Below are 127,500 nucleotides of genomic sequence, written 5' to 3'. Positions count from 1 at the left end.
TCAATGGTCTCAACTCCCCAATAAAAAGACATAGACTAACAAACTGGCTACAGAAACAAGACCCAACATTTTGCTGCTTACAGGAAACTCATCTCAGAAAAAAAGATAGACACTACCTCAGAATGAAAGGCTGGAAAACAATTTTCCAAACAAATGGTATGAAGAAACAAGCTGGAGTAGCCATCCTAATATCTGATAAGATTGACTTCCAACCCAAAGTCATCAAAAAAGACAAGGAGGGGCACTTCATACTCATCAAAGGTAAATTCCTCCAAGAGGAACTCTCAATTCTGAATATCTATGCTCCAAATACAAGGGCAGCCACATTCATTAAAGACACTTTAGTAAATCTCAAAGCACACATTGCACCTCACACAATAATAGTGGGAGACTTCAACACACCACTTTCACCAATGGACAGATCATGGAAACAGAAACTAAACAGGGACACAGTGAAACTAACAGAAGTGATGAAACAAATGGACTTAACAGATATCTACAGAACATTTTATCCTAAAACAAAAGGATATACCTTCTTCTCAGCACCTCATGGTACCTTCTCTAAAGTTGACCACATAATTGGTCACAAAACAAGCCTCAACATATACAAAAATATTGAAATACTCCCATGCATCCTATCAGACCACCATGGCCTAAGGCTGATCTTCAATAACAACATAAATAAGGGAAATCCAACATTCACGTGGAAACTGAACAACACTCTTCTCAATGATACCTTGGTCAAGGAAGGAATAAAGAAAGAAATTAAGGACTTTTTGGAGTTTAATGAAAATGAAGCCACAACATACCCAAACTTATGGGACACAATGAAAGCATTCCTAAGAGGAAAACTCATAGCTCTGAGTGCCTCCAAAAAGAAACTAGAGAGAGCACACATTAGCAGCTTGACAACACACCTAAAAGGTCTAGAAGAAAAGGAAGCAAAAACACCCAAGAGGAGTAGAAGGCAGGAAAAGCCTCGAAGATATGGGTACAGGGGAAAAATTCCTGAACAGAACAGCAATGGCTTGTGCTGTAAGATCAAGAATCGATAAATAGGACCTCATAAAATTGCAAAGCTTCTGCAAAGCAAAAGACACCGTCAATAAGACAAAAAGGCCACCAACAGATTGGGAAAGGATCTTTACCTATCCCAAATCGGATAGGCGACTAATATCCAATATATATAAAGAACTCAAGAAGGTGGACTCCAGAAAATCAAATAACCCCATTAAAAAATGGGGCTCAGAGCTGAACAAAGAATTCTCACCTGAGGAATACCGAATGGCAGAGAAGCACCTGAAAATATGTTCAACATCCTTAATCATCAGGGAAATGCAAATCAAAACAACACTGAGATTCCACTTCACTCCAGTCAGAATGGCTAAGATCAAAAACTCAGGTGACAGCAGATGCTGGTGAGGATGTGGAGAAAGAGAAACACTCCTCCATTGCTGGTGGGATTGCAAGCTTGTACAACCACTCTGGAAATCAGTCTGGTGGTACCTCAGAAAATTGGACATAGTACTACCGGAGGATCCCACAATACCTCTCCTGGGCATAAATCCAGAAGATGTCCCAACCGGTAAGAAGAACACATGCTCCACTATGTTCATAGCAGCCTTGTTTATAATAGCCAGAAGCTGGAAAGAACCCAGATGCCCCTCAACAGAGGAATGGATACAGAATATGTGGTACATCTACACAATGGAATACTACTCAGCTAATTAAAAGAATGAATTTATGAAATTCCTAGGCAAATGGATGGACCTGGAGAGTATCATCCTGAGTGAAGTAACCCAATCACAAAGGAACTCGCACAATATGTACTCACTGATAAGTGGATAATAGCCCAGAAACTTAGGATACCAAGATATAAGATACAACTTGCCAAACGCATGAAATTCAAGAAGAATGAAGACCAAAGTGTGGACACTTTACCCTTTCTTAGAAATGGGAACAAAACACCCATAGAAGGAGTTACAGAGACAAAATTTGGAGCTGTGACGAAAGGATGGACCATCTAGTGATTGCCATATGCAGGGATCCATCCCATAATCAGCTTCCAAATGCTGACACCATTGCATACACTAGCAAGATTTCGCTGAAAGGACCCAGATATAGCTCTCTCTTGTGAGACTATGCCGGGGCCTAGCAAACACATAAGTGGATGCTCACAGTCAGCTATTGGATGGGTCACACGGCCCCTAATGGAGGAGCTAGAGAAATTACCCAAGGAGCTAAAGGGAACTGCAACCCTATAGGTGGAACAACAATATGAACTAACCAGTACCCGGGAGCTCTTGTCTTTAGCTGCATATGTATCAAAAGATGGCCTAGTCGGCCATCACTGCAAAGAGAGGCCCATTGGACTTGCAAACTTTATATGCCCCAGTACAGGGGAATGCCAGAGCCAAAAAGGGGGAGTGGGTGGGTAGGGGATTGGGGGGGTGGGTATGGAGGACCTTTGGGATAGCATTGAAAATGTAAACGAGGAAAATACCTAATTAAAAAAAATATATATATATATATAAAAGTAGCTGTAAACTCATTCAGATGGAATGGTTCAGTTATGAAAATGAGCAATAAAAATGATTCTTATATTTCCTTTTAAAGTTGATCATGTGTACATAATGTATTCAGATAAGAGGAATATTATTGAAAAGTCCATTCATAATTTTAAATTGTAATTAGATAGCTTTCCTGAACATGTACATTTAAATAAGTAAAAAGTCAAATTCAGTATAACATGTCTGTTCATATCATTCAGAAGTAACTATTACTTGGTACTTTTAATTTTTTCCTATAAATATATCCAACTATACAGTATGTAACATGGAGACTGCAGAAATGGCCCAGTTGAAAGAACACAAGCATGAGAATCTCAGTTGTTACAACATGGCTGTGCATACCTTGAACTGGGAGTACAGCAGGGCCGTCCAAGCAGTTCCCTTAGCTCTCTGACCCTCCAGCCTTGCTGAAACAGCAAAGCTTCTGTTCAATGACAGAGCCTGTCTCAAGGCAAAACAGAAACAAAGATACCTGTCATTCCAGCCCCCGTATGTGTGAACAGGGGCTGTACATTTGTGCGTTCATATATGTGCAACACACACATACCAAAAGATACATTTTAATACACTTTCAGAGTTTCGTATAGTGTTTTTAATCTTATTTGAAGATTTTGTGCTTTTTTACTTAAAATTTTGTGAACATTGATCCCTGTAGTTAAATATTCTTCAGAACCAAGTTTCCTCCTGAGGCAGATTATCGTATAAATACAGGAGCTCATCAACCCTCTATTCTTGCACATTTTTAGCTGTTCTCTATCTCATTCTGATTGCAAATAATTCAATGAGTAGCATGTTTGCACCTAAATCTTGGTTACCATTTCAAATTGATTATTCTATTGTTTCTTTGAACTGCAATTACTGGAGGAAAATATGAACACCTTTTTTTTTATATGATGATACATATGACTAAGCTCTCTTCCATGTAGGGAGCATTGCTTTCCCTTGTTATGGGTCCATGTGTGAGCACTCTACAGAAACTACACATTACTCTGCCATTCTAGTGACTTCCACCATTGTGTGTGTTCAGTTTGGACTTTTTTTGTTTTACATATAACTAACAAATAAAAGTGACACAGTATTCTTCCTAAATTATTAATATAGGTAAGTGCTTTCTCAGTATGTGTTGTCCTCTGAGGTCAGCTTCCTTGGCTGCCTCATAGCTGTTTTCCATGGACTTTTGTAGGACTCCACAGAGATGTAAATCTCAAACATATATTTGCATAGTTCCCCTAATATTTTCCCCAATTTGTTAAAAGTATTTTATTTTAATTGACTGTAAACCTATAACTCTTTATTGATCTTTGTAAGTCAGCACGTAAAATAATGGTGTTTGTTTTATCATTTTTATTTTATACATGTCACCATAGTTTGTTCTAATATAATCCTTTCCCCACCATCTTCCTCAATCCCTCTGCCTCCACTTCCTGGTCCCCTTCACCTACCTAAAGAGTTCCCTCTGTTTCTATGTCATGAGTTTGCCATTGCCCTCTCTTTCATTTCTCTGCCACATCTCCTTTATAATCTCTTACATCTCTCTCTCTCTCTTGGTTAAGATTTTTCTACTGTTTCAAATAAAGCCAGGAGGTCTAAAACAGAGACAAGCCAAGAATTAGGATTATGGTATTCCCTATGCAAGAGCATACCAACTGCTTGTCCAGTGACAAATGGTCATTTGTGAAAACATACATACAGGTTGCATTATATGGGTTGAACATATATATACATATATACATATGCATTCAGCAACAATTAGTGAAAAAACAGGCCATAAATTTGAAGGAGAGTGAGGAGGGGTATGTGGGATGATTTGTAGGAAGGAAAGGAAAAGGAGAAACATTACAATTAACTTATAATCTCAAAAATAATTAAACTATTTTCTACTGCTTTTGTATTTAGGACATAAATGCCTAGCTCAATAACAGTGGAAGGCTTATCTGTACAGCAGGTCAGTTGTTTAGAATTTTAATCTATTTATTTATGTTTGTGTCGGATGTATGTGCATGTAGGAGAGGAAAGAAGTTGGCTTTTAGTGTTCATGGGGTTTTTTTTGTTTATGTTTTTGTTTTTGTTTTTTTGACAATAGTTCTTGCTGAACCCAGGGCTTTGGGTTTTGTCTAGACTGGCTCTCCAGAGAACTCCCAATACCTACCTACCTTTGCCCCCATAGCTCTGGAATTTTAGAGATATGTACCCTACCCAGTTTTGATGTGGGTTCTGGCTATCAAAGCCCAGAACCTCCCAACCTTGCAGTTGCATTTTTAATTGCCTCAATATACAATATAAAATTAAATTAAAAATTTCAGCCCACTGAGTCATCTCCTGACCTGAGCTTTTTCTTAATCAGTATAAGAAATTAAAATCAACTTTTCAGTAGCCTTTGTTCAATGTTTGTTTTTCTTCACTAACAATATTTATTATGTGATACATTATATTTATTAGTATAATAAATTTTCTGGGCTGAAGAGTTGGCTCATCAGTTAAGAAGGTTTGCTGCTCTTGCAGAGGATTTGTGTTTGTTTCCCAGCACCTACACTGGGTGCCTCACAACTCTCTTTAACTACAACTTAAGGAGTTATTTTGCATTCTTTTGACCTCTGTTGACGTGTGAAGTTAAGTGCCTATATAGATACACACATATATATATAATTATTAAGTATATAAAAATAAATAAATTATTAAAATTTATTTCACGACAACCTCTCATTTCTTTGAAGAGCTAGGTATTTCTTACACAAACCCCTATTGCTATAACCTCTGTAATTTTATAACATGATCTAGCAATGATTAAAGTAAGTTTTTCTCTTAGCTCATATTCTTGATTAGATTATTAAATTATTTTTTTCAAGCTGTGGCTGCATTAGAATTGCCACAAATCTACTAATTAACTGAGGAAGAGCTGATGGGTATAATAAGGCATATCTTTTGTCCTCATATTCTGATATAATGCGCCACTACTTAAACCATTACTTCTATTACCAAATAAAGATTTGTAGTTCTTTTCATGTTACCTCATAAAACTCATAAAATATTTTATGAGCTCTGCTACTATTGATAATGAAGAATTTTACCCATATTTGAATTGCTTATCTTAGATGTATAGTCAAGCCACTGATACTTTAATGTATTTTTATATCCTAAGCTTTTACTGGATTTATATAAGTTATTTCTAACACTGTGAAATCTTTCTTCTATGTACATGCATATGTAGACCTACTATTGTCACATGATAACACTGCATATGTAGACCTCTTATCTTAACATAGTAACACTGCATCTTCTTCCAAGTATATCTATTCCTTCACACTGCATTGCTGTAAATTTAAAGTTCATTACAGGGCGCTCTGTGGTGCAATGGATAGCATGTTGGGTTCCTAAATTCAAGGACTAATGTGAGTGATCACCACAGGAGGACAGGGTAGCTACCATCCTTGTTCTCTAAGCTCCTGATCTTCACTTCAACATCATCTCTCTAGTGAGTGCTTTCTCTCCAACCGTCCACATAGCATCCTACAAACCTCCTGTTCATTCATCTTGTTCACAATAGAGCCTGAATATCTCTTAATCAAAAATGCTTGGGACCAGAAGCACTTCAGACTTTGACACTTTTTGGATTTGAGAGTGTTTATACAAATAATTTCATATCCATGAGATACCTTGGAGATGGGCCCATATCTAAACATAAACTCCATACTATAGATATGTTTTCGTTCATATGCATACTATCAGAGTAACCTGAAGACAACTTAAAGACAAACAATGCCTTTAAAACAGTTGGCTTTTAATTGAGTCCTGTCATGTGAGGTCAGGTTTGGAATTTTCCATTTATCTGGGTTTAGGAGAGACTTGTGTTTTGAAGCATATTGAATTTTCCCAGTAGAGATACTCAAGCTGTTATGGAGATGGTGTACATACAAAATGGAAATTGTTTCATATCCTGGTCCTTTCATATTTATTGGAGTGCTAGATTATAATGACATGAGAATGTGGATGATGTTTGAATTTCCCAGTCTGTAGACACAGTCTATTACTTAATTCCAGATATAAAATCTTAATAACATGGTCACCTAGACAAGATCTGCATGACGTCAGCAGCAGTTGACATGTCAGCACAAATGGGGGAACTTCACCAAGTCTCTCCCCATCTCATAAAGAGCCGCTGGTAGGAAACCCACTGTAAAGCCCGGGCTGTTCTAGAACTTTGCAGATCCTATTGCCTCAGTCTCAGGAGCACTGGGATTATGGGAGGGTGAAACTGTGCCCAACTCATAAAACACTGATTTCTGGTGTTTTTCCTAAAGTGAGATAGATAAATCTTACATAAAGACCAAACATGTCTTGATGCTGAAGACTTGCTGAGAATTCAGTGCTGTCAACTGAGAAACTGGGCGTATCTTCTAATATACATATTACGTTGTAAGGATATGGCCTTTGCCATATTAACCACATCATCTTTAGCCAAAATTTGTGCATTTTACTGATCAAAGCTGAGCATTTGGGCTATATTACAGCAACTATGACCTGTTTATTCATGCGTGTATGTGTGCATTGTGTCTGTGTGTCTGTGTATCTGTGTCTGTGTGTGTCCATCACACTGTTTCTCTATCTATGTCTTGCTGTCTGTCGCTGTTGCTGTCTCTGTCTCTGTCTCTCTCTCTCTCTCTCTCTCTCTCTGTGTGTGTGTGTGTGTGTGTGTGTGTGTGTGTGTGTGTGTGTGTATTTATGTGTGTGAGTAAAATTTTCCCATTAACAAACCTTTTGAAAACAAACTGTCTACTTCTGGTTTAGCATCCTTGAGACATCAAGTTGCTGAAAATACCAATTTTTTCTATTTGTCAGATGTTCATTACTTTATGACACATACCGAGTTTAAAAAGAGGTAAGAATTGAATGTAAATAAAGAGACCGAAAAAGGTAAGAAAAGAGCATATGTAATAATTGTGCAATTGATCACTGGGCGATCACCAGACGGCTATAGAAAAGAAGCTGAGGGTGGAGAGGTGTCTCAGCTGTTAAGAGCATTGGCTGCTGTTGCAGAAGACCTCGGCTCAGTTCAGATGCCAGCACCCTCAAAGCATCTCACAGCTATCTACAGCTCTAGTTTCAGGGGATCTGATGCCCTCGTCTGGCCTCTGAGGCACAGGCATGGTGCACATGCAACAAACATGCAGGGAAAATACTTCTGTTCATAAATTCTTTTAAAATGTTTCTAAACTAGAAAAGAAGCTGAAATTGAATGCACAGACTATTGGACTGAATGGTGAATCTCTCTCTGCTTTTAGTTTGTCTGTCTTCTCGAAATTGGGGCACTGTTCGGTATAGTGCTGTTACAATTACTGACCTTGGTCTTGGGGTACTTGACTCACTGACTGGTATAATAGCTGTTACAATTACTGACCTCGGTTTCATAGTTGTGAGAAGCAGAAAGAAAACAATCAGAATTCTCAAATCCTAAAGAAATTTAGTGACTGCCATATGCAGGGATCCATCCCATAATCAGCTTCCAAATGCTGACACCATTGCATACACTAGCAAGATTTCGCTGAAAGGACCCAGTTATAGCTCTCTCTTGTGAGACTATGCCGGGGCCTAGCAAACACAGAAGTGGATGATCACAGTCAGCTATTGGATGGGTCACACGCCCCCTAATGGAGGAGCTAGAGAAATACCCAAGGAGCTATAGGGAACTGCAACCCTATAGGTGGAACAACAATATGAACTAACTAGTACCCAGGAGCTCTTGTCTTTAGCTGCATATGTATCAAAAGATGGCCTAGTCGGCCATCACTGCAAAGAGAGGCCCATTGGACTTGCAAACTTTATATGCCCCAGTACAGGGGAACGCCAGGGCCAAAAAGGGGGAGTGGGTGGGTAGGGGATTGGGGGGGTGGGTATGGGGGACCTTTGGGATAGCATTGAAAATGTAAATAAGGAAAATACCTAATTAAAAAAACTTATGCATAAAAAAAAGAAATTTATCTACTAAACATAACACTTTTTTTAGTAATATAGCAAGGTGCAGATATAAAGGTGGACCTTGGCTTGATTCTCTCTGAAACTTTACTGAATCCGTCTACCATGAGCCTGCAGAGGTGAACACATGCATGGATAGAGCAGTGCAGTCTCTTGTGCTGTTCATCTTCCACTGCATGGCTCCTATCTTCTGTGTCGGGGACTCAGCGGGAGCTAAATTATGTGAGATTTATAATTACGTTACCGACTTTGGTCTTGAAGTATCTGGTAACTTTTATTTGAAAGGAAGTCTTCTGTTTTTAAAGCTGTATTTACTGATTGGCAGGTGAGAGAGAATACAGGTGTGAACATACCATGGCATGCAGGAGATCGGAGTACAAACATCAGATGTTTGTTCTTAACTTCTACCATCGAATCCTGGGATTGAATTCAGATTCTAAGACTTACACTGCAAAGGCTTTTTCACACTGAGCCATCCCGCTTTAAGCTATAAGCTATATTTCCTCATCCACCTACTGACTCCTTAAGGTTACATGACACTCAGTGAGCACTGTTAAATTTCCTTCTCTCTCCTTTTTGCAAAGATTTATGTGTATCACAAAAAGCACATAATCCATTAAAACTTGCTTCAGCATACCTTTATCATTGCTAGTAACCTCTCCCACTTCACTCTCAGCACATCTTGTGAAAAAATCCAACAGTTAATACTAGGAGAATAAATATGCTATTGTAGCTTCCACTCCAAAATCAGTCATTTGTACTAAGGAGTGCTGAGGACCAGCTCAGTAGTTTCGGGGTACCAAGAATAGGAGGATTGGATCAGGACAAAATCAGAGTCTCAGACAAGGATTCAGGGGCAAGCTGACAGGTGACTCACTGTTGTTCTGAAGTTATGCTTAAAGACAGCTTTCAGGTTTTCTCTCTCTAGCAATGCCTTCAATCCCCTTTCCAGAGATGTTTACCAAAGTTACATTTGAGGACAAGTATGGTGTAGGAAAAGGCAAAAGAGACAAGCACATAAGAAAGTGCAATGCCGTCTGTATACTAGAAAGCCAGAGATTCATTATTGAAGTTGACAGTGCTCTGGCAGCCAAAACTGTGTCATGCAGCTGTGTTCACAACCATGTCACACCTGACAAAGGAATGTCCTGGTTCTTACTCATCTGCCTTTTGTGACAACATGCAAGGTCTACAAACAAATCAAATGAATTCTGGCTTTCATTGCCCACCCTCCTTTTCTTCTCAAGGACCCTTCCAAGTATCTAGCACCAGCAAATCAGATAAAGGTAAAGTTACTTAAACCCTGTGTGCCTTTGCCAAGATAGGTGGCTATAAATTATTCTAAGACATAAAGAATTGAATTTGTGACTATTTCTGGGAAGCCATTGGTAAGAATTAGTTACCATAATGGCTTTGACATGAACAAAGGAGCTTTTTCGCATTCCATTCCAATTGGTCTTTCTTGAGAAAAATTAGTAACCCAACTAACCCATGGTGTTATGAGAAAATCAAAGCTATTGTTTTGGTTTTTGAACCTTCTGAATTGCATAAGATTATGTTTATTCGTTAGATTAAATTCAGACTTGGCACTATCCCCAAAGAAGTTTGAAATCATTCATCCATTCCAGAATGGTCTACGTTTTCACTATATGTACTTTTACTATGTGGTGACAAATATAAATTCTTTGTCACAAGGGACCATGGCCATCGCTTCCTCCAAGGTCTCATAGGGCCTTTCTTTTACTGTCCTGACTTCTGTCTTTGCAAAGATACAAATATGTGTTTGTTTTATTTCCTCCTGTATGGAGTAAAAAAAAAAACCCAAACAAATGGAACAATACTTACGTAATGACTTTAAGTTCTAAAGACCATACTGCCAAGTATAGCAAACTTGTTCTTTCAATGATGGGGTTCACCCTCTGCCTTGTGTTTACTAGGCAAGTGTTCTATTGCTGAGCTATACCTCCAGCTTTCAAGTAAAGCATTAAAAATTATCTCCAATAAATTAAATAGAAAAGATTCCTTGTAAGTAATGTTTTTTCTGACATGATTTATGTGAAATAAATTAAATAGACCATCTTTTAAATTACCATTGCTTTTTCTCACAACTAAGAGTACAGCTTCTTATTAATCATGGCCTCTGCTGTTAAACAGTTTTCCTATTAATGAATCATAAACTAATAGGGTGAACAACTTTAGTGTGAAGGAAGAGGATATATATCATCACAGAGTACTTCATTTTGCTCTTAGCTGTAAGCTGAACTCTAACAACTGGCAGTGCGTTTCTGATCATCAGCTGGGTCCAGGCAGCACATCTCTCCCAGTGCTGAATTTGGGATGCCATCTCTTTTGTTCAGAAGGATTACAAGTGCCCTGTGTTTTCAGGGGATGGAGGGCTATCTTGACAAATTACTTTATGTAGGCTTAGTCGCACATCAAGGCAAAAGCTATGTAACTCCTGATGTAGACAGTCTTGCAGACAGGACAGAAATGACATTATGCCCCAGTGGGTTTCAAGTGGCAAACAATTTGCTGACAAAGCTTATGCCTATTAACCTCTTGGTTCTGGTTAAGAAAAATACCCACTCTGACAGACACTTGGTAGTGTCTCCTGTGTGAAGACCCCTGAATGTGGATCATAGTCAGTCCATGGTGTTCTATCCTCTACCACCAGGTTGAAGTCGTCAAGGTGACCACCTAGCTTCTCTTGAATTTTTACCCCATATGGGTTAGCTCTATGCACTCTTCTTTCCAAAAGGATTGGTTTATTGGAGGGTGGGGTTGGTTTTGGTTTTGGTTTTCAAGTAGCCTGAGCCTAGATAATAAAATATACAGCAAAAGTTTTGTCTTTAAAGGTGTTTTTTTTTCCTATTGGATGATAAGAACCAAATTTAGAAAACAGAACTTAACAACTGATTTATTGTAACATTCCCAGCCGGCTCCTGGTAACTGACTGAGATGTGTTAAATGGTGAAAATGCACTGATTGCTCCATATGTCATCCCCTTTCACTGGCCAGGGCTCTCAGAGCCTTCTAGCAGGCAGAAGGCCCAACTGAGGTGATAACTCTGTTTCTCATCTCCTCTGCTCTGAGACTTGCTAGGCTACTAAGCTGCTTCTGCCTATTCGTAAAGGACCCCTACTGGCAAAGAGCCACTTCCTCCATTATACGATGTCACCGTAAGTAATATATTGCTGGGAAGAACTGTCTTAAGAGGTTTTCTGAAATCAAGTCAATGTAATTGGAAGTTGTCATAAAACATGCACCTTATAAATGTTTCTTCTAGAATTAACGAGAAGGCACAATTCCAGAATCAAAATGCCAGAGTTATAATGTGTACATGTGTGCTCACACATAGATACAACACACACACATGTACACAGACACACACACACACACACACACAGATTCTTAACAAGTTACTTGAGTATAAGAGAACTTTACTCTCCAGAATAACAATAATATTAAGTTCCTCCTTTCTGAGTGTAACGTATGGACCATTGCTTCAGGGTGCATGTACACCTAAACTAAAAGTCTAAACTAAAATATTTTCACATTTTACCAATGAAGAAATTGAATCTTAGATTGAATCACTTATCAACTACCACATAGTCAGTACATGGGGCATCCAGCATTCAATCTCTAGTTGATGTCACTCAAAATGTTGCATCAGAGCCAGTCACAGATTCATCTGACAATACAGAAGCCCGCTCAGCTCCAGCAGCAGCTGGTAACTAGGTTCTGAGTACAGGCCTCCATGGAGGTTCAGTTCCCAGGCAAGTGGCTGCTGCAGTTTAAACCGTCTTGTGGCTATACATTCCCTGAATATTAGTTCTGCTGCAACTCAGTTTTCTCAATTTTTAAGTAAGAGTGAAAAGAACTGTAATAGTGTCTTCCTCGCATGTGGACTCTGAGAAGTCACTGAGTCAGCGTAAGCCATTTAAAAGGACATCTTGACAGGTAACTATAGCTCTCATTACTGACTGCATGCTCCCCATCAGATCCTCCATTGTACAGTAGGTCACACCAGGAAGTATATTTCTGCAGGGTACTATTTCAGATCTGGGACTTTTAGCTCACAGGAATAAGCACCTAATCACATACACAATTGTAGAACATTTTCCCTTTTTGTAAACGTCAAATATGATATAAAAATAATTACATGAAAGTAGCCTTTGGAGGCCAAGGGATACATTTTTTGCTATGCTGTAGAATAACATCTGGAGGAAGAACTACTTATCTGATCAAATGTGAGCTATAAAAAATTATTTGACTATATATTAAACCAGATTTGTTAAATTTTGAGTCTTATACGTATTTACACCAGGCAGCTGCTATTTTTCCATATTATATATTTGGGTGCAGGTTACTGGTAATACAAGAAAACATTGATACATCCAGGCAGTCAAAGTAGTCTCCTGTGCAGAGTGGCACTGGACAATTGCACTTGCTACATATAGTCCACGTGTGTTTTGTTCACAACGCACTACCCCCGTTTCACATTGTTTCTAAAATAAGACTTTCTAGACCAACGATGATCCAGACAGAAAAGTATACCTTACTGTTAGTACAAGGAGTTCAATTGTGATTTAGAAAGAAATTTATATATGGAGGGAAAAAAACCTCCTAATTGGTTTTGTTTGAAGTTTTTTTTAATAAAGGTCATTCAGATATACTAAAGAAAACTTTAAGTGATTTGTAGTGTATGTTTACCTCATCAAATCCTTATCAAATAACACTTGACAGATCCACCTCTGGAAAGAGCCAAGACCAGGCAAGTCACTAAATCACCAACTGTCGCTACATTTTGCTACTTAAATTTTTTAAAATGATTTATTTGGGGGTGAGGACTGAGAACACCTACTATAGCATGTAAGGGGATGTCAGCAGTTTCTGAGAGTTGACCCTTGCCTCGATAAGATGGAGATCCCAGTGAATAAACTTGGTTTGTCAGGCTTGGCAGTCAGCATCTTTGGCTACCCAGCCATGTCTCTTTCCTCTTGACTTAATTTTATAACCCCATAAATTTAGCATATTTCTCAAAGAATAATATGTAAGTCCTGATCATTTCATATGGTGTAACTAAGCAGTTTTCCTTCTAGAATCACATGTGAGACATTTATACTTCATTTGAAGTATTCTTTTACTTTTTCAACCCTTGGTGACTAATGTATTCATAAAGTCACTATCTAGAACGAATATTGCTGCTGCCTGTGCCCTGGACCATCTGCTGCCCAACTCTACTTCCCCTTGGGGGTTGAAGATGAGGTGACATGGAACCAACAGCACAGACTCTAGGAGCAGGTGAGAAACACTGCAGCAAGCTCTAATTATCTGAATAGCTGCTGCAAGCTGCTTCAATACCCTCCACCCATGCCCCATTGGTCCCAAGTTAGCATTTCTTACAAGCATCAGTTCCCTATTGGCTGCCATTGGCTGAGTTAGCAATTCTTAGTCTCTTAGGCAGTCTTCAATCAGGTCCTCCTGCAGAAGTTGCCTGTGTTTATGCAGAGGCTGCCACTGCTATTTCTCCCACATTTTTTATCTCAAATTTTTTAAAATAAAAAAATTCTATTTTATTAGAAAAAAACACCCTGGTACTAATTGCATTTGTGTTCTGTTGTAACATTCAACTAAATTTGCATTTTAGTTCAATCATTAAAATCTTGATTCAGTGAGGATTTTATAGCTACAAGTAAATCTAGGTGCTTTTCAAAGTCTCCATTTTATGCCCCTGAAGTACCGTAGTCATCATTAGGGAGACCTTCTGCTAAAGAATGAAACAATCAAATAATGGGAATGAAAATGAAAGATGGGAACCAGGATGGAAAGCACTGTGCTTGAAAACAATTCTCTTTTAACATTCCTGGACCAAGATGGTCTTTATCTGCTAAAGGTCTTAGAACTCATCAAGCTTCATGGAAACAAAAGGAAATACTCTGCATTTAGGAAAGACTTCCCTCAGAACTAGCATCACACTTTAAAATTTGTGTTTTGTTTTTGATATATGCTTTTCATAGCTTCTATACCAGGTAACATAAATTGAACATGCTGTAAAATAGCAGATATCTAAAAAGTGTGACGTGGACAAATGATGCTTTGTACTGTTATAGTTTCATCCTAGAGCTGTGATGAAAGACTGGCCAAAGGCAACTCAGAACTTACTCCAGCTTTCGGGTTATAGTTCATCTCTGAGAGAAGTCAGGGCAGGGACTCAAAGCAGAAAGCATGAAGGAACAGGACTTACGGACTTACTAGCTCCCTCATGCTCAGCTAGCTTTCTTATATAGCTTAGGACCATGTGTCCAGGGAATTGTACTGTCTACAGTGGGATGGGGCCAATGTCAATTAAGAATCAACACAATCCTTCACAGACACACTACAGATCAACTTGATAAAGACAATCACACATCTGAAGATCTTTTTTTTTTAAATTTCAGGTGAGTCTGTATTGTGTCGCGTTGACTGTTAATGCTAACGGGAACAGCAGCAACCGTATCATAATAATACAGAATTGTCAACATTATTATAACACGAGGCTATAATATTTGAAACGAATTGAAAAAATGAGATCTAAGTCAATGAAACATTACAAACTTAGTTATTATAGAGGAACATATGGTGTGAAATTACAAAACCAACTTTTATGCATCAATATTTATTGGGCTGTCTGTGAGTCTGTAAATAGTTGGGTGTCTCAAAGAAAGGTGAGGAGGAAGAAAATTTCTAAACATCAGAGCTCTCACCATCTAGTCACCGAGATATATATGTAAATTTTAATAAATGTTTGTTATATACTGTGTATGAGGAAAACAGGAGGGGAGTTGTTGGGAATAGCACCCAACAAGAGGTGAGATTTTGAACATGAGTTTGAAGAGTGATAATAAAGCACAAAATAGAGAAGTGTTTCAAAAGGAGAGGCTATTGTCTGGAAGTTGGAAGTGTGGTAAAACAGAGGGAGATTAAAGCACTGCAGAGGGGCCAAGCTTGTTGTAGTGACTGTATAGAACCATGGTTCTCAACCCATGGGTCATGACCCCTTGATGGTAGCATAGCAGATATCCTATATATCAGATATACATTTACATTACGATTCATAACAGTATCAATAATACAAATATGAAATAGAATGAACTAATTTTATGGTTCAAGGTTACCACAACATGAGGAACTGTATTAGAGGGTCACAGCATTACAAAGGTTGAGAACCACTGGTACAGAGGTTGTAGTGGTTGGGAGAAGGAAGCAGGGTTAGGAAGAGATTGCATGGACCTTGGCATTACAAACCAGGTTGTATGGGTTGTATGTCATCACGGGGCAGGGCTTTGGAGGCAGGGAAGGGTATTAAGCAGGAAAGCCGCAGATTTGTTTTAAGCTTGTTACTGTGGCAGCTACTCTCCCCATGAGAATATATCGTCATTATAGTTCCCTAGTACTGGAAATACATGGTCATTATAGTTCCCTAGTACTGGAAAAATATGGTCATTATAGTTCCTTAGTACTGAAAATATATGACCATTGTAGTTTCCCAGGGCAGAAAGCTTCCTCATCGGACACAGAACAGTGCCAATGAACCAAGTGAAGGTAGCCTTTGGTCAAATTGTCCAAATACAACATCCAATTACTCTATTACTGATTCTTTCACACATGTATGTGTGTGAAATGTTTACCTAAGTCTCACATTTGAGTTAGTGTATTAATTAAAAATCTTTCAATGTAAACTCACTATGAGCTATATACTATAATAGATTCTGGGGAAAGAAGGGAAAACAAACAAAATCTCTGATGGGCTACTCAATATTGTATAATTTATTTACTCATTCTAAGATTCCGTTATGTTTTAGCTGTCTGTCCCCTTAGATAAATCACATTGAAATTCAATTGTAATTTAATTGGTGTGGGACTGGTGCTGTTATATGCTGGAGAAGAGAGTGAGTCTGATGTACCCTTTGGTCTACATGGGGGAGTTTAACATGGATGAAGCAAACAGTGTTAGACCAGGGAGAGGCAGATGGAGCTAGAAGGCAGACCACAGACACAAGAGCTTGTGCTTCCTATAAGGTTTGGGCTTGACTGACCACAGACATAAAATAGAAAATTGGACAGATGCAATCTCTGGCCTTTGGCACCTAGAGCTAGTTATAATGACTAGACATGCTTAAAACCCAATTTTTAGAAAGATCGTTCTGAATCTCTGTGGAGTCTGCGAAAATAAAAGAATGGGTTGGAGAGATGTGAGAGAAGGCAAAATGCAGAACGCAGTATCCTGTGGTGGAGAATCCAAGTACCAGCTGGAAGGCCACTGTAGAGACGGTCAGCAACATAAACACCAAGGGGAGTGAGGTTCTGGCAGCCCTCATCAGTTGGCTGTAGAGGCCACCCACTCAGTGGAATTCAAAGGAAGCAACTCTTTCTAATAAACAATGCATGAGGTTAAAGCTTTGCTACATTTTCTTAAGACATTTGGTGTTTCTGTTCCCCAGGCCTGTTGTGTAGATGTTCCCTCTGGGACCTATAAGTCACAGTAGTAAACTTCACAGAATATATCAAACCAGCTTTTTCTTTCTCTTTGGCAGTATGTATTACAGATTCTAATTTGTTTTATTATCTTACTCTCATTAACCTGTATTAACATCACAGTTCTTGTTCAGTCTTTTGCAAACAGAGTTATTTTGGAGGAAGAACACAGGATTTAGGACAAAAAGACCAGATTTCACTTCAGCCCCTGCCTCTTTGTGGCTCTGCAGTAAAATAAAATAAAATAAAATAAAATAAAATAAAATAAAATAAAATAAAAGTTTCAACCTCGTAACTGTTTTGGCTGGCAAGTTGGGCATTACAATACCCAGTTCTTATGGATGCAAAAATTAAATAAGACTCTGTATTCAAAAATAGTTTATAAAATCTGTGGAATTATAAAGTGCTGCAATTTAAGTTATTAATTTACACAAGTATTTATGTTGTGATAGTAATATTAGATAAATATGCCTAGATTTCTTTATGCATACAGCAACATTTTTCTAACCAGTATGGGTTACATAGAATCATAAATTACTTGTCTTCAGACCCTAAAGCAATGATCTAATGGGATCATGATAACATGCAGGCTCTATGAACACATCACACACTGTGGGACTACTTTGGCCTTCCCAATAGACCAGACCCTGAAGAGGGTCAATAAAACATTTGCCCAAGGTGGGGAGAGGGGACATGTAGCAATCTGCTGCAGACAGAATAGAAATGGCTGTTCTTTTTCAAAGGATTCACATCCAGAAAACCCAGGACACTCTACAAGGAGTCTGCTCTTCAAATTACTGGAGATTCTTCACCAATAAATCCAGAATGACAGCCAAGTGAGTAGCTGGCAGTTCTTAGTTGAGATGGGGCCATCTCTTATTTATGCACTCCACACATGTATGCAGTTTGCAATAATGCTATATACTTCAGATGTGAAAAGGAATAAATATGAACCAGTGTTCTTTGGAAAACACTATTCTGATCTCAAAACAAAGAAATAACTACCGCACACACTCAACCCAGCGGGGATGGGGAAAGAAAGCTTCTAGGCTCTTCATTATTCTCAAATTATATAAATTATTATCATGCAATTTTCATGCCATACTGCCAGATTCATTATGTTTATTGCTATAAGGCAAAGGATGTGACATGATTTGAACATCCCAGCATCTGTCATTCACTTCCCAGAGTGTAGCACACCAATGAAAGCAGCCAAAAATCAAGCTGTTTGTGAGTCCTTAGCACCGTTTTGAAAGACGGCAATGGCCTCTTTCACATGTGTATGTGTAAAAATATATGGAATATTTACAATGTGGTGTTATTTTTTCATAATTAATATATGAAAATATATTTTTCATAATTAATATACCCCATAGCTCATCCCTCTAGGGACACATTTACTAGCTTATCCCTTGGGAAAGCATATTTCTGTCAGAGTTAAGCATATATTTAGCCACCATTGACTGTGTGGAAAGTTTTGAGTTCTGGTCCTGGCATGCACACAGCTCTCATTGGTGTAAGCAGTTGTTATTATGGTTATGAGATTGTATGCGTATGGAAGTGTAAAGAAATTAGTCCTTAGGAAGACCCATGCTCTTGCAATTCCAACCATGTCAAAAGGATCACCTGATTAACACCAGAATATCTCCTGGGTGCTGCAGAAATATAGCTCCCAATGGCAGCAAGGACCAATTTTATTCTGACAAAATTTCTTTTGTGTGATTCACAGACTCCCCACATAGAAAGCATAAAGCCTTCTCTCTCCCGACGAGAATGGATCTTGAGTAATTTGTACTTTGGTAATATAGCAAGTTTGGCCAGAGGGAAACGGGGTTGAAACTGAAGAGCAACTGTAGGAGAAAATGCAAGCACAGCCTGGCAGCCAGCCTACTTGGCACACTGTGCCTTTAATAAGAAGCATGGCATGCCTTGCTCCTGAAGACAGAATACTGACTGCTGTAGCAGTGTGAGTGGCCAGGAGCAGGCTTGGGGTGAAGTCCACATTCTTCTCAACTCCTTTTATGTGCTTCTTCTACATAGGAACCTGGTGGTGTGAGTGCTTGCTATCCCATCCAAAGTAACTTGCTAACTGGTCACAGGCTTCCACTATAGAAGTGGTTGCCCATATACGATAAAGTGGACTTGTTTCCCTGAAACTATCTCAGTGATGGTTTATCTCCACGACTTCTACCAACCCATGATCACTGTGGCTTTTTTGGGAGTGCCCTGGTAAGACAGTAAGCAACATTTGACCAAATCTATGTCTTTGATATTTAGTCTCCTCTTCTGTAAAGTTAGGACATTAATATTTTTATAGTTCAGATCATAGAGTTAATAAATACTTGCTTATATCTTGTTGGCGTATGTCAGGTACCTATTAAAGGTATCTATAAAACTCTTCCTCTCACTGAAGTGTCTTGGCACTCTAGGGCTTCAGGCAAGATTGAAATTACAGGTTACTAAGTTTTATTTTCTGTGTAGTAGAAAAAGAAGCAGATTCGCTGAGTTGTAGCTTTAAAACTCGGGTGATATTAAGGTCTGTGTCATGTAGAGATAGGCCTCTATATCACCAACTGATGTTTTAGCTGACGTTTAGGGTCTATGTATTCCGATGGTTCAATTGTTCCAAACTATACGTACCCAGTGTACATGCTCTCTGAGTCCTCTCTAGGGATCTTGCCTCCAGCACCTATTGTGAATTTCTGAGGCTGGTTTTAGAATGGCCCTCTGAGATTCAAGTTATGTTATAAGCTTTAATCATTTCAAATCTTAATAAAATGCCAGGTGGTAATACTAAATCAGAGTAATAAATTCAAACCATGTTTGGGGGGGCAGGGATGAAATACCAGTATGTGTATTTGGTAGTTTGAATGAAAATGGACCACATAAGCCCATAGGGAGTGACATTATCTGAAAGGAGTAGGACATGTGGCCTTGTTGGAGTAGGTCTATCATTGTTGGAATAAGTTGTCACTTAGGGTGATCTTTGAGGTTTCAGTAACACAAGCCAGGCCCAGTCTCCCTCTCCCTCTCTCTTTCTCTCCCTCTCTCCCTCTCCCCTTCCCCCCTTCCCTCCAACTCCCCCTCCCCATTCCCTTCCCCCTTCCCCTTTACCCTCTCTCTCTCCTACCTATGGATCAAGATATAGAAGTCTCAGCTACCTACCTCTCTGACACCATGCCTGCCTGCATGTCACCATGTTTCCTGCCATAACAATAATGGACTAAGCCTCTAACTGTAAGCCATCCCCAATTAAATGCTTTCTTTTTATAAGAGTTGCTGTGGTCACAGTGTCTCTTCACTGCAATAAAACCCAAACTATAACAGTGTGCAAGAAAAAAAATCCAAAGCGAAGTACCTCAACAGATGTGTTTACAGAACCAATAAATTTGTGCCTTTTCAAGTCATGAAAATAAATGCATGCCCTTGTCTGTGCATTAGAGTGCAGTTTGAACATTTTTAAGAACTTAGACTCTCACCCAATGGAAGCAAAGCAGAAAAACAAATGCCTATGAGGGAAACAGATGCATTTTGACTAATCTTGGCAACATGGGGCTTAGCTGTGGTGGTTTTGGGGGAAAATAATTAACTGCAGAACAGGAAGAGGGAGAAATAAAGAACCACAAGTGGGCGGCCTTTTCCTCAGCACTGTCCAGGCCAATGATCCCCGCTGTGCAGCCAGGATTTACTGAGTTTCCCTTCAGCCATGATAAAACACCTCTCCACGCTAGCCACTTTTGTCTGTTCCGACTGCAGGCTAGGCAGGTGACCTTCTGATAACACTGAAAGGTGACAAGCTGAGGGCTGACCCTGGGTCACAGCAAACTCTGCAAGAAAATGCCAGCTCATAAAGTTTCATAAAAACCACCAGTGATAGGTATAGTTTCTTTTCTTTTAATTGTTGTTACATATAAATATATGTATATATACACATATATGTGCATGTATATGTATCCATGCATATTTATATATCAGAAAAAGAAAACAAATAAATATGTAAATACCATTTGTCCCATGTGTAGGTGGTAAAGTAGCTCTGAGAAGATTGAAATAATTTTTAATATCTCTAATTAAAATAATATTTTAATAATGTCTAATATTGTAGAAAGAAAAAACCTCATAACATTAATTAAAATTCTATAAAATGGTTCTCAATGGGAACAATCTCAGGGTTTTTCAGAAGTCTGACTATTATTTTTCCTGTTTTATAATTTCAACTCCATCCTTTCATTAAGTATTGAAACGTGAATATTGGGCTAGAGAGACACCTCAGTGGCTAACAGTGCATACTATTTGACAGAGGATCTATGTTTGGGTCCTAGAGCCCACACTACGTGGCTCATAAGAACCAGTAGCTCCAGCTCCAGAGGGATCTAAAATCTCTGTAGGCAGCTGCTCTCGAGTACACATACATAATACATAATTAAAACATATCTTTTAAAATGGTCAGTTAAAACAAAGACCTAAATATTGAGCTATCAAGGTGGTGGGTAAAAGTATTTGCTACCAAGCCAGATGACCTAAGTTAAGTCCTCGATACCTACTTGGTGGAAGGAGAGAAATGACTCCCATTAGTTGTCTTCTAACCTTTACATGTGTGGCCATGACACACATGTGTCCCCCTCCATGTATACACATACACACAATAAAGAAATATAATTTAAAAACCTAAACATGATCTGAGTTTCCATAAATTATCCATAAATATAGCCATTAAAACTGTGAATCCCCATCCAATGAATTTCTAATTCTCTCTTGACAAATACTTGGTGATTCTCAAATTTAAATAATTTTGTGTATAGAATATTCTATATCCCAGCCCAAAAGGCTTAATCTGTATTGGGCTGATTTCTCAAAACTGTGTTTTGAATCCTCAGGAATAAATTTTAAGCTTACCCTGCTCTCTGTGGACTGCACCACTTGACAATGAACAAGCCCCAAGCAAAAATGTTCTAAGGAGAGCCAACTGTGGCCTGTGTTCCCTGCTTAGAAAGAAGGTGTGTCCCAGCATGAGCTAGGAAACCAAAAGCAAGGGGAAATAACATTGATGCCAAGGAAGAGGAGGAGGTTGGCAGGGGAGTCAAGTGACAGTGGACCTCATGCCTATCACTAAAAACCCAGGCTGACGGTATAAATGTTGATACCAGTCAGAGTGCTGTGACACTTCACTCCATTTTCCCTCTCATTGTAAGTTTCCATCTTCCCTATCAACCCTCAGAATAGCCCTGGCTCTTAAGTGGCTTCTAATCTCAACTTCATGCTACCAAGTAGTGAACAATACAGTTATGTCTAGATCCAGGTCTATTCAACATTGGTCTATCATGTTCCCACTTCACCACATTTCCTTCCCTGATAAATAGGTTGGGCTGGGAGGGAAAGGAACCAGGCTACAGGAGCTATTTTTTAAGGTAGTCAAGAGCCAATAGTGGCAAGCATCAAACTGTAATTCTAAACAAACACACTTTAAAGCTCCCACATGGACTATCTTGCACACAGATCCACCTGACTCCTGGTTTTGAGTGATGAGGGAAGCAGCTGGAGACCTACAGTAGTTATGGGAGGTTATGTATGTCCTGGGAGCTCCCAGGGCCTGAGAACTCCACTATCTATAATTGAAAATGGACTGGAATAAATGGAAGCTTGGGATCCCGAGTGTATTTTATCAGACGCTTTGGACATTAAAGGAATCCCTGGGACAATTATAAGTTATAACACTTGTCACATAGTCTCAACAGGAAAAAAAAAAAAAAAAAAACGATGGAGAGACTTGGGGGTGGGGAGAATCGCCCGAATTCATTACAGATTTGCAGTTAGACTTGGTTATGAAAGAATAATGTGGTGTTAAGAGATAAGAAATGGCGTTTCAAAAGTGCATGGGAGTCATTGCTGATTCTTTATGCAGGAGACAGAAAAATGCAGAGACAACTGTGTTCTACATGGATGCAAAATAAGACAAAAATAGACAACGGCAGCATGAGGCATATGTGGGGGGGATGTGGGAAATGTATTTTCCTTTATTTTCTATTCTATAAGAAGAAGATTCTAAGTAAAGCCAGCAAACACTTTTACTACAAAATCCTGAATTGTATGCGCTCTCGTTTTCATGATAAGAAGGTTTCTCCCAACCAAGAACCTAGAGCCAATCTTGCTAAAAGGTTCAGGAACACCAAGCTAATGTTTCAGAGGTGATTCCAGATGAGCTGAGAGCAAGAGCTGCCCTGACATGAAGTTACCACCGACGAGATATGCAGATAGGATGCCCACATCAGAAATTAGCCATAGGTACCTGAGAACACGTTAAATAATCCAAACTACTGGAGCCCGTGGAGAATTGACACAAGCTTCCTGAGAAAGAATAGCATCCCTGGAAAACAAATGAGAGATGTGCAAAGCTTGGAAAGGCAGAGCTTTAGAATAAGAGCATATCTGAATAGCTAATGGGGAAAACATCCCTGAAAGGTTCTCTGTAATAGTGACTGCCCCAGCCCTGAGGACCACTACAGAGAATTGTACCAGGAAGATCTGTGTAAAGCAGAGAATTGGGTTTTAAATATGCTGTGGGCATCGCTGGTGCATTGGTTCACAGAGTGTGCATGTGCACGCTGCAAAAATGTCTCCCTTGGGGTTGTGCTTATTATTTGTCTGTATGCTTATGTTGTATGTTGTGGTGTGTGTGTGTGTGTGTGTGTGTGTGTGTGTGTGTGTAAAATGCATGCACAGGAATATAAAGGTGAGCACTCCTGTGTATGTGTATACCTAGGCCAGAGAAAAATATTAGGTGTCTTGCTCTGTCAATCTTACCTTATTGACTTAAGAACTGGAAACTCACAATTTTTTGCTAGGCTGGCTGGTAAGCAAGCTCTAAGGATATATTCCCCAATGCTGGAATTATAGGCACGTAATAAATGCCTGGCATTTTGCATGGATGCTGGGGATTTGAACTCAGGTCTTCAGGCTTGCAGAGCAAACACTTACCCACTGAGCTATCCTCTCAGAACCTGGGGCTCTACTTTACAAGAGAAGTAAATGAAAGCGAGTCCAGTCTCTGATTGGAGATGGGAATCTACTTTTGTCTCCTTTTTGTATTTCTTTACAGCTGTTTAGACAGGAATATACACTCTGTAATGGAGTCCTCTGAGTTCTATCCCCAGTAATGGTCAATCACACATTTCAAAAGAGTGTAGAGTTGATAAAAAAAATATTCTGTTGGTTAAAGAAAGGACAAAACCATCAAGATTTCTTTTCACATGCCTCATCAGGTTTTGGTGTCCTTATAACTTTTCTAAAATATAGGATGTGTGCCTAGTTCCACAATCAGAACACTTTAACTCATGTAAGAGTTACACATTTAAATTTGCTAAACACATGAAACTCAAGAAGAATGAAGACTGAAGTGTGGACACTATGCCCCTCCTTAGAATTGGGAACAAAACACCCATGGAAGGAGCTACAGAGACAAAGTTTGGAGCTGTGACAAAAGGATGGACCATCTAGAGACTGCCATATCCAGGGATCCACCCCATAATCAGCTTCCAAACGCTGACACCATTGAATACACTAGCAAGAATTTGCTGAAAGAACCCAGATATAGCTGTCTCTTGTGAGACTATGCGGGGGCCTAGCAAACACATAAGTGGATGCTCACAGTCAGCTATTGGATGGATCACAGGGCTTCCAATGGAGGAGCTAGAGAAAGTACCCAAGGAGCTAAAGGGATCTGCAACCCTATAGGTGGAACAACATTATGAACTAACCAGTACCCCGGAGCTCTTGACTCTAGCTGCATATGTATCAAAAGATGGCCTAGTCAGCCATCACTGGAAAGAGAGGCCCATTGGACACGCAAACTTTATATGCCCCAGTACAGGGGAACACCAGGGCCAAAAAATGGGAATGGGTGGGTAGGGAAGTGGTGGGGGAGGGTATGGGGGACTTTTGGGATAGCATTGGAAATGTAATTGAGGAAAATACGTAATTAAAAAAAAGAAAAAGAAAAAAAAAAGTTTACCAGGTTAGAGAGATGGCTCCATCTCTAAAGTCTTTGCTCTGCAAGCATGACAAACCCAATTCCATCTACAGCACACACAGAAGCCATGTATAGAAGTGCATACTTGAGATCCCAGTGCAAAAAGGGGATCCCTGGGGCTTGAAGGCCTGACAGTCTAGCCTAATCAGAAAACTCCGGGTTCAATGAGATACTTCATTGCAATAAATATAAGTGGTGGAAAGGCTGGAAAGATGGTTTACTTGGTAAAGTGCTTTCCATCCAAGCGCTCACATGTGTGTTCAGACCCCCACCACCACTATGAAAACCCAGGCATGGAAAAATGCTTTTGCAATGCCGGATTTAAAAGAAGCAGAGTCAAGAAGATTCCTGGCACTTACTTTCCACCAAGTAGTCTAGCCTAGTTGGTGAGTCCCATATTGTTCCAATAAGAAACTGTCAACTAATGAAGGCAATGTTTATTTCTGAGCCTGCACAAACATGTGCACATGAACACACACACACACAGAGAGAGAGAGAGAGAGAGAGAGAGAGAGAGAGAGAGAGAGAGAGAGAGAGAGAGTTTTATAACTAATTTCTTGTTGATGTATGTCTATACTATTTGGAGAGAAAACCCTTGATGTGAGCCTTCCCTACTGTTTTACTTATTACTGACTTCTTTTAAAACAAAACCTGAAAATGTGCTTCCATTTCTTAAATCAAATCTGTGTGGGTTTGCCTCAAAAAAAAAATTTCAAGAAATAATAACAAAACACTTTAACATTTTTATGCTGCCATGCCCAGAACAGACTAAATGTTCCCTGTATGAGCACTTTGATTGCTCTTTCCAATTGCTTATTAAAGTCAGCAGCAAGGGAGGCAGGATGAAAGTTGATGGAGCACAGTCTAATTGCTGAATAGATTCAGCAAATGGCAGCACTGATCCTTGCCGAAAGGAGGAAAAAAAAACAACTGAGGGAAAAGCAGATTATGTTTTCAGTAAACAGGGGACCTGGCTGATGTCATTCTAAGATGTAAAAAAGCTAAAAATTTTTTAAAAATTAAAAATATCAAAATTCAAGATTAGAAAAGAGAAACAGAGAAGCTTAACTCTGCTTAACATGGTGGCTTGTTAGCCACTTCTGAGCCCTTACTGTGTCACAGGAAGACACCCATTCATTCTGACTGCACACCAAAGCCACAGTCCTTCCTTTCCATCTCAGGGCCCCAGCTCATCACACTCTGTCTTCAAGGGTCTCGTTTATCAAAGATTACACTTCCGTAATGACTGCTCTTCTCAATTAAGAGAAAAGAAATCTCTGACTAAGGAAATTACAGGTTTTGAAATATGTTGAAGTTTGCAAAGGATGCTGTAATATGATACAGTTCTCTAACCATCCTGAATTTATTCCTAAACTGCTCCATGACTTCTTTCACTGAAAATTAAGAGACAGTGATGAGATTTGCAGCAAGGCCTTCTAATTTAGTTCCTTCCTTGTAACCTAAATATTCTCACTGCCGTCGATGATCTCACACATAATCCACAGCAACACATGAGTCAGACTTCATAGAGTAAACCCTTACCTAAAGTCACTGGGATTAAAAACTGCTTCCATACAGGAGCTAAGGTGTGTTTGTTTGTTTGCTTGCTTGCTTGCTTGCTTGCTTGCTTTTGCTTTTGTTTTTATTGAATGTTTTCCTCTTATTTTTTCCATTAATTCGTTTATTTATCTACTTGACATCCCGCTCGCAGCCCCCCTTCCCGGTTTCCCCCTCATAGCCCTTCCCTTCATTTCCCCTCCCTTTCTCCTCTGAGAAAGGGGAAGCCCCTGGGTATCACCCCACCTGGGACATTAAGTCACTTCAGGACTAGGCTCATCTGCTCCCACGGAGGCCAGACAAGAGCAACGGCAAACATGCAACAGGTTTAGGGACAGCCCTAATTCCAGTTGTTGAGGGACCCATATGAAGACCGAACTGCATATCTGCTACATATGTGCAGGGGTCCTAGGTCCAGCCCATGTATGAGGAACTAAGCTTTAATATAAGCAAATTCATTAAAACAAGTGGTAAAAACACCCATCTAGAAAAGTATAGGATATTCTTTCAATTTTATTCTCAAAGATCTTTTATTTTTTGTAAAATAGGCACAGAAAATGCTAAAGCTTCTAAAATGCTACTAGACACCCACCCCCAATATATTACCTACTTTTCTCTTTGCTGAGATCAAATCTCTACCAAATAGGCAATTTAAAGGAGCTCAAGTGGATGTGACTTATCATGCCTGAGAGGGGTGGCAGTTGGATAAATTACTCGTGTCCAGCTCCTTCTCTCCCTTTCATGCAGTCCAGAACTGTACTCCATCAATGGTGCCGTGCACTTTTATGGTGAGTTTCCCTCCTGTGGTTACATTCCCATACAGACATCCATACACGTACATTTTCATAGTGAGTCTAAATTCAGGTTTGTGAGTGAGATTCACCAGCACAGCTTGTCAACATGACATCCACACATTACTTCTAAGCCACAACCTTCTACTCTTTGTCCCCATAAGTTCATGACTGTCTCATAAGGAAAAATACATTCAGTCCAACTTCAACAATCCTCACGCTAACAGTTGTGACACCATTCAAAAGTGTAAGTACAGAGTATTCTCTGAAACTTGCAGTCTCCTAACTATGAGTCACTGTAACAGAAAATAAAATAAAATAATAAAATAAAATAAAATAAAATAAAATAAAATAAAATAAGAAGGTACATCCATAAGGTCTCACCAACATGAATGCCAAAAAGAGCTGAACAAGAGTGACTTTAGTGAACCTGCCAAAATGGACTGGGAAAAGCCTGCGAGGCCTCAACTCTATACAAAGAACTATAGGCAACTGCAAAACACAGGGAACAGAAGTGGTGTTCCCCAGAGAGAACACACTAACTGGTTATCCAAAGACAAATAGTCAGCGCTAAAAACATATATACAAGTCATGCTATATAAACTGAGCAGGTCACATTTAGAAATTATATACATATATATATATATATATGCACGTGTGTGTATAATATATATACTTATATGTGTGTGTATAATAAATATATATGTTTATATATGTGGGTGTGTGTAATATATATATGTATATATATATGTTTCGATAACAATAAATGAAAATAAAAATGAGGCTATAAATTTCAAGGATAATGGGGAACAGCTTATTGGGTGGTTTGGAGTGAGGCAAGGAATGAGAGAAATGTATTATGTTCTATTCTCAAAACTGAAAAAAAGAAATAAGTAAAAGTGGAATTTAAAAGTTTTATGTTTCTAACATAAAAGGAAGAGTGAACACTGTCATTTCAAAATGAAGGAATTGAAAGAGAAAAAAATTACACTAAAGTAAGTCTAAAGCACAGCAGAGCAAACCTCAAACCCTAAGCAATGTGCAGCACACAGAGCTCATGATGGCATCGTGAGTGCCAAGCTCTGCATTTCCAGCTCTGCTCCCACAACACACACAGCCCCTTCCTTAGGCTAACTCTGCTCCATGTTTTTAGCTTTCCTTGGTGGATGTTTGGTAGTCCTGTCATCTCCAACATCGTGGCAAACATCTCTATTATAACTTGTATTTCTTTTCCAAGGCCTCACACAGAGGCCTCTCAGGGTTTCCTTGCAGGGAATCCAACCATGTCACAAATTGCTTGCCTGCAGTGGTTCTTGAAAATCCCAACGAAAACTTCCATAACTCTTACATTTTTCACTCTTGTACAACGGACATCATGTGTATGCCACTACCAAAGTGTGGTGACAACTCAAGGTCTAGTATGGCCCCTTTGGTCAGTTGTGGCGTCTGTCTACATGCATGATTGTTTTAAAAAATGGAAACCTTTTAGTGGCATTCTCATCTCAGGCTCTCTCCTTTCAAATGAATTTTTTCATTCATAAGTAGGAAATTTCAACAGGTAGGGTTTTATCCTCAGGACATCTTTCCTGTTGTCCCAGTGATGATTGCAAGGTTTCTCTCTAGAGATGCTAATCTCTAGCAGTTACAGATGCTTTGTCTGTGCCCTACTTGTTTGTAATTTAAACCTCCTCACCCATCTTTCCTTGCTGAGCCTCAGATGCTTCATAAGATTTTGCCCTCTATCATTGTAAATCTTGATAATATAAGTGAATAATAGCAATGTCAGAACTTGAATACAATATTATCTTAAATTTTTCTTTATTAAAAGGATTAGTCCATTAGTTTTTAATTCACTCTCACTCAAATTCTCAGGACACAGGCAAACAGTAACAAATACCTTGTCTGAATATAGCATGAAAGGCCTGTAGTCTAGTTCCACATAGAAATCTTTTCTTCCTTTCTGAAGCCTCACAAACTGGGACTCTGCATCCTAAAATTCTCTGAGCATTCTGATCTAGCCAACCCCCACCAGAAGAGCCCATTAAACTCTATGTGCAGAGCTGTAAGACTTTTCTAGCTAGGTATTTCATTTTGTCTACATTCCTCCCACATGTAAGTTACAGAGGTCTAAAAACATGACTAGATTTATCATAACAACAACCCCACTTCTGGTACTAATCCCCTAAGTCAATTACTTTTCTCATAGCTGATATTTTACCTTACAAGAGGCAACTTGAGGAGAGAAGGGTCTATTTTTTCTTATACGTCAAAGGGACACATTGCATCTTGGTGGGGATAACATTACACCAAGACATGAAGCAGGTTATTCAGTCAGGAAGCAGAGAGGTAAATGGGGCAGCTCAGCATACTTTCTCCTGTATTTCAGGCCAGGACACCACCAATTCCTGCTGCTACATACATTCATGGTGGATTCCCTTTCTGCAGTTAAACTTTTCTGGAAACATTCCAATACACAAATCTAAAGATGTCTCTTGATGGTGATTCTTCACCCAATCTGGCTGACAATGAAGATTAACCATCAACATGTATATTATTCACAACAAATAGAAAATATGTTCTGGTCATGTAGTTGTTCTAGATATAATATAAGACTGAGTTATTTATACAAAGAATAATAACTAATTAACATATAAAAACATTTTTTAGTAAAGATTGCTAATTAGCTTAATGGGTATTAGAAATTTGAAAAGGTACATGGAGATCAAGGGGAATAGGGCACACAATTTGGAACACAGTCACATTCAACATTTGTTCTCTCACTTCTGAAGATCTAGGAACCTAAAACTGGATTAAGCCTGTATCCAATTCCAACAATCTTGTAATACAATCTACAAGAACAATAGTTACATGTTTTATATTCTAGGCATCTTCCAAACAGACTGTAGTCCCTTTAACATGTTCTTTAACAACCAAAGGTTTCCCCCAGCAGTTTCCTGAAGGGATCCTTCTATTCTGGAGAGGTGTCTGGAAAAGATTTCTAGAATTTGTCTCCAGGAAACTCTTTTGCCTTTCTACTTATGGTTCAAACTCTTTTCTCGAGAATACTTCTTTCCTTTGCTGTTTCTTGACATTGTGCTGCTTTTCTTACGTTCTCAACTCACCACCCAGAGCTTGGAATGCTCACAGTTGTCTGTTCTTCCTATTCATCCCCCAGTCCAGAAGCATCTTGGAACTCCAGAGGGGTCTGAGTCTGGGACCTCACTCCTACTGTAAAGAAAGAGGTCTCATCAGTAACTCAACTCAATGACATGGCTTTTAGGATGATATAGGAAATGCTCTCACAGGGCTATTAAGGGCCAAGTCTCCTACAACTCAAAATTAATGACAGTAATGATGAATAATATTTTTCCTTAGGTAGCAATGAGTGTGATGATAAACATTATTTTTCCTTAGGTAGCCTACCCCACATTTGCAGGTGAAGTACAGATTCACACTGGTCTACTTGCCCACATTCACATAGCTTTTACTACTAAAGGATAGAACTGATGTTCAAGTCTAAGCTTGTAAAACTCCACTGCTCTCCTCCACAGACTACCCAAGTTTTATCTTATAGTACCAATAGTCACTCAAGTGAGTCAATACAGAAAATACTATGTTGTAGAAGCTAGAGGTCACTGCCACTGAATATAATTCCTCATATTAATTGCTTGGTCTATACTAGCTGTTGGACTATGAAGTTTTATTCAATTTCATTTAGACCTCAAAAACCTATATAGTATCATATACTCTTTTGAGAAAGCAAAAGAAACATTTGTGGCTCAGAGAATTTAAGGGACTTGATGAAAAATCCATAGCTATCAATGAGTAGAGGCAAAATACCTTGAGTCCAGAGTCTACATCACCGGCCATGTTTATTTATTACTCTACCTACTCTTCCCATTTATCCACTTGACAGATGATAGAGAGTCCTATCTGAAAAGAGACATTCCATCTCCTTGTCTAGATGGAGTTTGTTCTCCCCTCCTTCTTCCTGCAGCTTTTCAGTCAGTCTAAAGAATCAGTCCTTGCTGATACATAAGTATCACAACCAATAAAACAAACCCAAAAACAATATCTGAATTCTACCTTCCCCACCTTTTTTTTTTCATGAGAAGCTACTGGAGTCCAATAAGGGCACAGATCTCTACCTATTAATCTAAGGACTCTATGACCTGTTCCAAAGCCACTGGACCTTTAAATACTTAAAAGTCCTATGTTAACAGTAAGGGGAAGCCATGGGTTTGGGAATCAGATTCACCTGACCAGAGTGATGACCCATTGTGATATTGTTTGTCATAGATACTCGATTCTATTGACTATTCACTGTAGAAGCACTTAGATTTGTTCTTACATTCAGATTACAAGCTTCCTTCATTTTTCTCTAGAAACCTTGGAGGGAACATGAGACTTTGATATATATTACAAATATATATTTGTAATATATTACAAATATTTGGTATATATATATATATATATATATATATATACTAAAAATCTCCTCCAGTGTTAGATATAGTTGCACACCCAAACTCCAGTATTTTGTGCCCATATGTTCTTCAGTATGACATCATTTGTTTTTGCAACTATTTGACAGATGAAAGACTGAGATGTGTGTCATTTCAAGACTGACAGGATAAGTTATTCTCCCCATCATTGTCAGAATAGATTATGGGTAATTGAGGTACAGTAAGATATTTAGAAATTGTATGAATTTTATTGTAATGACAGCATTACAGAGTATGACCCTAAAAGTAGCATACAAACATTAATTTAAGCACATTATTTGTGTATTCTATTATATTGATTTAAAAAAAAAGATTTGTTTTATTTCAATGTATGAGTGTTTTTCCTGCATGTAAGTATGTGTACCATGTGTATGTCTGGAGCTTAAGGAGGTCAAAAGAAAGTGTTAACTCCACAGAAACTGGAATCACAGATGGTTGTGAAGCAACATGTTGGCTCTGGAAACAGAACTGGGTCTTCTGTGAGGACAAGAGTTCCTACCACTGAGCCAATATCCAGCTCCTACATGTTCTGTCTTACTAACTTTTAAGAGTAACCCATGTGTTACAGAGAAGTGTTGTATTTTACACTTATAAACCTTGAGAAATTGTTTTTACTAAATTCTCCATAGGATGAATAGTAGATAGTTAAGACATTTCTGAATATGATTTGATGCCTTTTTTTAAAAATGAGATTATTTTGGGAAGTTTATATTTTTTAACTTCTTTTCTACCTTTGATTCTGCCCATATCAATATTCTTTTCTCTGAATTTATTAATTCAGCAAGTATATAGTGCACATATATGTAACAACTCTAAACTCAGCAGTGTGTAAGAGTTGGAAATAAGATGGTGAATGAACTAGGCAGAAGACACCCGCATTGGCCTGCTCACTGTAGCCCAAGAGACTCCAGTGCAATGAAATCTACTCTATTGCCTCAATTCTAACACCGAGCCACTTCACATCTGACATCCAAATCACATCCAAGTCAGATCTGCCACTGAGCTAAGCTTTACACACAGATGTCCTGGTGACTGCACATCCATAGTAGATGTGCACAGTGCAGCATTATGTAATCTGACCTGGCATAGTCAGCAGCATAGCCAACTTCTAGACATTTAACACAGTTGTTGAGTTGGAGTTTAACCTGACACTTTTATATAGTTCACAGTAGCATCTCTACATCGTAGCATCTTGCCTACCTGTTACAAGGTTATTTTGAATGCCCACTGATAATTCATGTAGATAACTTAAGTGTCAATTTGATAGCTCAGGGAGAGCATGCTTTGGCATTGCCTGCTGGGGTATGACTTGTCTAGCAAGATAAGGAGCCAAAGTATATCCTCTGAGACCTGGCCTTCTCATTACTCAGCTCATTGTTTTGAGAATGATTAAATATTACATCATTGGCTCCTACGAGAGATGATTTGATAGTTTTGCTTCAATGGTGATATATGCCTCTAACATTACCACAGAACCATTCTGAGCAGGAGAAAAGTATTTACTGCAGACCCATACCTTGTCAGACTGCTGGGAATGAGTGTCTGTTGCAGTGTGGTCTATGCTGTGGTTTTAGCCTAAGCAAGATAAAGTAATATATACTATACTAAGGGAATATATATATATATATATATGCATGCTCAACAAGCTAGATTCAGACAGAAGCTCTCCTTTGGCTTGTCAGCAAGCAATCTAGGCTGAATAGATGCTTATTTTCATCCACCTAGAAAGAGTAATGCAAAAACTGGCTATTGTAAATTTTATTTATATATTACATTTATATATATGTATATATATATATATATATATACACATTATATATATATATATATATTCCCTTAAGTATTACAGAAGAGAAGACAGTACCAAGGTTTAAAAATTGGAATGGGGTCAAAGTTAATGACTCCAAGGAAACTATTTTCTAAAACCAACCAGACTGATAACACATATGAACTCACAGAGATGGTGACAGCATACACAACACCTAGACAAGTTCAAGCCAGACAAAACACCAACACAGAGAAAAGAGTAGATACAAAGTCTCACCTCTAATAAAGAAGATGTGGTCAATTGACACCTCCTGGGAAGTAGATAATCAGTTTCCATAAATGGAATGTCCACCACACTCCAGTGCAGGCCTCATGCTCAAGGTGTGTGTGTGTGTGTGTGTGTGTGTGTGTGTGTGTGTGTGTGTACCCTTAAGTATTACAGAAGAGAAGACAGTACCAAGGTTTAAAAATTGGAATGGGGTCAAAGTTAATGACTCCAAGGAAACTATTTTCTAAAACCAACCAGACTGATAGCACATATGAACTCACAGAGATGGTGACAGCATACACAACATCTAGACAAGTTCAACAAGTTCAACACTAAATGGACTCCAGGTTTTTATGTGATTTTAGTTTTGTTTAGGTATTTTTTGTCTTGTTGGAGGGTTTATTTCTTCCTTTTGATTTTGGAGTGTGTGTGTTGAGACAGAGACAGAGAGACAGAGACAGAGAGGAGACAGAGGGAAAAAGAGCGATAAATATTTGGATAGGTAGGTAAGTTGGGAGAATCTTGGGTGAGTTTTAGAAAGAGAAATAATATGATCAAAATATATAGAGTATATTATATTTAGATCAAAATAAAGTTTAAATAAAAAATGATTTGGTGGTCAATACCAATGTCACATACCTGAACATGTAATAAACCTGCCAGTGAGGCATCCTCTACTTTGCCAGGCTGGAATTGAACCTGTGATAGCACAAGACTCAGAAAACATCACTTGACTCTCCTTGGCATCTGGTATTCTAGGCATCAGCTGCCCACACTGCTCATCAACAAGGAGATTGGCACCAACCTACACACACACACACACATTCTATCCATGAGCTTCCCTTACCTGCATATTGTTCCCATATTTATCTGACCAAACTAAAATTAATGGGATTTTCAGTTTTGAAACAAATATAGAAGTGACAACTCAGTTACATGGACTAAAACCACAGAGTTGTGGATCTTTGGTAACAGACCATTTAATGTGTTCCAAGTACTTGCCAGTTATGTCCTAGGGGCTAAATATACACTGCAAAAATGAAAAGAGGTCTGAGATTAGAAGCATGGTTTTTTAAGGCTATATGAAATTCAATCTCACATGTGCAAGATAATGTGTAAAGCTGAGGTGGTTGCTAAGCTTTGAAGTTTGTGATGAGTGTGGACCGCAGAGCTATAAAACTCTTCCACACCCACCGCAACCCCCACACTCTATGTGGAGTTCTCACTCTCAGCTGAAGGACTCGCAATGAGACAACTACACTATGTGGGAAATATGAATGGGCAAAATGAGGCACACTTGAAACTGTAATTAATTAAGGACATAAAAGTGGAGATGAGATTAGGTGACCCCATTTTCTCATGCCAGGAACTGCGGTGTTCAGGTGACTTGTAATGGGTTAAGAACGCTCTCCCACAAGAACATCGGAGAAAACAGTCTCTCTGAAGCTTACCAGTTAGCAACTAAAATAAAAATCACACAAACTATCAGACTTCATGACCTGAATTTGGAGGAGTTGCCATCTGAGTTAGAAACAAAAAACACAGAGCAGGAAATTTGTATTCTGGTTCTAAAAGGCTAGAATTTAGTATTTTAATGAAGTGGCCTTTGTTTGTTTGCCATTCGTGGTTTTTTAAATTAGTTTATTTATTTACATTTCAAATGTTGTCCCTCTTCTGGTCTCCCCTCCATGAGCCCCATCCCCTTTGCCTCTAGGAGAGTGCTCCCCCACCCATTCCCACCTCATCCATTTAGTATTGCCCTTTTCTTTTTTTTGGGGGGGGGGTGAGTATCAAGCCTCCACAGGACCAAGCACATCTCCTCTCACTGAGGCCAGTCATCTGCTACATATGTTGCAATTTCCTTCAGCTCCTTCAGTCCTTCCCCTAACTCTTCCGTGGGGGTCCCCTGGCTCACTCCAATGGTTGGCTGTTAAGTATCTGCATCTGTCTCAGTCAGATGCTGGTAGAGCCTCTGAGAGAACAACAATGCCAGGCTCCTGTCTTCAACCACATCTTGGCATCCACAGTAGTTTTGGTGTATGTGCAAGAAATGGATCCCAAGGTGGGCTGGTCTCTGGATGGTCTTTCCTTCAGTCTCTACTCCATTTTTTGTTCCTGCATTTCCTTTAGATAGGAACAATTCTGGGTCAAAACTTTTGAGATGGGTAGGTGGCCTCATATCTCAGCTGGGGGTGGGGGCATGTCTATCTACTGGAGGTGGTCTCTTTAGATTCTATCTCCCCACTCTTGGCCATTTCGGTTAATGCCATCCCCACTGAGACCTGGAAGCCTCTTTTTGTTTTGTTTTGCATTTCTTTTTTATTTATTACATGTGCCTATGTCACTGGAGCACCTTGGGTGTCCTGCTTTATCACTCGCTGGCTTACTCCCTTGAGACAGGGTTCTTCACTGAACCTGGGGCTTGCCACTTTTAGCTAGGCTGTGTGGTCAGCAAGCACCTGTTTCTACCCTGCTCCACACTGGGGTTACAACATGGGCTGCCACACCCGGTTTCACCTGGGTACTGAGGATTCAACTCAGAACATCACCGTGTGCAGCAGATGCTCTTACTAGAGTCAGCTCTTCAGACTCCACCCCTCCAATGCTATTCTAATTCAGTATCAAAGGCAGCTTTAAAAAGGGATTAAGCCATAGAATCGAGGCCTCTAAGGTGCTGGATGAGGGAGTGGATGCTCTGACTCCTTTCCTTGCTCAGTTCAGGAGGAGTGACATAGAAGCCACATTCTCTAAGGCAGCTCACTCTGTGCCTGGCCTGGTGACCATGACTTTAGCCCAGACTCTGTTTTTCACTCACTGGGTCCCTATCCCCTAGATCTCACCCTGCTCCTGTTGGAATGTCTCTTTTTTTACTGGGCCTCTTAGTACTATGCCTGTCTTCTCTCATTACTTAAGTTCACTCAGGCTAAAAAGCCTACAAAATACCTCCAGTGAACTTCATTTTGCCAAGTACTAAAGGCCTGACCTGTTCCATAAAATGGTGATTTTAAACAGAACTCCATGAAACACTTAGCAACATCTGAAGAAGATTTGGACATGACATCAAGGAAGTGGGATGTTCCACACATGCCAAGCAGAAGATGATGCTAAGCACCCAACAAAATACAGAGTCTTTATAAATAATTGTACTACCCATACGTCAGTGGTGTTAGGACTGAGAAGCCTTTAGGTTTAGAACCAATTCAGTGACCTGAGTGCGCTCTCTCCTCTCTCCCTCTCTCTCTCTCTCTCTCTCTCTCCCTTCCTTCCTTCTCCCTCCTCTCCTCTTGGGATCTCAGTAAACCTATAAAAAGATGCCTGTGACTTTTTCTTTTTTCATTTATTTATGTATTTATTTATGTATTTATTTATTTATGTATTTATGTGTTTGTTTGTTTGTTTGTTTATTCACTTTGCCCTACACCTTTGAAAAGGGTGAGGTCTCTTCTAGGGAACCAATCCATCCTGGCACCTCAGGTAACTGCAGGACTAGGTACATCATCTTCCACAGAGGCTAGACAAGACAGCCTAGTTAGAGAAGCAGGATCAACAGGTGGGAAACAGAGTCAGGGTAAGCCCTGCTCCAGTTGTTGAGAGACCTGCATGAAAACCAGGCTGCATAGCAGCAATATATGTGTGGAGGCTCTACATCCAGGTCTGTGTGCTCTTTTGGTGGTGTTTCAGTTTCTAAGAGTTCACAAAGGTTCAGGTTAGTTGTGGAGTCCCTATTCCCTCTGAGTTCCTTAATCCTTCCCCCGGCTCTTTCATAAGACTCCCAGAACTAGTCTGATGTTTAGCTGTGGTCTCTGCATCTGTTTTCATTGGCTGCTGGGTGGAACTTCTTAGAGAACAGTTATGCTAGGCTCCTGTTGGTGATTTCTGGCTGACAGATACAAGCATAACCTGAGGCACTATGGTAGTTGAAGGCTGAAAGCAGGCCAGCAATGTGTCTGAGTAGATCTTCTGTAGACAGCTTGACACATCCCCACCCCCAAATTAGCAGGGGTTGCTACTACATTCATTTATGTCTGTCTCACACAGGGCACCTGTGCATCCAGGCCAGCAGTGACAAATATAACTGTCAACATTGTCTTCACATGTTGTATCACTGAGACAAGGTTTTGACCAACAAAAAGGCATCAAATTCTCACAGTGTGTCCCTATGAATCCACTACCTATGCAGACACAGTGGTAGTTGTTTCCTCCGTCTATGCAGAGAGACCTCTGCGACTTTTGTATGCGGTAGGGAGCTCTGCTAAAACTAACCAAAAGCTTTCCGCTCCCCTTTTTTTCAGGAAGTAAAAAGAGCCAAAGCCTGATGCCCACTAGGCCTTCACTGAATCTTTCAGTGGGGAATCCACATGCCTTTGGATTCTCAAGGAGTCCATGATTGGCACACCACAAAAGCTGCTGCACCACCTCTGTACCACAAATGCCCTCAAAGGAGCACCAGGCCTCTCCTTCCCACCCCAGAAAGGTTGCTGCAGGAGCCATAGTCTCACAGGAGCTATCCAAAATGGTGGCTCCTATCAAAATGGCAACAATCACAACTTCTCAGCCTGCAGTCATCACAGGCGCTACAGAAGCTGTCCATGGTAGCACATTGCCTTTCTCTCCTCAGTGGGAGCTGTCCCTCAGGAGCTGTCCTCAGTGGAGACACATTTCCTGCCTCAGTCTACAGCTTTCATGAATGCTGCAGAAGATGTCCCACAGAAGCTGTCTACAGTGGCAACAACTCCTCTTCAGCTTTCCCCCACCCACCCACTACAGTCCCCTAGGGATGGCACCTCAGCAAAAGCTGGCTGCAGCCAGGAAGGACTTCCCACTCTAATCTGAGCAGAAAACCTCACCAATCCCTGAGTGTCCCACAAAAGTCACCAATCCCTGAGCAGGAAGCCCACCAATCCATGAACAGGAAAATCTACCAATCCCTAAGCCCCTTTTCACCTCTAAGCTCAGGACTTGAAATTCCACCAATCTTCGCTCTAAAAAAAAAAAAAAAGCTCTGCCCTGAGAAGCTCCGCCCCCTCAGAAATCCTAGATAAGCACTGCCCGTTTATCCACTTTCTCTACTGTTGGCTTCTGGGAGCAGAGGGCAGACATCCCTGGATTCGTCCCTCCACACCCTGGACCTTCCAAGAAATTTCTTTCATGAGATTTCCTGCCTGTTGTGCCTCTCTAATCAGAAGAAGCCAAGAAGAAAAGAAGCAATGAAGAGGGCTGGTGAGATGGCTCAGTGGGTAAGAGCACCCGACTGTTCTTCCGAAGGTCCAGAGTTCAAATCCCAGTAACCACATGGTGGCTCACAATCATCCGTAATGAAATCTGATGCCCTCTTCTGGTGTGTCTGAAGACAGCTACAGTGTACTTACATATAAAAAAGAAGAAGCAATGAAGAGAGGAAGTGAGGAGAAGGAGCAAGGCTGAGGCTCCTCAGCTCCTCAGCTCAGCTAGGGATATCCTCCCCCTGGGAGCTACAACACCTCTGCTGAGGAGGCTTCCTTTCAGAGGTATGTTATCCTGGGCTCCTGTGTCTTGGAATGCCCTTCCACTGGGACACTGCCTCATCTCAGAGCTGTGTGTTTCCTGCGCCCAGTGTCATGGGATGCCCTTCCACTGGGATACCTCCTCCCCTCAGAGCTGAAAGGTTCCTGGGCTTCAGAGTCCCAGGATACCCTCCCATCTGAACAAAACCACGCCACTTGAAAACGAAAACAAAACACAAGGTAATTTCTCCATAGCCCCAACGCTACTGTCATAACATTTTTCTTAGTATCCCCTCTCATTCTGGCAAGGAATTCTGTCCTTTTGAGACTCTGCCTCCTTTCCTAAGCTGAGATTTCTGGGTCCTGAATTCTGTCTGCCCTTGGGAATATTCCACACATTGAGACCAGCAGCATTGGGGCAAGGAAGTCAGAAAAAACCCTGTCTTTAGAGGACAGAGTAATGCTGATGTGATCAGAGCTTCAAACAGAAGCCAACTGGTGCCAGCTGACGGCTCTTCACCATCGAGAGCTTGGGGTTTTCCCAGATAGCCACTCTGTGGGCAGACTGAGACACCAAGCCTCACTCACTATGGCATTCATCATGGCACTGTAACGGTTGGCACCCTCGTGCTGTCTCTAAGAGAGGACTTAGAGCTCCGTGGAGGAGGTGACGCTGTTTTCATTGCTTCCATAACGAGAGCCAGGGCCACAGCACTCTGTGCCAGAAGCATTAAACGCTACACAAGAAAACCATCCGAACAACGGACTTCCAAGTGAAATCTCTGTGGGGGTTTATAAATAAAAGTAGAATGAAAACGTATCCATAATTCACAAGGTTATATTTTGTATGAGTGGGAAAAAAATGAAGACAAGTCCTCTGAAAATTTCAACACAATGAAATAAAAACCGGTGATAGATGATTTTTAATGTCATTTGGAAATTACAGCGGGACATTATCTCCTATGTCATTCGTTTTAGAAAAGGGAGTAATAAAATATCATATATGGTTGTTTGAATTATTTGTCACACGAGGTTATTGGAGAGCTGACCTGCAAATTAAACAGAAGGGATGCTGTGGAAAGCGTTCCCAGACGAGCATGCTTTCGAGACTGAAGGAGAAAGCAGTGCCCATCAAAGTGTTCTAAAGACCCATAAACAGCTCTCTCCAACAAGAACTCTGATCTCAAGGTAGCTTAAAAGCTGTCTGCTTTTAGAGATGACTTTTACTTGTAAAGCTGATTTTCCTTTCCCACTGGTCTTATCTAGCCCAAGGTCAGGGAACAGAAAGAGCTTACAAGAACACTTCATTAAAAGGATGCCTACTGTGCATCCCTGCTGTTCTTCAGTCACAGGAATGAGGAATGGGTGAACAGGTGAGGCAGGTTTGCATCTAGCTCCTTCAGCAGACTTTATCATTCTTTCCTGTCCCCCACTCATCTTCACACTTGTTCTCTCTCTCTCTCTCTCTCTCTCTCTCTCTCTCTCTCTCAGAGAGAAGAGAAGAGAAGAGGAGAAGAGAAGAGAAGAGAAGAGAAGAGAAGAGGAGAGGAGAGGAGAGGAGAGGAGAGGAGAGGAGAGGAGAGGAGAGGAGAGGAGAGGAGAGGAGAGGAGAGGAGAGGAGAGGAGAGGAGAGGAGAGGAGAGGAGAGGAGAGAAGAGAAGACTGACAAAACAAAGACACCAAGAAATATGGAGACTAATTTGTGTTGGCCAACTACTCCTGAATATGAGGCCTGTCTCACTGTGTGGTTGATACACCTAATGTCATTTCGATGGTAAAAACTGATTCTCCCTCTACCAGCAGATGTTATTTGTGAATAGCTTTTTGGCTAGAGGTGTGTGCCCACTTCCCTCCTTCATGTGGGGATTTTTGTCTTTCTTAAGCTTGTATAGGTCCTATGCATGCTGTCACAGGCTCTGTGAGTCCATGTGTGTATCTGGAAAATGCTGTTTCCTTAAATCATCTACCACCCTCGGCTCTTACAATCTTCTCACCTCTTCTTCTGCATGGATCTCTGAACCTTGGTGGTACTGAGGACTCCAGAGTCTCTCATTTTCTACACATTGTCTAATTATGGTTCTCTGTGCTAATTGCCATTTCCTACGAGAAGACACTTCCCTGAAGAGATTGAACTCCATGGGTACAACAATACGTCATTAGTAACTTTTATTGCAGTGTTCATTTAGCAGAATAATAATAGTAACGTTTCCCTTACACCTGGCCTGTATCTAGTGTCAGGTTCCTGGTCTCACTAACAATATCAAGCATGGAGTGGGCCTTAAATCCAGTTTCTAACAATGATTAGTGATTCCCCTAACATTCATGAAATTACTACTCCTATGGGCACATATTGCTGACAAGTTACTATTGCAGCTTGCCAGGTGAAATTAATGATTACCTTTCTCCTATGCCACACACTAGAACTATAAATGCTCACAATTAGGGTTAAAAGCTTCCACTTGAATACCAGGTAGATTCTCCATGTTCTCATGTGCCATAAGCATATGTTGTCTTCAACAATAGGGTCTTACAATCAAGTTGCAGAGGGTACTTGACCCTTGGGACTTTATTATGAAACCATGAAAGGACTTGAATTAAGTCTCTAGAGTAAGCTTAAATTATTTTTTTAATTAGGTATTTATTTCATTTACATTTCCAATGTTATCCCAAAAGTCCCCCACCCACTCCCACTTCTTGGCCCTGCTATTCCCCTGTACTGAGGCATATAAAGCTTGCAAGACCAATGGGCCTCTCTTTGCAGTGATGGCCGACTAGGCCATCTTCTGATACATATGCAGCTAGAGACACGAGCTCCGGGGGTACTGGTTAGTTCATAATGTTGTTCCACCTATAGGGTTGCAGATCCCCCCAGCTCCTTGAGTACTTTCTCTAGCTCCTCCATTGGGGGCCCTGTGATCCATCCAATAGCTGACTGTGAGCATCCACTTCTGTGTTTGTTAGGCCTCGGCAGCATAGTCTCACGAGACTGGGTCCTTTCAGCAAAATCTTGCTAGTGCATGCAATGGTGTCAGCATTTGGAAGCTGATTATGGGATGGATATGATAGCAGATTGACACTTAGGATGGACTCTCTGGTTACCTCAGAATGTGCCATAAAGTTATTAACAACATTTACTGCTACTCATTTTTAAAGTCTGCTCCTAAGTGAGCCAAAGAGAAGATGAAAATGAGGGTCATAGTAGAAGCATAATCATCATTACAATGCAATTGATACTAATCCCATTGGGATTAAGGAGAAATGAGAAAACATGAAACCCAAAGACATGCAGGAACACCAAGTCTGCCGGACAGTACCAGCAGAGGCACAGAGACAAAGTCACATGTGTCATGAAGTTTATGCTCATCATGGTGATGTTGTTGTTCTTGCCAAAGTGCTCTATGTCTTCCAAGCTCCTCATTCCACCGCTCACCTTCTAAAAGACCCACTTCACATCTAGCTGAAGAGTTAAGTTTATGATTAATAATAAACTCTAAGAAACTACTACCCATTGTATGCCAGATTAACTTAATGAGGTCAATGATTTTGTTTTGTTTCTGTTTAATTTGTTAATGGATTTGGCTTTATAGCTGTTCATATGAACTTTATGCAGAAGGAGTGAGTTTAACATTTAATTTATGATTGTACATGTTTGTGTAACTTTATAATATTACCCAAAACCAAAAATATTCATATCTGACTATATCCCCTATGGCTAATAAATAAAACATTATAGCAATTGTCATAACTTAAGTTTCTATTCTGTCAGTATGGCACACTTAGTCTTAAATTAGGTGAATTCCCCTCACTCTGCCCAAGGTTAAAGTGACTCATAGGATGCCAAGGCATCTGATGTTCTGTATCATGCTGCTTAGAGAATGCTCCAACCTCTCAGGTGTGTTCACAGCCTTACCCATCACCACTGAAAGACCTGTCACCAGCTTCTCTCTCCTACTGTTGAGTCTGATGGTCCTCTCCCTTTCATTAAACAATATATTTTTATTACTACATTGATTTATTTTTGGAAGTGGTTGTCATAGTGCATATGTGGAGGTTAGAAAATCTGCAGGAGTCTCTCCCCTACAATGTGGGCCCCAGGGATCAAACTCAGGTTATCAGGTTTGGCAGCAAGTAACTTTGCCCACAGAACTATCTTGGTACCCAGTCACAAAATATTCTGCCCATGATATAATGGGACAAACAATATCTCTGCTAAACTGTTAGAATAAGAGTCTTGTGTAGAACACCAAGACTTTCTGCAAGGAAACAGTGTTTATTCGTGCTGACGTGGACTCCAGGAATTCACATTCAAAGGCTGAGCCCAGAATGCCACAGGGCATAGCCTAATACACCCCTCTTTAATTTCCCTTTGCATTTTAGCACCTATGTTTAGTCTTCCTTATATGGTTCATGTATTCTGATTGGGTGTTCTATGTTACAAGGTCATGGTCACATAGATATGGATTATGCCATATTATCTTCCCTTTGTTCTGGGAGACCCTTTTCCACAATAAGACTTATTCTCTCTGAACCCCATGCTTTCCCTAGAAGATGGAACTCAGGGTTGAGTTTCCTGGAACAAATCCATGCCTCACCCTCCTGATGAGGGAGAAAGTCAGATCTCTTTCTCCTTCACCCTAAGCCTACTGGCCACACTTTCCTCTCCAGAACCCTAAGGAACTAGATTTGGAAATGGAGACAATGAACTCCCTTGTATTTCTGACTTTATTCTGCCCCATCGCTTCCCCAAGCAAGGACAACAAAACTCCCCCAGCAATGTTACTGGGATAGGTGTGAGAAGTTCAGAGAACAGTGAAGCTCAAGCAGAAAGCCATGGTCAGGGTCTCCCCACACTCCACAATCAATGCCCATCCCCCCTTGTGAATGCCTCTTTTAAATTGCTTCCTCTGGTTTGGGTTTTTTGGTTTGTTGGGGTTTAGTTCATATTTTTTCATCTTTCTATCCTAACCTAGCATTTGTTATGAGATGGCTTCTCCCTTAGAGCCCTTTCACAATACCCTAACTTTACATTGTTAACATGCATGGGGAAAATGCACAGCCTCATAGTGATTCCCAGAAAATAAGGGGCCCACTCTGGAAATCAGTCTGGAGGTTTCTCAGAAAATTGGACATTGTACTACCGGAGGATCCTGCAATACCTCTCCTGGGCATATATCCAGAAGATGTTCCAACTAGTAAGAAAGAAACATGCTCCACTATGTTCATAGCAGCCTTATTTATAATAGCCAGAAGCTGGAAAGAACTCAGATGCCCCTCAACAGAGGAATGGATACAGAAAATGTGGTACATTTACACAATGGAGTACTACTCAGCTATTAAAAAGAATGAATTTATTTAATTCCTAGGCAAATGGTTGGACCTGGAGGGCATTATCCTGAGTGAGGTAATCCAATCACAAAAGAGCTCAAATGATATGTACTCACTGATAAGTGGATATTAGCCTAGAAACTTAGAATACCCAAGATATAAGTTACAATTTGCAAAACACATGAAACTCAAGAAGAATGAAAACCAAAGTGTGGACACTTTGCCCCTTCTTAGAATTGGGAACAAAACACCCATGGAAGGAGTTACAGAGACGAAGTTTGGAGCTGAGACAAAAGGATGGACCATCTAGAGACTGCCATATCCAGGGATCCATCCCATAATCAGCCTCCAAACGCTGACACCATTGCATACACTAGCAAGATTGTACTGAAAGGACCCTGATATAGCTGTCTCTTGTGAGGCTATGCCGGGGCCTAGCAAACACATAAGTGGATGCTCACAGTCAGCTATTGGATGGATCACAGGGCCCCCAATGGAGGAGCTAGAGAAAATAGCCAAGGAGCTAAAGGGATCTGCAACCCTATAGGTGGAACAACATTATGAACTAACCAGTACCCCAGAGCTCTTGACTCTAGCTGCATATGTATCAAAAGATGGCCTAGTCAGCCATCACTGGAAAGAGAGGCCCATTGGACTTGCAAACTTTATATGCCCCAGTACAGGGGAACACCAGGGCCAAAAGTGGGAGTGGGTGGGTAGGGGGGTTGGGGGGAGGGTATGGGGGACTTTTGGGATAGCATTGGAAATGTAAATGAGGAAAATACCTAATAAAAAAAAAGAAAGAAAGAAAATAAGGGGCGACCAGACTGAAGGTGGATCGTCCCTTCCTCAGTCTCCTCATTTCTCTCTGCCTTCTATATGAATGCCCCACCTATCTTCACGTCAGATTTCATTTCTTTGACTGAATATCTCATAGCACATCTCTCTCATTGTGTGCCATACAGTGCTCTTATTCTCAAGGGCCTTTCCCTCCTGTGGAGTTTGTTTTTTAACACTTTATTTACTTCACAGATAGAAGAAACACCCATTGTTGAGGGTTATCATGGGTCACTGTCACAGGATAGGAAAAGGAGATTCTAGCACTGACTGTGACTTCAAGGGCACCTCATCCATCCACAATGCAAACATAATTATGGGACCTTCTCACTTCATCTTCCTGAGCTAAGCTCTAGGGACTGGGTTAAAGTTTCCAAGTACCACTAGAGGAACCTGTTAGGTAGAACACACAATACCTAGTCTGTGAAAATGCTTCTTAGTCATTCCCCTCTAAGAACACATTGGGACAGAGTTTATACTCTATTCCCCCTTTCACTGCCACTGCCATAGTTACTTTTAGGCTTTCCTGTTCTTTTGGATTTTCAATGGAATCTTCAGGGTTTATCTATCTGGCACGTCTAATCTGGTATGGTAAAAATCTTAACATCCAACAGTCAAGATTTCTAACCATTTATTAAACTTCAAAATCTCCAGCTATGTGCTGTTGCCTGCTGTTATTTAAGGCAAGGCTGAAGTGCTGTCTACTCAGTTCTGCCTCATGAATACATAGATCCATTCAAAATGCATTCTACTCCTGTGTTCTAGCTTTGATTTGTATGTATTCAAACCCACCGAGATATTTAGTAGTGAAAAAGTGAGCTTTGTTGATTGAGAGACTTGAATCTCAGTTTCTATCAATGGATGAACCCATACCCAGGGGTAAGTTAGCAGACACGTGGGAAATGCTAAACACAAGGTTTATTGAAATATCTGCAAGTAACCTCAGGCTTCATGACAGGGATCTAATAAGATGTAAGGAAAGAAAAGGAAAGGAAAGGAAAGGAAAGAGAAGAGGAAAGGAAAGGAAAGGAAAGGAAAGGAAAGGAAAGGAAAGGAAAGGAAAGGAAAGGAAAGGAAAGGAAAGGAAAGGAAAGGAAAGAAAAGAAAAGAAAAGAAAAGAAAAGAAAAGAAAAGAAAAGAAAAGAAAAGAAAAGAAAAAACTCTAGGCTTTGGGTTTTGGTGAAACAGATCCAAATCCTGCTCTACCACTCTGGGCAATGATTCTGAGCCTTGGCTTTCTAGTTTGTCAAGTGGATGGTCTCGTAGTGGTATGGGTATTAACATTTAGCTGGAAGTTCTTTAAGTATACACTAGGCAAATAAAAACAAACAAACAAATACCAGTAGTTGTCTCAGGTAAGATTTTTATCAATTTCAAATAACAATATTTCAAACAACCTGACTTGCTTAATGGAGAAAATGATATTTTGCATAACAAAAAATCAGAGGTAGTGAGAGCTTCACCCACTTTGGAAAGAAAGATCCTGTGTATTGAACCCAGAACTTCATTTATTGCGAGTCCAATCCCTATTCCCTAGCTACATCCCAGACACAAACACAAGATAACATAGCAGTTCCTGATGCAAATCTATTCATCCTCTGAACCTGATTAAGTCAGTTTTGTGTTGCAAAATGTTCCCACTTTGACACGATGGGTATTTCCTCCAGGCTTACCGACAGGTATCTAGGGATTCACTCTGACTGGTCTCTTTAGAGCCAAGTCACCAAGGAAGCACAACTGTCTGACTGGCTGAGTCAGGACTTGGGAAAGGAATATAAACCTATTTCAAAAGTTTGGAAGCCTAGGACAGAAAGTTCTTTGTTTCTGTGCTTTACCCCTGCATACTGTTTTTTTATGCATGCCTGCTAGCTCACTTGTCTCTTCATTAAAAGAGTTTAAAAGCCTTGCAATTATGGGCATCTAACACTTCTATTTGCCTGAGAAGGCAGACTACTTCACGCACTGCAGTTACTTCTGTAATCCCCAGCATCTTCATCTTCACATGATTTATTTTCTGGATGCACTGGTATTAGGATTGAACTCTAAGGACCATCTAGCTGATACTCCTGAACAAATAAAGAGGAGCACTTCTGATCCTCAGACTGCAGACACAAGGGCTTAAGCATGCACAAGAGCTCAATACACTCCCCAAGGAGCCCTTGCCTGAGCCCAGCTAGCTCTTCATTTGGATTCCTATTAGCCAATATGGTTGGATCTAGAAATTCTAATTTTCATCGGCTGTTTTACGTTGGCTGCTGAATCTAATCATCTTTATTTCAGATTCTCCTTTTTGTTTTCTGTTTTTGTTTTGTTTTGTTTTTCAGTAAAAAGGTGACTGAGAGGAAGAAATGCAGCCTTTTAAATTCCAGGTCAATAGACCCATAACTACATTTAGTTTTGGTCTTAACAAGGGTTGGATCTTATTTGTATGAATACAATATTTGTTCAAGAGGCGATGAGTGCACATCAAGCAAGTGTAAGCTCCTCCAGTCTACATTGCTGTAGGATGGCTCTCTTTTACTTTCCTAACTGAAGAAAGTTGTGTTGAGGACTAACGCATACTAACTTATACATGACATTTAGCATATACTCAGTTAAATAGCAACTTTCTTAAGCTCTAAGGCCCTAGTGAGAAAGCTATGCATGATTTCTTAACTCCTGTTGTCAATCTTCAAATCTGTTTCTTGATGCAGCTCTACTGGGTGGTGAAGAGCATTTGTGAGTGAGTCCTGAATCAAAACTGAATATATGAGGCTTTTTACTAAAGCTGCAAGTAGATCTGTTTGTTAGACTTTTGAAACACTGTGGTATGTTGTACTTTGTTGGTGTTGTATTGTGTGTGCTTTCATCTTAAGGTAGGGATGCTTGTCTGAAAGTTCTCTGCTTAAAAATGCACAATTAACAACAAAGCCAAAGGAAATGTCTGAGAACCTGAATAACAAGGAGACAATCTGGTGCCTTTAAAATATGGTCCACCAAACTACTAACGTATTGCACCACATCCAAGGGAGTACCCACAGGTCAAAACAGACAAGTGAAAAAATCCTCTAGGGGGATACACACAGAGGTGACAATTTCTGGGGTTGATATGAAATCACGTACAGCACGTGGGCCTGCTTAAACAGGCTTCTTTAAGTACAGAACTGAAAGACTAAAATAAAATGTTTGTGTGTCTGTACATGTACATATGTTTATTTGTGTGTGTGCATGTGTGCACTCGTGTGTGTTTGCATGTGTGTCTGTGCATGTCTGTGTGTTTATTAACTGATTTTGTCACTCTGTCAACCTTCTGTCATTCATGGATGTACAGAAATCCCAAGACCCAGTGCTAAAGAGGCAAATCTTTCCTTCCATAGTCCATCAAGCCAAAAGAGAAGAAGCACAAAGGCCTGAGGCTGACACCAAGCCCCATCCAGTCATCAAGTTAAAACTCACCAGAATTTCTTTATTAACAGCAAATATGTATGGAAACTTTGGTGAGAAAATATGCACTATACATTTCTCTTCAAATAATTTCATTACACCTTTCAGTCCATGAGAGTTAAATGCTAGAGTACCAACAGTGCAAGGGCAAGAAACAGCCCCTTCAAGATGAATGAGAGGAGTGTAGTATTCTCTGTTACTCCATCAGTCCAGCTTTGTCATGTTACAGAGAGACCCTAGATAGAATGAAAGGCAAATCCACTCTCCATCAGTATTCTAGCTTCAAGGAGATGCCACAATTCAGAAGATATGAATCATCTAACCATTCCCAGAGATTTCACCCCTTCCATAGTGCATGAGAAAAGTGTAGACTAATAGTTCAAAAGAGGGAAAAACACAGAACACTAAGCCAGCAACCAAAAGAATAATTTTCTCAAGGATAATACTAAACCAATGGTATATTTCATCTTAGGTTTTTTTATATAGCTATAAAATTTAAAATGTAATTTAACAGGAAGAAAATTTTAAAAGTCATATGGAAATTAATCTACATGTCTCAGGAGAAATAATCAAGAAATCAAAGAGGACACTGAAAAAATATCTTAAGACCAAAACCAAAAAGAAGAAACAGGAAACACAACACACAAAGATTTTTGAAAAACAGAAGAGATAACTCTAAGAGGGAAAAGAGAAAACCAAAAAGCTGGAGATGTTGCTGAGTGTTAGCATCCTTCCCTAGTATGTGCAATATCCTAAATAAAAGGAGAAGGGAAAAGAAAAATTGTTTCAATAACAACAAAATCTATATTTCAAGAAAATGAAGAGAGGAAGAGGAAGAAGAGGAGGAGGAGGAGGAAATCCTTCCCAGCTTTTTTGAAGCTTTTATGACAAAGCCAGAAAATGTATATAAGGCAAGCAGGAGGGAAGATAAGAGGGATGAAGGAGAGAGAAACTGTAGTAGGAAACGAAACCCCAGCCATGCAGAGCTAGTATCACTGATGAACATAGAGGCAAAAATCTCCAATAAAATACTAGCAGATTGAATTCAGAATTCAGAAGCACATTAAAAGGATAATTTACTGGAATCAAATGGGAGTCATCCTACAGATGCAATTATAATTCCACATACACAAAGCTAGAAGTGTGGAACATCACATTAACAGAATGAATGATGAAATTCATATTGCATTTCAACAAGTTGCAGAAAAGGCATTTGACAAAATTCAATTACCTCATGATAAAAAATTTTAACAACCTTGGTGTAGAACAAATGGACCTCAACACAATAAGGTTCCCATATGGCAAACCCACAACTGATACCATATTCAACAAGGAAACGTTGACGCTTCCTTTCTAAGATGCAGAACAAGACAAGGATGCCCATCCTCTTCATCTCTCCTCAACACATCAGAAGTCTTAGCCAGATCAATTAAGCATCTGTAAGAAATAAATGTGTACATGTTAAAAATAAAGAAGCCAAGCTGGCTCTATTTGCTGATTACATGATCTTATGTATAGAAAATGCTAGAAACTTCACAATGAAACACATACAAATGCATACATACAACTGTATGCATTCATATACAAATACATTCCGTAAATTTGAAGAATGCAACAATCAACACACAAAAATCAGTAATATTCGTATGCACCAAAAGCAGACCTTAAAACGAAATCAAGAAAGCAATTCTATTTACAATAGCATAAAATGCTCAGGAATAAATTTCACCAAGAAATAGTGAACTTGATGAAGGATATGAAAAGAAACTGTGCTCATGAATTAATGATGTTAAAGTGCTACACAAAGTCATCTACAGGCTCAATGCAACTCCATCAAAATAATGGTGTCCTTCACAGCAAAAGAAATGCATGGGCTGGGGTGTGTGTCAGTTAATAGTAAAGTGCTTACCTAGCACACAAAAGACTAAGATCAATTTCTAGAACTACAATAGGGAGACTATAAAAGAGAAAGAAAGGGGTGAGGAGAAAGGAAATTTTTTCATATGAAACTGCAGACTATCTTCACACAGCCAGTGCAGCCTTGAGCACAGGATCCCACCATATTACCCTTGGCAATGTACCCAAAGGACTCCGTATTCTCCTATACAAATACTACTCATACATGCTCATCACTTTATCCATAGTAGCCAGGAAATAGAAGCAGCATAGGTGTCCGTCAACTGATGACGAATAGACAATAAAGTTTTGCTTTATTTATACAGTAGAATGTTACTCAGCTACCAGTGGAATTAAAGTTATTAAATTTTCAGATAAATAGATGGACTACATTCTGAGAAATCCAGATGAGAAAGACAAATGCCAAATGTTTTCTCTCAGTGTGGCTGCTGCCTATGAATCTTCAGATATGTGTGTTTCATTTCTAATACCCAGAGAAGTCAGGAAATTACTGAGGGGCCATGAGGAGCATCTTTGGAGGGGAGAGGGTTAGATTCAGTTTTTCTAAGAGTGTGGCCCCTGGTGTGTTTACCATGCTCCAGTGGAAGATAGCACATCCAAGCATATTTGAGCAGAAGAAACTGGACTTAAAACATAGACAAGAATGAGGACATAAAATTGGTGAATAGGGGTAGATCTGGTATGAGTAATGAATATGGTGAATATAATAAAAAATTAATAAGATCTTAAAGGACAAATTAGACCTCCATCTCACTCTATATAAACATCTATTACACATATATTAATGTTCTTAACATAAAAATCTGAAAATATAAATTAACTAAACCAATACATTCAGGAAAAAACCCACATTTGCCAGAGCAAAGGATTTTTAGATATGATTTCAAAAGCACAGATAGGAAAATGAAATTAAACAAATAGGTTTATGCCACTTAAAAAGCTTCTGCACACCAAGGAAATGAATACCATGGCAAAGTACACCCTGTAGATGCAGAGAATCAATTACAAACTATGGTCTGATGAGGCGTCAATCAACAAAACTTACAAGGAACTCAACTCAGTAGCAAGAATATATTTAAAGGCACAACCAGTTAAAAAGTGGGCAAATACAACAAGAGCCTGCTGATAGGAGCCTGATATAGCTGTCTCCTTCGAGGCTCTGCCAGTGCCTGGTCAATACAGAAGTGGATGCTCACAGTCATCTATTGGATAGAGCACAAGGCCCCCCAGTGAAGGAGCCAGAGAAATACCCAGGGAGCTGAAGAGAACTGAAGCCCCAAAGAAAGAACATCACTGTGAACTAACCAGTACCCCCAGAGCTCCTTGGAACTATACCACCAATCAAAGACAACACATGGTGGAACTTGTGGCTCTAGCTATATATGTAGCAGAGGATGGCCTAGTCGGTCATCAAGGGGAGGAGAGGCCCTTGGTCCTGTGAAGGCTCTATGCCTCAGTATAGGGGAATGCCAGTACCAGGAATGGGAGTAGGTGGGTTGGGGTGCAGGGGGTGGGTAGGGGATTTTTGGAGGGGAAACTAGGAAAGGGGATAACATTTGAAATGTAAATAAAGAAAATATCTAATAAAAATAATTTAAAACATGGGCAAGTAACACGAATAGACATTTATCAAAAGATGCACAAGCAGATCCAGATAATTGGAAAATGAATGTTTAACATTACTAACCATGGGGGATGGGGAGTGACGCAACCTAAGTCACTATGATCACACACTATCCCTTCACACCCAGGAGAATCACTCTTCAAAAAGACAAAAGACAGAAAATGAGATGTGAAGGAAAGAGACACAAATAATCGGTAGATGAATGAATAAAGAAGAGATGGTATAGACAATGTAGACACAACCACTTAAAGTCACAGAGACACTACAACCTGTGAACAGATAGGTGGGCCTGGAGGGTGATATGTCTTGTGAAACAAGCCAGGCATCGAGAGAATAAGAGCACATGGTCTGACCCATGTGGAAGGAGAAAACTGACCCTACAGAAGTGTACAGCCATTGTGGAAAACAGTACAAAAATTCCTCAAAAATGTACACAGATACCCATGGTCCTGCAATTCCACAGCAGCAGATGTATATACAAAGAAAACAGAGCCAGGATGCTGACGAGACAGCTACACTCCCACGTTTCTTGCAGCTCCAAGGTTTCCTGCAGTACTGTTCACAGTATTCAGTAAGCCGAATGTAAACAATCAGCAGATGAATGAATAAAGAAAAGATGGTATAGACAATGTAGAAACAACCACTTAAAGTCACAGAGACACTACAACCTGTGAACAGATAGGTGGGCCTGGAGGGTGATATGTCTCGTGAAACAAGCCAGGCATCGAGAGAATAAGAGCACATGGTCTGACCCATGTGGGAGGAGAAAACTGACCGTACAAAAGGACAGAAACTAAAGGCATATGTTCAAGAGAACTTTTATATGGCAGATTAACTATAATTAATAAGAATGTATGTCTGAAAAATACCGAGAGTAGATTCTAGGAGTTCCCATTCCAAAATACTAACTCTTTACTATGCTAAGTATCTTTATATAGATTTTAAACAACATGTAGATACACATATGGTCCAAGGTATCAAGTTTACACAATAAACCCAACTTTACCAGTTGATTTAATCCCACCACTCAGGAGGCAGAGGCAGGCGGATTTCTGACTTCCAGGACAGCCAGGGCTATACAGAGAAACCCTGTCTCAAAAAAAAAAAAAAAAAGCAAAAACAAAACAAAAGATTAGCAAAAAATAAAAAACAAAACCACTAGCTTCATACAAAAAAATGGAGAAAAATAAGAAAGAGGAGAGAGAAGAAATGAAGGAAAAAAATGAAGCTCACTTCTATTTTCCTTTCCATTTTAAAAGCAACACAGATGACACTGTTCACCACATTCTAAAAAAGATAAATGTGTATCCAGCCCTTGAATTATACAGCTATAATTTGGTAATGAAGAAATCTTTATTTTTAAAAGTTAAGTAAATAGGCCTTTTAGAGTAAATAAAATTAATTCAATGAGCTGAAGTATTTACAGAACTCGAACTGAGTGTGTGTGGTTGTTTTTAACTGGAATTTCATCTGTCAGCTTCTGGAAGTCCCCCACAGTCCTTCTGCCCTGACAACCATTATCTGCCCAGTTGGAGTCTGGGAAAGCATCCTCAGCTAGTTTCATTGCTGGTGGGAAATTCAGGGCAAGAGAGCCCCAAGAAATGCCAAGAACGTGGGGAGACAGAGTCTTTCCTATGGTTACTTACAACGTAATAGTGAGTATAGAACAAATGTGCTTATAATTTAATATAAAATAGTTTCCATCTTTCCTTTATTCATACAAACTTTTGATTGGATTTAAAAGCCTTCACTTGAAAAATAATTGTCTTAAATTTGATTTGTGCTATTACTGTTTATGAGATTTTGATTGCCTTGGAAGGGAAAGAGAGTTGGCCTCGAGCTTGAGCCAATACAAAAGTAACTGATTTTATTTTTAATTATTTTATTTTGTTCAAACCTTTATAATGAATAAATACTAATTTTGGATCAATGGATACCTTTCCTCCCACATACAGAAGCAGGCACACTATTTTTCTGTACTGTATAGTAATATACTCAGTAAGTGGACATGGCAGTCCAGTGCTTGGTTTCTAGGAGATGGGATAGCCTTCTCTAAAATTCTACTTTCTAGCCAAATACTGCCACCATATTGTCTGCTTATTCAAACCACCTTTAGTTATTTGTTAGAAACCTTACTGAGCAAGGAGAGCAGTGCGGACACTATTAACACGAACAGCCCCACCTACAGACAACCCCTCTATTGCTTCTCCGTGCAAGCCTATGCAAACTTCTTTAGTTAAATTCTGTCACTGTTTATTTACTCTTGTCTTAAGGGTCTCCAGAGTCTTAATAAGCACATACCCAACAAACCTGGCCATTTGTTTGTTTGTTTGTTTTACTACTGCTCTTATTAGTCCAAGATGGTGATTCATAACTCAATTATTTTACCCTTAAGAGAACAATATCCAGTTTGTGACAGGAAACATTATCATGAAGAATAAGCAATTGAAATCAAGTGCCAGCCCCTCAGACAACCCAGGTGTATACTTACGTAGGTCATTCTGAAAAATGAAGCAAATATTTATCATAGGGCAGATTAGAAATTCTATAGGAAAATCCAGAAAAGATGTTTACTTCAATTGCTAGCTAGCTACATGCTAGTCACCATGAAAGTATCTGTCAATCAACTTAAGTATTCTCTAGAAGATCAGTGAATGCTTGCCCAGGCTAAAATAATCATGCAAAACCGTGCCAGAATGAACACCCAGTGAGTGTTTATATACATAGAAAGCAGAGAAAATTACAAGTTGAAGAGGTATCAAGCTGGGTAAGCAAAGCAGGCCACTGTTGCAGTTAAGGATGTAGATAAAGGGCCTACACTACTGGGGCTCTGCTCCACCCTGTAATGCACAGCTTTGTGGTCAATCACTGGTCCTAAGTCTCCCCATGTGGAACAGGAAATGATAATAATAGTAATAACATATATTTCATAAAATTGTAAGTATCTGGTCATACATGTAATATATAAATAATAAAGACTGCATAGTTTGTTTATTTCTTACAGTCTCTAGGGTGCATTACATGTGAGCCATAGCTGTTTTTTATCTTATTTCTGTTATATCTGGGTTGGTCTGAATGGCTGAGATGGTCAGTCTGTGCTGAGAGATTGGCCGGTACATATCATCAGAAGGCTTCCAAATCTGAAAACAAAATGAACTGCTCATCTACCTTCTCCAACAAGCTTAGTATGGGACTAGCCATTAATGAAAGCATATGTCCATGTCAGGCATCATTTAAATGATGCAGGCAAGCATATGAACCAAGCATAGGAGTTTAGTTCAAATTCAGTGCACATAACAATTACTTATTGAGCACCTTCAGTGTGCCTGAAAGGGACTCAGCATTGAGAGCTTTGTGGTTGTTTCAGAAACATACAGAAGACAATGTCATGAAGGGGAGGAAATCTGCTTATGTGTGGAAATTTGGTTTTGTTAATTCATAACTCAGAATGTCCTTGTAAGTGAGGAAATACACATGGGATTAAGGCAAAATCCTCATAGAAATGCCACGGTCACCATCTAGGTATCTAGGGGTTGTATAAATCACTACCAGTAGACTGTGCTTGCAGTTTCACTACTCCTTAAATTTAGATTAAGTCCATTATTAATAAAACTGGAAGCCTTTATTCTCTAATTGATATACTGAGTTAGAAGTACATCATTAGCTTGGTGGGATTAATGGTAATAAATATCAAAGCTTATAGTTGTTATTATACCTTTCCTTATTATTATCTGCAAAAGTACCAACTGTTTACCAAAGACAAAGAATAAAAACACTGCTCAAACATGAAAGCAAATACATTGAAATTCAAATCCAACATCACTGGCTGATGATCTATGATGAGGTATGGATAATATTAATGCAAAAATAAAAATATATTCATGGAAACAGAAAAACACTTAAAGGACTTTAAAAATATGGTATGTTAGTAAGTGCTTGACACCTTTCTCTTTGGGGAAGGGTATCACTTGTAGCATTGTCAACTGGCATGAGATAAATTATCAAAATGTGGTAGATTTTTAAGCTGCTAGTATGATACCAATTAAACTGAGTTCAGGCAAAAATGTTATAAAGTTGGTCCTTGAAAGCTATAAAAGTATAAGACCACTCCAGCACAGCCTGGCAAAGGAGTATGTGTATAGACCTTCCTATCTATCAACAGAGTAAACAACAGTTGATGCTTGGCCAGATATATGTGTGTTTATAACATGGAAAGTCTAGTGGTTTTACCATTATTCATCATCAAAGGTGGGTAAGGCAAAGTTCAAGCTTTGGATGAATAACCATATGAATTTTGAAGTCTGGCTTCCAAGTTCTTATATGTTTATGATATATTCTTACCTATCAATCTCTCCTGCTGAGGTTTTTAATGCCTGTTAAAGATGGAGAATGCCCTACATATGTTTTAGTTTCTTGTATATCTTCTTCTGAGTTTCTGTCAGCACAGTTGATGCAGTCATGAATTTTGAAGAGAGAAATACAGCACAGGCCATGAATATGTACATTTTGGGACACTTCATCATCATCTTGGCAGCAATATTCCTTTAGATTGGCATATAGATTAAGGTTGAAGTGGTTCCCTCAAAAAATAATTTTAAACTGACATTTATACCATACACAAAGCAAGTTTTAAAGTTATTTATCATCTTAATCTCCTCATAGAAACCACTGTTACTTTTTGAGTAAAGTTTAAAGTGCTAGAAATCTTAAAGTCTGAGAATCATACACTGTGCTCAACTATCCTGACCAAATCTACCAGGCAGTTAATAGAATAGATATGAAGGTGAAATTTCTCATTCAAAACAGTATCTCATTAACATTTCATTCCAGGGTATCTCTTAATGATTCAATGATTTATTAATAATAGCACAATAAAACTAAATAGTATCACAGGCAATCAATGCTTACATAAAACCTAAAGCCAAGACTTGAAAGAAAGTGCTTACAGTTATCAAAAGAAGATGTACATGACTTAAGAATATTAACAATAGTATCAGCTCTCCATATTAGCCAGACAGACTCATTTTATGAAAACAGAGCCAAAGCGAGTAAGGTGGAGAAAAGCTACTTCTGAAACATGAATATCTCTTATACATATGTTATTATTTCTATGTCTATGTAGACTCCTCTGAGCTTAAATATTTCCCTCCTATATTTGCTGCCATCTTTCTGCATCCTTTCAGCATAAGTAAATCCCAACATTATTTCTAGGAGTTTGGAGTCAGGGTGTACAGGAGAAGCTCATCTTGAGTTAGTAGAATGAATGAAGTCCTGCCCCAATCCTTTTGGGTGGCCATGATTCAGCCCACTGAATGCCTGATTTGCTTTCTATGCTTAAGCTGAGACAACCACCTCTCCTACTCTCAGACATCAGAACTTCTTATTCTAGGGGCCTTCAGTCTCAGCTCTATGCAATCATTTCATGCCTTTAGGCTCCAACGAGAATTTTGTCACCTCTAAATCTAGATTTCCCAGGATAATAAGCCTCCAGATGGTAGATTATGGAACTTCTCAAACTCCATAATCATATGAAGAAACCACTCACAAAAAGTCCTATCTCTACCCAATTGGTTCTGCTTCCCTAGAGCATCTTGGCTGATAAAGTTTAGATAAATGTCTCATTTACCACATATGATTAAAGAAATATAAATATGAAAAAGCAAAACAAAAAATTTACACCAACAGTCTTATTATTGATCACAAATTCAAAAAGAAACTGCCAGTAAAATGTAAAAGGCACAGATAAATAAAAGCAAAGCGAGCAGTTATTGTAAAGGCTTGCAATGAAAAAGGGAAATGTATGAGATAATGGATATTTGGGAAAACACAATAGCATAATTTAAACCACGTTAAGAGGAAAAAAAAGTCAGGATGGTGGTACAGCAAATTAAAGGAATGATATGGATAGTAAATTTAAAGGAAAATGCCATCTTAGAATGGAGGAGCCTTCAAGATGTAAGCAATAAGGATATGACTATAGCTGTCAAAGAAAGGGAAGAGACAGGGGTATATAGATTCTTAATGATGTTTAGTAATGTGATGCTTACTTTTAGCTGTCAACTTGATAAAATCACCTGGAGAGACAGTCTCAATGAGTAACTGTCTAGATCAGATTGGCCTGTGGGCATTCTGGAAGGAGAGAGTTTATCTTGATGGCATTAGCTGAGGTGGGAAGACCCTGCCCACTGTGGGCCACACTTTTTTCTGGATTTGGGTCTTGGTCGATGTAACGGTGGAGAAGGTAAGGTGGACACTAGCATCCATTCTCTCTGCTCTTGACTGGGTACACCATGCACACTGTGACTTCTGCACAGTGATGGATTGTAACCTGTAACTGTGAGTCAGATAAACTATTAAAGAAGAAACTAACAAAAAAATTTGTGAAGAAGAAAATGGAATAAAATTTCAAAAGAAAAATATCAAAGTTACAATTTAGTAAGTCCTTCAGTTGAGAAATGATAAATGCATACATTATTAAAGGGCTCCTCAAATCCAAAGGAAAATATGCTCAATAAACAAAACTTCAGTGAAATTCTGAGTAATCAGGATAAATGGAAATTGTAGTCTTAAAAGCTTCTGAGTAAGTTTATCTATACTGAAATTAGATGACTCTGCTGGTTATCTTTTTACTAGTATCAAATGTTTGAGAGAAACAATTTCAAGGAGGACTCTTGTTTGTTTGTTTGTTTGTTTGTTTGTTTCAGTGTCTTCAGCTCATGGTCACATGGTCCTGTCATATTAGGCCTGAGGTAAGACAACATGTTATAACAGAGTATACAATAGAGACTCTTCACCTTTGGTGCACAAGAAGCAGAAAGAAAGACAGAAAAGGACCAGGGAACCAAGAAAAAGATACCTTTCAAAGACACACCTCCATTGACCTGCCTTCAATTAAGACTCACAGCTAAAAGTCCCCACCACTTCTTAAAAGAATGTTAAAAGATTAAGACCAAACACGTTTTATAAATGACCTCCAGATGTATTTCTCTAAAAGAAGATTCTGAAGGAAATGTTTCCTGGTCTTGGGAGGCATGGGGAAGAAGATGGTAATATGGAATATAGAAAACTAGTCACTCATAACAGTCATCTTCACTGAGCTGGTCATAGCTGTGGCCAACTGAGGCTCAATTTCTTCAGAGACATTTAGAAACACAAAGCACACAACATCCCTATCTCTTGGGTAAGAGATGAGCAAACAGAACTGACGGTACACTATGTCTCAGCTAAGAGGTAGAATAGGGGTGAGGATGTGATAATTCTTTCATGGCACTCAAGGAACCCTTGTAATAGAAGATAAAGCAAGGTAAGCCACATTTGTAATACACTCTGATAACTGATAACTAAGAAAACAAAGAAGGGCATAGCAAAAACATCTAAGGAAGTCATAAGGATCTGAAAGAGGAACCAGGAAGGCTTCCACAGAAGACTCCATCAGAGCTGAGTCTAGAAGAAGCTGAAGGAACAAAAAGGTGGTAAGGTGAGAGAGTATGTGATTAACACCAAAGATGGTACTCTAGGCAGAGGGAATACCAAGAGAGAGTCGCAGTGAGGTTCAGGTTCCACATGTAACTCAGGATGATTGGTGGCATGGAGGGAGATAATTTCTGAGGATACAATTCAACTGAGCCTTGCAAGTCCTCATCCTTAAGGGCTTTCAGAAGACATGGAAACAGACCAGGCTACCTATGGATTACAGAGTGAGAAACATAGTCCAAGGACTACAACCTTCCATAATCTGATTACTTCCTAACTCTCCATCTATATCTAAACAACAAACTTCACTATCTCCCTCGATTCTCCTTACTGTCTCCATCTGTCACTCAGAGACCATTTCCATTCCAACACTCCTTACCACCAGGCCTAAACTTTATTTATATGACTTTAAGCTCCATTGAGTTTTTCAACTCCAACATATTTATACTTTAACATGTGCCACCAAGTCAGGAACAAACAATGTCATGGATTTCCTAGTCTCTTGTTTCCATGCTGACTTATAGGAAGTCAGTGGAAGATGTGCCTGCCATTTCTTTGCCTAGTTGTCCTTACCTTAAGAAATACTCCATCAATTTTTCTTAGCCAACATTTTCAACTTAAACTTGGCCTTCCCTTGACTGAGGAAATCCCAAAATTGGGCCTCTAGTTTTTCTAGAAATTTCTCTTCATGGACTCCTAATCAGTCACAATGCTACTGCATAGCCCACATGGTTCCATCCAAGGTGTTTTCTAGGAGATAGTGACTCTAACTTTTTGTCTATGGACTAAGCTCTTCTCATTGGTGACAGCGAAGGACTCTCAGATACAGCTTATATTGAGTTTGCCCACTTATACCAAGGGTTTCAGGTTGAAACACTTTATGAGCATATGACAGAAGTCACTCAGGGTCACTTCAGCCACTCTTGGCTTGCTGCTCTGGCTCAATTCCTTGAAATCATTATTTTTTAACAAGGAGTTCTACATATTCACTTTTCCCTGAGCCCTCCCTAAATTAAGTTGAAAACATCTTGACACTAAAATGACACCTCAGTCTGTCTGTGGCAAGAAAAGCCATCCCTTTGACACTGGTCCTACAGCTGCAGAGCTGCTAGAATGGATTTCAAAAAACTCAGAGAACCTAGAGGAACACAGCCAAAAACATAATCACACTCATCTCCCAAATACCAGAAACACCTTGTAGTTAAGTTCCTTGCCAAACTCTGCATCATTAGGGATAATAAAGGCAATTGCAAAGTGTTGAACTTTCCCCACAGCTGTGTCTCATCCCAGGGCACAGCCTAGGTAAGGGAAGCTCCCCAGAGAGTGGTGCTCGATAACAAAGGAAGGAAGGAAGGAAGGAAGGAAGGAAGGAAGGAAGGAAGGAAGGAAGGAAGGAAGGAAAGATGGAGGGAGAAAGGAAGGGAGGGAGGAACAAATCACAACTTCTGATAATCTAAAACTGTTATCAGAAAATATAATAGAAATGTGATTTTCATTAGACATTTATTGCCTTAAGTACAGTGAAATGGAAAGCCACATTAACAGAATAATGCTCTGGACTCAGGGTTTAGTTGTTTGTTTGTTTGGTTGGTTGGTTGGTTGGTTGGCTGGTTAGTTGGTTGGTTGGTTAGGGTTTTTTTTTTTTTTTTGTATTGTTTTTTGTTTTTTTTGTTTTTTGTCTTTTTAGAACAAGGACATCTGGTTACTAGAAAAGCAACCTGAGATAAAGGCATCTCTCCTGTTGTGAAGAGTTCTTAATACCTAAACTCTGTGTCCATTTAGATTTTGCCTGAAAGAGGAAATACTGGATTCCACCCACAATCATGTGATACTCAGTTGCCAAGAATATCAATGCACCAGAAATTCTGGCGACAAAATTCTACAAGCCTCTGCGTGTATGCACATACTTAGAGTATACAATCAATTCCTCTCAACCTCTGCAAAGTAATTTTGGAATAGTCATTAAAGTTTTCTTGGCTAAAATATGCAGTTAGCAAAAGAATCAGCCGCACAGTGAAGCTGCCTCACTGGCTATCAAGAGCTGAATAGCTACATCTTCCCAGTTGCAGTCAGTGATGTCATGTCAGTGTCTTGAAATCACACCTGAAAGCAATGGCATCTGGGGCATATGCTATGAACCAGTTCAAGATTTCTTTTAAAAATCGAAGGCCAGCATACCACACTATAGCACTTACTAATAAAAATGTGTGTGTGTGTGTGTGTGTGTGTGTGTGTGTGGTGTATTATGTGGTGGGTGTGCAATAGAGCACAAATTCAAGTGTTGGTCCTCACCTACCACCTTGTTATGCCATGGTTTCTGAGGTCTCTGTTTCCCACCTCAGAAAGGGAGCCCTGGGATGATAAACATTCATTACTGACCTTGGGGATTCTTGGGATTCAAACTTACTTTGTGAATTGTTTCATCTCCTCAGCTCTGTAAAGATTCCTTTACAAACCTGAGAAATTATGAATATTAAGTAATTCTAAGCTTAACTATTAAAGCAAATGGGAATGGTTAGAATAAGAGTTTTCACTCCACATAAAGGAAGAGAGGAAATAAGAGAACGTTATTTAATCTCATCAATGCCAACCTGCTACTGAGACCATTTTCTAGGTGTGGGTGTCCCTTTTTGCAGAGGGTCATTGGGCTAGTGGGACCACAAGGATGAAGGGAGCAGAAGCTGTGAGCAGGGTTCAAACAACCAACCGTGACTATGATGGAAGAACTTCTGGGAGACAGCTTCAGTGAGACAGCTCTACTTTATTGTTCTGGGAGTAGAGTGTACAAGGACTCGTAAGGGTACAGGGGGATTGCTCATAACACAGCACGTAATTATCATACTGGTAGGAAAGGCTGATTAGCCATAACACAGTACCTAATTATCATATGGGCAGGGGAGAAAGGGAGTCTGGCTGAGAAATCTGGTTCCTCCGTTTTGCACTGAGCTTAGAGAACTATTTAGACAAGGTGGACTGTGACCTTAGTGGCAGGGCTCTCCAACATGAGGAGAGCACATGGTAGCTTTCCTTTACCTTGAAAAATATTCCACCTGAAATGCAGTGAGTGAGTATGTGTAGGTCTGCATTTTCTTCACATCAGTGTGAGGAAAGCATTAGAGGAACCAGCCAGCCAATTCTATCTCATCATTTCAGCATGGATTAGTTGTCAGGTGTACTTAGTAACAGAGTACAAATCATATAAAAACAAACACACAAATAATATGTTGTTTTCCTCCTCAAAGTTAATGCTATTAAAAGAAACACCTTTGGGGGATGTTGCAGAGAAGAATCAGCAGCTTTTGCTGCTCTTGCTGAGGAGCACGTTTAGTTCCCAGCACCCACATTGGGCAGCTCACAGCTGCATTTAACCCCAGTTCCAGGAGAATCTGATACCCTCTTCTGGTCTCAGAGGTCATTTGGACAGGAATGGTACACATACGTGCGTTCAGGTATACCCATATATACATCAAATCAAGTCAAGGTAAAATATAGTTTTATAAAGAGAGGCACAATTGAAGTGATTAGGACTCGAATTAATTCTTATTGTGTGCATAAAAATAACTTAAGGATTATATGTAGCCCAAAGAAACAAACTGATTATAACTGAATAGGAGCTGTGTCATTTTTTTCACATCAGGTATAACACATGAAGAACCCTTTTCCTCAGTGGGAAACTATATGACATTAGACAAAGAATTTATTGCTCAGATGTCAATGGCTGCATAAATTTATGGCCAAAAGGGAAATTGCACCAGATGTGATCTGTGAGGGAGAGAGGGGTTCAACGAATTTCATTAGTGTGAGGAAAGCTTTACAGCCAACTTTATCCCACCATTTCAGCTTTCAGCCACATCACTGAGCACCTTCTGCAGCCTTCCGAATGGCCAACATTTTCGTTTCTGTTGATGTGTTTCTTCTGTTATTCTTCAGTGACTAAGATCTAGAGAGGGGTTTGGATATGGCCTGTGGGAATCTTGCCTTCATATGTACAGTGGCATTCACATACCACCCTTTTATGTTGACACAAGTTAAAAGAAACCTGGATAGAATCTTAACAAATACTAAGGGAATGCAGTGCTAGGGAAGGTTAAAGACTTTGCTTTAAAGAACTACATAATAATATCTGAAGGTTATGTGCTAAACAATATTATAAGGGCTTCCCAGATTAGGATGTGCACTGAATCTCACCATACTAATGAAAGATTATCTGTCATAGACTCTACTTACAAATTAAGGAAACTGAGTATTTGGGTATGACTGTAAACCAGATTCTGTGTGCCTGTCCTTGTCACTTATTTATCTATTGTCAAGAACATACAGATATCGGCCTTGAGCATGAAGAGATAACACCATGAATAAAATGATTGCCTTGAAAGAATGAGGACCCTGAGCCCAGGTAGCACAGGCAGGCATGTGGTGTGCACTTGTGATCCCAGTGCTGGAGGAGTGCAGATAGGTTGGCTGCTATTGCTCACTGGGTAGCAATCCTGTTCATTAGTTACTGTGTCCAAAAATAAGGCCAAAGGAGCAGTGTGCAACATTGTCCTCTAGCTTCCAGACATATGTGCATACGACATGTACCAACACACATGAACACACACAGATTCCTTCACAATGCTTTCCTTGAAAAGCAAAGAGAAAACATTACTACTATTTTACAGAAAGCCAACTCTACACAAAAATACTATATAAATATACCCATTTCTTTTTTCTTTCAGAAATGTTTCTGCCCTCTCAGAATTATTATTTTTATCTTGGAAAAGACATTCTCTCTCTCATTTCCTAAAAACAGTCAATAAGTGACTATAGTATGGATTATGGAATAATTTTAATGAGTGAATTTATTAATCAAGTAGCCAGATAGCAATTGACATAACAATTATAGAGCTCAAGAGTTGAACAGTGTCATTATTTTTAATAATCCAGGATGGTCAAAAAGTATCAGACCAAGCTTGACGATACTAGAGGTGTGAACCAGATAGATAGCTGACACTGGAAAACATAGCAGCATTGGTCCTTAGGGATATGCTGATGCTACATGGTGCACAAGACTACTTTCATTATTTAACTGTCAACCTTAACAACCCATGTGTTAGCTGAGGAGATAGTCAACAAACAAAGCAATTTACACCATCCTGCCAGAGAGTAGGTAGAAGCTGCACTCATGAAATGAATCTTTGTTATTCCATAGCTCACTTCAATACCACGCCATATTACAAGTAAGTATAGGAGCAGAGTAGAAAAGGAGAGAACAAAAATAAGAACAAAAGGAAAGTAATTCAAGATTTAGCCAATAGAGCTTCTCTGGCCCCGAACCTCAGTATCCCCTCTAGTTTGCCCTGGAAATATCCAGGAACTTATTTTAATCCCCAAATTTCCTTATCTAGGATTAATATAAGAATGACCCAGTTACCATAGTCCTCATGACAGGAAAGTCAGGGCTGACATCCAATTAGTTCAGGGCTTCACTCCTCCCTGCCAAGGAGGGCCATGGAATAAACCCTCAACAGTTCTTTTCCACCTTCCAAGCTGGAGGTAATTGCCCCTGCATGGGGAATTCTGAACCTCTGTGCCCTGGGGCAGCAATCTGGCCACTCATTTGTGAGTCTTGGCACTAATCTGCAGCTGCACATACCTCCTGGGCTGTTACAACTGTCTGATGGGGCACCTGTTCTCTCTAATTGAAGGTGATGGCCAAGGGCAGTGGGGACATGTTGGCAGAAGTTCCACTAATGTCTTTTGATTGGCTAGAAAGTAGCATGGATCGGTATTATAGAGGAAATTCTGCCTACCCTAGCATTTCCATGGAGAGAAACTAACCTGCCATGCAGTGAAGGGAGTCTGATGGTGGGCAGAAGAGAAATCCTGTTAGAAAAAGAATCCAAAGAATGTGGCACCTTCTGCTCATTGAGAATATTGTACATTTAAAAGTCTGCAGCATTCCCAACTGTTCTCCACCAACCTGCCCCCACTTCAGTAATCCATTTAATGGAAGTTAAAAGCATGCTGAGAAATGCAGCATACCCAATTTATTACTAGAGTTCATTCCATAGATAGGGAGCCCACACCCTGCATGCTGCAGAGAATATATAGGTTGCACTTAGAGATCAATATCAGTTGGCTGCAATTTGAAAAGTGCTTCTAATTAAATTTCTAGCTATGACATTTACTTAATCAAAACTTTGGCAACGAGAGCTAATTCAAGCACCGTATTCAGTGAGCAGATTTGAGAAAGAGTTGGGGGGGATGGGGGAAGTCACTGGGAGAATAGTCAGAAACTTAAACGTATGGCTTAAAGTCCTTACAGCTGTAATTAACGTGGTGTGTCATCTAACGACCACTCACAAGTATTGGCTGTTCCAGCACTAGAAGAAAATGTACTAGTGCATGCTATTTTAGAGGGAGAAATTCTGAAGTAGACTATAGGATCAAATATGACATGGGATTATCGGAGGAGGCAAGTAATATGGCCCAACAGGAAATAGTTTGTTAACTGAGCAGATTAAATGATGCCTTGATATTGGGTGAGGACTTGGATGCTCTTAATCTTCAAGCATATTTTCAGTATGCTTTTTAAATGAATTTTTTTAATCTCATGGAAGACACCATAAAAGCAGATTGGAGACTTCTTAATGCATCTAAAAATTATTCTGGGTGTCTTATTCAAACCATCAAGTAGAACTATTTTGTTTTTTAAAAAATGATCAAAACTGTTTCTCATTCTGTTAGAACTCCCGAATATAGCATAACTTTCATCATTCACGGTTTTAAACCCATTGTTGTCCTGGTGGTTAGTCAGCTATCTTATTTGCAACTCTGGGCTTTAAAATAAAATGGCTAAAACAAGAAAAAAGAAAACAAGCTTAAAGTCAATAATGAAAGGCCAGTAGACACAAAATCCCACCTGAATCTTTAAATAAGACTGTAGCCCAAATCACATTTCATCTCAAAGTGAGAGAGTGTATCTTCTCCATAGTGAACAGGAAAATTCCTTTCTCCTCTTTCAAACCTCTTTTCTTTCCCCCCTCCCTGTAATATACTAGAGGACCCCAACTTTCACAACATTCAAAGTAGAGGCTCTCCAGCTTAAACTGTACTGTAGAGGGGGAGGTCGGGGTTCTGTGGGGCTTTGCAAATGAGTTCTTTTTGGGATCCTTCCATAGATAGAGGAAGAGGACACTTGCCACTTCACCCTTGCACAAGTATGCACATCCATACATGTGTATGGACACCTGCACGCACACACACACTCTTTAGGAAAGATAGAACATCCCTTTATGAACGCAGCACTTCCTAAGGAGCCCTTTCGTCTTCTCTCTCAGGCCTGTCCTTACATCCAGTGGAGAGAGGACAAGCCCTGAGAGTGGCCAGGAGCAAGTCAGAGTTATGGTCCATGAACGAGAGAATGAGGTGCTCAGCTCCTTTTGTTCTTTACCTTCAGGCTTTAACTGACTTCTGCATTTCTCAGTCAACTGAAAGCAGCTTACTCAGACTCAGCACCAAGCTCTTCTATGGCTGTAGGAAGCCTAAACGCCCAGCTACAAGAAACTAGAAAACAAAACTGACATATTAGAACTGTTAATAATGTAGCAATTATTAATAACTGGTAAAATAGCAATAATATTAATTAATTAATACAAACGCATAATGTTGACTTAATAATAAAGATTACTAAACTATTAATTCCAAGAAGAATTGATTAGATCTGTGTGTAATTGTACAGAGATATCGCAGAAACTTAACAGGCTAAATCATAACTATCAAAAGAGGCAAAAATCTAACCTACTTCCTCACCAATCAAATAAGAATTCATCACTTCAGGCGATCTCAATAGAGTGCCAGCTAAGTGCAAAGAACTGTTTTAGGATAAATAGGGATAAAACGATGGGAACTGAGAGTGAATCTGGGTAGACGCTATTAGGGAAGAATTCATTGCACAAACATAAAGACCTGAGTTCAGTGCCCAGGACCCACATAAAAAGTCAGGTGTGGACAAGCATGCCTGTAACCACAGCACTGGAGAGGCAAAGAAGGGACGAACCCTTGGGCTTGCTGCTTATCCAGTGTAGCTAATCAGTAAGATCCAGGTTGAGAGAGACTCAACTTTAAAAAATGAGGCAAAAGAGTCTAAAGAAGGTGTCTAACTTGACCTGTGGTCTTCACAAGCACGAACATGTACATGTGTATATATATGTAAACATACACACACGCGCGCGCGCGCGCGCGCGCGCGCGCGTGTGTGTGTGTGTGTGTGTGTGTGTGTGTGTGTGTGTGTGTGTGTGTGTGTACATACATGTGCAGAAAAGTGAAAGAAAAACTGTCTTCCTTCAAAAAGCTGCACTCAAAAGGGCTGATGATAAAATTAATTGTATAAGTCAGGGGAAAGCTATGGGGGCGGAGACAGGGAAGGAAAACTGTGGTGTTAATAGAACAAATCAGGTTTGCCTGTGAAATCTCAGAAGAAAGGAGTAATTCCAGCCAAAACGCAAAAGAGCTGAGGACTTCAGTGCAAAGCTCTGTGGTGTCAGACTTGCAGTTGTTGGTTTGTGATGTTCTTACAAGTCTGCTCTCTGTCACAGGCCTTCCTTTCCCAGTGTATAAAGCTCATATACAATTCCATAACTGGGAATTTCAATGGAATCTTCTCTCTTGATCTGTGGAGAAGAATTAAATGATTTTTAATTAATATATACCTTTAAAGAGGCTGAGCAGAAAAAAAAATTATTATTCCAAAAATAACTATGCCTAATATGTCTGGTGTTTGAGCAAGAACAACGTTGGGACTCTGGTCCTGGGAAGTTTTAGGCAGCTAGATGAACACAGTTAGCTGGCTGTGTTTCCTGAACAATCAAGTGTAAGTCAAAAATCTCACAGGCTTGCAGCCGATCCTTAACCAAATGTCAGTTCTAAAGCTAACCAGAAACGGAATGGCAGGACAGCTCTTATTGCAAATGGAGGAAGTACTGCCAGAAGGGATCGGCTATGAACCCGGCTTTTCACTTAATGGGCCTGTGATAAGTGGAGAAATAACTCACTCCTCTGACCTTGTGTTTCCATATTCTTAATGGAAATGCATCCCTAATTCTTGGAGATTAAGGAAACAGATCTGTAAGTATGTTCCTACATTCATCATTTTGCCTGATTAGAAGCTCCAGGGCGTCCATGCCAACGTCCTGAGATGGCACAGGTCTTCCTGGCATTTAGTAACTACTCGTTCATTTCCTCTACTAGTCTGGAGACTTTTAATCTAATGATTCAGCCTAGTCCAATGATAATAATCATTATGAGCCACAAGAAGGATCCTCCCCAAGCCAGGAACACACAGAAAATGCTAACTCCTTTCATCAGGCAGTGATCTTTGGGTAGATCCTGGATCTCTCAGCCAGCTCTGCCACCTTAAGAACAGTTATGCCTCTTTAGAAACCTTCTGGTCATAGAAAAAAATAAAAGATTGTTCCACTCTTCTCAGTGAGAGCCTCAGCCCAGGTATCTTACTCCTAAGAAACTGACTCTTCCTACCTGTTTTAGTATATGGGGCATCATTGTGACTTTATCCTCTGACACAGCAACTTACAGGAGGAATGGTTTATTTGGGCTCATGTTTTCATAAGGTTTTGGTCTATCATGGTGGGGAAGAAATGGTAGAGAGGGTTGGGGTGTAATGTGGCAGTGGAGGCTACTGTTCACTTCATGGTAGGTTATGAAGCAAATCAGACAAAAACAAGGTGAGGCAAGTATAGCTTCCAAAGGCCCATCTCTAGCAACCTGCATCTACTAACTGTACCCAAATTCCTAAAGGTCCCATAAGCTCACAAATTAGCACAAAGCAGGAGGCATTTATAATGTAAGCCTGTAGGGGATATTTCCATTCCAGCTATAGTACTGTCTAAGTTGGGCATCTAACTCCAAGCATCCAGAGGCTAGATGGTCAGCCTCCTAGCTGGGAACCAAATGAAGCATGCAGAGGCCCAAAGCAGGGATTTCTATTACCTCTATGTGGCTTTTCTGGCATCTGAAAAGCAGGAAGTGAGAACAGTTACTGTTCTAGTTCCATTGTGCTGTGTGAGAAGACACTCTGGTCAAAAACAACGGCGAAAAGGAAAGGGGTTTATTTGGCTTACACTTCCAGGTCACAGCCACATCACTGAGAGAAGTCAGCAATGGAGCTCAAGTAGGATATTGAGGCAGAAACCATGAGGAATGCTGCTTGTTGGATTCTATATAGACATCTTTCTTAATCAGTCCAGGACCACCTAAACAGGGAATGGTGTCACCTACAGTGGACTGGGCCCTCCTAAATCAATTAATAATCAAGACAGTTTCCCACAGAGATGCTCTCAGACCAATCTGCTCTGAGAAATTTCTCAGTTGAGTCTCTCTTCTCAGACTCCCTGTGTCAAGTTGACAAGGCTAATTAGGCCAGCTACTAATAGTCCTTGAGATATAAGCCATGTCTAAATGGAGAGAGTGGTCAAAGTAAAATGGTGGTCATACATGCTGTGAAGAGAAACTGTAAAACACAAGGTTTAAGTGAATTTTGTAGTCCATTGGTTAAGAAACCTAAGCACTGACTCATTTACTCTCCTGGCACCTTGACAATTGTTTAACCTCTTTCTTACTTCGGGGTATGCTACTAATAGTTAGCATGTGCTGTGCATACCGTATGGGTCAGGCACTGTTAATGTATGTTGGCCTTAAGACTGTGTGGCACCTCAGTGATGTGGATACTAGCCCAGTGAGAAAACTAAAACAGACTTCAGTTCCATCACCTGCCCAAATCTATACAATGTATTCCATTACCCAACCAAATTCCATTACACCACCTTGATGACTAATCTAGGTGATATGAATGTAGAAAATACTTAAAACTGTGGTTGGAATATTATCATGCTTTGAAATTACCAAGAACATAACTGTTTGGACAGAAATAAAAGATCACAAGGTTGCATAAGTAGTGAGATAGGGGTGGTTAACAAAAATCAGAGAGCTTTGAGTACCCCACTACTACACTTAGGGAGCAATGAAGGTTGAAGCAGATGAAAGAAAGTCGATTAAGAGACTGCATCGATTGATAAGTGAATTGAGAACAGCCTAAAAGAGCACAATGGTTTGGAGAATGGGAAAGCAGACTCACAAGGAGACAGAAGGCAGCTTTTAAGAATGGTGGCAATCACAAAATCACCCAGAACAGGGCCCTTTGAGCTGGGTCCTTGAGTGAAGTGCGTAAGGATGCATAACACCATCCCTTTAAAGAGAGGCAGGGACCAAGAATAAAAGGGAGCTTTCAGAGGAGATGGATGCATTCAATTTAACTCCTATTACATTTAAAAAGAAACCAAGACATAGAAGCCTGACTAACATGAGGTGATAGGGCATCTCATGAATAGAGTCAACATGAAAAACTATCACGCGAAAGGATGCTATGAAATCTAACTCACCGACAGGAAGTTCTGCTTTTCACTTCTTTCTCATGACAGTTGCAATATGTTGGCACCCAAGGGCTTATTATTACATTTTTAATAATGTCTTTGTATAAAAGAGACACACTCAGTGGAAGATTATGAAATTTCCACATGTATTTCTTTTCTGAAAAGCTGTTTTATGACATAGCTTGTTTTGGCAGCTTCACAGGAACAAGAGGGAAAGAAAAGCTTTCCTGGCCTTTTGTCTGAACACTGCTGAACTGTTCAGATTATAAGAGTGGATGCCTGAGTTTTCAAATTCGCAAAGTACGGCAAATAAACTTTCTGTTCTCCCCAGAAATGATGTGGCATTATCTCTGTGGGTGAGTGTGAGATAGCCTCTGAGCTTTTCAGTTGGTGTCAAAAGTAATGAGATGCCCTGTGTGAGAATAGGCACTTGCCTTGTGTCTGACTAAGTCTAACACGATGAAATTCTCACTGTGGGATGCTTTATGCTACCAGATGTTACCTGCTGAACCCTCACCTCCACAGCCAGAAGAGCCACTTGACAGACAGCTCCCTTTAACAAAGCACCTCGGTGCCAGAAATGATGTGACACTCCGTATGTGAGTGGGAGTGAGTGGAGACAAAATTGAGAAGGATACTCCTCCACAAGCCATACCAAAAAAGCAGCAACTTGGTTAGCTTTAGTCACATCTTTGAGTTTTCTGGGAAGAGAATCCAGCGATAAATTATATCAATCAGATTGGATCGAGCACATGTCTAGAGCGAATTGTCTTAACTGTCCATTGATGGAGGGAGGGCTCAGCCCACTGTGGACAATATCATCCTTATACAGGCAGTCCTGAACTACATGAGAAATGTAGCTCTAAGCATAAGCTTGCCTTCCAGGCAACAAGCACCATCCTCCATCATTCCCACTGTTCTTCTTTTGGTGTGAAGTGAGTTCTTTGGTCAGAGGAAATGCTGTGTGTAATAGCAGGCAGGCCTAGCTTCCTACCTTGAGTTCCTGCCTTGACTTGTGTCAGTGATGGACTCTGACCTAGGATAATTAACCAAATAAAACCTTGCTCAACCCCAAGGTTACTTTTGGATGGGGAATTTTATCTTAGCAACAAGGAGTGATACCAGAGTCATGTGGCTGGCACTTGTAAATGTCCAGCCTCTTCCTGGTTGTATAACATTCGATATATTGTGCAAACAACAAATGTTGATAGTGGAAATTCTGTATGAAGAAACACCCAGGACAATTGCCTAGATGGTTGGTGCATATTACTAATCCTAACACAACTGAATATCCTGAACACATTAGATGGAAAGTATTACTCTGACTTCTGCTTGCTTCAAGGGTCTTTCTGTTATAAAGATAACTCCATAACAATATAGTCCCTCTAGTAAATAATTCGCAAATATCCAGCATTAGACCATTACATCATTAGACCATTTCAAAAGAAACTCAGGAAAGAACAAAACTGTGGTCCTATTTATTCCTTAAATAGCTTCAGAGATCACTGTGTAAGTGGAGGGCACCATCTTAAGAGTTGAAAATTCGCCAGATGGTGGTAGCACACACCTTTAATCCCAGCACTTGGGAGGCAGAGGCAGGCTAATTTCTGAGTTCAAGGCCAGTCTGGTCTACAAAGTGAGTTCTATTCAGAGAAACCCTGTCCCTGTCTCAAAAAAAAAAAAAAAAAAAAAAGAGTTGAGAATTCAGGAAACCCTGATAGCCTTCCTTATGCAAGTAGATTAAAGTCTCTTAAAAAGAGATTGGCCTGCTGTTACACATATGAAAAGTAGAGTAATATGCTTTTACAGTAGTAAATGCTACCCTACCATGGCAACAGACATGTCTTTGACTAAATTTGATGGAGAGGTCTGCAGATAAAACTCAGCAGTAGAGTACTTGGCTAGTAGGCACAAGTTCCTAGGTTCAGTCCTTGGAAAGGTACAAAAAAGAGCAATAGACAGAAGAAGCCTAAGGATGAAATAGAGGGGTGTGGCAAACTGGGGTGTTAGTGTGGATACTCTAAGGGGCAGAGAAAAAATTAAGTTTCACTCTAAGTTTGAGAGATTCGGGAGCAATAGAAGATGTGGTGCGTGATAGTATAGTATCCTCATAATGAAGGTCACAGCTTTGAGGAGACATGGCATACCTGTTAGAAGTCCGTTTGCTTAGAACGTAGCTCTAGTGGAGACTCATCTTCCACAAGCAAGATTCCACAAGCTTCTCTTCCATTTTAATATTGGTCAAGATCCTCTCATGGGTCCAAATCTCACCCTAGTAACTGATGTTTATCTACATCTGAGAATGCAGAGTGACTAGGAGCAGGTGCTGCAACAACTAGAATGCAGAGGGAGGGGGAAGGTAGGGACTCAAAGAAGCCATTGAAGGTTCTTATGAATAGGGATTTGAAAGCATGGGGATGGAGAGATGTCTCAGCGGGTAAAGCACTTGCTATAACAGCTTTACAGTCTGAGTTAAATCCCCAAAAGCTGCATGGCAGGAGAGCATTGACTCCTGTCAATTGTTCTCTGACCTTCACAAGCACGCTGTGGTGCACACACACACACACACACACACACACACTCAGAGAAAGAGAGACAGAGACAGAGAGAGACAGACAGAGACACAAAGAGACAGAGCAACAGACAGAGAGATGGAGAGAAGGGAGAGATGTTTTAAAATAAATACATAAATTAAATTTAAAAAGTAAAATGGAAAGCATAGGAATTCCTTCCAGGCTATTTCACATTTAATTACAAAGAAAATCAGCCGAGCTGTTCTTCTCTACATAGAGACCATTCAGATTGCCAGTGAGTAGCACTGGTAGATACCCTTGTCTATTTTGTTTAACCTCAAAGGAGAATTGAATCATGATTTATTCAAACAGCAGGTGGTTGCCAGGTCCACGTGGATGCCTGGGTTGGTATTAAATTTTGTGAACTGGCTGACATCACTCTTGAACTTCCCTGGGAAAGTACTTTTTTTTTCACACCTGGCTTATAAAGCAATCACACGCAAGGATGCCACACACTGAATGGTCTTTGAAACACAACCAAGAATAACATCTGGCGTGCTTTGGAAGAATGACATTTTTCACTGTGTATTAAGAGTTGTCGTCTAACAATAGCCAACACTGCAAAACAGCCCTTTTCACAATTTTTAGTCTCAATTGCTCAGCATAACACATTTAGAAGAGAGGAATTATCACCTGCTTGTGCAGATGTCAAAATTCAGGTACATCCAGAAAGACTAACACTATGCCCATTCCCACACCTAATTTGTAGTACAACAGAAATTTTGAACCATGTTTATCTTTAAGACCTATATTTTCAATGGTTTTACTTTAGAATTATTTTGTCAATGAGTAAATCTTGGTGTGAGAAAAATTTAACAAATAACGCATTAGAAATTAAGAAGTTCTTCCTTAAGCAAATTCCTGAACAAATTTATCTTCTTAGGTGACCCAGAAACTCAAGGAAATGAGTTCCAGGTATATTGGTTGCCCTTTCTGTTACTGCCTTTCGTTCAAACCTTTGCTGCTTATTGAGTCCCCATGATTTAAATGTCCTGGAGTTCATCTCAAGGATTTCAAGGAGTTTTTAAAAACCTAGCATCATTTCTCATGGCCAATTGAAATGAATGTAAGACCTTCTTTATGAAGACTTGAGTGGCAGTTGTAAATTCTCTGAATTTCCTCAAGGATATTAGCAGGGCTCGCGGTGGCTCTCATGGGGTCATAATCTGCCAATGGAGATCTTTTTACAAAGCAAAAAGCATGCAGAAGCCTGCTTGTGAGTTGTTGGAGAATCTACTACCAGAGTAGGGCTTCACCCTACCCAATATCCACCTGTAGTTTCACACTTGCTTGTCTGAATCTCTGATTTCCCTAAAGGACAGAATAATGGAGATTTCCTTCAGAAATAAGGTATTCTTGAGATAAGGAGTAGCTGTATGGATGCAGACACTATGTATGTGTGCACTATCATCTCTCCAGTAAAAGAATGATCATCTGTGTTCTCCATCACACATGATTTAAAATAGTGTAGGAGAGAGGAATACAACGCCCCGGGTTCTGTCACCTGTCAGGCTCTGCTTCTCCAGCTCGGGCTGCTGCATGCTATTAGCTGCTTGTTTCCTTTCTTCTTTCTTGTCTGAATCCTGTGTAGATTAACAAACGTGACCCCTCACATATATTCCCATCCTTCATTTAATGGTTGGGTTTGTTTCTTCTAATATTCAGCTCCTCTGTTCAAAACTGTTGCAGAAGACTTAAGGATAGACAATGTGAAGATGATATATGGGAAACAACCAATGAACATATAAAAAATATCTTTATAGAAAGAACTTCACTATATGAAGTCACAGGCAGGTAATGCTATCTGAAGGATGTTGATATAAAACAACACAAAAAAAGATAAACATATTCTAACATTAAATCAATTTTACAATTAAAAGACACTATAATTCATTTTCTTTCTACTTTGGGTCAGAAATAGCAATATCCCAAACTAGCAAATAAGAATTGGTGTCTATTTCCTATAGAAAAAGCACACTGTATACATTGAAGAAAAAGCAGCCTGCTGCTTCAATATATAGTGATGTCTTTGAACTAGGAACCTTTAAAAAGCATACTAGGATGTGATATAGATCATAAGTGAGGTAATTCTTAATTTAGAAAAATACCATAATGGTCAGAACTAAGAGGAAATAACTAATTCTGTAGAAAGTAAAAAGAAAATAAAATCATTTATATTTATTGTGATAGTTTATATTCATCTTTACCTACATATGCTAAGCTAATGTTTATAACAACATTAACTATGATCATTTCTTTAAATTCACTGATGAAAAAAAAGTGAGACAACAAAGCCAAGCAACAGAAAAGCATAACCAAGGGACTGTTATGATCCACTCACTGTCTGATTAGAGTTGAGCCCTTAATCAAAGTATAAATGATTCTACTGAACTACTTGTTAAATTCACTCAGTGACTTTTTAAGGATATTAAGATATCTAAGCCCCATGCCAAACTAAATGAAGTACAATCTCTGAGTATAAAGCCTAGAAGTTTCTCTTTCTCTTCTTTACATTACCCAGATGCAATCAGTGGGAGAACTACCCCAATTCTCTCAATTCTTGAAAGTAGTGTGATTTGAGTTGCTTGTAAGAACTTCTTCAGTAGGAAACTCAGTGGGTTAGGAAAAGGCTGGTCAATTTGCCTGGACAAAATGCACTGTGAGATGAAAGGAAGGAAGGAAGGAAGGAAGGAAGGAAGGAAGGAAGGAAGGAAGGAAGGAAGGAAGGAAGGAAGGAAGGACCACTTAGAGTCAATTTTGAAGGGCTTTGATTGCATCATAGTCTAATGGAGCCACAGAGATGTCTGAGGATGAAGTGTTTGCTGCTCAAGCATGAGGATCAGAACCTGGATCCTTGGCCTGCACAGAAAAGCCAGGCAAAGCATGGTTGCCCCCTGCGATTAAAGAGCTCTGGAAGCAGAGCCAGAAACCCTCCAAGAGAAAACCCCTAACCATCTAGAATAACCAGAATCAGCAAGGTCTAGGTTCAACAAGAGATGAAGGGAGATTCTCAACATCAACTTCAGGCTTCCGCAGGCACTCACTCAAAGATGTAGGTTTTCATGCAGACACACCTATACACACATGCTTGCCACACTCCCATACACATGCAAAAAAGAATCTGTCACTTAATTTGTCCTGCAATAGAAGGCCTTTAAAATTTTTAGGTATGGTCATGAAAGACCATCTGATTTATATTTTAGAAAATCTGAATCTCTAGAATAACGGGCACAATAAAACATAATCAGTAGTGCAGGGGTCTCCTAATGATCCCGAGAATGTACCTTTCCTCTCAGACAATTAACATTTTGCTTGATGTTTAATTCTGAGATGATTTTCCACAGGACTACTCCACCAAAGCTGTTAATTCTGATGTACTTGAACATGAAACCTTTGAGACAGACTTTGTAATCATTTAGAATAAGTTGAACTGCAGTGAGTCACTGCTCTTCGGTGTCAGGTTCTCATTCCATGTGGAGTGAAGACAGAGAGTGAGGAAAGGGTGGTAATAGATGGGAGAACTCATATTTTGAAATTAAGCTCAATTATTTTCTTCAATCAAGAAAACTCTACTTGAGCCCAGGAAACTAATGACATTTCTACAGCCATGGCTTATCTCATAAATCATACCCTCTTCACTGAACTTTTGCATATTTTCAATCACCCTGTGAGAGATTGGCACATACGGCACAGGAATGCCACAAAAGTAAGAAGGGACTTCACTTTGCTGTAATCCCTCTATCATAACCCAGGCTTCTTCCTTCTCTTACAAGTAGAGACAGCTGAAGATTTCCCTCAGGAATGGCATGTGCAACAGGACGTTTTAGGGGTCTTCTCATGAGAGTTACACCAGAGAATTAAGCCACAATGCCAACCTGTTCACTCCAAATTAGCTTCCTGTGCATATAGACTGATACTTTCCCCTCCCTTGTCAAAATTCAGAAAAGTGTCATCCAGACACTGCAAAGCTAAGTACTCTGGTGTAATTCAAGTGACAAATTAGGTGGAGGGAGAGCACTGAGGTCATTCAAAGAAGAAGGAACAAGAATGGTAAGGTCTTTTTCATTTCAAGGATAAGGCATTCCAATACATATAATCATAAGGTTGGAATTTAGGTAAACACAAGTAATAGGATGATTTTTCTCTTTATTAATTATTCTGTTTCATGAAAACAGTCAACTTGAATGTTAAAAGGTCCAGGATACATTAATTAGTCACATACCTACCATTAGAAACAAAACATGGGTCTATAGGGAGAGATATCTTAAGAAGAAGCAATTAAGGGTTTACCGTGAATAACATTATTTGATCCTAAGTAATTCTTTATGTAGATATTTGAATGACTTTGTATGCTTTGAAAAGAAGTCTTCAATTTCTGAAGTTAAACAGTATAACCTGAAAGTGCAAAATATTTCTTCTCTCTTCTGAGACCTCATTAGTGAAGTATAAAGAATTTTTAAAATGGCAATTTTGCTTGTGAATGTGCAAAACACTAAAAGGCCCCTCATAATTAAAAGCTAACATAGTGACTTTTAGTTAACATATTGCCTGTAAAAATGCAAACAACAAAACTAGAGATGATAGCATTCTCCATGGTGAAAAGTTTAAAACTTTTCCATTCGAGTCTGGAACAAAACAAGGATGCTCACTTTCAACACATCTGTTCAATATAGTGCTGAAAGTCTCAGCCAGAGCAAAGGGTAGAAGAAAGAAATGTCAGGCATCCAAGTTAGAAAGAAATAAGTTAAATTGTCATTATTTGCAGATTAATGATCTTATAAACTGTAAATTCTATAAAGAGTCTAACAAAAACAAACAAAGAAAGAAACTGTTTGAACTAATAAATGAATTTGTGAGAACAAATAAAGTTGCAGGACAGAAAATCAAAATACAGAAATCATAGCATGGTTGTATTCTTTGTTTGTTTGTTTGTTTGTTTGCTTGTTTGTTTGTTTCATGGTTTATTTTATTTTATTTTAATTAGGTATTTTCTTCATTTACATTTCCAATGCTATCCCAAAAGTCCCCCATACCCTCCCCCACCCACTCCCCTACACACCCACTCCCACTTCTTGGCCCTGGCATTCCCCTGTATTGGGGCATATAAAGTTTGCAATACCAAGGGGTCTCTCTTCCCAATGATGGCTGACTAGGCCATCTTCTGATACATATGCAGCTAGAGACTCGAGCTCCAGGGGGTACTTGTTAGTTCATATTGTTGTTCCTCCTTTAGGGTTGAAGATCCCTTTAGCTCCTTGAGTACTTTCTCTAGCTCCTCCATTGGGGGCCCTGTGTTCCATCCAATAGCTGACTATGAGAATCCACTTCTGTATTTGCCAGGCACTGGCATCGCCTCACAGGAGACAGCTATATCAGGGTCCTTTCAGCAAAATCTTGCTGGAGTATGCGATGGTGACTGCGTTTGGAGGCTGATTATGGGATGGATGATCCAGCAATTTTCTGTTGAATATTTATTCAAGAAGTCAATGACCTTGGCTTAGAAAAACATATCTGTGCTTCAACATTCATTGCCGCTTTAATCACAATGGCCAGGATATGAAATAAACTCATTTATATGTCCTGCATCAGATAAATTCGTAGAATAGAATAATGACTTGCCATATAAGAAAAGTAAGACTTGCCATATAAGAAAAGTAAGTCTTGTCACTTGAAACAGCATTTATGATCCTGAATAGTAATATACTAAGCTAAATAAGTCAGACAACAAAGGCAAAGACCATGTGATCTCACTTATAGGGAAAGCAAACTAAAGGTCACACAGCAAGTAGTGGAGTTTTGGTCACTAGAATCAGAAAATGGACTCTACTCAAACAGATGTTTAGCAGGTGCTGTGGGAAGCCACATGTGCCGTTGCAGGGTCGCCCTGGCTACTGCTGGCCACCACGCATACATAGGCAGTAAAGGTTTTTTTTGCCAAGATGAGGTTTTGAGAATTAACCAATCAGATGAGAGACAAGTTAAACAATCAGATGAGAGACAAGTTAACCAATCAGATGAGAGAGAAGTTAACCAGTCAGATGAGAGAGAAGTTAACCAATCAGATGCAGGCATGCAAATGAGGTGGTATGCATAACCAAGCCGGGTGTGAGACACGCCTCTCTTAGGCCTATATAAGCAGCACCAGTTCTGGGCTTGGAGTCTCTTCGCCTCTGCAATCAAGCTCTCCCAATAAACGTGTACAGAAGGATCCTGTTGCAGTGTCGTTCTTGCTGGCAAGTCAGGGCGCACGCAAGAAGGTGCAACAAAACTTCTTCTAGAAGGAATAAATTTAAAAATATCTATTTCTCAACATAATGACTCTAAAGTTATGGATTATGTTCTTGAAAACAGAGCATCAATTTTAATTGTTTTCAACTCAAGAAATAGTAAGTGAGGTGATAGATATGCTGACTAGCTCAAATTAGCCATTCCACAATGGATACACATTTCAGAACATGTACATGATAAGAATACATAATTCTTCTTCTCCTTGTCAATTAAAAAGTAATTAACAAAGATTATTTTTGTTCTTTTGAGTCATTAATGAGTGTCTTGATAAAAATTGACTTACTGAACAATAAATACAAATTCATCTATTGAAGTCAAGCAAAGAAGCAAAAGAATCCTTTTAAAAAGCAAGCAAGCAATGTCATATCTACATCCTAAGTTACTGTGGAGATATTTGTGTCTCTTTCTTAAGGCTACAGAGGCATGGAAGAGATACACACACCACTGAAAGATTAAAGACAGACAAATCCTCAACAACCTCCCCCTGTCCCTTGCCATGCCTCAATGCAGCGTGAATTTCTAAAAGACACACTAAATATTGTGATGAATGTCGAGTTAGCTCACCTTACAAAACACCATTATTCAGAAATCGATTTTTTACTATGCATGTTATAAGGAAAAATACACCACCTCAGAGAATTTTTAAGTACAACTAAACCCTTGTGTGGCCAGGGGGTCTGAAAAATCTGAAGCATACCATTTGTCTGTGTTCTGTGCAAAGATATATACACAAATTCTCTGTGAATGAATGCAATTTTAACCCAGGTTCAAAGAATTCCCATTGATAAAGTTCAGAAGAGTGTTGTTAGTTCACAGGCAAAATTCCCAAAACACTCTAGACACCAAAACCAATCACTATTAATCAAATCAAATACAGTATAGTGCAGAATTAGAAGTTCAAATTTCTAGGAAATGACATTGCTAGATGCAGAAGACAAAGAACTATTTTATATGCTTAAATAAAGAATGGCTTTTAAATGTGGGGAGAAAGCCAAGGGATTTCAGCATAATGAAACAGATTGAAGATAGAACCAAATAGTCCTTCCAGATAATGAAACTATCTTCTTCCAAGAATATAGAAAGTCAATAGATAAAGTCACTCCTACCCTAGCAATGAAAACAAGGCAGGGAACCTCCATAAATAAACCCTCAAGGGTCACAACAAGCTAACATACTGTTTTGATTTGGATAATGAATGTCTTCCATTGGCTCCTGTTTCCTCAAGCTGGTGGTGCTATTTTTGAAGGTTCTAGAAACCTCAGAATATAGATATTAACTGGAGAACGTAGGTTGATAAGGACAGGTCCTCAGGAACATATTTGTTGTGGCCACTTCCTGGATATCCTTGTGCTTCTTGGTTTTCTGTAGTGTGAACAGCTACCCTACCCTCCCTCTTCTGCTCTCTCCAAGCACATATGACTAGGCAACCATGGACTCAACTCTTTCTATGGCCAAAATAATTCTACCTGCTTTTGAATCGTTCCATCTGCCATTTTGTCACCATAATGCAAAGTAACTTACAGACTTAGCAAATTGAAAATAAGAATGTCTTCAAAGAGAAGTGATTCCCATTCCCTTCAGTGTTTGATAGAGGACAGGAGAAAAGAATTGGCCATCATAGGAATGGGCAAAAATAAAACAAGTGTAATGGCTATTCCTGGTTATCAGCTTGACTGTATCTGAAATGAACAACAATTCAGAATTGGAGGGGTCACCTGTGATCCAGATCTTGAGTCTAGAAGACACAAGTTTCTAACCTGGATCTTAACATAGAGATCTTGATGTATAGTGGCTATGAAAAGTTTAGGCCCAGGCAAGTTAGTACATGCCTTTAATCCCAGGAGACTAAGGCAAGGAGATCTCTGAGTTCAAGGTCATCCTGGGACAAAACAAGTCCCAGATCCAGGCATGGTGGTACACACCTTTAATCTGGACCACACCTTCTGCTGAAGACCTACATAAGAACATTGGAAGAAAGAAAACTTGTTCATCTTTGACGCTTGCATTTACTTGCCAGCACATCTGTTGAAATCTACTTCTACAGAAGACCAGATGAACAAACTAGGCCTGTGGGACTGGCAACTACTAGATATTTGGACTTCTAATTCACAACTGACCATTATTGGGGAGTTGGACTATAGATTGTAAGTCATCATAATAAATTCTCTCAGTATAGAAGGACATTCTGTACTTTCTGTGACTCTAGAGAACCCTAACTAATACAACACCTCAAACTTAAATAAAATGCTAAAGAGTTTGATCTGTTGAGTCAGTTTGGAATGCTTGGTATTCTCAGAAACAAGACAAGTCTCTACCCATCCATGGGATCTTTTCCATTGATCTCTACTAAATATTTATGAAGAAGAATGTGGGCAGCAGAGAAGTGAGTCTCTGTAGCAAAGAAAGTGAGGGCAAATGTGATATTGGCAAGAAGAGAATGCGTAGCACACCAGACCTGGTGTAAGAAAGAATAGTCTACAGCACCTGAGAGGAGCAGAAACTCTGCTTTACTCCTATGAGCAGAAGCCCAACTTCTCAATCTGACTCAAGGTCATTGCTCTCTTTAACTTGTAAGAAATCTGATTTACAGGTGCCAAGATAAAAGCTTGATGTGCAAGCCTGGCGACCTGAGTTTGTCCCTGCAGACCAAATATATAGCTCATACAGTGATATACTCCTGTAATCTCAGCATGCCCACAGCAAGATAGGAGGCAGGTGCAAGCTAATGCCCCTCCTGGGAGCTTGGGGGCAAGCTAGACTCAAGTTCATGGAATGGCAGGAACAATAAAAGAGGCTCTGCTTCATCAAGATGAAAGAATAGTGCCTACTCCCCAAAGCTGTCTTCTGACCTCCCTATATGTGCAGTATGGTGCCCATGCCCGTGTGTGCTCAGGCACACCCACTCACATAAACATGAACACTAATAGCAAAAATAAAAAATAAACCAATTACTTCAAAGCTACTTTTATCACTGTCACTATCAATCAGTCTCTTCAAACATAATAGAAAGCAAATACTAGCTCCTAAACCACCCAAAGATTTTTAGGTGAACGTGTCCAGTTCTTTTTATTAACATTAAACTAATGTTTATCAGCACTCTACAGAGAAGCGTTATAGCAATCTGCGATTTCACCTATAGTAGTGTAGGAGCCTTTGAGTTATACAGCAGCCTGGTCTCGTGGGCTAGTACTACACCAATAATAAAGTAAATATATGCTCCAATTTCCAATATCTCTAGGCAACTATAATTAATACTTCTGGAGAACAAGTTCCAGTAGACAGACAGACAGACAGACAGACAGGTATAGAAAGATAGGTGGGTAAGTAGGTAAGTAGGTGGATGGATGGATGGATAGATAGATAGATAGATAGATAGATAGATAGATGATAGATAGATAGATAGATAGATAGATAGATAGATAGATAGATAGATGAAACTTTAGAATTCAAGATTCTAAATATGAGAAATAATTACATGGAGATGATTTTATTTTTAGATGTGAGGGAGTGATCTAGCAGAGTAGGTTATAACTACATCTATATATGGAGAGATATGAAGAAGTGGGTGTATGAAGAGGAAGGGGCTAATTTTATTTTATAACCCCCAAAAAATCAAATTAAATCAGAAAAGTAGCAGTTAAAAGTGCAGTTTTCATGTGGATATTCTGCTCCTGGTTTGGCAAAAATTAATTATCTATATACATTCTTCTCCCCTACCCACATGTCTTTAGTCACCTTGATAACACTCTATAACTACGGACTATGTACAAGTACTGTCAGGGTAACTGAGGACATGTCATAACAGAATAAAGATCTGAGCACTGTAGCGTAGACTTCTAAGCTCAGCATTTTGGACTCTGAGGCAAGAGGATCATATGTCAAAAGGGAGGCCAGACTACATGATAAGACCCTGACTCAAAAAAGGGAAAAAATAGAAAACAGGACAGAGACCCTTGTCCTCTTTGAAGTTTTATCTCGGTCAAGGAAAATAACAATAAGTACTATAAATAAGCAAGTTATTTAATAATATGTCATAAAATAAGTGCCAAAAGTAAGAACCAAAGACATGGGAAGTCAGAAACACAGAGGTCTGGTGTTACACTGCTGAACAGGGTGGCAAAGGTAAATAACATTGAAAAAGACAGATACCAGAAACGGACAAAGATGGGGAAAAGTCCTGCAGAAGGACGTCAAGATGCACTTGCAAGCTAGTATTTGAGATGTGTTCAGGGAGCACAGAGGACATGTTGACTGAAATAGAGCAAGAAGTATGGAAGGTCATGGTAACTCATCTCTTCCTGGCTCTGAAATACTAAATCCTAGTGAAGAAAAATACCTAAATGCAGAGCCAGTCACCGCTTTGAGATGTGTGACTCAGCACATGCTACCAAAACTGATAATATCCTACTGATAGTACCTAAATGGCCCTGAGATCACTTCTGACAAAGAATTGCCAACTCCATTCTTAGCAATGTCACAAACTTACCCATGAGTTCATAGAGGAGAAAGGCCATGCATTCCCACTCTGCTTCCTATAGGAACTGGTGATGTCATAGTTTCCCAATCACCTGGGAATTGTAGCTTTGATGCCCATTCATCTCCCACTCTTTCAGTTAGGGTTTCTATAGCTGCAGTGAAACACCATGACCAAAAGGAAGTTGTAGAAAAATGGGTTTATTTTGATTAAATTTCCACAGCACTGTTTAATCATCAAAAGAAGTCACGACAGGAACTCAAACAGGACAGGAACCTGGAAGCAGAGACTGTGGAAGGGCCCTACTTACTGGCTCCCTCCTCGTGTTTTGCTCAGCCTGCTTTCTTATAGAACCAACAACTATGAAAACCAGGGATGGCATTATTCACAATAGGCTGAGCACTCCCATAAATCACTCATTTTAAAAATGCTGTGTAAGCTTTCCTGATTCTATGGAGGAAGTTTTTCAATTGAGGTTCCCTCCTCTCAAGATGACTTTAACTTGTGCCACATTGACATAAAACTGTCCAGCACACCCGCTTACAGCCAAAGAGAACTTGCTCCTCTCTTGATGTCTGTCACATGAATGCCACCTTTTGACAAATATATACACTCACTATCCTCAATAACTCAGTTCACCCACTGGAGAAAATCAAGTCCTGGGCAGCTCTGTGCTGAACCTTGGGATGCTGGGCTAAGTGCCATTTGTTGTAGCTGTTTTTTTCAGACAAAGAGTTTTGGGAGATGCTGTTGTTCTGTGTTTTGTCTTGTTTTTTATTACCTAGTAAAATGAGTGCTTAATTTACTTTAGTCTTACATGAAACAGTGAGCAGAAATAATTGGCTTCTAAAAAAAATTAAATTAGTCTTAAAACCGCACCAGAACAGGAAAATTCACAGTGGAATCACGTGAAGTAGGATTGGAGGAAGAACTAAAGGCTTAGAAGGCAAATAAGCAAACATGGAGAGGCTTTCAGAAAGAGGGCAGAAACAGAGAACAAGGGCTTTTAGAAATATTAGTAGCTAGGCCAAGGGGCCTCTCTTCCCAAACTTTATATGCCCCAGTACAGGGGAACGCCAGGGCCAAGAAGTGGGAGTGAGTAGGTAGGGGAGCAGGGCGTGGGGAGAGTATAGGAGACTTCTGGGATAGCATTTGAAATGTAAATGAAGAAAATATTTAATAAAAATTTTTAAAAATATGAAAAAAATAAAAAAGAAATATTAGTAGCTTTGAAGTTAGGCTATCATGAAAGGATAGTAAGTAAATCTTAAGGTACACAAGAACTATATACACTGGGAGGCTGTGAAAGAATTCTGAGCAGGGAGTAAGTAACCTGAGGAATAGAGATGTTTGGAAGGCCTCACTCTGTGTTAGTTATGGAAGGACTTGGCTTAAGTCACTCTTTTTAAATCCTCCACAGAATCTAGAACAGTACTTTAAAAGGACATGTGGAAGTCAGTAATGAATTCTGTGAGATTGAAGTCAATGACAGGCACTTTGTGGAGAGCAATGAATGACTGGGTTGTGTGCAAGCACAATTCAGAGCTGTCAAACTTGAAAGCGGACATATTGGGCTATTGTAAAGTTGAGACTAGCCTTGTGAGCCCCACTCTTCCCTTTTGAAGGCTGGTGGTTGCCATGGTTACAGCTACATGGTTAGGCTTATTTATAGCTATACACTATCTTTAGTGAACTCCACAACAGATGAGAGAAAAATTCAACTGTGAAGCTATCTAAGAGCATTGAAAATACTTAGGATGAGCAATAGGATAAAATATACACCAGAGAATCTCAAAACACCACGGAGAACCCTATTTAAACAACTGTTTTGTGAATAATGTTCTGGAAAAAAGTCAAAAAATAAGGTCACAGAAATGGCCAAAACCCAGGATTCTGCCTGCCTATGCCAGCCCCTGCTACTACAATTTAAAGCAAAAATTCTGGGTAGATTCCAAAAAGAAATGAATTGTCTTTACTATTTATCATATGCAAAACAACCACACATGTGTGTCTCTCTGTTATCACAATAACAACGTACGATTGGTACTGCTTTTATCCCGATTTTACATGTTACGAAAGTGCAATACATGAAAGATAAACTTCCAAAGCCTCATGGTGAGGAATGACCAGGCTTAAGCAAGAGCCCCCTTACTCTGTTTCCAGTAATTTTCAGCACTGTGATATACTGACATTGATATGATTAAATAAAAGTCTGAAGAAGACAAAAATCATTGCGATGCCAAGAGCTTATACTTAACCTGCATTTAAGAGGAACTCAACTCTAAAATGGCTATTTTGATAAGGGAAAACACAGAATTGATGCTCTATGCAACCTCAAATCTCTAACAAGACAAAGCATCCCATACTTATTTCAAGTGGCTGTCAGCATTCCTTCATAAGGGAAGCTGATATGCTTTATGTCAAATTAAATATGGTTTGAAACTGTTGGCTATATGTAAATCTCAATGACAAGTCTATCTGTAAGTAAAGTAAAACTTATCCAATTACTTGAAAAAGAACTGGACAGTGGTAGCTACAGAGTCGTCTTTCCTTCATCCTTAACAAGCCAATGAAGCAAGTATTATTGATCCCTAGTAGACAGCTGAAAGCAATGGATCAGACATCTTAAAACACACTCAGTATGTACACACACTCAGTATGTAATAGGACTGAGTCCTCAGTTGTTTCTCATGCTAAAGCCTGAGTGTAGAATTCTGTATCACCTGGACTTGAAAGCAACCAGAATTTGACTAGTTTCTAAGAAAGGCCCTTCTTAAGCCAAGGGAAATGTTTTTGAGCAACCACAGCTTATTATAGGAGGTGGAATTTATCCAGAAAAATGCTACTTAATACATGAACTGCTTGCTTTGCTGAGGAGTGCATGCTACAATCCTAGGACAAGGGATGGCATTCATTGACAGTCATTCTCCAGTGGGGGTAGCTTTTGGATGAAAGTGACCTTGTACAGCTTTGGAAGTCATTACTACTGATCATATGGTCTATGAGTATGATTGCATTTGTTCATGCTTCTATTAGATAAGGACTGATTAAAATGCTCCTCTCAGAATGGTAGCTATGATATTACAGTATTGAATAAGACAAGTATATAATGGAAAGTCTGATGCTCGTGAAAAGCAATGTTATTCTCATAGAACACTCAGGATATTCACACACTCCACAGAATTTATTTACCACTTATCATGTTCCAGATGGCATGTGAGGAGACACTGAGGATATAAAGTCCAACAATTCATATCTCTAGAAGTGAGATCACTTTCAAGACAGATGTCTATATTGGAGGACCTAAAAGCTTAGCATTCATGCAAGGTCACACAGCAAAAGTAAAGTTAAAACCAGCAGGCATGATGTCTTTGAACAGTATGCTCTTCCTCAGCCTGAAAGCAGAGAAGCCTACTTTCCTAACTGGGCTTCCATGTTGTATGATGTCTTTTCTTCTAGATTAGAGGGATGTTGGAAAGGGGAAGGGATGGTGAAGGCACAGCCTCAACTACAAAGAATTATCCAGTCTACATGTCAACAAAGCCAAAGTCAAGAAAAAAATATTTAAAAACTGCATAATATTTATGATAACTTATCCAAAAGTTCCTTTGTACATGTGCGCTGATTAAAACAGAAAGTCACAACTGGCCACAATGACGAAAACAAGTGTCTGTGGGGTACTCAGCGGTAAGTGGATCACCCCTTCCCACAAAGGCTCAGGAAACATCTCCAAAGATAAAGGGTTGTAGGAGCCAGAGGTCTAAGAAGACTAGGGCCAAAGTGTGTCTTCAGGACATGATAGGACCTTAAGACTCATGAACTAATAGCAGTTATACTTGTCTTTATAAGACCTAGCCAGTTACATTTCAACATACAGTTGAGGGTGGGGGGTCTCATGAGCCCCACCCCTAGCTGAGGATCCATAGACAATGGATGACCGCTTGGGGGAGAGAATCAGTTTCCTTTAAGGCTGTGGCCCCTGGTGAGTAGACTACGCTGCAGTAAATGGTACTACACAAGTAGTATATGGGCAGCACAAATTGGATTCAGTGGATTATTTTAAGACAGAGGACATGAAGTCTAGAGGGAGTTGGGAGTAGATCTAAAATATTGTATGTTTTTTAAATAAAATAAATGAATGGACAAGAAAAGGGCCATAAGTGCTATCATATTACTCATGTGGGATTTGGGCCAAAGGGGAAAAAAATCTAGATGCCAAAATATACTTAAGGCAAAAAAATATATAATTCAGTATTATAACTTAAGAGTTTGTATGACATAATCTTTTTCAGGAATCCAGTATATTTTTCAAAACATTGGAAGGGTTATAATGAAGTGGGGCACTTTTACTTCATCTGTGCATTTGCAATATTCTATTTATTTGTGCTATTATCTTTTATATGAGAGCTTAAAAACCATCTGGTGTGTTTGATATAGTTTTGCAACATGTGTTATATGTATTTTTCAAAGCTATAGCCAAGGCCAAGGGCATGCTAAACAATTTTCTAAATTCATTCAAGACCCATAATTTAGAGATAAATTCTCGCCCCTAATTAAAACACCAATATCCTTGAATAAAAATGCTTTTTGAAATATTTGCAATAAATATATGCTAATAAAATAATTAAAAATATAAACAAATATAATGACAAAATGAAAACCATCCTTTCTATCTGAAATAAAATACGAAGTCACATAATAAACTATGAAGAACTTTTATGTGATACAGAAAAGTGAGTTTATCTTCAAATACTTATGCCAGGGTATAGAGAACTGTCTTAGTCAGTGTTCTATTGCTGTGAAGAGACATCATGGCCATGGCAACTCTTATAAAGGAAAGCATTTAACAGGGGTCGGCTTACTGTTCTGAGGTTCCCTCCATTATCAGCATGACAGGGAGACCTGGTGCTTGAGGAGGAGCTCAGAATTTTGCATCCATATCTCAGGCAGCAGGAAGGGAGAGACTCTTAGTTTGGAATGGGCTGCTTGAAACCTCCAAGCCAACCCCCAGTGACATGCTTCCTTAAACAAGGCCACACCTTCTAATCCCTCGCAAGCAGTGCCACTCCCTAATGCCCAAGCAGTCAAACATATGAGCCTATGGGGGCCATTCCCGTTCAAACCACCACAGGAGTGACTCTTAGAGAATTCATCACAAGTACCAGTTTGGAAAAAATTCATATCCAACTGGAACATGATTACAGGTATATACAGGCTTTGGCTAGCATATCTTATTTCAGAGTTTACAAACCTACAAATGATTCTTACACTTTGATTTGGTTTTGTATATAGAGGATTTCAAGAAAATAAAAAGGACCATCTATCAGGGCCTTTAGCCAAATGTAAACATATCTCACATTCTGGATAGTAGGCTTCCATATCTTAGAAGATTATGGTTTAGAGATTAACTGTGGAGTCTACCCTAGTCTGCACCTGCTTCTACTGTGGCTAGCACTTGATACCGTCTCACTTCACTGATCCTGCTTCTAATTTCAAATATCTACATTAAAACTTTGAAGTCCCAAGTATTAGAGGCTTAGAAGGCTTTTAATAATGGAGTAAAATGGATTTACTCATTGGAAGTACATAAAATTTGTCATAAATATAATAACTATTTCTGCTGACACCCATGTATACTTTTTAATTAATCTATCAATTTTTAAATTCATTTATTTTTTCTTCTTTCATACATTATATCCTGACTGCAGTTCCCCCCCATGCCTTCCAGCCTCTCCCCTTACTTCCCCCTCCCCCCACTCCTGTTTTGAAAAATTGACACTAAAATTGACAATAAAGACAAGAGTGAGAGATCTCTGCAGAGCAAGAAAATAAAATATAAACCAAGATACAGTGGAAATATTACAATTAATGAATTCTCTTCTAATATCCTGGGCCATTTTTTTTTGTCTATATTCTATACCACCTGTAACAGCAGTAGTGATTTCCCCCAATGAATTGAACTGAACTCTGGTCCTAACTGTGAGCCTTATGGTCAAGATAGTATGAGCCTACAGGTACCTTGAACTACAAAGGTAGAGGTCTCCATGTTATCTTAAGCTTAGAAGATGAGTCATCATTTAACAGCAAGGAATGAACCGCTTCTTTGGGCCCAGAGGGTTCAGTGACCTCTCGGGTTTTAAATTTATGGAGTGCAATGATTCAAGTGTCTCTACTCCAAATCTCAGAGTTCAAATTTCTTCCAATCAGTTCCCTAAATTCAGCATCAAAGCCTTATTAGGTGGGAAGTGCAGACCTCTCTGGTCAGCTACTTTAAGTCTGAGACCTGACTATCAGGCTCTCCTGCCCTCTCAAGAATAAAAGGTACATTTAATGATGCACTGCCAATGGGATGACTGTCTTTGTTTTGTTTTCAAATGGTGATTAATCAGCTTAAACTCTATTTTTATTTCTCGTCTTCAGTGCGTCACAATTGCCCAGCAAAGGACTGTCTATCCCAAAGTTCATCGTTTCTACCTGCCCTGTGGCTCCCAAGTACCTAGAATATTGCACTGATCAATATATGCCTTTCCAATATTGTTCCTTCCCAGTTTACCATGAGTGAAAATTCTAGCAATTAAAAAATTAAAATATGCCAGGAGTAAACCAGATTTCATTTTAAAACTCCTGCTAAGGGCCATGCAGGGGGAACAACAAATGACTTTAGAACTCATGGAGTGCAGCCCATGGGTTACCACAGACACATGGGTCCTGAGGACGTCATGCTGCTATGGAGTTCTGCTCTTGTTGCTGCCCTCACAATCCCTCTTAATTTAAGAACTGTATGAAACCTTTAAGGGGGCTTCCAGTCCCTCACTGGGAAGTATCTCTAGCATTCACAATATTAATACTTGATCTCTTTCAGGCATTGCTGCTAACGCAGATTATTATTCTGTCACCACCCTAGAGAAGAATTTAGAGATGTAGATTGTCAGCAATAACCACCACCCTTAGAAATCATTTGGAAAAATAAAGTTGGTAGTAAAGCTAGGTTGAAATGTTTTTACTACTGGCTCTGAGGTACAAAACCTTAGGGAACAATCTGAAGTTCAGAAAGGCACACTCTTATTAGTTAAGCGAGGGACCGTTTATGGTCAGGGAAGAAGAGCAATGGCAGCACTGGCTGACTCTTCCTGAGGCTGGACTGATAATTGATTTCTTATACCCACTTTTCCCTCAGCTTCCTGATATGAATTATCAATAATTGCTGATGAGTAGATGTGCATGCTGAGGATTTAAGATAGATATGATTGATTTTATATGAAAGTTTAGATTTGTGATTCCTTAAATATTCTTACAAGATTACTTTTAAAGATAAATAATAAAATAATTACTTCTTTCTTTGTAACCACAAATTGCTGCCTGCCAGTAAGAGAAACCGGCTTAGAAAGCGTCCTTGCTTGCTTACACTTTGTTAATAACAAGTTGCTGGATTATGAATGTAAGTGGGTTTTTTTATAATAATTTCCCTTCTTTACCTGTACTACGTAGTGTCATATCTTGTAAAGGTATTGAAAAACACACACATTTTTCAACAGTCATTCAAATAAAAATGCAATCACATTGTAATTGTACACTGCTCAAAAGATTTTGCTGGGATATACAAGCAATGGAAAAAAAGAATTAAATATGGGTGGCTGGGACACTGCTTCTCCAATTCATCAACTGTATGTGTATGTGTAAAGTTTGTGTAAGCGAGGGTTGGAACATTGTTCATTCTACCCACCAATTGTGTATTTGTGTATGTATAATGTATGTACGGATGCATGCATGCTTGTATGTATGTATGTAAGGCTTGGAGTATGCTGGCTGGAGCTTTGCTCTAACCATTCTATATATGTGTGTGTGTGTGTGTGTGTGTGTGTGTGTGTGTGTGTGTGTGTGAATTTTCTCTCTTTCCTTCTCTTTCTCGCCAGCCTCAAGGAGTTAAAAGGGCTTGTAGTTTTTCTGCTGGCCACAGAGTGTCAGCCCCAGTAGACTAAGCTTTGTTCCCTCCTGAGTGACTTCTCTAATCATGGCTCCTCTTTGGCAGCACCCCCTGTATGTATCTAGATCCACCCCATCAGCAGCTCTAAACACTGACCCCCAGTGGCCGCCTGCCTCAGTTTACCTACCACATGGTTGCCAAAGCCAGTCACTAGCATACCACTACCACAATTGTCTACTTTTTTTTCTGTGTTGATTTTTTATTAGATATTTTATTTATTTACATTTCAAATGATATCCCGAAAGTTCCCTATACCCTCCCCCTGCCCTGCTCCCCTATCCACCCACTCCCACTTCTTGGCCCTGGCATTCCCCTGGGGCATATAAAGTTTGCAAGACCAAGGGGCCTCTCTTCCAGACCAAAGTGTGAATACTTCATTCCTCCTTAGAATAGGGAACAAAACACCCATGGAAAGAGTTACAGAGACAAAGTTTGGAGCTAAGACAAAAGGATGGACCATCTAGAGACTGCCCCACCCAGGGATCCATCCCATAATCAGCCACCAAATCCAGACACTATTGCATATGCCAGCAAGAGTTTGCTGAAAGGGCCCTGATATAGCTTTCTCGAGTGAGGCTATGCCAGTGCCTTGCAAATTCAGAAGTGGATGCTCACAGTCATCTATAGGATGGAACACAGGGCCCCCAATGGAGGAGCTAGAGGAAGTGCCCAAGGAGCTAAAGGGGTCTGCAACCCTATAGGTGGAACAACAATGTGAACTAACCAGTACCCCCAGAGCTCGTGTCTCTAGCTGCGTATGTAATTGTCTACTTTTAAAGAGCTGTTTTCTGAGGAAACTTTTAAACACACCATACGGGCACAACTGAATACCTGAGTTGTTTGGATACATCAGTTTTACTAAGGATTAGATAATAATACATGGCTTTTGCTAATTAACTTCTAATGGTTAAAAGTAAAAACTATTAATATTTTAATATTGACTGTGGTCTTAAAAAGAAATTTGTCTTTCATTGAGTATGTCATATGTACACATATATATGATATGTTGTGAGTTTCTATTGTTCCCCAGAAATGAGACTCACATGTGGTAGTCCAACAAAATATATTTGAAATTAAAATAATATACACCCTAGTTCATCCTATACAATGGTATTCATCTTTTCTTTAAATTTATTTCTTCCCTTTGAATTTTTAGCTAACAATTGTGGCACAGTGTAACACATATTGTAACAAAAATATCCAGTGTGGTGTCAGCAAATCAAGCTCATTGTCATATCAGTCATGCCAGTAGCCATTTTTATTACTTCTTTTATTTTTGAGATAAAACAATTGCATTATATATCCCTTCCCTTTCCACTCTCCAAACTCTTCCATATATCCTTCCTTGCTCTCTTTAAAATCCATAACCTCTTTTTTATTTATAAATTGTTGTTACTACATAAATTTTTTTTATTTTTTTCCAGACAGGGTTTCTCTGTGTAGCCCTGGCTGTCCTGGAGCTCGCTCTGTAGGCCTCGAACTCAGAAATCCTCCTGCCTCTGCCTCCCAAGTGCTTGGATTAATGGCATACATGTGCCACCACTGCCCAGCTTCATATTTTTCTTAAATACAAAAATACAACCTACTCAATAAATGTAATGTTATTTATGTGGATATGTTTTCAGGACTAACCATTAAATGGCACTGGATGTCCAATTAGTGTGCTCCTCCTGGGGAAGAGTATTTCTCCTGCTCTCAGTAGACCCTTATCTATCGTCTACAGTAACATTCATCTTTAATGCTGCAGTTCAGAAATACAAGATGAGTTCTAGAAAAGAGAAAGCTAAATGATTTGGTAGCTGACAAGAGGACCAGCCCAGTAAATGATCTGATTCTGCCTCTTGTCTTGTTGTACTTTGATTTTTTCAGTAGAACGATGAAGAAGCTGATATACTCGGTTTTTGGTCATTTGCATAATAACTGCGTTAAAAGGAAAAATCCCAACTTGCCAGTTTCATCCACATTCTTTGGCCAATTAACAAGAATAAAATCAGCTGGGCATTGGTGGCACACACCTTTAATCCCAGCACTTGGGAGGCAGAGGCAGGCAGATTTCTGAGTTCGAGGCCAGCCTGGTCTGCAGAGTGAGTTCCAGGATAGCCAGGGCTACACAGAGAAACCCTGTCTCAAAAAAACAAAAACAAACAAACAAAAGAATAAAATCAAAACAAGTGGGGAGACCCTAAGAAAATATCAGCAGTGTTATCTTATACACGCTTTCTAGTCTAGATGGACTATATTCAGGAATACTGAATTTGAGCATCAACTATGTCATTTTCATAAGTCAGTGAAGTGGGGGAGGGGAGGGAGAGGGAGGAGGCAGAGGAGGAGAAAGATTCTAAATGAAATCAATGTAACCTATTCTCTAGCCACCCTTAAAGTGAACTTGATTCCTCAGAACTCCAGCATAGGAGCCAATAGATTTCCATTTCTGTTTGTTTCATTAAACTGGTTAAAGTTTATCACATTTGCAACTGCAAAAAAAAAAAAATCTGTCAAACGTAACTGCATCCCCTATAGCCCATTATAACATGTTTGTGAGATTTTTTTTACACTCACACACACATACACACTCATATGCACACGTGCACACATGCACATGATGTGCTGCAGAAGCCTAATGTCTGCCTTGCTGGTGATGACAAGAAGACCCTGACAATGTGGTATTCACCTTCTTTGCATAGATAACAAGATTTCATGAAACCCAACAACTCTCCATCTGATTGAGGTGCAGCCACATGTTCTGGTTGCTTGCAGAAACTTTCTTTTACCATCATCACAAATATGACAATACTTCAAATTGTAAATCCGTCCTCCATCTGTGCAGCATCATTTGTGCCTGAGCTCTGAGACTCAAAAGTTTACTCTCACGTTTGCCACAAAGTTAGAGACACATCAATTACCCAGTCTCCAACCTGTGGGCCAGAATGCTTCAAACACCTGGAGGTGCCCACGCACGACTACACCGACAGCTGTTGGAGCCCTCGGTTTTACTCTCTATCAATGCCAAGTTGAAACTGACATAATTGAGAGTTTATAGATCTTTGGCTGACAGCATATTGTCAGAGTTTGCTCCATTGTAGCAGAGACTCATAATTGTTTTCAGCTGCAAACATTTGAGGGCTGACTCTGTAGAGGTGCAACACGCCTTTTGTTCCTGAGATTGAAGCTTAAATGTGACCTGTACAAGTTGGAAACTATATTCTTCATTTATTCTAATTGAACTAATATGAATTTCACTAGCCACACAAAGGTAATGGCTACCACATTGAATAGCAGAGATACAAATGTCTACAGAAAATCTTCCAGCCCTCAGGTACTTATTAGTGTGTCTGCCATTTATTGCTCTGTAGTGAGTGAATTTAGACTGGGAATATACTGTTTTAAGGTTCCATTTAAATGCAGTCTTGAACAGATCATATGTTTACAGTTGGTATATATACCCATAATACATAAAACAAGCTTAGATATGTTTCTACAAACAGAGCTACATGCAATTTCATTTAAATCAATTATATAAGAAAGGGCATAATTTAAAATTTAATATGGCTATTTGGAGTCAAGCGTGTAATAAACATCTATTTTAACTATACAGAGATTGGTTAATAGATACAAAGTCACAGCCAGATAGGAAGAATAAGTTCTGTTACATAGAAGGGCAACTGAGTTTAAAATAACAAGTGATCCAAAGTAGGTAGAGGAGATTTTGAATATCCTCATCACAAAGAAATGATGTTTGAGATGAGCTATAGCCTAAATATTCTGAATTGATAAATATACTATGTATAAACCAAAACTTTACACTGTACCCCATAAGATGTACATTATTCTAATCGAAAAATATAGCAAATGCAGATCTGTATCATGTTAAACTATTTTATCATGAATGTTTCAAATTCTTATGTTTCCCATGCAGAAGAAATACCACTAGGGTTTTCATATTTTGTTTCACTAGGTTGTGAGCATTCCTTTAATAGTAACACACATAACTAAAAACGGGCTTTTTTTAGTGAGGACACACCTTTTGCTTTGTACTTCCAAGTGTTCCCAACTTGTCCTTCCAAGTTGTACCAGTGTGCGACCCTCTTCAGAAGCAGCTGCCAGACTCAGGGTTCCATCTTTCAAATTCACAAGTTAAATAGTATCAACTCTTTTTTAAAAAAAAATAGAAAAAAGAAAAGAAAAAACTTTACTACCACATCAATTAAATCCCACCTTATATTCTCCATTAAAAATTACTTCTAAATAAAAAATAATAATAAAAAAATTACTTCTTTGAATTATTCTAAAACTTTCCTGAAAAGCTCCAGGAGAATTTGGATCAAATTCTAATGTGATGGTTGTTGAAAGCAATTTGAGAATTAACATTTTTTTCACTCACTATCAACTTGTTTTTATTTTTTCTTGTATCCTTTACATACAATGCATAGAATAATTTTACTCTTATAAAAATAATCACTGCATGGTGGGTGGGCAGGAGACACTATGATTAGCAAGTATGTGGTGGAAAGTTTTGTGCACCATGAAGAGAGGAGAAAGTGTAAACTGGAGGGTGGTGATGAGCAGCCTGATGTGAGTAACCTGCCAATGCTGCAGCAGAGGGCCACTTATAAGTCTGGACCACTTATTAGCCCTGCAGTGGTCCATAACTGGTCCATGTTACCACCAAAGACTATGTGGACATCCCTAATCTGGGCTGCAGCCTGGGGCCAAGTTAAAGTCTAAGTAGCTGAGGCACTCAGGAGAGTTGACCCTGCCCCTCGACAACCCAGCAGTGACACGGGCACAGGACAGATGTCCCCCAGCCCCTCTCTGACTTCAGTAGGTAGGAGAGCCAGCCCCACCCCTTTGCTGGCTACAGCACTAGGGAGAGCGGCTCCACACCTCACCTGGTCAGCACAGTAGAGCTGGTCCTGGTGTCATGGATGTGGGTAAGCCAGACTGAGATATGAGTATGGGAGAGCTGGCCCTGCTCTATCTGGTCTTGCTGTCGAGGGGACAGGAGTGTTGGAGGGCTAACCAACTCAGTTTCCACCCAGTCCTAGGCCAATGCCTCTGAGTTGGCCCACTCCAGCATTTATTCATCTGTGAACTGCTGGAGCACATGAAGGTAAGGATCCAGTAACTCCAAAGGGATCTCCATGGCACAGGGCACAAACAGGATATCCAAGAAAAGTCCCAGTGAGGATTCAATATTGATAGTGTGGCAGAAGCCAGAGGCCTCAAAACAGACCAATGACTCATTGCAATGGACATTTGCAATTAAAACGTGTAGACAAAGGGTATACTATATGACACACAACAGCTTCCACAGTGAGATTTTTCTTTTAAATAACTTGTTTGTTTGTTTGCAAAGGTGAAGGGCAGATATGGAGTGACAGGGAGATGCATGGGATTGGGATTTATAATGGGAAATTCACAAAGAAGCAATAAAAAGTTTAAAGAACTAACATAAGTTAAATTCACCTTTAATGGCAAATAATAATGGTGTATGCATTTGTGATATAGTGTGGTAATTTGATTCATGTATATGATATACTTTAGGTCACATCAGTGTGCCTAATATTTTCATCCCCTTAAATAGTTGTCACATATGTATTCATAGCCTATCAGCTCCTGATATTTAGGACTTTTATGAGATATATAGTGAGCCAGTAATCTACAACTCTATACTAGGGGTGACTTGTCCTACCTACCTGGACTTTGGTGTCAGCTCTCCACCTCCCTCTCCCCTCCTCCTGTCCCTTCCTTGCCCCTGGGAACCACTGTTTTACATCTTTTTATCATGAGCTCAATTAATACTCATCTGCTTCTCTTTAACTTAAACAGACAGTACCGTTGCTCTTGATAATACAAGTCTCTTGAACAACTCTATTCTCCAAGATTTCTAAATCCACCTTTAAAGAACGACTATCAAGAACATTGAGGATCTGGTTAGCTGTGACAGACTAGTCCCCCCAAAAGGTCACTAATTCTTTGAACCCACAGAAAAGACCCTGGAAACTGTATGGGTAATTTTGAGTAGATTTCAAAGTTTCTATTTTTAAAAAATGGTTTTACTATTAAGTCGGCTGCAGTTCCACAATGTTTTAGAGCCTGATTATCAATTTCAACACAAAAAGGTTTCAAGGAAACTGTCCAGGGTAATGAGGAATTCGAGGATGATTGGTGGTTTCTAGTAGAAAGTCAGCCTTTCAGTCCATGAGAACAGCATCTTGTTCTATTTGTTAAAGGTGACTTTCATTTCTATAACTCTCGTTTAATAGTCAGATATCATATGTGTGTACTTTGCTGTATTATTAATCATTTTATATTTTGTGAAGACACTGGGTTTGATGAGTTTTTATCAAAACTATTGTTGAATCTTGTTGAATACTTGTGCATCTGAGATAATGACTGCATTATTTTTTTCCTATTTAATCTCTTTGCATTAGATTGAGTTAAACCACCTTTATATCCTAGTGAGATACACACGCACGCACGCACGTACCTGTTTGTTCTTAACTACTTTCAAGCCATAATTATCATGTTTTTGTTTCCTTTTTTTCTCAAATTAAAATTACAGAAGCTACACATGTCCTCTTGTCTATTCTGAGCTTTAATCCAGATACTGAGAGGGGAATGGCATGTAAAAGTTATAAATGAAATCCCTGCTTTTTTCAAACTTAAAGATTATGGGAAAAAAAGACTAAATAATAGAAAGTAATAAAGAAAAAAACATTTTAAAAACTGTGTGATAGAGAATCATATGACATAATTTTCAGCACACAAAATGCAATCTCACATCTGGTTGAAGAGTAAGGTAATCATGGCCACCTCATGACATTTCAAATTTAGCAGTGGGACAGTCTCAGCACACAAATTCATGATTAATTCAGTAAAATCTGAAAAACATACCACCTTCGCTGTCTACTCTGTGTTCTCTGGTGCCTTCTTTTACCTAAGATGGGATTCCCCTGCAGTCACAATTAGCCTTCTAGTGAGCTCATTTTTATGGGTTGCTTTATTCAGTTTGGAAATTTTGGAAAACTAAACTCACCACATGTCCCGACAGTGACATTTCTCTGGGTGATTCCAGTACTGCTACTAAGCTGCACCTCACTTGGTTCAGAAGGCAGGTGTGAGGCATTACCCATTACTCGGCTATTTCTTCTGATGAGCAGAGTCACTGGCAGGAGTTTTCTCTAAAGATGTGGCCATTTTCCAGTTCCCTGCTCTTAGAGTTATGGGCAGAGACTAAAGAGGCACTGTTGACCTTGTTTAATCCATAAACCAGGGCTGTGACTTCCACAGCCTAGCTCCCTGTGTTCTTGAGTCTGTTGCCAAGTTCAGAGGTAAAAGTAGGGTTTTTTCCCCACATTTTTATTAGATATTTTCTTAATTTACATTTCAAATGCTATCCCCAAAGTCCCCTATACCCTCCCCACCTCCCGCCCTGCTCCCCTACCCACTCATTCCCACTTCTTGGCCCTGGCATTCCCCTGTACTCGGAGCATATAAAGTTTGCTAGACCAAAGGGCCTCTCTTCCCAATGATGGCCGACTAGGCCATCTTCTGCTACATATGCAGCTAGAGATACTAGCTCTAGGGGTACTGGTTAGTTCATATTGTTGTTCCACCTATAGGGTTGCAGAGCCCTTCAGCTCTTAGGTACTTTCTCTAGCTCCTATATTGGAGGCCCTGTGTTCCATCCTATAGATGACTGTGAGCATCCACTTCTGTATTTGTCAGGCACTGGCAAAGCCTCACAGGAGACAGCTATATCAGGGTCCCTTCAGCAAAATCTTGCTGGTGTATGCAATAGTTGTCTGCGTTTGGTGGCTGATTATGGGATGGACCCCTGGGTGGGGCAGTCTCTGGATGGTCCAAACTTTCGTCTTAGGTAATAAGGACACATGCTTCACTCTGTTCATAGCAGCCCTATTTATAATAGCCAGAAGCTGGAAAGAACCCAGATGTCCCTCAACAGAGGAATGGATACAGAAATTGTGGTACATTTACACAATAGAGTACTACTCAGCTATTAAAAACAATGAATTTATGAAATTCTTGGGCAAATGGATGTATCTGGAGGATATCATCCTGAATGAGGTAACCCAATCACAAAAGAAGTCCCTTGATATGCACTCACTGATAAGAGGATATTAGCCCAGAAACCTAGAATACCCAAGATACAACTTCCAAAACACAAGAAAATCAAGAAGGAATACCAACATGTGGATACTTCATTCCTTCCTAGAATGTGGAATAAAATATCCATGGAAGGAGTTGCAGAGACAAAAGTAGGGTCTTAATTCTGACACATCTTCAGAAGTGGCCTCAGGGGCACCATCTGTCCTGGTGGGTTGATGCACTATTTGTCTGAGAGTTGTTTCTGAAAGGCTAGTCTAGAATCTTTGTATTAAGGTTCTTTCTTCACAAAATACTCATTGTAGTTACCTTCAAAGTAAAGCAGCTTGTATAAGAACCTAGATGTCCTCACTGTGTGTCACATAAGCTTACTGGCCCCACTAGAGAAGCCTTTGCCCTCCTGAAATTTTTTTCAAAGGGGAAACATAAATTTTCAAAGGATCCATCAAGGTGTTTTGAGGGAAAAGTCAGCTCTGGGCCTGACCTTTGCCTACAGAGTTCTGATAGATCTTGAACAGTGCCTGTTATGTAAGAACTGTAATGTTTCCCCTGCCTCATTTCCCTCCTGGGGGCCTCATTTCAGTGCTCAAAAACTAAAACTAGCAAACCAGAAGAGGAGTAAGCATGCAGGACAGAGAGAACTAAATCCCACAGCTTCTAGTCTCTTCTCCACTTGCAAGGTGGCTGCCATGCAGAGGCAGACTTGAGTAGGGAGAGAAGGCTCTACTCTGAACAAAAATTAAATTCACCACTCTTATAACAGACATAATTATTGAACTGTGTTGCTTGGCTTAAATTGACCTTTGGATCTCCTATTATGCAAGAATAAATATTGATCTTATTAGCCTGCTAGAATCCAAGTGAGATGGTAGGAAAAAAACTCATGTGGTAAGCTTGAAAATAAACTAGGGCTCTAAAATGAAACCCTGTTTCATGCCATGCACGGTGCTGGCTCATTTTCAAGGCAATGGCCTTGAACTTCCTGATAGTTACCCTATTAAAAAGAGCAAAATATAATGCTCTTGCTCAGTCTGCCATCTTTTCCCGCATCTTTTTCCTACATTCTCTTGCTTGCTATAAGATAAACTTGTGACATTCCCTAGCCTTCCAACAATTGCTTGTCTCTTGAGTGAGAGGCCACAGCTTGTCACTGCACTCAGAGAATGAATGCTGCATGAGATGATAACATATTTTATTATCAAGGTTAGTTGTTACCTTCAACTGTCAAGGTGCAATCAATAATCTCTCCTCATAAGATTGTTGTGTGTGTTACATTGATTAATATTTGAGAAGATACTTCACAGAGACCAAGACACATAGAGGCCTCTTGGTTGACTCTGCACCAGATTTGAACATGACTTCATGCAGCTCTGTCTCTGAAGCCCAGACTATAAATGCCAAAGGTCTCAAGGTGCACATCATAAACTATCATCTAGCCACCAAGCATCAAAACTCACTTGGATTAACTGAGCATCATCTGACAAAGAGAAAAGTGGATGCTGGGAAGAAGATGAATGCTTGAAGAAAATTAAGCCTGATTGGTAATCAATAGTACAGCTAATCACTTCCCATGAAAGAAATTTACTTTTTACTGAAAATGAATAAGTTGCTCCTAATGTTAAGATGTATCACTGCATTAATATAACTTCAGTGAAATCCCATTAACTTTCTTTGCCTCACTTCCTCTTTCTTTAAAATGGTGGTTATGGTTCTACTTGATGGCTTTTATGACTGCCAAATTAAAAGTTATGTTCCCTATGGGGAAGCTGGACTTGTGGATTTTAATAACATCTTTCTCTCTGTGCAACATTGCTAGCAATAGGAACTTCCGAGGACTTGCACATGGGTGCAACTGCATACTGGTGTGGTGGAGATTATATTTATGAGTTTGTGTAAAATAGCATTAATAATGTCCCTTGTCTACCATATGGCTCAGAAACTGTTTCCTTCTATAGTTTGCAAAAGGAAATCATTCCTATAACTTTGTGAACAACCTTCAAAACTAATTTGAATGGGATCAGAGAGAATTGCAGCAATAATAATGGACATACAGGGGGTGATTTAGAAAATCAAGTCTGAGGTTTCATGGTTGGAGAAATAAAAATAAGTCCCAGGTGTTGCCAGACCGTGTGTACAGAGATCATGACTGCAGGAAGCAGAGTTGCCTAAACCACCCCCCAAGAAAGTTGTTTTCCTTGACATCTGGTTTCAAAGCAAAAATTACAACTAATGAAACTGACCTTTAGTCTCTAAGCAAGTCTACACATGAAGGTAACAGATTTTTCCAAAGTCCGCTTTTGTCTGGGGCTTCTTTCGTAAGCTATCTAATGTAGTTAACATTATGTCCAGAAGCAAAGACACTCTCCTGAAGTCACCCACAGTGATATTTACATTGCATTGTACTAGAAGTTGGGTGTTCAGGACTAAGAATGTATGTCTAAAATCCTCAGGTGGCTTACAGACAGACCCTCTCAGAAATGCTGGCATGCTGGAGAACTGGGAGTGACACACTCAGAGATAATCAATGGGCTTTCTGAAAATGCAATGGAGAGAGCATTGTGAGCAATGATTTGCAACTCAGCCAGGAATAGAAGCTCCTACTGGGAAGCTACAGTAGATAGTGCCTTACCCAGACCTCACAAGTCTTCTTTACTCTCTGTGGACCTCGTTCCCAGCTTTGGAACACACTGTTTCCAATATCCTTTTGTATGAAACTGATTTTGAAGGGATTTGGAGCCCTGTCAGAGGGCTTCTGGAACTGCTTTATTAAAGCTTACAGAAGGCCAGAAGTGGAAAAGAGTGCACTTCTCCAGATTAAAGGTGTAACTAATGGTACAGGAGTAAGAAAGCCCACCTCCTTTCCTCTAGAGCATGACAGCATTGAAAGCTAAACTACACTTCACGTGTTCCTGTAAGGTCAGCTGCTGATCCCTTCTGCAGGGCTTCCAGGAATTGCTCACTTGTCTGGGATTTCCCATTTGTGCTATTATCCTCAAGTGTTCATTTGCACAAAAAACTCTCAATGTAGTTTGGAACACACTGTTCCAAAAGGCTTGGTCTCCAGTTAGTGGAACTGTTTGGAAAAAAATTAGGGGTGTAGCCTAGTTGGGGTGTAGCCTAGTTGGGGTGTAGCCTAGTTGGAAGAGGTGTGTCAACAGAAGTAGGCTTTGAGGTTTCAAAAGCCTACACTAGGTCCAGTCTGTCTGTTTAGCTATCCACCTGTCTGTCTGTCTGTCCATGGCCTGTAGATCAGTATGAAAAGCTCTCAGTTACTGCTCTAGCACAATGCTTACTTGTTTGTTATCACACTCCCTCCCCACCATGATAATAATAGACTAACCCTCTGAAACTATAAGCAAGCTTTCTTCTACAAGGTACCTTCATCATGGTGTCTCTCTTCACAGTAATAGAACAGTTACCAAGACATCATTCTTTCAAGGTCTTCCTATGGCCTCCAACTCTCTATATGGCTGTGGCTGGACTTGAAGACCAGTTCCTCCCGCCATTCCCTCACAAATGCTGAGATTATAGGTGCGTGCCACCATTACCAGCATCAAAATATTAGGCAGAGATAAACAGACAATGTCTAAACTCTAAGGAACTGCCACTGATACAAAAGAAGGTCATCATGAAGATAATATAAGGGCAAGTTCATGTTCACATGCCATTATTCATAATAAAGTATTGAGCAATTTGTATCTATTCGCAAATTTATGGGTAAGAAAAAACATAGTAAATATACATTATGCACTAGCATCTTATACAGAGTTCATACAGAACAAGTTTTTAACAATACTGTAAGAATGAAATAGAAGATTGAAACTTGAGAATGTTAAGTGAAATAAACAAGTAACAACAAGTCAATTATTATATTGATAGTTTGAATGAAAATGGCCCTCATAGGTACACATATTCGCGTAGTTGGTCCCTAAGTAGTGAAACTGTTTAGGAATGGTTAGGAGGTATTGCCTTGTTGGAAGAGGGGTGTCATTGAAATTAAGCTTGAGGTTTCAAACACTGGACAGTGTGGGTCAAGGAAATGGTTGTATTAATCTCAGACTCTAAAGCAGGTGTGAAAGATTAGAGTTTAATAGCTTTCATTTCAGTACATAGGTTTCCTAATGTGATTGAGATGCTACGTCATAGGAGCAACAAGAGACCAAGAGTGCCAGGGCAGAGTGGAGGTCAGACACTACAGAACAAAATTTTAAAACTAGTTTACCATCATCTCTAGTACTACAAACTGAATGCTTGTGTGCCTAAATTTTTTTATGTGAAGATCTAATTCCCAGTGTGATAGTACGTGGAGGCATAGATGATAACGATTAACCAGTCATTATCCTTATAAAAGAAGCTCAAGAGAGTTCCATTGACCAAATCACCCTGTGAACAGCCACTGTGAACAAGGAAAGACACACTTACTGGTTTTCTGATCTTGTACTGATAGGCTCTGGAAGTGTAAGACACAGCTCTGTTGCTTATAAGCCACCCAGTTCATTGCTAGTTTGTTACAGAAAACTGAATAGACTAAGATAAATAGCCAGTAGGAATTTATGAGTCACCCAGAGATAGGCTCTCAGGGACTCACCATCAAGGAAGCTCTGTGCAAGACAGCTATTACATCTTCTAGGCGAGAGGACTTGCATACAAATCACGCACATCCAAAAAGCAAGACGTGACACATACCCTATATAATATACAAGCCAGATACTGTGAGCACACAGACTAGAAAGAAACTGCTTCCAGATGAAAAGCTTGCAGCGCTGGGACCATGTGAACAGAAGCATGGAAATGGTGGTTTGCAGAACATAATTAACTGGAGATTTAGAGGAGCTGCGGTACACGTTATAAATGCCATGATGTGTTGCTTAAAGCATTTATCAACTCCAGCTCACTCTGAGACTTGCTCAAGTGTTACTCACACTTAAATGTCACACACAGATGCTCAACATTGAGAATATTTCCAAGATACACGGAGTGGTGTTTTTACACGTATTCGCAGGTACACACATTCCTGTTTAGAAGTCTCTGTCTGATTAGTCATGCCTAAAATGCTGAAGGAGAATTTTGGAAAAACCAGATGATTCACTCTTGTGTAATCTTCCTCATAAAAATACCTAATATCTGTGGATCTTAAAGAAAAAGCCCCCAATTCTGTCTCATTGTTCCTCTTTTACCATCCTGAAGTACTTGATAACATACTATCCAACCCTCCAGAAACTCACAAAAACTCCACTGCAAAAGACTAGGTTTTAATGGACTTCAAAACACCCACATTAAGCAGGTTTTCTATCATATATGAGCTTAGAACATAAATTCCCAAGCTCCTTATTGATCATAATTCATGACAGTGGTTAACTTGTAATTAAAGCCAAATGAGTAAAAACCCTTTAATTTAATTCTTCCCCGTGGTTTGTTGGTTTCTGTGGTCCTGCTGAGTGGCACCAGGTTCTACCCACAGTTCAGTAAAACCTCAAAGTCACCATCAGCTCTTGCTTCCTCTCTTCACCCACATCCAGTTAATCACTGTATCCTGGCATGCCCACTATATTTATATTTCTTGCTTAACTCCTCTCCCCACCTTTCCCTTATCTGTTGCCTTAGTTCTGGCAGGACCACTACTCAATGAGAGAATACTGGAAACTTGAAACTCCTAGCACACTCAGACCTGTTACTGGAGTTTTAGGGCAAAATCTCTGGCTATAGCAGGGCCAACAGACTGGGCTCAGCCATCTGTCCCAGCATGCCAATTAAAGAGACTGATAACAGTTCAACACAGAGCAGGGACTTATCAAAGGCCATGTTTGGAAAAACAGGTAAAAGGGTTTAGTGATTCCAAGTCCCTGTTCAGGATGCTGACCTTAGCTTTAGGTTTTATTAGAGGTAGAATAGGGGCAGTGAGCAAGAGACATGAAGAGTTAAACAGTCCTAAGCAAGGCATGGGCTGGTTAGTCACATGGTTGTGCTTCTGCAAGGTATTCTGAATAAGTCGTTACTTCACCATCACTTGAAAGAACCAATGTGATTCCTTTGAGATGATCACTTGTGTGCCAGGGTACAGCCTTTATGAATAATTACTGTCATTTGTGGAATGGTCTGTCGTTCAATCAAAGATGAATGATTGTCCTTCAATCAAAGATGACTGAAGGTCTAGAACAATGACTTTCAGCTTTGAAAGTTGAAGAAATAGGTCATGTAGACATACCTCCTTAGTGATGACCATACTTATGTATTGAGTCAAGAGACCAAACCAAAGTTAAGACAGGGTTAAGTGATGGACCAGTCAACATTTTTAGCTAAAGCTATCTCTCTCTCTCTCTCTCTCTCTCTCTCTCTCTCTCTCTCTCTCTCTCTCTCTCTCTCTTATTGTAAACCTATAGGGATAGTTTTTATATTTTTTATTGTGTTTTTTAATTAGGTATTTATTTCATTTACATTTCCAATGCTATCCCAAAAGTCCCCCACCCGCTCCCCCACCTACTCCCCCACCCACCCACTCCCAGTTCTGGCATTCCCCTGTACTGAGGCAGATAAAGTTTGCATAACCAATGGGCCTCTCTTTCCACTGATGGCCAACTAGGCCATCTTCTGATATATATGCACCTAGAGACACGAGCTCTGGGGGGTACTGGTTAGTTCATATTGTTATTCCACCTATAGGGTTGTAGATCCCTTTAGCTCCTTGGTTACTTTCTCTAGCTCCATTGGGGGCCCTGTGATCCATCCAATAGCTGACTGTGAGCATCCACTTCTGTGTTTGCTAGGCCCGGGCATAGACTCACAAGAGACAGCTATATCTGGGTCCTTACAGCAAAATCTTGCTAGTGGATGCAATGGTGTCAGCTTTTGGAGGCTGATTATGGAATGGATCCCTGGATATGGCAGTCTCTAGATAGTCCATCCTTTCGTCTCAGCTCCAAACTTTCTCTATTATAGACCCACTTCAATTGGATTTCCATATCCGAAATGCCACAGTATATTTTGAAAGCAAAGAAAATCCAACCCAGACACTATTGCATATGCCAGAAAGATTTTTCTGAAGGGACCCTGTTATAGCTGTCTCGTATGAGGCTATGCCAGAGCCCGGCAAATACAAAAGTGGATGCTCACAGTCATCTATAAGATGGAACACAGGGCCCCCGATGGAGAAGCTAGAGAAAGCACCCAAGGAGCTGAAGGGGTCTGCAACCCTATAGGTGGAACAACAATATGAACTAACCAGTACCCCCAGAGTTCATATCTCTAGCAGAAGATGGCCTAATCAGCCATCACTGGGAAGAGAGGCCCCTTGGTATTGCAAACTTTATATGTCCAGTTCAGGGGAATGCCAGGGCCAAGAAGCAGGAGTGAGTGGGTAGGGGAGCAGGGCAGGGGGAGGGTATAGGGAACTTTTGGGATAGCATTTGAAATGCATATAAAGAAAATATCTAATTTTTTAAAAAAAGAAAATCAGTAAAATTTAAAAAATCAGCAATGATTTTTATTTCCACTAAGTTGAATGCATATTTTATATTGTCCTCATTTCACACCCATACTTAGCCAAATCCTCAACCTTTTTCATTACATGTTGCACTCTTGTTTTCTCTAACATTGCTTTTTCTGGGTGCCTTTATCCAATAAAGCCAGATCAAGCAAGAGATAATACCAATGGCATCTGCAATGAACTTGGTCTGTGGGAAATTCTGGAGACAGTATAGTTAGTGTGTGTGCCCCCAGAACAATAAACTGGTACACTTCTATTCCCACTCAACTTGTTGTTGTTGCTGCTGCTGCTGCTGCTGGTGGTGGTGGTGGTGGTGATGGTGTTCTTTCTCTTGTTGAGGCTTCTTCAGCTGAGCCCCAGCACTTCCTGCTTCTCATCTGAGCAGAATAGCCCACCTACTCAAGAATCCAAGAGGCAAGGAGCTAAAGGGGTCTGCAACCCTATAGGAGGAACAACAATATGAACTAACCAACCAGTACCCCCAGAGCTCATGTCTGTAGCTGCATATGTAGCAGAAGATGGCAGAAGAGAGGCCCCTTGGTATTGCAAACTTTATATGCCCCAGTACAGGGGAACTGCCAGGGCCAAAAAGTGGGAGAGGGTGGGTAGGGGAGTGGGGGGCGGAGGGTATGGGGCACTTTTGGGATAGCATTTGAACTGTAAATGAAGAAAATACCTAATTAAAAAAAAGAATCCAGGAGGCCTATTCTGTTAAAAGTGAAAGCTCACTTGTAACACTGAGGTGCAAGCATAGCAAGAGATCCAAAACACTTAGTCAGAGCACTAACTGAGTCCATAACAAACTATTTATCCAAAATCGCAAGATTTTTATTTAACCACTGGAATAAATTGACCCAAGTGGATCAGTGGTGTTTCTGTGGTCACCAGTCTGGCAACTTTGCTCTTAAAAAATCAGCAATGATTCTAATTTCCTCTAAATTAAATGCATATTGTATTTTTTCCTCATTTACACCCATTCCTAGCCAAAGCTTCGACCCTTCTTGATGCACACCACTCTGTCTCTCTGACATTACTTTCTCTGGGCTCCTTTTTTCCAATAAAGCTAAATGGTAAAGTTTATTCCCTAGCTGTTCTTGCTTCTGCGTTTCCTTTTTTGATCTCATTTATCCCCACAGCTTCAAATACCCTAGCACTAGCGTTACCTCGTTTTATATCTCTTCCCTGGATTGCCCCTCCAAGTGTGAGCCTCGTCTATCCAACTGCTTACTTAGCATCTTCATCTGAATATTTTTAAACCCATCTCAATTTTAAAGTACCCAAATTAAAACCTCTACCAATCTGCCCATCCTATATTTCCATATGGTCAACACAGTGCCTAGGACACCACCTGGCTGTTTTCTAAATTCTTATATCAGTCACACTGTATCACACGTGGACCATGCTTCCAAAACACAGTGTGGATCCCTCCACTTCCATCCACGCCCACTAGTAAAACAGTAGACAAACCTCAAACATTAGGTAGAAGACTACAGACATCACCTTGCTCATCTCAGTGCTTCAGTTGTGTAGCCCTAAAAGTCAATCTCCACATAAAAGAATCATCGTTAGAATTAGATTCTGCCATTTCTTCCATTAAAACATTTTATTGGCTTCCTATGATAGCTTAAGTCCTGTCTCTCCTCTAATCTCTCCTCTAATAAAAAAAAAAAAAAAAAAAAACATCTGAGTGTCTTGAATTGATCAGTTAAACAAGATTTGTATATTTCAGAAGCTGCTCAAAATAAGACTACAGTAGTTTTCTCCAGCACCATGCAGAATTGACGTTAGTTAACAGAGCAGGTATTTTCATTGTGGTTCTTTTTTACAAACTCTTTATACCAGGTCTTGTCACCTCTCTTTCCAAGTGCCTGATAGTCAGAGAGATTAACCTGGTCGACCATCTCTTCAATCTACTCACAAGTGTCTGATTTTTTTTTAAATCTTCCCTTGAGTTTAATTTTAGTATCTTAAAGGAAGATCCAATTTAGATGTTTGATTTGTGGCCCAGTTTTTATATTATTCATTTAGACAAACTGGATGGGTTAAATGTGTGAACACTTTGAGAGGATGCAGCTGGCACTCTCGATTCTGGAAAATTCTTCTTTATGGTACATAGTTTACCATCTTTTTGGATAGATAGTAACGTTTTTACTAATAAAAATATAGACACATACACAGCCTTACCTCAAACTCAGCATCGTGTTCTGTTACCTCTTTCTTTTTATTTACATGTAACCCATTACTTCATTCACACATTCAAAAAAAAAAAGTCCCAAGACTTCTCTCATATATCAAAAACATGAACAAGCAAACAAAGTCTATATATTCACAAAACTTGCATTGCAAGGGGCAGATTTTAAAAAATACTTAGGATAGGTCAGCTAATGATAGTGATTATGAAGAATGCAGAACAAGCAATAAGAGTTAACTTTATAAAACGAGACAATGAAGACTGGCTAGTTTGCATCAGGTTAACCGAGAAGGCCTTTTTAAGAACACAAGCATTTGATCATCTAGCAGAAGAATGAAGAAGGGCCAGTCATGGGAGTATGTGGGGATAGTCCAAGCAGAAAGGACAGCACTTGCTGGAAAGGCTTAGACACTTTCTAGGAAGTTCCTCTGAGTGTAAAGCTACAGGACAAAAAGGAAGAGAATCTTACTAACTCTGAACCAGACTTGCACGAACCTTTCATGACTATTTGACCTAGAAAATACAAATTGTGCTTCAAGTGACTTTCCTTTTGTGATTGCCCCCACTAGAAAGCCTTTTGCTTAACCATTAATAAAAAACGAAACTCAACAATGTTCCCTTACTTTTGTATGTCATTGTTTTCAAAGATTGTTAAAATATTTGGCAAAGAAATTTAAGTGATTTTTTTCATATGTCAATTATTTATATATGAGAACATTTGAATAGTTCTTTTTCTCTGCTATTTTTCACTTTTATTGGTTCTTTGTGAATGTCACATCATTCACCTCTCTCTCACTCATCCCTCCCTCATCTAATAACTGCCCTCTACCCTTGCAACCTCCTCCCCAACATAGAAAAGAAAATCTTGTGGAAGCTGGAGTGTATCATGGTATTGTCCCATAGTATAACCTTTATCCACACTTCTTTGCTTGCAAATGTTCATTGCAATGACTTGTTGGTCTGGTACAAGGCCTCTGTCTTCTGCTACTCTATCAATGCCAAAACCTCACTGGGAATCTATAGGACCATGAAAGGCAGCCTGATTCCTGGTTGAGCTAAGGCTAAAACCCAAGTGACCCTAAAGGGATGGTAGGCGTTTTTGCCTGTTTCCTGGATACCAGACTCCTGACACGAGGCCACAGCCCTCCCATAGACTTGTGGCCACCAGTCTCATAAGGACAATGCCCCAAGCCCCTCCACAAGTAGAGTATGTGTGGTCACAGAAAGTCAAAACAGATCTCCATTTTAATGAGGTACCTAAAGGCCTAGAAGCTTAGCCAATAAACTTTCCTTTCCAGACACTCACCTGAAAAAGGTATTTAACCTCAGGCCCACCCTGAGAAGTGGGGTACAGTTTTACTCATCAACTTTCTGCCATGACAATAAATGCCTTAAAACCATGGACTGCCTCTTTTCACCAGGAGAGTCATAGAGAAGGCCTTTGCCTATAGAGTCACTGTTTAATCTCCCTTAGAAGGCCTCTCTGTGCTTCCAGCCAAGCCACGGCTGCTAAACTCAAGCCCACAGCTGCTCTCAAACCAAAGACTCCCCCCGGGGATCCAGTCAGAGTTCTCCCCTCTTTTTCCCCCTTGGCCCCGGGCTAGATCCAGTCCGAGGGACCCCACTCCATTCTCAGCTCTTCTGAGGCTCCTAGTGGTGCCTGGGTATCCAAGAGCCTGAGAACCAGCCGAGCCTGTTGTCACAGGCTGGGGGACCCCCAGCCAGTTCCAGCTGTCCCCCACACCTCAAACTGCACTTCCCCACCACCCCTGAGCATTGTCCTGGGCCCAGACACCCACCTGAGTGAGGTAAGCACGGTCAAAACTCCTTCGTCCTGCCCTCCACCCCCAGCAGCCATGCCCTGTGGTGGAGCAGACAAAAGAACCATAATCCTACAAGACTCATCTCAAATATCCTGTTGTTGCCCTCTGTCATGGAGATCCTGTAGTTTTGGATCTGTAGGACTGGCTCCTTCTTGTAGTCCAGCAATTCATCAATGGGGAAATGTTGGGCTGGGCCAATTCAAAGTCTTGCATCTGGACCTGAGAAGTATCTGAGCTAGTTGTCCCACAGGTTCTCCCTCTCTCATGCCCTCAGGACTGACTCACCAGAACCACCACCACAGCCACCACCACCCATCCTACAACTAGGGCCAGCTCTACTCTGCTGCACAGGCGAAATGCAGGGCCCACTCGCCCAAGTGTTCCATCTGGTGAGGGACAGGGCCAGTTCTCCCATTCTCATGACTCTCAAGGCCAGCTCTCCTACCTACTATAGGTGGTGAGGGGTGAGGGAGGGCAGGAGGGTGTCTCTCCCTCATCTGAACCACTGCCCAGCAGAAAAGAAGCACAGCCTGCTCTCCTGAGCTCACACCTTTGTGACTGGCTCACCTGCAAACTCAACATCTAGAGTCACTTCTACTATGTTGCCCAGGTGAGGTGCAGGGCCGGCTATTTAGAATGCTGCAGAAGGTGAGGGTGGGGACAGCTCTTTTGCTTTCATGACTCTATCAGTGCCAGCTCTCCTGCCCACAGTGGGTGGAGAGGGTAAAGGGGAGGGGACAGAATCCCTTTCTTGCTTACACCACCACACAGCAGACAAGAGGCAGGGCCAGCTCTCCCACACTCACGCCCTCAGGGCCAGATCACCAGCAACCCCACATCCAAGGCCAGCTCTACTATGCTGCCCAGGTGAGGTGCAGGGCTTGCTCTCCTGAGTGCTGAAGTTGGTGAGAGGTAGGGCCAGCCCTTCTGCTCTGATGACATCAGGGCCAGCTCTCCTGCGTGCCATTGGTAGCAAGGGGCAAGGAGATGTTGGCATTTCTCCCTGGACCATGTCATCTCATGGCCGAAAAGTGATGCAACAAGCTCTCCCATGCTCACACCCTTCTAGGCTGGTTTACCTATGTCCCTGCCACCAGGGTCAGCTCTACTGTGCTGCCCAGGCAAGGTGTGGAGCCCGATCTCCTAAGAGTATAGCATCTGGTGAGGAACAGCTCTCCTGCTCTCATGACCACATGGCCAGGTCTCCCATATGCCACAAGAAGTGAGGAATGAGAGGAAAGGAAGGTATCTCTCCCTCATCCTTGCTCCCACCAGGGAGAGAAGCGGCAAGACCAGCTCTCCCATGCTTGCTCATCCAAAGCTAGATCTCCCGTGACTCCTACAGTGTTCTAGGCCCACACATGATCTCCCAAGCACTGCAGCTGGTTAGGAGAGGTCAGCTCTTCTGCTCTCACCATGCCTAGGACCAGCTCTCCCATGATGCCTGGGAAAGAGGTAGGACCAGTTCTGCACGCCTTTAGACATTAACATATCACTGATAGCTGCCTGATATCCACCTGTTCTTTGGTAGTAACAGGCCCCTGATGCTGCAGGGCCACTGACCCATATGTGGCCACTGGTGGTAGCACAGGCCAGCATTCCATCATGGTCCCTGGCTGCTCACACCCTCAAGGCTCCAGTTCTGTCTCTCTTCATTGTGCACACATCCTTCTGTTTCTCTTTCTCTTCCATTTCTCCACCACTTACGTGCTCCTCTTAGTGGTGCCTGTGGTCTCTGAGTGCCTGGCGTCACCACAGGAGTGGTCTTAGGAGTGCTATGCCCCAGTCATGCATTATGGTACTGAGTAGAAGTCACCTCAGGCATAATCTGCCCCCACCCCAGGCCTGAAAGACGCCAGACTAGAGGTCATCTCAACTAGCTCCTGGTCTAGACCCTCATGGTGCTTGCTGGTCTAGTGTCTTGAGCTCACACCTTACCTGGGCCCTCCCAAATGTCCCATGTGAAGGTCTCTGTCTCAGGCTCATCCTGCCTGGTGCCCATGGTCCCAGGTGGGGTTCCTCTAGTCTCCAGCTTGCTCTCCAATGTGGGAGCCTGTCTGGGCCTGAGTGACATGGGAAAGATGACTGTCTCATGCTTGCTTTTTATCAGGGAGTGTTAGGCTACTGATAGTTCAGATCAGATCAGAACACTGAACACAGGTAGCCTCTCCCCTCTCTGCAACCTACTGATGCAGATATGATAAAGCAGCCACACCTGCAATGCCTCTAGGGGTGGGTTCTCTGCTAATTTTGATGGCACCATTATCGTATACAGCTCTCATTTATATGAAATGGTTTGGTGCATATAACCTATATCCAACCCAGAATCCTTAAGTAGTTTACAGATTATGTGCTATAATTAGCCCAATGTAAATGTTAGGTAAATAATCATTGTGCTGGTTTGGTTAGGAAATAAAAACAAGAAAAAATCTGCACATGCCCAGTATAGGTGAATGCTTTAAAAAAACTATTTTCCATATGTGTCTAATTAAATCTACAGATGTAGAGCCAGTGGCCACAAAAATCCAACTGTTGTTAGGTTTAAAAAGAAAAATAATCTGAGCAGAGTGTGCTAAGCAGTCTCTCAGGACATTTATTCTGGCAAAAGATTTAAGAACAATTGGTTGTTCAAAAGCTGGGGAGGTAGAAAGCCAGTTGGAAGGCTCTAGTCTGTACAAAACGGCTTGAATAAGGACCATGACGCTGAGACTGGAAAGGAAGCTATGAGTAAAGCCACGTAGGACACCATGCAAGCTGAACTCACTGAGTAACTGGGCGGGTAGCAAGAGGGCAATAGCGTTAGAGAAAGGTGATCAACAGCGAGCGTAACTTGATGTGAACAGATTTTATATTTCGATATGTTGGTGGTCTTTTTGTCTTATTGACGGTGTCTTTTGCCTTGCAGAAACTTTGGAGTTTCATTAGGTCCCATTTGTCAATTCTCGATCTTACAGCACAAGCCATTGCTGTTCTGTTCAGGAATTTTTCCCCTGTGCCCATATCTTCAAGGCTTTTCCCCACTTTCTCCTCTATAAGTTTCAGTGTCTCTGTCGATATGTTGGGTTTTTTTCTCAGACCAAATTCCCACTATTACTCACGTATCTCAAACTCAAGCTAAATATCAGGACAAGGCCAAACCATCCACCCTATCTTCTTGGCACACTGAAAGCAAGAATAATAGGCTCCAGTTATAGGTTGTATCACACAGTGATTTTAAGGTCTCTAACTTTAAAGTCACTCATCAACCCGCTAAGACCTTCCACCTCAGAATTTCTCCTGCAGACTGAGATAGGCTTATTTCATTCCCAGATGTTCTAACCTTTACTCCTCACTTCTTTTCCTACAGAAAAAGCTATGTGGCTTTCTATCCCCTCACCTGGATTAACCTCCGCGTGAATAGGATGTCAGCCAACCCTGAGCATTGGGATAAATTCTAAGTTGCTTCAGTAACCTTCTGCTGTCCTATACTTTCCAACAAACTTGATCCAAGTTTCTGTGAGCTTCCAAACCAACATATGAGTTCCCTGGATGCACCTCTGCAGAAATCCCAGAGCACTCACTTAGATAGATGCCTCTTCCCAAAGTCCCTCCTGGTGCTTTCAGATAAGAAAGAGGCCATGCTTTCTCTCTTCCGAAAAATCAGTCTTTCTAAACAAAATTACAAAATACTTGAGTATAAATATAGAAATAGTGTACTGCTACTTAATTCTGCATTTTTGCATTATAATATAAGGAGTTGTGAAACTACAATGCTTGCCATGTTGAGAAAATAACAAATTGGGCTAGGCATGATGGCTTGCACAATATCACAGTACTCAAGGCTGAAGACAGTGGAAAACAATAAGTTTGAGTCAACCTGGGCAGCATAGTGAGTCTCTGAGGCTGCCAGGGAGGGCACTGTGCAAGGAGTAGAGGGCTTTCGTTGCATTTCAGAAAAGGTTCTGAAAGTTGGTAGTTAAGGTGCAAAGAGATACAGACGTTCCTAATAACTTGTGTGGTTTGAAATGGTTAAAATGACAATTTTGTTTTCTCTGTGTGTGTGTCTGTGTCTCTCTGTCTTTCTCTGTCTCTGTTTCTCTCTGTGTCTGTGTCTCTCTGTCTTTCTCTGTCTCTGTGTGTGTTGTACATGTTTCCTGTTCATGTGCATATAATGTGTGTGTGTGTGTGTGTGTGTGTGTGTATGCAAGCGTTTATATAAATGTGTGCATGTGTATATGTTTAGGCTCGAGGTTTGTGTCTAGACTTTTCCTGAGCTGCTCTTCTACCTTTTTCCTTTGAGGCAGAGTCTCTCAAGCCCAGAGCCCACAGATAGAGTCTCACTAGCCAGCTTGCTCTGATGATTCTGTCCCCATCTTCCAAGGCTAGCACTTCAGGCAGGCTACCAAGCTCACCTGGCCTATAGGCAGCTTCTAGGGATCTAAATTCCAGACCTCTTGTTTTTCCATCAAGTGCTTCATGCTGAGCTATTGTCCCAGCCCTGATCCATGTATTTTAACACAGTCTTTAAATATGGGGTGACATTGATGAGATTGCTGCCAGGATTTCTGAATAACCTCCATGAGGGAGCAGTGTCTTACCAAAACACCAACATCACACCTGCAGAGTGGGTCATGGTTGCTTCTGACATTGGTCCATAAGAAGTTCCCTTCAACTTTGACTCCTGCTGAGAACTGCCCAACAAATTATGGCTTGTCTTTTTGTTGCTATGGTGATTTCAGACTCCTTTGTATTTTCCAATGTTTATCTTGATCTCAATTTTCATTCCTATTTTCAGATTATTTTATATTAATACTATTTATGAACATTCATACAATACCTCAAATCATTTAAAGGATATGATATACTTTAAGTAGCCTCAATTCCAGGAGATGACCAGTTAGACTGTTTGCTTGTTTGTTTTATTTCTCTAATGTGGGCACTTCTCTGGGTATAAACTTCACCATAGCCCCAGGCATTGACACCTCCAGGAAATCCCATTAGACAAGAGGCATGTCTTCATTAGATAACTAAGGTTCTCATCACTCACTCTTGGGTTGACTTGACTTATACCTGCTTGTCTTCCTCTGACAGAAGGCTGCCTTCCAGTGCCATTCTACAAAAGCAGTGATGATTCTTAGCTCCGAGTAGGGGTCTCAGCTGAGAAAACAAAGCGCACACTCTCCAGTGGGGTTTTACTGCCTTCCAAAATGAATAAGGAACATGACGCTCAGCAATTCCTGTTTGCCTGAGCTGCAAAGGTCTGCTATATCTGAGTAAAAGGAGACCATGATGATGTATATTCCTCTTCAAGAAAATGTTAACAATTCACCAAATCACCAGTGCAAGCACTTTTATTTTATTTATTTTTTTTTTTGAAGGAAGAAGAGATCAGTAATTTTAATGTTTGGTTTTAAATAAAAAGTAAATACACACACTCTCTTAGAAATGTGTCTTACAAAATTGATGGATCATTAAAACTGTTCCATTGGCTGGTGTGCTAGCAACATGAATGAAATTTTATCTACCCACTCAACAAATATTTGAGCTCTAGGTGCTCAGCAGTGTCCTATGTCCCACTAGGAAGAGAAACACATTAGTCAAAGAAACATATAAAAGGACGCTAATTTATATATACCGCTAGTGTTACTGGGCAGTTTGGGTGGTTGAAGTTTCTAGAGCAAGTGGCACCCATACTCAGGTCTGAAGCTATGTGGGAGCTATGTCAGTCTTAGGAGAGGCGGCATTATACTGGAGACAAAGAGCTCTCAGTCAAAAAACATGAGCATGTCCAAACCCCAGAGCAAAAATGGCACATTTGGAGAACACGTGACTCAATCTGGCTATGGAAAAGATGGAGAGGAAAGCAGGAAACATGTTCAAGATCTGGGAGTCATTAATAACAAGACTTTATCTGGAGCAAACAGGAAGCCACTGAAAAGATTTAAAACAAGAGAGAGACGTGACTAGATTTACCATTTAGTAACAGGTAAACTCCTAATGTCTGGTTTTGGACTGAACTGGAAGCTAGCAGTATATATCAAGGTTAGTGGGCAGCAGGCTTTTGTAACACGGTAGGCAGGAGATGATATCTAACCACCAGTACTGCAGTGCTTCATGTACTTGTGACTGCTAAACAGCTCAGAGAGAGGCATCCTCTTTTTGTGTTCACTTAAATATGTGTAAAGTATTAAGTATATATTACAATAGTAGCAAATAAAGCTAATAAATACAAAATGGTGAGAAATAGAAAGTTCTGGTATTTTCTTCCTATATCTCAAACTATCTTCCTGAAATCTGTATTTAAAAGGTGACAATGAAAGTGAACAAATAAGAGGCAATTGGGGAAACTGGAGAGGATTTGGATAATCAAATGAGGGTCAGGGTGAATCCAATAAGACAAAAAGGCTGCTGGGAATTCTGGTTTAGAAGGTTGGTGCTGTGTACCATGGTGTGAGACTTTGGACAAATATATTTGTATGGAAAAGGTAAGAGTGCCTTTGCAAGCTTCAAACTGAGATGAAGAAGCTGTAGCATAAGCAGAGGTGGAGAGAGTTCAGAGACCAGTGGCTTACAGCTAAGGCAAAGTTCCCCTACCTTCCTAGAAAAGTTAGAAGCCATATATGATTTTCATTATAATTAAAAGGGGGAATTTCCTCAATCAACCATGGAAGGAGTTACAGAGACAAAATTTGGAGCTGAGACAAAAGGATGGACCATCTAGAGACTGCCATATCCAGGGATCCATCCCATAATTAGCCTCAAACGATGACACCATTGCATACACTAGCAAACGTTTGCTGAAAGGACCCTGATATAGCTGTCTCTTGTGAGACTAGGCCGGGGCCTAGCAAACACAGAAGTGGATGCTCACAGTCAGCTATTGTATGGATCACAGGGCCCCTAATGGAGGAGCTAGAGAAAGTATCCAAGGAGCTAAAGAGATCTGCAACCCTGTAGGTGCAACAACATTATGAACTAACCAGTACCCTGGAGCTCTTGACTCTAGCTGCATATATATCAAAAGATGGCCTAGTCGGCCATCACTGGAAAGAGAGGCCCATTGGACTTGCAAACTTTATATGCCCCAGGACAGGGGAACGCCAGGGCCAAAAAGTGGGAATGGGTGGGTAGGGGAGTGTGGGGGAGGGTATGGGGGACTTTTGGGATAGCATTGGAAATGTAATTGAGGAAAATACTTAATAAAAAAAATTATTTTAAAAAAGGGGGAGGGGAATTTACTATTGACAAATATCCAGCAATCTCTTTTCTCTTGGGGAATTGTATACTTAGAGGCTCCATGGGGCAGGAAACTTGAGGCTGTCCTTCATGAAGATACAACTCACCTGGAGATTGGGTTTTCAGATTGGGTACAATATTGCTATTCTAACTGTGGGTGGCACCATTCATGAACTGAGAGGTCCAAGACTGAATAAAGAGAAGACTAGCTGACCTGGACTGTTCATCTTCTGCTCCTTGACTAAGATAAATGTCATCACCCATCTCAAGCTACTACTTGCTTCTAGCTCTTCCTCAACCTCATTGTGCTCTGCACCCTCAAACTGTGAGTAATAAATAAATCCCTCTTCCCTCACTTGCTTTGTTCAGGATTTTTTTTCTCACAGCAACAAAGAAAATAGCTAATACATGTATCAATCCACAAGACCAGAGTTTAATGATATATAGTATTATGGAAAATATGGGACTCCCTCCCAACTGAAGTTTCTGACAGGTTTGCTGTGACTTTAAAACATAGTGCTTTATGACAACTCATTCAGAGACTAGAGTTTCTATTCTACTACAGACTCTGAGAACCAAAATCATTTACTCTTCATTGTCGAATCTAAGGCCATAAAGAGAATCAATGCAGACTTTGTTTATAATTCCCCCATGCTAACTCTAAGGACCACTGTGGACCCCAGGATTTGTTTGAAGGAGGAGGCCAAAAAGTGCAAAGAAATGACCAGGGACACATAAACAGGGTGTCAACTTTTCCTGTGAAATATTTATCAGATATTTTCTAAATTCTCTTGAACCAGAAAGGTAACAAATAAAGTCAGATATGTTACTGGGTTTTACCTTATGTTCAAAGTGCACTGAGATTTGTAATTGTTAGAAGAGACTTTTATTACCTGTTCTAAGATGTTTTGTCTAATAAAAACTCCTTTTAAATTCACACTAGACTTATTCAAGAAAATGAGGCAATTGGCCTAGTCAGTACAGTGTTTTTAATTAACACTTTATTGTGTAGTTCTCTGGGGTGATTCCAATCTCTGTTTGTCAGAATACCAACAGTCCAGTTCAAATGTGTCACAATACATGTATCAGAAGGGGCAGCACAATCCTGCAGAAACTGCTAGGCCTCCACTTAATCCGCATAAATCAGCAGGAGTGACCAGGACCAGCCAGAATGCCAGGAGTTCTCTGTTGTGCTTCTCTCAACTAAGTGAAAATCAGCAAAGATGAGAGACCAACAAAGAATTGCAGAGCTAATTATACAAGCACCCCTGTGGCTTTCTGTTGAGTCTTACTTATTTACACTCTCTCCAAACATCACATGTCCTCTCATGGGTGTTACCTCAGCAAAACATCATGAGTGTCTGTATCACATGACATAGCCAGAAATTTCCACTTCACTGTGTGTCTGTACGTATTTCTGTGTGTGTGTGTGTGCCCTTGTGTGTCTGTGTATGTGTGTCTCTGTGTGTCTCTGTGTGTGTCCTTGTGTGTATGTGTCTGTGTGTGTCCTTGTGTGTGTGACTGTGTGTCCTTGTGTGTGTAACTGTGTGTGACTCTGTGTGTGTGTGTGCATATCTATATACACATGCGCCACTGTGAATGTGCAAAAGTCAGAGAACAACTGTAAGGAGTTCATTTTCTCCTTCCACTGAAGGAGAAACCTTCCAGGGAACAAGCATGGGTTGTCAGAATGGTGTGGAAAATGCTTTGTTCCAATGAGCAAGCATCTTACTGCCCAAGCCAAGTCACTTCCTGACAATCACACAGAATAAATGACAGGTCCAGGAATCATGGCAGCATGAGTTTGAGTTTGGCACCAGTCTTCCTACCTTCCTAATCTCTACTCCAGAGTCTTACTGGTCCACCCAGTCACACTGACCAAGGGCTGTCACACACACTGAAGGCAAAAGAAAAGCTGCTATTGAGAAAGTCAAAAATTCAAAAAGCTTTTTCCTGAGCCATCTGGATCCCAAGGACAGCAAAGATAATCTCATTTCCTAGAATCCTGCCCAGAACTTTTGCACAACACAGGAAGAAGCACACACCTTCTCCACACTCGTGCATGGGCACTCCCACATGCATAGTAACAAGAAAGCAGCTGCACAGCTGCAAGCTGCTGCTGGAGTCAGGCAAGAAATACATTACCTTATCCCAAGGAAGCTATGAAAGCAGAAAAATCAATCTACTGTTTTAATAAAGAATGTGAGACCCTGAGACGATGAGCTATGGAGCAATCACTCTGGGTGGACCTGGCTGCTTTGCTATTAATCACTGCTCCACTGTGCAGTCAGCAGAACTTTATTTAAGTCTATTCTGCTGCATTGTAATATCTACCACAGAAGCACCGTGGCCAAGGGGGATGAGATTACACAACCATCACTGTCTCCTTAGGACAAGAGAAACATGCAGAGAATTACAGTCTTCAAGTAGCAAACGCTAATCCCAGGAAACTGTAATCATTACCCCAAGACTGGAATGCCAACATTTCCTAATATGATACCTTATATCTTTGTAGCTAAAAATATTGGCTTTAACATAAAATCTTACAGCACAACTGAGTCACCTTTGTTCTGTCTTAAGAAAAAATCTGAACAAGATTCAATACCTAACAATAAGGTCTTTAATATTTTCATGTACATCTGGTTATTTTTTTAATCTTCATTGTCTCTTCCCAGACTAACTTAGAGTCCTAGTGGGTACTTAGAAAGCCTTCAGACTTCACCTGTGTCTAATGTCTGGCAATAGACATAAGGCCAATTAATGAGTTGCTGATGGGAAAAGGACAGTATTTCCTACCAAGCCTTTCCTATGAAGAACAGGAGTCTACTAAATACTTAAAACACTCATGAGCTTGAAGCCAATGCCACTTGCATTTTAAGATATTATACATTTAAAAAAAAAAGTGCATATTAGTGCCCATCTCTATTTCTGACCCACACCCATGGTGGTATACTCTATATAGATCCAAAAATACACCCAGGTAATGCATGTAGGTGGTACATCCAGAATCAAAGGGTTTTCTTGAGCTATGCAAGAGCAAGCTTAAAGAAGCCATTCCCGTTTCAAGAGCTCATCCAAGTACAATGGAAAGTGTCAGCAAAAAAAAGCAGAAAGAGGATTCGTTTTCTGAGTACAATATTCTCTCCTAAAACAGCACTGCCTAAAGCAAGAGGCTTTACTCATCTGGATCTTAAGGCCTTCTGCTGTGAATAGAAGGGGGAAAAATCTAGAACATAAGTACAAAATACAGCATTACTGAGTAGACTCGGCACTGTTATCTACTCTCTCCACCTAGGCCTTAGCTCATTCCAGTCCTAACAACCTTTACATTTTATGGTTTGCTCCCTTTGCCTTCAGACCCAAGACTGAGCTCATCACAATGACACTCTTTAAGAAGCTTCTTTGCAATATGCAGGCTTGCTCCCGGATCCCGGATCCTGCAGTGGCCTCTAAGCATTTGCATGACACACTCTCACACCCAGAGGTCAGTGTTACACTCCCTGAATCTTTCTCATTTGTTACCTGTCTTCTCCTCAACTTCAGCAGAAATAAGACCTCATGATGCTGTAAAGCGCTACACATCCTCTACAATACTACAAAGACCTTCCTGACCACAACAGAGATCGGTACAGTACCATTTCCTGGCTTACTACGAAAGGATCTGAGACCTTACTGGCTCCAGGCCCCTAAGGTTTCCTCATGTATCTGATTCCATGTTAAATTGCTCCAACTAACTTGGTCTCAGGACTAATGTCCTCAATCTGCTAAGTATGGTTTTTGTTGTTGTTGTTTTTTTTTTTTTTCTATTTCAAAAACCCCTGAAGGGGACTGTCTTAGTCAGGGTTTCTATTCCTGCACAAACATCATGACCAAGAAGCAAGTTGGGGAGGAAAGGGTTTATTCGGCTTACATTTCCATACTGCTGTTGATCACCAAAGGATGCAGGACTGGAACTCAAGCAGGTCAGAAAGCGGGAGCTGATGCAGAGGCCATGGAGGGATGTTCTTTTCTGGCTTGCTCAGCCTGCTCTCTTATAGAACCCAAGACAACCAGCCCAGAGATGGTCCCACCCACAAGGGGCCTTTCCCCCTTGATCACTAATTGAGAAAATGCCTTACAGTTGGATCTCATGGAGGCATTTCCTCAACTGAAGCTCCTTTCTCTGTGATAACTCCAGCTGTGTCAAGTTGACACAAAACTAGCCAATACAGGGACTGAAAAGATAGTTCGGTTTTGTAAAAGGTTAGCTTTGTATCAAAAAGCCTTGAATTTGATCCCTAATATCTATGTTTTTTTTTTAAGGCATGATGGTACACCCCTGTAATCCCAGCACTGGAGAATCAAGAGACAAGCAGAGCCTTGGAGTTTGCTGCCCAGCCCAACTAATCTAATTAGTGCACTCAAGACAAGAAAACCCCTGTCTCAAGAAACAAGGTAGACAGTTCCTAAGAAACACCCTCTGAAGTTGTCTCCTGGCCTCCATATCCAGATGCATTCAGGTATGTCTATCATATCGCCCCACAGCAATTATAAAAACAAAAGCAAAGGCAAAACAGCAGGAACCTCCAATGATAGGACAGGACTGAGCCTCTCATCAGTTGCCCCTAAATCTAGACTGGAGGCGAGCGTCCAAGCATGTGAATGAAGATTCTATTGTCTCCACCCTACTGTGCTTGGGTTACACAGAAATGTCTTGGGGAGAAAATGCTTGGAGAAAATGCTTGAGTGCAATTATCCTATGAATGATTGTCCAGCTTTTTATAGTTTATTTTTCCCCTCTTAACATATCTATACTTTACACAAGGGAATAAGGTCTTGAATTCATATTTAAGTCAAATGGGAAGGACTCATGAGAAAATTTTCACAAAATAAATTAATCCCAGTGCATGAGCTCATTTTAGAATGTGAAGTACATATACATCAGTGGAATGCTGAGTCTCTGCACTCATCAGTTGTAAAGAGACTTTGGACAGGTTGCTAAGAGGACACCCATTCGGATCTTATTAATTGAACAGTTGCTGTGAAGAAAAAAAAAACAGCATATTCAATAAATGGTGCTGGCATAAGTGGTGGTCAGCATGTAGAAGAATGCAAATTGACCCATTCTTATCTCCTTATACAAAGCTCAAGTCCAAGTGGACCAAGGACCTCCACATAAAACCAGATACACTGAATCTATTAGAAGAGGAAGTGGGAAGGAAAATCAAACACGTCAGGACAGGGGGAAATTTCCTGAACAGAACACCAGTGGCCCAGGCTCTAAGATCCATTATGGACAAATGGGATCTCATCAAGTTGAAAAGCTTCTGTAAGACAAAGGATACTGTCATCAAGACAAAATGGCAACCTACAGTTTGGAAATCCTACATCCATCCAATAAAAGACTAATATCCAATATATGCAAAGAACTCAAGAAGTTAGACTCCAGAGAGACAAATGACCCTATTAAAAATGGAGTACAGAGCTAAACAAAAAATTCTCAATTGAGGAATATCGAATGGCTGAGAAGCACCTAAAAATGTTCAATATCCTTAGTCATCAGGGAAATACAAATCAAAACAACCCTGAGATTCCACCTCATACCAGTTAGAATGGCTAAGATCAAAAACTCATGTGACAGTAGATGCTGGCGTGGATGTGGAGAAAGAGGAACACTCCTCCATTGTTGGTGGGATTGCAAACTTGTACAACCACTCTGGAAATCAGTCTGGAGGTTCCTCAGAAAATTGGACATAGTGCTACTTGAGTACCTAGTTATACCACTCCTGGAGCATAGACTCAAAAGATGCTTCAACATATAACAAGGACACATGCTTCACTATGTTCATAGTATCCTTATTTATAATAGCCAGAAGCTGGAAAGAACCCAGATATCCCTCAACAGAGGAATGGATACAGAAAATGTGGTACATTTACACAATGGAGTACTACTCAGCTATTAAAAACAATGACTTAATGAAATTCACAGGCAAATGAATGAAAATGGAAAATATTATCCTGAGTGAGGTAACACAGTCACAAAAGAACACACTGTATGTATTCACTGATAACTAAATATTAAGGAAAAAAACTTGAAATACCCATGATACAAATTACAGACCATATGAATCTCAAGAAGAAAGAAGACCAAAGTGTAGATGCTTCAGTACTACTTAGAAGGGGGAATAAAATAATCACAGGAGGTAGAGGGTAGGAGAGACTTGGGAGGAAGAGAGGTAAAGGGAGCAGGGTCATGTGTGGGAGGAGACAGGGGAGATATACAGAGGGTCAGGAAATTGAACAAAGATGTGTAGCATGGGGGATGGGGAACTGGAAGTAGCCAACAGAAGGTCTCAGACACCAGGAAAGCAAGAGGCTCCCAGGTCCCAACGGGGATGACATTAGCTAAAATACCCAACAAAGTGGGGAGAGAGCCTGTTGAGACCATATCCAGAGGTTAGGCCTGGCCCCCAGTTGAGGGATGGGTCCACCCACCTATCTCAAAACTTTTAACCCAGAATTAATCCAGTCTAAAGGAAATAACAGGGACAAAGAGTGAAGAGACTGAAGGAAAGGCCATTCAGAGACTGCTCCACCTAGGGATTCATCCTATATTCAGCCACCAAACCCAGTCACTATTGCTGATGCCAAGAAGTGCTTGCTGACAGGAGCCTGATATAGATGTCTGCTGAGAGGCTCTGCTAGAACCTGACAAATACAGATGTGGATGCTTGCAGCCAACCATTGGACTGAGCACAGGGACCCAATGGAGGAGTTAGGGTAAGGACTGAAGGAGCTGAAGGGGTTTGCAACCCCATAGGAAAAACAACAATATCAACCAACCAGAGCTCCCAGGGACTAAACCACCAACCAAAGAATAAACAGGGAGGGACTCATGACTCCAGCTGAATATGTAACAGAGGGTGTCCTTATCTGGTATCAATGGGAGGAGAGCCCCTTGGTCCTGTGAAGGCTTGATGCCCCAACATTGGGGAATGCTAGGACAGTGAGGTGGGAGTGGGTAAGTGGATGGCAGAGCACCCTCATAGAAGCAAGGGGAGGAGGGTGGGATGGGAGTTTTGGAGGGGAAACTGGGAAAGGGAGTAACATTTGCAATGTAAATAAATGAAATAACCAATAAATTTTTTTTTAAAAAAACTGTGCTTTAACTATGTTAGGTAGGGACATAAAGAGTATGGGACAGCTTCATTATATTAGGGGAAGTGGTACCCTAGGCAAGCCAAGTCAATGATATAGCATGCAGGTTGTGCCATTCCTTCTTCAAGACCTCAGAAGAAACAAAACACATACATCCTAACATTCATCATTTTCCCAATCACTAATAAACATTTTATTTGTATCAAATAGCTGCCCTCAAGAAATTTACAACCTGAAATCCAGATTATAAAAGTCCTATGTTTGAAGCCACTCTTGTTATTGAATGTGCAATTATTTGATACTGAACACATAAAAAAACAAAGCCAGAAGTACATAAGGTGCTACATATGAAAATTGTAAAAGTAACTTATGACTCTTTAACCTAAGATCTAGACTATCCCAACATCCTGTTTTTACCAGATGTCTCTTTTTTCTCCTCTCAGCTGCTTCTCTCCATGTCCCTATGAGAGCTAACCATGATCCTGAAGCCTACATGTGTCACTCTTTTGTTTTCCTTATGGTACAATCCCATTTATACAAATCCTATATTGAGAATTGTTTGTTCAAGAGCATTTTTAAAAGGTGTTGTGCTCCTGCAACATGGTTTATTCAACCAACATTAAGTTTTAATTTCACCCCCCTTATGTCTGTGCAACTGTGATCTGTTCACCACCATATAATCATTTTATTTATCTACTCTTATAATCATGGGCATTTGAT

The 127,500-nt window shown here is 40.1% G+C and overlaps 1 long non-coding RNA gene and 1 pseudogene across 1 annotated transcript; both read right to left on the bottom strand.

The window, feature by feature from the left end:
* Nucleotides 1-47,926: 47,926 nt before the first annotated feature.
* Nucleotides 47,927-112,571, bottom strand: Gm12436. Its single transcript, XR_390554.1, has 4 exons — nucleotides 112,405-112,571; nucleotides 96,823-96,951; nucleotides 67,489-67,601; nucleotides 47,927-50,476 (listed from the first exon to the last, which is right to left on the bottom strand). It is a non-coding gene; the product is annotated as a predicted gene 12436 (long non-coding RNA).
* A 1,969-nt stretch (nucleotides 112,572-114,540) lies between these two features.
* Nucleotides 114,541-114,665, bottom strand: Gm23746 (annotated as a pseudogene).
* Between the last annotated feature and the right edge of the window lie 12,835 nt (nucleotides 114,666-127,500).

The sequence above is a fragment of the Mus musculus genome, chromosome 4, assembly GCF_000001635.26.
Source record: "Mus musculus strain C57BL/6J chromosome 4, GRCm38.p6 C57BL/6J".
In the NCBI taxonomy this organism is placed as follows: Eukaryota; Metazoa; Chordata; class Mammalia; order Rodentia; family Muridae; genus Mus; species Mus musculus.
Note: the sequence above shows the minus strand (reverse complement) of the source record. Positions and strands in the feature narration are given on the sequence as shown.